Source organism: Odocoileus virginianus, chromosome 24 (genome assembly GCF_023699985.2).
Source record: "Odocoileus virginianus isolate 20LAN1187 ecotype Illinois chromosome 24, Ovbor_1.2, whole genome shotgun sequence".
Lineage (NCBI taxonomy): Eukaryota > Metazoa > Chordata > Mammalia > Artiodactyla > Cervidae > Odocoileus > Odocoileus virginianus.
In genome coordinates, this window is record NC_069697.1 from 44967524 (window position 1) to 45083218 (window position 115695).

Below are 115695 nucleotides of genomic sequence, written 5' to 3' on the forward strand. Positions count from 1 at the left end.
CTACGATAAATCTAGACAGCATATTAAAAAGCAGAGACATTACTTTGCCCACAAAGGTTCATCTAGTCAAAGCTATGGTTTTTCCAGTAGTCATGTATGGATGTGAGATTTGGACCATAAAGAAAGCTGAACACCAAAGAACACGTGCTTTTGAGCTGTGATGTTGCAGAAGACTTTTGAGAGTCTCTTGGACTGCAAGGAGATTAAACAGTCATTGCTGGAGGAAATCAATTCTGCGTATTCATTGGATGGATTGATGCTGAAGCTCCAATACTTTGGCCACCTGATGCAAAGAACTGACTCACTAGAAAAGACCCTGATGCTGGGAAAGATTGAGGGCAGGAGGATAAGGGGATGACAGAGGATGAGATGGTTGGATGGCATCACTGACTCAATGGACATGAGTTTGAGCAAACTCCGGGAGATAGTGAAGGACAGGGAAGCATGGCGTGCTGCAGTCCACAGGGTCGCAAAGAGTCAGACACCACTGAGTGATTGAACAACAACAATCCCCCACTCAAACACCCTGAACGCTTTAGAATAAAATTCCTAACATTTGCTAAAACGCAGAGGTCTGGCGATATTGCATGAAGCAACAGTGGCACCTAGTGGTTACATAAGCTTGTCATACACTGCTCAGTTGAAGTGAAAAAAAAAAAAAAAAACAATAAAAACCCAATCTTTCTCTCCCTCCCTTTGTATCTCTTATGCAACCAGATGGATGGGAAGTTAGTTGGAAAATAGAAAGTCAGTAAAACAGAGAATCATTAAAATGATGCATAAAGAGCTTACTAAAGAAGAGAATGGCAAACCACTCCAGTATTCTTGCCTGGAAAATCCCATGGACGGAGGAGCCTGGTGGGCTACAGTCCATGGGGTTGCAAAGAGTCGGATACGGCTGAGCAATTTACACACACACACACACACACACACACACACACACACACACAAACTCTTAATATAGCCAATGATACTTTCATTTAGCCGTAGATATATATCAACACACTCCAATATCCTTGCCTTGAAAATCCTATGGGCAGAACAGCTCATAGAGTCGCAAAGAGTCGGACACAACTGAGCGACCAACATGCACACACATATATCCAAGGTTTCTTTACTGAATGTGGATCCACTAAATCATTGCTAGTCTATGTTGCATAAACCAAACATCACACATCACCTGAAAATGTCCAGTTTTTGTTTATTTAAATAGTAGAGAATCTTAAGAGTCTTGTGAAATAAGATTCCCTTCACTGATTTTTGTGAGTTTTTTCCCTCTCATAGTTGTCCTTCATTACTTTTTCTTTTTTTAACAGTCATACTCTTTCAGGTTCAAAATTAACTTAAGGAGAGGAGTATGGGTTTGGGGAGCTGGTGCCCATGTCTCCATGTGGCATCCCCTCATTATGGGTACCAACAGCTGTTCCAGTCGACCCTGACTCAGGGGTGGGGAGACCTGGTCAGAGACACATTCTCCGGTTGCCTCTTTCATCATATCCAGTCTTTAGGGGGAGGGATGGGACGGGCCGCAAGAGGGAAGAGAGAAGACACGGACTTCTAGCAGCTCCGTCACTGGGCGGTTTAGGGTGTGAGAACTGGAACCATTCTCCCTGGGTTCAGTTCCACTCTATGAACTTCTGAACTCTGACCTTGAGAACATCACTTATCCTCTCTAAGCCCAGGTTCCTCGTATGTAACCTAAGAAGGGACATCAGTACCCACTCTGAGGATGGTTAGGAGAGTAAAATGAGGTAATCCATGTCAGGCCCTTAGCACAGAACCTGTCAAACAGGAAGTACTCATAAATAACTGCTGTTATCTTGCATTTATTTTCTTTCACTACCCCACAGACCGGCAGTTCTCAAACTTCTTGGTATCAGGGTCTTCATAAATTCTTAAACATTTTTTTTTTAAATTATAAGGACCATACAGAGCTTAAAGCTTATGTAATTTTATATTTACATTTTTTATAAGTCAATTCAAAATATCTTAATTCTTTTTAAAATGACAACAACTAATCCGTTAACATAAGCAACATTTTTACAAAAAATAGCTTCACTTTGCAAATCAAAAATATCTGGTAAGAAAGTAGCATTGCTTTACACTTTTGCAGATTTCTTTCATGTCCGGTTATCAACACAGCTGGCTTTTGCATTCAGTCTGTTCTATTATCTCACATTAGGTAGCCTCTGAAAAACTCCGTGTACACTCATGAGAAACCAAGAGTGAAAAAGACAAACAATATCTTAGTGTTGTTGTTAATATAAACATAGTTTTGATCTCAGGAACCCCATGAAAGGACCTCGGCGACTCACAGGGTCCGCAGACCGAACTGCGAGGTTTGCAGCCATAGCGCACGGCATCAGTCCAGATTTTCCACTGTCAAGATCAGTATGGTAGGTCATGGGTCTCATGGACCCGGATATGAAAACACAGTTGCTAGTGCAGCCATGGCCTTGTCTGTGAAAGGTGGCAGCAAGCCCTTCCATCCAAAGCCTACCTTACTCCATCTGGTTCAGAAACTCAGACCCGCTCGTGCAGAAGTCCAGATCCCCATTTCTCAACTGCACAGACAAACCTGGGTTCTGACAAATAATACTTTTATAGGATCCCAACCACTTCTCTGGGTTAAGGTATGCAGCTGTTCCTGTTATTGTTTTTCTTGTTTGTCTAAGTTTCTGGTGTTTTTTTTTTTTTCTTTTTGGAAGAGAGTCAGTTCAAGGAAAATAAGATATTCACTTGGCGTAATTTCTTTTTTAGAAAATATCTCTTTTTAATCTGGAAATCCAATGGTTGGGTGTGACTTGATTATTCACTTGTTATTTTTATATCGTCACAGGTTGAATTGTTTGTGGCAAGCCTTTGTGCAAATCTTAATGCTGGGTGAGACCCTTTAAAAGTGTTTTACTTATTCTTTCCTTTCTTGACCTTTCAAGCTACATCAGTGTAACTACACCATGACATCATATTTACTGTGTCCCTCTGTGATACCCCAAATCCCATATGAGGCCAACTCAAGCAATGGAGGTGCTTCCTTCCAGCGTTTATCTCTAAGAGAATTTTCAAAAGGAGGGCAGAACCAGACTCTCTGGGACTGACTGCTTTGGGTGCAGAGCCTCTGTTTTATCCTCCACAGGTTCTACAGCACTGCTTATCTCTCCCACTCCACCACCACTAATTGTAGAAATTTTAAGTCACCTTATCCGTCATCATCTTGAGCTGCTGGCACCAAAATCCATATCAAAGTAGCAGAAGTGAGGAGGGATTTCTGGAGGAGATGCTCATTTACTGGAAACACTTTGCAATGATTCCACTCAGTTCAGGAGCACTATGAAAATAAAACCAGTATGATGTGTCAACTGTTGCTGTGAACTTTCTTTTTAAATTTATTATTTTTAATTGGAGAATGACTGCTTTACAACGTTGTGTTGGTTTCTGCCATATGTTAACATGAATGAGCCATAGATGTACATGTGTCCCCTCCCTCTTGAAGCTCCCTCCCCCCTCCCACCCCATCCCCCCGCTCTAGTCACAGAGCACTGGATTTACTCCCTGCATCATGCAGAAGATTCCCACTGGCTATCTATTTTACATATGGTCATGAATATGTCTCACTGCTACTCTCTCAATTGTCCGACCCTCTCCTTCCCCCTACTGTGTCTACAAGTCTGTTACCTGTGTCTGCATCTCATTGCTGCCCTGCAAATAGCTTCATCAGTACCATCCTTCTAGATTTCTATACATATGTGTTAATAATATATGATATTTGTCTTTCTCTTTCTGACTTAACTTCACTCTGTACAATAGGCTCTAGGTTCATCCACCTTATTAGAAATAAGTCAAATTCATTTCTTTTTAACGGCTGAGTAATATTCCATTGTATATATGTACCTCGACTTCTTTATCCATTCATCTGTTGATGGACATCTAGGTTGCTTCTAGATGTAGGATATACATGCAATAGAATACTATTTTCAGCCATAAAAAAATGAAATAATGCCATTTTCAGCAACATGGATAGACCTAGAAATTTTCATACTAAGTGAAGTAAGTCAGCGAGAGAAAGACAAATATCATATGATATCACTTATATGTGGAATCTGAAAATACAACACAAATGAACTTATATGCAAAACAGAAATAGACTCACAGATATAGAAAACAAACTTTTGGTTACCAAAAGGGAAAGTGGTGAGGCAGGGATAAATTAGGAACTTTAAATTAGCACATACAAAGTAATATATATATATATATGTACATATTTTTAAAAAGATAAACAAGGTCCTGTATAGCTTTGTTATTATACAAGGAACCATATTCAATATCCTGTAATAAACCATAATAGAAAATACATGAAAAAGTATACGTGTAACTGAATCACTCTGCTGTACACCAGAAACTAAGACAACACTGTAAATCAACTATACTTCAAAGTTTTAATTATGAAAATGAAACCCATAAAAGTAGTAGAAGAAAAAAGAGAGACTTTTCAAATAATCACAAGATGTGGAGAAGGCCCTTCTAAATGTCACACAAAATCCAAAAGATATAAGACTGATTAATTTTTTTAAAAAGTTTCTAAATATATGTCAAAAAATTAATATAAATTTAAAGATAATCAGCAAAATAAGAAAAATATCACAACTCATATAACAGACAAGGACATTTTTCTTGTATAAAGAACTGGTATCTTGCTATATTTGGGCTTCCCAGGTGGCACAGTAGTAAAGAATCCTCCTGCCAATGCAGGAGACGCTAGAGACACGGGTTCGATCCCTGAGTCGGGAAGATCCCTTGGAGGGGGAAATGGCAACCCACTCCAGTATTCTTGCCTGGGAAATCCCATGGACAGAGGAGCCTAGCAGGCTCCATGGGGTCACAAAGAATCAGATGGGGTCCATGTGTCCATGGGGTCACAAAGAGCCAGACACGACAGCACACACACATCCTGCTATATTTAAAATGAATAACCATCAAGGACCTATTATATGGCACAGGGAACTCTGTTCTGGGTGGAAGGGAATTTGGACGAGAATGAATACATGTTTATGTATGGCTGAGTCATTCTGCTGTGTACCTGTAACTATCACAATGTTGTTAATTGGTTATACCCCAATATAAGTAGTTTTTAAAAATACAATTAAAACATATGCAAATTGTCCACATTTAGAATAAAATTATACTTTAATTTTTTTAAAAAAGAACTTGCATCAATAAGGAAAAAAAGAGCAAAACTGAGCAAATGCTATGAACAAACAACATATAAAGAATTTTTAAATGGATGTTAACTTCATGCATGTTTTTAAATGCACATTAAATACCTTGTAAAAAGATTTGGTAAGATGTTGAGTAATATGAGGGTAGGAGAAATTGGGCACTTTCACACATCTCCAATGGAAGTCAAAATTTATATACAGAACAACTGTAGGGAGTAATTTTGGCAACTTTATCAAAACCTAAAATGCATACAGTTACCAGATAATTCCATATCTAGGAACTTATCCTGTAGCTAAACGTGCTTGCGTGTAATATAACAACACATGTACAAGGATATGTATCCTCAGAGGTGAGGGACTAAGGCTAAGTTGCTTCAGTCGTGTCCGACTCTGCGACACCATGCAGGGGCTGTAGGCCGCCAGGCTCCTCCGTCCTTCGGATTTCCCAGGCAAGAATACTGGAGTGGGTTGCCACTTCGCCTCCAAGGGATCTTCCCAACCCAGGGATCAATCACGCATCTCTTATGTCTTCTGCATTGGCAGGCGCCACCTGCTTAGTATAGGTATGGAACGGTAAGCAACCAAGTTATCTAACAAAGGCCAAAAGGGCAAATTCACTGTGTACAGTAAGTTGAAAATTAAAGCAGCCATAAAAAGAAAAAAAAAAAAGGCTGAGGTTGCTACCTGCACTCTTATGGAATCACCTCTGTGACACATTAAGTGAAAAAGAAGGGTTCAGAAGGTTATTCTGCCACTACCTATGCAAATGTGTGTGTATGAAAGTACTTGAATATGCATGAAATCTCTCTGGAAGGAGATGCACCAAAGCCGTAGCAGTGGTTTCCAGTGAATAAGGAAACTGCTGGCTAAGAGACAGGGTATGGAGGGAGACTTAGTTTTTACCATATGCTTTTTGTACATTTTGAATTTTCAACATGTGCAAATATTACTTATTTAAAGTGAAAGTTTACATGGAGCGAGTAGCATTTACATATATACATTGTGTAAAATACATACCATGTGTAAAATAGCTAGCTAGTGGGAAGATGCTGTGGAGCACGGGGAGCTTAGCTCTGCGCTCTGTGATGGCTAGATGGGTGGGATGGGGTTGGGGGAGGTCCGAGACGGAGGGGATATACATATACATAGAGCTGACTCATTGGGGCACAGCAGAGACTCACACAACGTTGCAAAGCAAATAGATTCCACTTTAAATAAATAAGGAAGTACATTTTTAAAACTGAGCTCCATGCTCTCTGGGTCTGACGTTTAGTGATTTCATTACTCTGATGCGAACATTTTTGTTAAATAATTCCATGACTCTGTGATTTGTTTCCCACTTGAAAAATGCACTAGAAACTCCAGTCCATAGCTCCATATGCCAAACACACACACACACACACACACTTTAAAGTTTTTCACCAACTGCTAGGTTCTGTTGCATATACATTTGTGGGATTTAGCACATATGTGTGATACAGGTCATATGTAACCTGACTTTTCACAGACTCAGCAAATTTTTGGTCCGCATAGGGTCCCTGGAGCAATGATTCAAACTGCTGTTCTCTAAATGTGTGGATACCAAGAGGGAAAGGGGTCGGGTGGAAGGAACTAGGAGACTGGAATTAATGCATATACACTATTGATGCTATGCAAAAGTAGACAACTGTTGGGAACCTACTGTCTAGCACAGGGAACTCTACTTAATGCTCTGTGGTGACCTAAAGGGAGGGAACTCCAAAGAGGAGCGGATATACCTGTATGTACAGCTGATTCATTTTGCCATGCAGTCGAAGCCCACACAACATGGTAAAGCAAATATACTGCAATAAAAGTTAATTTAAATTTTTAAAAAGCCGTTGTTCTCACATATTTTGAGGCAGTGGCTCTAACGTCTTTCCATCCCCTTAACACCAGGCAATGCTTTCTTGAAATCCTCAAAAGGTGCTCCTCTTTTTCTTCCCAGAAGGCGTGCTCCTAGTGGGTGCTCCCAGGGGACTTTGCAGGTCCCCAAGAGGCCCACCCACCCCCATCCAGCCCTGCTACTTCCCAACAGACGCCATCAGAGCCGCTCCAGAGCCTTCTCTGTGAGAGAGCTGAACAGGCTCCTGAGGGAGCAGCGGGAGATGACCTTGGTTTCCATCACACCCGGTGAAGCAAGCTCCACACACAGGCTGCCTGGACTCCCAACTTTCGTGGAATTTCGTTAAAACTACCCTTTTTGTGACTTGCTTGCAGTTATGTTGCTCTCCACAGGAGCAGCTGTGAACAAGGCGGGGCTGGAACGAGAGGCGAAATTGGTGGAAAACTGTTTCATGCTCAGAATCACCTCTCCTGCCACAAGGAGATACGAGGCCAAAGAAGAGTCAAAGGTTGGAGGAAAGAACCCCATTCATAAAACAAGAACCACACTTCCTGTCACCAACTTACACCATTATTAGGATGGGGAGGACAGAGCCAAAAATAATAGAGAGCTCAGGAGATGTCTGAGTCGCTGTCAACTAAAACTATTAGCTACTTGTTAGTCACCGTACCTACTATTTTGCCTTTTAACCTGCTATCCTCATAAAATGTCTATTCCAATTAACAGGCTTTTAATATGAATGATAAAAAGCCTGACCAAACAGGTTAAAACCAAAAACTGGAAGTTTGGCTGATGTAATAAATGGTGTAGAGAGATGAATTTGCTTCAGGTATGGTCTGATCCAGGGGTCTCTGATATGAAAAGGGCCAGGTTTCTGTTTCTCAGCTCTGCTTGCTCAGTCTTGATTCACTTTTCCAAGACTCTCTCCCTGGATGGGGAGATGTTACAAGATGGTTGCTAGCAGCAACTCCTTGGCTTTTTCCTTCCAGGTTCAAATCCACTAAAAGTGAGCAAATCAGCTTTCTCCAGGAGTTCAAAACAAGAGCCCAGGAACTGAGATTCTGGTCTGTGTGCTTGACCATGGGTCAGACACCATGGCTGGGAAGAGGAAGAATGCTGAATGGTTTAGCTTGGACTGTGTGCTCCTAGGGCATCAGCCTCACAGAGATGTATGTGGTGAGGGTAGAAGAACAAAGCTCTCCAGGACATTACTGCCAAAGGAAGAATGTTAATTCTAGGTCAGCAAAAATCACAGAAGTCCACAACAAACCTTGTGAGATTGAAATGATTATCCTCATCGTACAGATGTGGAAAGAGGTTAAGAAACACACACAAAATCATACTATTGGAAAGTGGCAAGGGTAGGAGCAGAAGCTATTAATGTGTGTGATAAGTAAAAGGGTGGGTGGGTGTTTTCCAAGCAGACTGGAGTAAGGAGGGAGCACGGGGAAGAGGTTAATAAATACACAGTTACAAGGGTGTTGGGAGAGTAAGAAGTTTTCAGGGCATTTCAAGTTGCTGTATGCAAAGGTCTCAGACGGTGCAGATAGTTCAAAGCAGAGAGCTTGGGCTCTGGTGTCAGAAGGATCAGAACTCTGCCAGTTACCATGAGGTGACTGTGGTCAAGAATACAACCACTCACCCCACTTTTATCATCTCTAACACAGGAATAATATGTTTGTGGGGTTCTTAGGAGGACTATGCCAGCAAGATAACATAGATAAAGGAGCTAGTACAGTGCCTAGCAGATAAGATCTCAACAAAGGGTTGACGTTATTGTGCTGATGATGACAGACTGCAGAAGGCAATGAATGGGAAAGATAGTGGGAAAATAAGCTGGAAAAATGACCGTGGGCCAGATAAGGGTTTCAACATTTATCCTTCAGAAGATAGGGACCAACTGAAGGATTTTGACCAGAGGAATTGTCTGATCAGTTTTTCATTTTAGAAGAATTACTCTGGCAGCAATATGTAGTCACACCAACAAAGAAAGGTGGGGTGGGCTGGGAGACTATTTGAAAGACCATTAAAATAGGTTGACCAGTGGTGGCCAAATCTAGTTCAGTATCAAAATTTCTAGGGGAGGTTTTTTGTTCTGTGGCTGCTTTGCTTTGTTTCAATCCAGATTTCTAGACTCTCCAGGGGTTGGGAGACACCTGGGTTTGAAGTATCAGCTAATTTCCACCCAGAGAGCTAGTGGCCCCACAGGACAATTGATCCACCTCCTTCTCAAGGATCAGCAATGCCTAAAGAAAAACTAGAAGTGTTATGGGAGTATATAGAAGGAAAATGATTATTACGAAAACAGTCAACTTTCTAGTTTTTTAACCTTAAGAAGCAGACTCTTGAGGCCCCTGGGACGCAGGGTGAAGCAGTCAGATAAGGCTTGCCCATGCTGGAAGGAAGGAAGAGAATGGGATGGAGAGTGACTTTGCAAAAGGTCAATGGGTTTGATCAGAGCTACACACCAGGAAAGAAGTAGACTCAGCTTCAGGAGATGCCAGCAGGGAACCTCGTGGGAGCTGAACCTACCCCAAGTGTCTATGGATCTCCATGCAGTCCCCATTTAACTGAGCCCAGACTGCCTCTGTGGAACAGCCACATTGCATGGTTCTGGTTTCAGCCATCATCCAGTAAGGGCCTCCCATTCATAGCTGTATCCAGTGATTCTATGATTCCAGATTTCACTGAAATTTTCACCTGAACTGCCTCATGAAGATAAGAGAACCACTATGCCAGTGGTCCAAACACTCATGGGCCCTTACACTTCCATCTTGTAAACGAACCATAATTCATAAAACTGTTAACCATATTTTCAGATGTTTACATTATTTCCAAGTTTCCTCTAGTAAATTTAATACTGCAATGAAAATTTGCACCTAGAACTTTCATCATTATCACTTCCAACTCTAAAATACCTTAATATGCTATGATGAAACTTGGTAATGGCTATTTTCTCAAGTTCAAGATACGAAGTCTTAAGCATCACTTCCTTTTCAAGGGATGCAATTTAGGGATCATTTGATAAAGTTAACTATGTGTTGATTTTTTAAAAACTCTTAGTGAGCAAAGAATAAAAGGTACTTTCCTTAACCTGTTAAAAGATAGCTACCAAGAACCTCAGGAAACATCCTACTTAATGGTTTTCTTAAAAGTCAGGGATGAGATATGAATGCCCATTATCACTGTTTCTATCAATTCTGGAGGTCCTGGGGGCCAAAAAAATGCATTTTCATTGAGTACTTGTATAGTTACTTCAAGTATAGCAATTTGGAGGTAGAGATAAATAATATATATATATATATATATATATATATATTAGAAATTCACATATTTTCTGACCTTGCAACTCCATTTGGATGAACATACCCTAAGAAAATTCTTAGGTCATTGCACAAAGATATAAGTGTTAGGATAGTCTTTCCAGTACTATCTATAACCAAAAAATACCAGTTTGAGATACATCCTACCAAATATAAAACAGATCAACAATGATTTACTGTATAGCACAGGGAATTATATTCACTATCTCATGTTAAACTATAATGGAAAAGAATCTAAAAAACAATATACAGATATATGTGTAATCAAATTAATTATTATATACCTGAAACTAACATAATATTGTAAATCAACTACATTTCAATAAGAAAAAAAAAAATCTCTTTTACAACAAGATGCTGTTATGTGAATTCTGGCATGAACACATGATGAAATACTAGTCAACGAAATGATGCTGTAGAAGAGCATTTGCTGAAATCAAAGCTTCAACTAGTGTTCTCAATACACCTTTTAGTAGATGGTGCGTATATACATGCAAACACAAATAAACAGCAGAGAGACCCATTCCGGAACACCGATGGTCCCTTGTGCTCTGTTTTCCAAATTTTCTTAACACATGTGTCACTTTTCTAATAAGGAAACATAGTATATTTAAAATGCTGCCTCAGATGATGGCTGTATGTAGCAAAAAAAAAAAAAAGTAGCTCAGAAACAGTAAACGGAGATTTGAGGGGAGATGGCAGCAGCTGTACACTGGACCACAGTTCTCTATTCATCTCGATTCCATAAGACTAGGAAGATGAACTGCATTCTTACTGCTCTATTTTATTAAAACGAAGAAAAATGACAGATCTACAGATTCATTTTATACACATACATTCACACACATGTACGCACATTCTTGAGCAAACTCTCTTACTCATATTCAGGAACCCACCATTCTGCCAAGTTCCTGGCAGATCATAGGCCACCTTGCAACCTAGTGATTAAACTGGGGTCACTGGAGTTTATTGGGCTGCTCCTTGGTTCACATGAACAAAGGCAGGGGGGAGGCTGGGGGGACGTTGACAGGAAAAGAGTAGAGGATGGGCAAAGTCACACAGCATTCCATGCAGGCGCTCAGATAAACAACGCCACAATAGCTACAACAATGCAAATCTTTATGCATATATTTTTGTGATCAGTACAGTTCTTCAGAACAAGAGAGACAAAAAGAGGGAATACAATATTCCAAACAGTTACAGCCCCATTGTTGACATTACAAACTAGGTTTAGATTAGCGGGAGGCTTTTGTAAGAGGACCAAGGTGCAGAGACACGAATCGACTCCCAGAATAGTGCTGATAGGGTATGGACATAACTAAAATACAGAAACCGCTACTTTGTAAGTACTTCTGGTGCTGGCGTGCAGTGTCCAATACAAAGGAAGATAACAGTCCACACTGGGCTTCGTACATGCTGTGTGCTACAGGCTACTGCAGATTCTTTATTTTCCTAAGTAGGCAAAGCTCACAAATTGACCAATTCACATGGTGATTACATGGTACAATGCATGCACTTTAACAGGACAGTGCTTGAACGGGAATCTGGCGGGTTTTGAAATCCTGATGTGGTCATTCTCTTACCTCTGAAGACTACCATCCTTTCAGTAGTTTACTCATCATCAACAAATTCTTATCCCCAACTGCCTGCCATCACATCCACCCTTTCCTCAGGAAGACCAGCTGCAGGAAACTGGTACGATGTGCGCTACAAACCCTAAGATAGGTAGCAGACAGCAATGGCAGGAGCCTGTAAGTACCCTCCACCTCATTACCCTGCCTCCCCAATCTCAGACACCTCGGGGAGCTGGAAACCGACTCAAGAGAGGAAAAACGACTCTCTGCTCAAATCAGGCATCCCTCCAGGGGAACAGGACAATTCTGACTCGCTCGGGACGGGGGGGAGGAGAAAAGAATACAAGGTGGAATCACTCTTATCTGAAAGGCTGAGCAGATGGAAGAAAACCGTGTCACTGGCTTAACTTTGGAAAACATGGTCTCTTATGTAAAGTAATCCCGACTCTCTACCTACACTTTTCCCAAGACACAGGCTGTGGGTGTGGCTGCTTTTTAAGAAGCTACATGCTAACTTTGGAGAGCACAGAATTCAAGATCCAAATTGCAATAACTTATTACTCAGATTTTCCATCTTCAATTCTTTAAGGGGTAAAAATACCACAAAAAGGATAACTCTTCTCATTGTATATATCATTCTCATGTTTTCTGTTCAAAAAAAGCCCACACAATCACACTCTCTATTTTATTCTAAAAATTAGTGCCTCTCCATAGGAAAAAAAATCCTTTCTTAAACTATAGTTTCGGTTTCAGAATTAGCAATCCTCCAATTAGGTCAAATGAATACTGTCCGCATCATCAAAATGCCTGTCAGCCTGGTCGAGGTCTTCCAGGGACGAGGATAAAAATGCTGAGTCTGTCTAAAGATGGTGGGAAAGGGGGGTTGGGGAGTGAGCCTTCTGTCCAGCCAAAATGACAGCTGCATGAAGTGTTTCCTGTTTTTTAATAAACTACTTTTTCAGATAAGCAGGTCAGAGCTGGTTTTACGAAATGCCGTGACATTACTCTGTACCATCTGGCGAAAGGTTCTTCGGGTCAGGAGGGAGTGCAGTGGATGGCTTCCAAGCCTTGCTTTCTAGAACCTAGGGAGCCAACGCATCTGTGTACAAAGAGCATGAAACCCGCCTATTGCACTGGAGGGAATGTGGCTGAGTCACACTGAGTACCGAGAGTATTTACCTGGAGTATCTGAAGGCTTATTCACCTCTGGGTGACTCAGGGTCCCCATCTGCATAGTGGAGATAACAGGTGCTATCTCTGAGGAGGAAGGGGTGAGAGAGCTAGAAAGTACTGGGGCCTTCTCCAGGAAAAGGCAGTGTTCAAGTAACAGAGAACTCCAACCTCCCCAAAAGAGCACAAAATTCAAGTAACAGAGTTGCAGGTACTATGCTCCGGCTTCTGAGCAGAGGCTTCCTGCATCTGCAGTGGAGAGCTGGTGGGTAAAGGAGCTGCGTGGTGGAGGGTGCAGGACAAGCTCTGTAGAGCCCATCAGAGATGCCACCACTGATGACCTCAACTCTCCTTAGGAGAAGAACATGCAGCTCAGGGAAAGCTTAGTGGACTCAGCAAGTTGTTCAGGGCAGTTGCTTCCTGCATATCCCCTTTGGAACCCCTGCATAAGATCTTCCAGTTGGTGATGAACCTACATTTCAACAGATGAGGGTTTTCTTCATTTTGCAGGTAGAAACAGAAAGTGAAGGAAAGGCTGTCTAGATTTTTCTCCTGAACTTCAGCACAAGAATAAAAACCAGTTTTGAGACTGGCCGAAACTACTGAAGGAAAACTCACACAAACAAACATTTCCCTGCTGCCCCAAATAGGGCATGAGGAGGGAAATTGGGAAGTGTTTTTTTTTTTTTTTTTGCAACTAAGAAACTAACTTTCTTTTTTGCAGTTTCTGTTCTAGCCAGCTAGTGTGCATGCTTGAGTATTAATAACACCCAGAGAACCGGAAGTTTCGGGGCTTGCCACTGGGATCCTGAAGGCCCTCAGAACAGAAGGGAAGGAAGAAGAGTTAACAGTCTAGATACAAAGTCTTTTCTAAACAGCTCACAAGGAAAAGATGGGCAAACACTTTAAAACCACAATATTTATTTTGCCACAAGAACCCACGGTATCCGTAATCAGAAGACACCGCAATTCCAGCGCCAATGATACAATTTCCCATTCCCATGTTTTAAGGACCGCTGCTCATCTCCGAACCTGTGGATTCACGCTCAGCGGACAACCGGAGCTCATCTGGAGCCGTCCACCCGGCGGAACCCTCCTGCCGCCGCGCAGAGGTGAATGCGGACGGTTTCGGAGAGAAGGTCACCGCTTCTTGCTGCTGCCGTTGCCACTGCTGGACTTGCTAAAGCTCCTGCTCATGTGAGGAAACTGCACGACTGGGGTTCTTTCTGTCGGACCATATAACCCCAAATTCCTGGCGGCGGCGGACTTCCGCAGGGGCTTGACGCTGGGAAAGGGGCTAAAGACGGGCGTCTTCGGGAGGCTACCGCCGTGGGGGGCCTTGCCGGGGACCTTGTTTCCTCCCGGGGCACTGGGTGGCTCCGGGAAGTGCCGCTGGCTGGGCGGAGGCACCCTGGGCTCAGAACCAGCAGCAGCATCCCTTGGGGTCAGTTCCAAGGCTTCTATCTTCACCTGGACCTCAGACACGTCGGCATCTGCGTCCCCGAACACCGGCTCCGGAGACCGCCCTTCGATGGTCCTGCCTGTGCTGCCGTCGGAGCAGCCGCTTTCGCCTCGAGCTGTCCCGGCACAATCTGAGGGAGATGCCTCGGCCGCCCCCGGGCTGTGAGTCTTGGAGCCCTCCATCTGCTCTTCTATCAGCCCGACCATGTCCCCGCAGCCCAGCTGGCTCTTGGTCCTGGCCATGTTCTTTTTGTGGACACGGATGTGGGTTCGCCACGGAGAATTGAGCTTGGTCCTAAGGTCTTCGTAGGGGATGGGTGATATTTTGCCTCCTGTGTGACCAGGGATGTGGATGACAGCATTCTTGGCGGCTCTGTTTGACATTTTCATCTTCTTGCCTAAAAGAAGGTGGTTGATAACTGGAGAGCTGTTTACCTGAGACGGGAGGATGCTGGTCGCCGGCCCTTTGTCTGAAAGAAAGGTTGAAAGGTCGTGTGAAAGGTACCACAGAGAAAAACATCCATCTTGGAAGAGGAGTTAACACAGGCTGTCCCGCCCCCTGCCCACACATTTCCCAGCTAAGGGCAGAGTCATGGAACGGAAGGCAGCAGGAACTGAGTTCAGTCCTTGAGCCTGGGGTGCAGATTCCCTCCCTTCATACAGAGGAGACCAGGCGCCGAGGACACAAAAGGAACAGGCTCTGACCCCTCATTACCAGTTAGAGTCCAGGCTCTCTAATGAGAGCTTTGTTTCTGGGAAGCAGCCTCCCAGGCTATATATCTAGGAAATCTTTGGGAAAAAAAAAATTTTTTTTAAATAATAAGTCAAACACTATGACCATATGGATTGCCAGCTGTCAGCATCTGAGAGGTGGGAAAACCACACGCTGCACGTTATTAAGTGAGAGACAGCAGCATGAGAGAAGTGATAAGGAGGTGGTAAAAATGCAGTGACATCACAGGCATCACGGGCCTGGTCCCAGGTCCACTCCTGTGTCCTGAGCAGACTCGGAAAGCAAATTGAAAACAGGAAAGCACTTGACCCTGGAAAACACTATTAACAGTAGTACCATCTCCCTCCTGGGGCTATGACCAAGCCCCTGTTTTCAATGAAGTTTGCACACTCATAGCCGCAGGGACAATAGCTGCAGGCAAAAGTAGCAGAAAAAGACCCTGGCATCTTTGTGTGAGCAGCCTTCCTTCTGACATCACCAGGTCATGTGGGTGCTTCTCAACTGCTCCCACCTATCTACCCCTGGTCACAGTCCAGTCTTCCGTGACACTCTGACACCCGTTTCCCCTTCACTCTATGTCCTCCTACCTCCCAGAGTTACCTCGCGGCCTCTATGACTGACCCATCCTCAGCTTGTCCAGTTCCTTCCTAAACATCACCTGGATCTGCCTCACATGAAAAACCACTGGCCTCTCCTATTCTTCTCCTTACTCTTCCAGCTCTCAGACCTTGGATGTAACTGTTCTTGGTAATGAACCATGGAGACTCCGGTTCCTTGATCCCCCAGTCCTCTCGTAATCTCTCACCGTCTCTTTGGCTCCCTTACACCACCACCACCACCCTGTTAGGTGCGTGGCTGATCCCTTGGACCACACCTCATCAATAACCACATTTCGACATCCCAATGGCTGTACCGCACATGCCTGACAAAACTCCACTCTAAAGCCACAATTCACGTTCTCTCTTCCAAAATGGGAGCTAAAAGCTGCTGGGGGTAGGGGGTGGGGAACGGGGGATTCACACAGTTATGTGGATTGATATTCCTTAAATTCATAACTGTCTATTTTTCTAGGTCCTCAGTTGCACTGGACAAACTTTCTTTCCCTCTCCCATTGCTTTCAGTGTTCAATCTAAATCTTCATTCCTTTCTTTAAGCTCCTACACAACCTTCAACTGACTCCCAAGCAAACAACTTTTTCTCCAATTTCTTCATAAAAACAGAAACTACTAGGACTAAAATGTCTTAACTTCCTGTCCTCCCTAACCTAGAAAGGTGGTACCTCAACCACCATCCTCACCACCTTTCTTTAAATCTCAGAAGCTGAGCATTTTTGTTTGTTTTGATCATGCCACGCAGCATGTGGGATCTTAGTTCCCCGACCAGGGATCAAACCTGTGCCCCCTGCGTTGGCAGTGTAAAACACTGGGCCACCAGGGACATCCCAGATGCTGGGAACTTTTGCCTCCAGCTGAAGTTCACTCTCTCCACCTGTGCTGCTAACCCTAACCTCCACCATCTCCTCCAAAACCTGTGCTGCTAACCCTAACCTCCACCATCTCCTCCAAAACCTTTCCACTCAATGCGCAGTCCTCACCCAGCAGCAGTGGCATCACCTAGAGGCTTATTGGATATGCATAATCTTAGCCCCACCCCACAGCTACAGGAAGGAGATTCGTCATTTTAACATATCCCCGAGCAATGCATATTCACACTGGAGTCTGAGAAGCAATGTTCTTGAACTCTGGCCCTTGAGCAGCAATCTCTCTAAAAATAACCACAGAAACCATGATCTAAGGTAGGGGTCAGCAAACTCTTCCTATAAAGGACCAGACTATAAATATTTTTGCCACTGAGGTGTAAAAGCCATCATAGACAATATGCAGACAAATGGGCATGCCTGTGCTCCAATAAAACTGCATTTACAAAAACAGGCATTGAGCAGAATTTGACCTACAGACCATAGTTCTGGGCTGATTTAGTACCCAAAGGCAACTGTTCAACATCCCATCCAAAGCTTTTGAAAGTGGTTCGAACAGAACTACATAAAGACTCAAAACATGGGGGTTACAGTCTTGGCCTGACCACTCACTATAGCTATATAATCCTAGACAATTGCTAAGCCTTCCTGAATTACCATTTCCTTATTTTTCACAAGGATATGAAAACATCTGTTCTTGCTTTCCTTGTAGATTTAAGGACAAATGAGGACATGTATGCATCAATGATTTGAAAATTAAAGTGTTATAGTTTTTAGTTTCTTCTGTGATAGATTTTTATAATGATTCAGGATAAAGTAAGAATCTTCAAGAAGTTGCCTACTTCCTCCCGACAAGTGAAAGGTAAATTCAGTTTTTGTGCAAGACAGTCACATGCTCACCAGTCTCTTAAAAACCTGTCAAATTTATACCGTGGTTAACTCTGGACTGGCATCATTTTCATTAGGATTTCACTTAGAATAAGACAAACCAATTCCCAAATCAGCATATATTAAACAATAAAGCAGACTGTTCATTGGGATTTGGGGAATTTAAAGAAAAAAAAAGAATCTTAACAATCCTTGGAAAAGAGCATCTCCAACTACAGTACAATTGTGTTCTTCTCAGCAGACTCCCAAGACACTGCTAACCCATCAGCCAGGCATAGAAATGGCTTTTTCCTTTTCCTCTGATCACAACATCTGTTATATTACTATCTAAATGACTGAAGAATAGCTTAATTTACTAGTACACAGATGACTAAATTCCACTTCCAAATGGCTGGTGCTTAAGAAGCAAGAACTCCAAAATGTCTCAAATCCAAGGATTACATGGCTTTGTAACATTCTCATCATTTGTAAACCCTTCTCCAAAAGCACAGAGAGCAAAGAGGTGTTCAATACCATCAGCTGCCTGGTCCTTTGGACCTTTTTCTTCTTCAGAGTCTGATAAGATAAAAAGTCAAAAGGTAAAGACGCTGTTGTCTCCTGCCAGCTGCGTTGGTGGGTGCTAAGCCAGAGTAAGCAGTAATTCCCAGGCCATCCTAGAAATACTGAAATTAACTCCACGAAGTACATTACCTGCCCTGATGTACACCTGATGAACCTGCTGCTGCTGCTTCTTTTTAATCCGAGAATATTGCCGCTTCAGTGCATTGATATCCGTGGTCATGCGTTCCATCATCATACTGTTAAAAGCTGCGTGGTACTCACTTCGGCAGGAATTGATCGCTCCTGGACTCAGCTCTGCAATGTTACTGGATCTCAGACTCTGGTCCCCATTTGATTCTGTATTCCAGGGAAGAGAGCCAAGGAGATGGTGTCACTGGAGGGGAACAGAACTGAGTGGGAACTGATGACACCATATAACCCAGGGTCGTATCTTAACCTCCAGGAAATTCTGAGCCACAGAAAAAATCCAGGGACACTAGAATGTGTCTAGTACTGGTTTTTATTTGGTCCTGAAAATACTTCCACATTTTCTTATTAGCCTAACTGTAATCTGAAATGAGCTGTGTGGGTTCATTGTTTTTATTACCACTTTGATCATTATATGGATATAAGGTCAGCTGTTTCCACATAAAAATCACTGCCATTTTCTAAACTTCCCTTAGAAAAATACAACTCTAGCTGTCTAAAGTCAGGGTACAGATTTCCATATAACTGAACGACAATTTACAAGGAATTGACCATTTGCAGGGTTTAGTTAGGCATTAAATGTGAGTTTTTTCCTTAGTTAAAAATAGCAAGACAAGATTATCAAGACTTCAGATCACAGTATCACTAGAAATTAATGTTTTTATTCATTTAATAAGCATTTCCTGACTCTCTGTTATGTTTGTTATATCTGGTGTGGTTTCTGCTCCTGTGACACCAACAACTAGATTTATCCTTAAATTTGAGATTACATCCAAGTATGAAAATGAAGTGTTAGTCACTCAGTCGTATCTGATTCTTTGCAACCCCGTGGACTATAGCCCACCAGGATCCTCTGTCCATGGGATTTCCCAAGCAAGAATACTGGAGTGGGTTGCCATTTCCTTCTCTAGGGGATCTTCCCGATCCAGGGATCAAACCTGGGTCTCCCACTTTGCAGGCAGATTCTTTACCATCTGAGCCACCCAGGAAGCCAAGAAACAGAAATAAGTACTGTGTAAGAATACATTCCCATGTCACATAGGCAATAGGGGATAAACTGAGATTTTTCTAACACAATATGTAAAACCAGCCTGGGGACAAGCTTTAAAAGCAAAGATTATTAGGAGATTTCAAGTATCCTAACATCTGCTGAAAGTGTTATTCAGATAAAGACTGAATATCTGATATTTTTATTGAAAATACTTCTCTAAGGAGAAGAAAATTAAAAGGAGATCTGCTAATCTAAACTAAAGTTAAACCAACAACAAAGACTAATGATGAAATTTAGGAGAAAGTTATCAAGTCAAACCAGAGTACATAATTGCACAGAAAAAAATAACAGGGTAGAAAAATGGAACACAGACCCAGACTATAAAAATGTTAGAGTTAATAATACACTATAATGTTAGATTCAAAATGTTAGAGTTATAATACATATTGATCCCATGGCCAGAAACCAAAAGCTAAAATTCAGGCAACAAAAGAGAAGGAAGAAGACATTACAAAATCAATAGAACCCTGGCTGAGTTCAGATTTTTTTTTAAGTCATTTCAAAAGATGACAAGGGAGTACATACCAAGGACACACACACAAAATGACATGAACCGAACATTAAAGCAGGTTAAAATACAAAACATGCTGAGGGTTAAAACTACCATGACCCAAACACCAATGACAAAATGAACAAACAAAAAAAGCACGAAGAACAAAAAATGAGAAAATAGCTCGTGACTTTGAAAAGGCAGTATAAAGCTAGCAGATGGCAGAGAGAACGCAGAGGTGCCTGGCATCTTTTGTTTCTGTACTCTTCCAGCAAGGAGAATGGTCTTCAAACTAGAAGAGGCAGAATTAGATGTCCTAAGGGAAGGACTGCCACCCAAGATAGGAAAGATCATAGTGGGAGAACAACAAACTGCTTCAAAAGAGTTCATTGAATGGATAATGTCCAGACCACAGGAAGTCTGTTCTCTGCAAGGAAAAAAAAAAACACAGCATGGCATTCAATTTAAAGTACCATTTTTAAGAGGAATACTACCAAACTGTTGGACATTAAGAGGTGAATTTATAGAATATTATAAGTTCTGGAAGACACATCTTTAAGAAATTCTGAACTTGGACCATGGAGAAAGCTCTAGGGGATATGATGACTGGTCTCAGGATCCAAGAGACATCCAGCAGAAGAGGGAGCAGACTTGTTCTGTTTTGCTCTGAACAGAAGAACTATTGATAATCAGAACTGGTAAGTGGAAGTTATCTTTTCAAATCTAGAAACCTTGGGCTAAGCAGAGGAATTTAGCAGAATGTCCTATGAGATCACGCATTTGTGGTCATTGAGATTCAAATAGAGGCTACCATAATGTTTTGGCTTTAAAGAATATTTCTATAGTGGAAAAGAAGTTAGTCTATAATGAATCCAATTAAACTCAAACAGAATATAGTAAGCATCTATTATATGTCTGGCTCTGTGCTAAGGAAGTGAGCACACAAAGTTGAATCAGATGAGTGGAAAGCAAAACTAATCATAAAGAAAAAGAAACATGGTATGATGTATGTGACACATAATAGAGAGATCCTCTTAAATGATAAAGTAACAGAGAGGATACTTCTAATAAAGATCTTTAACAGTGGTAGTCAGTTCAGGAAACAATAGGCTACAATATATTATATATATAGGCCACAATAATAATACCCTGCCTATAGTGAACCAACACACAGTGATTATCTAACAGAGGCCTCCTCTTTACCTTTAACTTGCTTCTGGTACTTCTGCAGTTCAGGTGCCAGGAGCCCACTGAAAGGTCCGAGACACCCCACTGCATTAGCAATAACATCTTCATCATCTGGGTCATTCTCTTCATCGCTGTCTCTGACCTTACCATGTCGTCTTGGAAAACATAAAAGAAAAGGGAATATTCAAAAAAGTAGCGGCATTATTTTTAAGTAACATATCTACATGATTAAATGACATATATATATGCTATAATTTATATAACAATATTTATATAATTATATTTATAATACACATTTTAATATATATAGTTATATATATATATTATATATAAATATATATATAATATATAAATATATATACATATATTAGGTTAGCCAAAAAGTTCATGTGGTTTTTCTGCAAGATATTACAGGAAAACCCAAACAAACCTTTTGGCCAACCCAATATAAAGTCCATCTCCCATCCCTGTCCAACTTCTGTCTGGTTCTTGCCTCACCTAATCCCCACGGGTGATCACTGTTACTCATTTCTGATGTATTATTCAGCTTTGTTATCAGTTAAATAAGCAAATATGACTAGTCTTATTTTTCTTTTTCATAAGTATTAGAATACTACATAAGAGTACACTCTTCTGCACCTTGCTTTTATTCAACTGAAAAAAAAAAACCTCTGTATTCATACACAGAGCTTCTTTCTCATCTTTCTAACAGCTACACTATACTGCATGTATACATAATCATATGTATGCATGTACTGTACTGTATCTATATAGCCCATGTTACGGACTAGGCTATTAATGGTGCACACTTGAGTGGTTTCCAATATTATACTATTACAAACATCACTGCAGTTAATAACGTTATACACACTGTGTTTTGCATGTGTACAAATATATTTGTGGGGTAAATCAGAAAGGTAGAATTGCTGGGTCAAAGGATATACGCATGAATAATTTGGGGAAATACTGTCAAACTGCCTGTCCCAAATCCTATGGTAATTAACCTCTCATCAGCAAAGTATAAGAGTGTCTGTTTCCCTATAGCCTTATCGACAGAAAGCACATCGACCTTTCAAATTTTTGTCAGTCTGATAGGTGAAAAATCAGAATCTCAATCTCACTTTAAACTTACAATCTCACTTTGCGTTTCCCTAAGTCTAAGTGATGCTGCCTATATGTAAACTGCCTATTCCCCTCCTTTCATCATTTTTCAGTTGGGTGGTCATTTTCTTATGGACTTCTAAGAACTTTATACATGAGACAAATCAGTTACAAATATTTTTACACAAGTATTTTCTTGTCTGCTTATGGAGTTGTTTTTTTTTTGTTTGTTTATTTGTTTTGTTTTGCTCTGTTTTGGTTTTGGTCAAGCAGAAAATTATTTTTAAAGTGCTTAATTTTTTCCTTAATTTTTTAAACTGTGAGTCAGTTATTAAGACCTTCCCAATTACAAAGAAGTAAAGACATCCTTCCATATTTTCTGCTGCTTATTTTATTATTTCATTTTTTTCCATTTAACTCTCATCTATATGGAATTTATCCTGATGTGTGGTATAAAGTATGACTCCTATTTTTATTGCTTTCCAGATTGAGTCTCATTGGTCCAGCACCACTTACTAAATAGTGTATCTTTTCACTGTGATGTACATTTTCATATATTAAATTCCTATGTACATATATTTGTCAATTGGTCACCACAGTATTTTAAATTAGCTCATCTGTCTCTTCAGGCACCAAGTCTACACTTTTTAAATTACTGAGATTTTTAATATTTGATATTTTTAAATAAGTTGTAGGGTTGCTAAATACCATTTCAGTTTATGTCCCAACTTTCTCTGAAAAGTAACACTTTCAAAAATCTTCCTCCTGAAATTAAATCAAAGCCTTTGGGAAAGAGATATTCATATTTTAAGCACTAAGCTATTTTGAATGTATTTCTGAGGTTTAATAATATAAATAACAAGATATTAAGTCTTTCATCATGAAAATAAAAAGGAAAAAAATAAAAGACCTTACCCAGAAACTGAGGTGGGCTTAACTGTGGCAGGGAATGGTGTAATGTTGTAAGTGTATTTTTCCCTCAACTCTGCCAACTGTGGAAAAGGGAATGGAGCCATAGAATAAACAGTCTGGAAAACAAGAACAAAAATGCCATGTCTGAAATTGTGGTCTTACACAACTTTATCAATCCTGCGAAGACAGGAAAGTTCTATGATTTGGGTGTGAAGAGGTAGAGACTGCTCCTTACACAGCTGATGGAGAGAGTCCACTTCAATATTATCTTAGAGAAAGACAAGAATAAAAAGGAAAATTAAAAAAACAATAGTGAGTCCTCAAACCAATCCAGCTGCGACTGGGCACTCCAACTGGTGAACACAGGGTGAGGGTGGAGATGGGGAAATGGGGATAGTCTGACATGCCCCTGCTCCTTTGATGGATTAATTCAGAAATTCATAGCTCCCTATTACTTCTTTCCCAGAGAACCCATCAATCTTCTTTATATGTACTGCTCATTTTCCAAAGCTTTCCTTGATGATTTTTATAGACATTAAATGTCAGCCTTCCAGATAAAATTAAATCTGGGGGACGATCTCATGATCACCTGCAAGCTTCCTCCAAAGATACCACCTTTTCAAATGTCTGTGAATTAGTTCTAGGCGAAAATTGTTAACTGTTATTTTTAAAGAAAAAAAAAAAGAAGAAGAAGGAAGTGACAGGGTGTAAAGTATGGGCTGTTAAAAAATCTACAAATAAAAATGGGAAAAGCACCTGTGCTTCCTCCAGAATTTTAAGATGATCTATCATTCTACCAGTGAGAAGAAAATCATCTTGTTTGTTCTCTTGATAAAAATTTAATTGCTCCAAACATATTTCTTCAACCTTTTGGGTTCTTATTCATCAGAAGATGCATATTAGTCACATGAACCTTCATTTCTTCCAGGAAGCCATTCAAATGTCCTGATGATACTTTTCGAGGAAAATATTTTAAAGTAGTATTTTTCAATTGAGAAGGTTTAGGAAATGTCTCATCTCTGCACAGGTAGAAAAAGGAGGGCTCTGAAAGGGGCTTCCTAGCGCTGCAGTCTCCCCCCACAGCTCAGAGCTACCACAGGATCAGTGCACTGAAATCTCCATTCTACACAGCCTGCACATCTGACTGTCTCCAAACTTCATGGTATCCACTTAGACCTTAGTGTAACATCCCAAGACTCCAAACACAGAAGTGCTGGCTACAATTCCTTTGATTCTCCATTGCTTATTATGCAAAGTTACAAAGTCTATCAAGACCACAAAAATCCTCTCTAAATCACCTCATCTCATGCATACTTGATCACAGACAGTGCCCGACTCACAACTGTTCAACTGAAATGATTTTTCCTCTTTACGGCGGTGCAAAAGTGATATGCACTCAGTAGAAACTCTTCTTTGAATTCTGAATTTGGATCTTTTCCTGGGCTTACAATGTGCCATAGATCCTCTCTCATGATGCTAGGCAATCAAGCTCCCCATCCGCCAAGTGATCACCAGGGGAAACAAACAATACATTTACAACCATTATGGGCCTAGACAACTGTTCTGTTTTTCACTTGCAGTTCAGCATTCATTAAATTATATGGATTATTCAACTTTCCATTATAAAATAGGCTTCACGTCAGATGACGTTGCCCAAGTATAGGTTAACATAAGTGTCCTGAGCATGTTTAAGGCAGGCTAGGCTGAACTGTGATGTTTGGCAGGTTAGTGTATTAAATACACTTTCAGTGTATGATGAGTTTATCTGCATGTAACCCCGTCCTAAGTCCAGGAAGATCCATGTGCCAAAATGGCTGAGAAACAGCACAAACGTACTAACAGTGAACTGTTTCCCCTGGAAAGACGCAGAGGCACCCTGTGGCTCCCGTCAGTCCGGAATGTGCGATGATGCTGGTTCCCAACCTCTCTGTGCCTCCTTTTCTTCATCTGAAAAGTTAAGGCACGAAACTCATCATGAAAAAGTGAAGGATGGTGGTTACCTCTGAGAGGAACGGGATCAGAGAGGAGTACACGAGGGTGTTCACCTGTGTTGTTAATGATTTATTTCTTAAACTGGGTCATGGGTGTGTGAATTTTGTCATATTATTTTAATACATTCTGTATGCCTAAAATACTTCATATAGTTTCATTAATAACATGGTCAGAGTACACCCTCTTTGATGCCACAAAGGCTGCCAGCAGTTCACTGCCCAAAAAGCTGCTTTACTGACAGTACAGAAGGCCAGCAGAGATTTGACCCATGGTCAGGGAACGAGACACCACATGCTGCAACTAAGATCTGGTGCAGCAAAATAAATAAATGTTTTTTAAAAGTCTTAAATATGCACAGTGAGGGATGTTCACTGGACTTTTGTGACCATTTCATAATATATACAAATAACGAATCATTATGTTGTACACCTGAAACTAATACATGTCAGTCATATCTCAATAAACAAACCCATATCATTGTGATTCAAGTTTAAAGGATGGAATTACTGGGAGGGAGGTTCAAGAGAGAGAGATACAGGTATACCTATAGCTGATTCATGCTGATGTTTGGCAGAAACCAATACAATATTGTTAAGCAAATATCCTTCAATTAAAAATAAATTTCACTATTAAAAAAGATGAAATTACTAATGTTAGGAATTTCAAAATTCTCTACAAATGAAGGAAGATGTCTCATTGGAGACAATCAGTGAGATGTCTAGCTGAAGAGTCACCTTTTATTTCTGCCGATTTTATTAAAAGTTATCAGAAAACTCCTTGGCCCAGCCTCATGAAGGAAGTGTGTGAGAAAAGAAAGAGGAGTACACTTGGGCCTGCTCTGTCCCATCCTGCCCCAGAGTAAACGGTCTGCGGTCTCACCAAGCTCCTTCAAGGGCCACTCAGCTAAAGATGTTGGACCAGAAAGAACACTGGCTCCACTGGGATTCATGCTCTTTTCCTGCTCTGCCTTTCTCTGTAATTTACTTTTAGTGAGCCCTTTAAAGTAGAAATCAGTGTTTCTGAAAGAAATGTGCTTATAGTATTTCGCATGTATTCACTCACTTAAAGGTCTCACTTGTCGGCAGACATTTATCCCATGAAGCTACATGGCATACCACCACGGTCCTCAGGGTACCTGAGAAGCTCTAGGTACCCAACTGTGTAAATCAGAGATTTGCAACTGATTGCAAGAAAGGAATTTTACTAATTATCTTAGAGCCAAAGTACAGTACACAAATAATATCAAGGTTAAAAAGGAATTTAAACGTAATTTGGTTCAACCTCCCTCCCACGCAAGAGTGCCCTCTAGAGCATCTCCAACATTTGATCACAAGGGTGCTGCTTGAACACGTCCAGTTATGGACCCACACAATTTTGCAAGGCAGACAGTTTCATTTTTGACAGCATTAATTAATCAGATGGTATCCTTCTACTGGACAAGCATTCACAGCCACGTGATTTCCATTTCATCACTGATAGAAAAAGGGAACAGTCCAAGGGCAGATCCTGTCTCATGGCACATGAAAGCTCCCCTCAGGTAACCGTAAATTATTGACAACCACTTTGGGTGAGGTTTTCCAAACTCGTCTAGTAACTGCATGTAACCAACTTTTCTATATATAATGCTGCTGATGCTTAGTCGCTTCAGTCATGTTTGACTCTGTGCGACGCTTGGACTACCACCTGCCAGGCTCCTCTGTCCATGGGATTCTCCAGGCAACAGTACTAGAGTGGGTTGCCACGCCCTCCTCCAGGGAATCTTTCCAACCCAGGGATCAAACCTGGGTCTCCTGCATTGCAGTCAGATTCTTTACTGCTGAGCCACCAGGGAAGCCCTCTATATATAATAACTATATATAAAATTATATAGGGAGATTTTCTTGGTGATCTAGTTCCTAAGACTCTGTGCTCCCAATGCAGGAGGACCCAGTTCGATCCCTGGTCAGAGAATGAGATTCCTCATGCTGCAACTAAGAGTTCACATGCCACAGCTAAAAAAAAAAAAAAATCTTGCATGCCACAACCAAGTCCTGGAGCAGTTTTAAAAAAAAAACTATAACTCTTCTCTCAAAGAATCCATGAGAGACTTTGTTAAAAGGCATAGCAAAATCCATATAAACTATTTCATCAGTATTCTCCCAATCTCTTTTTCTAACATTATCTCTTATTTAAATGGACATTGCTAATAATATAAAAGAGTGATGAGATTTATGGTTAAAAAAAAAAACCCAGTAGATACTTTGGTGCATGGCACCTAGCATTGAAAGAAATAGGGAAAACCAAACAGGGAGAATCTTTGCATTTCTTCAGTTCAAAAATAAAGATCTTGTATGCAGTCCACATTTTTCATCTGGAGTCATTTCAAGTTTGCTGACAGACTTAAGGTCTACCGTAATTGGATCATAGCCACTGAATTAATTTTCTTAAGCAGTAAATACAAAAAAGAGAGCGCTTGAAATGACATTCAGCATTTCTTTCCTTAATACTCTATGCTGTCAAGGAAAACCAACAAGTCTCTTTACTGCCCAAACTACCAACATGTGCTTAAATAGACATTTATATTTAGGTACTACTGAAGAGGAATAGTATTTCTCTTTTTCATCAATGCCATGTTTTACAAAAAACGTGAAAACGTAAGTTGTACAAAATTAGGCTCAATTCATCTTCACCAGATGTTTTCCTCGGCAGAAGAAATGCTGCTAAAATGAAATCTAATCAATCAAGCCACAGTCTACATTTTTCCTTCTAGGATTCTCTTAAAGCAAAGTAAAGAGGGGGTTCTCTTTTTCCCTGGTATCTAAGATAGGAAATTCCCAGAAGACAAAGTGCAATGTATCTGTCATTTACATTGTTTAAACTTCAGGTGAAATAAACTGTTGCTCGTTCTTCTAAAGGGGATTTCAGATTTTAGAAAGACATGTTTTGAATAAGGTGGAAGCCCTGTGCTGGGTGGTGAGGAGCCGCAGCAGGCCACGTGTTGAGCTTGGATCCCACCAGCTCTGAGCCTGCCGCTAGATAACCCAGAATACGGCAAGATGCTCACTCTCCGTGTCTTAGTTTCTTCTCTGTTAAGTGACAGAATTAGGTTAGTGGACCTTTAAGTGTCTTTTAACCAGTGTTTCTATAAGTGTTAGTTCAAACCACTTGCATAACAACCACCCATGGGCCAAATATCTGCCTTTTAATACACTCCTGAGATGTTGCTTATACACAGTCAAGTTTGAAAAACACTGCCTCAAATCCTGATGTTTTATAGTTTCGTGTGCCCATGGAGCATCCAGGGGGAATTCGCGCTACGGTAGGCATTATGGGGATACACGGTAATACAAGGCCCTTCTCATTAGGCAACCTGCTCCTTCGTTAGGGAGAGGACATGAACACATTTGAAAAATACCCAACAATGTAATTTGTAATGAGCACTAAGTCTGTAGTGACAATTGCTGACAATCTTAAGTGCTGAAGGAGTGGGGAGGAACTATTAGTATCATCAACAAGGGCTGAGCGAACAGCCTGGTGGAGGAGCTGGGGGAGGCTGAGAAGGATCTGGTAGACAGAAAGGATTTTCAGAGAGGATGCTGGAGGGAACCCCAAGCCTTGCCATGCGGATGAACACGACCCACAGAGGACAGGGTGAGGACAGAGCTATGGCCAGGGCAATAGGTCCTGGCTGTGGAGTAGTGGGGAACACCTCTGGACAGGTGAGGAATGGGGCAACCACGGAATACCGCCAGTGCAGCCAGTGTGAGAACAAACCCACCTTTCTCCCGCCATGAACGTCCCCTCTTCTTCCTAAGCCAGAAACCTCTGGGCTGTCCTTGTCTCTCCCTTCCTTTCTCCCTCACCCCATGTCCCTTTTCCACGGCCAAGTCCTGTCAACTTCACCCTCTAAGTATTGCTTCTGTTCCATTCTCGCTTCTTCAATTCCTTACCTCCTGACAGAGACCCCTTCAAGTCCACCCTTCATGGAGTTGCCCCTGGAGTCGACACAAGACACAACTAAGACTGTTTCCCTCCTCTCCCTGAAACCTCTCAGACCCACAGCTCTTCTTCTCCCCTTTCCAAAGGTTCAACAGAAGCCCAGGAACTCCAGCAAGCATCACCTCACAACCTTGACCTGAAGGGTCAAGTCCACACTCCTTAGCATGGGTTGTGGTCTTCCCTACATATGTTCAGTGTTCAGTCATGTCCGACTCTTTGCAACCCCAAGGACTGCAGCATGTCAGCCCTCCCTGTCCATCACTGTCTCCTCCGGAGTTTGCTCAGACTCATGCCTACTGAGTCAATGAAGCCATCCAACCGTCTCACCCTCTGTCACCCCCGTCTCCTCCTGCCCTCAATCTTTCCCAGCATCAGGGTCTTTTCCAATGAGTCAGCTCTTCACATAAGGTGGCCAAAGTATTGGAGCTTCAGCTTCAGCATCAGTCTTCCAATCAGCAAACCAAACTCCTATAGCTTCCTTCCCACACCATGTTTTCCACTGCCGATGCCTTGAGTCCTGCTGCTCTGCCGACCATGCATTGCCTCTCTGATCTGCACCACTGTCTCCAACACACACACGCACCCTCACATGTGCATGCACCCCTGCACACACACACTCACATACACACACAGAGTATGACCTACTCCTGTTCATCTTTAGAGGTAAAACCAGGCATTAATTTCCCACGAGGTCTTCTGACAGAGCGAGGCACTCAGTTAACATTTGGAGAACTTAATACAGGGCCTAGAAGACTAGGCTGAAGCATTTTATTTGTTAATAACAAGGAAGCGCGGGGAGGTTTTATGAACAATAAAATGACCAAAGCAGTAAGTGTTGACGATTCCTCTGGCAGCAAAGTACAGACTGCATTAGAGGACAGGGGCCACGGAAGAGGGCCATCAGGTGAGGCGGTTTAATTCAGCAAACACTGGCTGAGGAAGAGAAGGCAGAGGGACTTCCCTGGTGCCTGTGGCTAAGACTCCATGCTTCCAATACGGGGGGCCTGGGTTCGATTCCTGCTCAGGGAGCTAGATCCCACATGCTGCAACTAAAGATCCTGCAGGCCACAACTAAAATACTCCACACGCCACAGGGAAGATGGAAGATCCTGCATGCTGCAACTGAGACCCGGCACGGCCAAACACACAAATACTTTTTGAAAAAAAGAGAGACAGAAGGCAGAAAACTAGTTGCAGACACTCAATGGCTATTTGCTTAATGAACTAATACATTTATTGTGCAGCACTAGGAGAAGGTAGTATCTCCCTGGTGGTTCAGGCAGTAAAAAGTCTGCCTGTAGTGCAGAAGACCTGGGTTCGATCCCTGAGTCAGGAAGATCCCCTGAAGAAGGAAATGACAACCCACTCCAGTACTCTTGCCTGGGAAATCCCATCGACGAAGGGCTCTGGCACACTACAGTCCATGGGGTCGCAAAGTGTCGGACACAACTGAGCGACTCCACTTTCTTTCTTGTTTCTTTCTAGGAGAAGGTAAAGTGCTATATATTATGAGAAAACAGTGCCTGTCCTCCAGGAATTCATCATATCGCTGAGGAAATGAAATCCAGCCTCAAATCAAGGTAGAAGGTGATGAAGGCTCACAAGAGCGGTACAAGGAAAACGTGGTGAGTCAAAGGAGATGCTTTTAGTTGAGTCTATCAGAGACTGGACTGATGCTGAAGTTGAAACTCCAATACTCTGACCACCTGATGCGAAGAACTGACTCATTTGAAAAGACTCTGATGCTGGGGAAGATTGATGGCGGGAGAAGGGGACGACAGAGGATGAGATGGTTGGATGGCATCACTGACTCAATGGACATGCGTTTGAGTAAACTCCGGAAGTTAGTGATGGGCAGGGAGGCCTGGCGTGCTGCAGTCCATGGGGTCGCAAAGAGTTGGACACGACTGAGCAACTGAAATGAACTGACCGATGAATGACTGTTTCATGAAGGCGATGGCATATGAACTGGCACTTTCACAGGGAGGCAGGCCCGAAACACGTGAAGGGACCGAGGGACACTGAACACACGGAGCAAAGGTCTGGAGCAGGCATATCCCCCAGTAGCTCCAGGAACACGCAAGACAGTGTGGCTTGCCACGACTTGGGTCAAGGGTACAAAAGGGAATAATAGGAACCATGGCTGGAAAGAGAGGTAAATGCCAGACAGTCAAGAGCATTGGATGAGGAGCTGAGAAATCCACGCTGTCTGTTTTGTAAGTAATAAGCAGTCATTGAAGTTTCTTTCATGAGTGAGGAAAAAGGGATGAGATCTCAGAGTCCTGCCTGGGGCATGTGAGTCAGGCAGTTCTGCAGGATGTCAAGCCGGGTCCCCATCCTCCAGGCCACAGATCAGTACCTCCTGTCAGATCACCAGCAGCATCAGATTAGAAATAAAGTGCACAGTAAATAACATGCTTGAATCCTGAATCATCCTGAAACCACTCCCCTGACCCCGGTCTGTGGAAAACTTGTCTTCTACAAAACCTGTCCCTGGTGCCAAAAAGACTGGGGACCCCCGAAAAGGATCTCACATGGGGAATATGAGAATAGTGTTCCATAAAAGGCACTTCCCTCTACAAGAGAGAAGAAGCAAGAAAGCAATGGCTCGGGAGGTGTGACAGGAGCTGGAATCAGCACAGAGGACAGGTGCAAAGAGCATACTTCCTGCCCTAAGTCAGACAGGAAGGAAGGAAGAAGAGATGAGAATGCAAAGGAAAGGTGAAATGAAAAACAGAAAGGCTCAGGGAAATTCTACCGGGTGGTCAGTATTCTCAACAACTTGGGCAGCTTTCTGCTAAAAGTGAGGGGTTCTGAGAAGCAGGTGGAGGTGCCAGGAGATGAGGAGAGAAATAAAACCTCTTCTCAGGTCCGAAATGAGGGCCTGAGTCTTTGTTTTCTAACCTGTTGACTGGGCCCCAGTCACCAAAATGACCTCAGGCATGGAACCCAACATTAAAACCAAGAAAAGAGAGAGAGAGGCACCACAGAGAAGGAAGGAACCAAGGCCCAACAACAGCTTTGGACAAGAACCACTGCTGGTTAGCTTGCAGGACGAAGGAAGAACCTGGAAGAGAAATAGTCATCAGAAGCCCAGGCGAAGACTGAGAAAAAAAATCACGCTACAGAGCCTAATGGAAGACACAGTGTTAACAAATCTGCTATCTCTTCTGCACTCACTGCCATTTTTAATGACTTGCCCGGTATGATGTTGAGATACAGTAACACGCCAGAAAGTAACAAAACCCTTCAAGTCGGTGATTTTGAAATTTATGATTCCTATGTAAAAACATAAGTTGCAAATGTGGACAAAACAAATAAACCAAAATGAGAAGTAGAATAATCTCCTTTTGATCCTCAATAATTCCTTGCCAGAAATAATTATTTCTCCCCACCAGCCTCCCTTTAAGGCTAAGAATCAGATCCAGAATAAGTGCCTGGGGATTTCCTGGTAAGGGGGGAGGTACTCCGATGGGGTTTTTCGTTTGTTTTTGTAATGCATTTTCTGGCTTTTTAAAAAACTTTCCAGCTTTATTTGAGCCACAACTGAAATATAACATTGTTTAATGAAAGTCATAATAAATACCCATTATTTGTTTCTTCCTTCGCCTGCCTGTTATCAAGGTATTGGGGTCCCCTGAGCCAAGCGGGGCAGGCAGTCCACTCACCTGCATGAGTTCATGGCTTTCCAGAAGATCATTCTCTAGCATCTCCTGGGTAAGGCGCCCCATGGTGCTATAGAATTCATCTGCTGTCTCACAACATTCTATCTGCCTAGATAAAGAAAGGACAGAAAAAGGAATTGTTTAGGAGACCCCTGCTGTCAGGTACATGCTGCAGGCACAAGACATGTTTTCCCTTGCCGTCAAATCAACCAAGTTAGCAATCAGCGGAAGTCAGAATCCTATGATTACACTCACAGTACAGCCTGTGGTAGGCAGAGAAAAGATTTAAAAAGCTGGAAGGTGAACATAGTGGTACTTATTCCAGGGTGAGTTCCTCTTTTTGCTCTACCGCTCTCCTGACTCACAGCTCCCCCTGGGGCATTTTTATTGCTTCCACGTGACACCTTCTACACATCTGAACACCCATCACTGATCAGAAATAATAACTAAAAAATTGGGTACCCAAGAACAATTATCCCCTGGAGGGAATCTGTTGCTCTCAATCTGCAAACTGCAGTACCACTGACAGCCTGAAACCAAACCGCAGTAGAAATGGAAGATGAAACACACAAGAACTTTATCTGCACATTTCATCAGTCCGCAGGATATTTTCACGGACATTCTTTCCAGTCCTTCTCAGGACACTGCTGCTAGCTGGAGATTATACCCTGTTATATTTTTTAACTTCTTATTTTGTATTGTTGCGATAGTTTCAGGTGAACACTGAGGGGACCCAGCCATATATGTATGTATGTATGTATCCATTCTCCCTCAAACTCTCCTCCCATCCAACCTGCCACATAGCATTGAGCAGAGTTCCATGTGCTATATGGTAGGTCCTCACTGGTTATCCATTTTAAACATAGCAGTTACACCTTGTTTCTTGCATTTGGTTCAACAGGTAAACAAAGAGTGTCACCTGCCATCCTGTGAGACAGGTGAAACTTTAATTCTTCTTCTAGAGAGGGGAGAAAAAGGAATCCAAAGCAGCAGCTGCTGCTGCTAAGTCGCTTCAGTCGTGTCTGACTCTGTGCGACCCCATAGACGGCAGCCCACCAGGCTCCCCCATCCCTGGGATTCTCCAGGCAAGAACACTGGAGTGGGGTGCCACTGCCTTCTCCAATGCATGAGAGTGAAAAGTGAAAGTGAAGTCGCTCAGTCGTGTCCAACTCTTAGCGACCCCATGGACTGCAGCCTACGAGGCTCCTCCGTCCATGGGATTTTCCAGGCAAGAGGACTGGAGTGGGGTGCCATTGCCTTTTCCGATCCAAAGCAGAGACCTGGGTATTTGTTTTATCTATTATGTCATTCTTTGCATAGCAGAAAAACTAGTTGCCTTACCAATCATAAGACATACTCTTTGACATATGCTAAGGTTGGGGGATCTCCATAGAGCCAGTAAAAAAAATATGATCCTGGGAAAATTCCAGGCTCCAGAGTTCTGTTCAAATCACATTGCCACAATCATGTAAGTAAATAAATGAAATGAGGTGCTGATACAAAAATTTAGAGCAGCATGTGGGCATAAATTGAAAATTGGTTAAGTTTATCCTGGGGTCAGGTGGAGAGTGAGGAAGAGAAGTAATGTTTAAGGTGAGTTTTGATAAATATTCTCCAGGTTGACAAGGAGGAAAAAGCATCCCAAACATGTGGATACAGGAGACAGAAGGCCCTACCCGGGGAAACGCATGGAGGTCTACAGATCACAGAGGGGGTGGCTGTATGGCCAGGGGTAAGCCAGAGAGAGCTGAGGGTGATGGTGGTGGCGTTTAGTCGCTTAGTCGTGTCCAACTCTTCTGTGACCCCATGGACGCAGTACGCCAGGCTCCTCAGTCCACGGGAAGAATACTGGAGTGAGTTGCCATTTCCTCCTTCAGGGGGTCTTCTCGACCCAGGGACGGAACCCTTGTCTCCTGTTCTTTACCACTGAGCCACTAGGGAAGTGAAGGCAGAGAGGTGCAGAGAGCAAATGGCAAAGGCCTCATCTGCCTGCTGAGCCCTCTCAGGGCAAGTCACTGGGAGGCCTTTAATAGAGAGTGTGGGAACAGAGATGCCATTGGCCAGGCTGCCCCAGAGGCGGCATGGCAAGTGGCGGGCGTGAGGGAGGCCACGGAGGACGGTGCCAGGCCCGAGACAGTGAGGGAGGGAGCCAAGGCAGGCGGGTCAGAGGAGAAAGGACACGCGAAAGAGATGCCGCTGAGACTGTGCTGACGGCCGACAGCTTACGTGTTCCACAAGTGCCCTTGTATGAACAAAGGAGGAAATCTCACGTTGCAGAATCAAGGTGACGGGAAGGGCCCATGGATACGCACACACGAAGCCCTGATGTTACTCAGGTACACCTGACCCAGGGATCACCTGCGTGATGGTCAGGACTTTTCCGACGGACAGTCTGTGGGGAAGACGGCAGGCCCGGGAGTCAGAAAGATCCAGGGCTAAATCCCAGCTCTACTCACTAGCTGTGGGACCTTGAACTAGTCAGTCAGCCTTCCTGGGGCAGTTTTCTCACCTGAAAAGACAGGGAAAATAATCCTACCTACTTCACGGGGTTGTGGGGAGAACTGAGTAAGATAAGTAAGAAGTTTAAACTTCTTAACGTAACGACTGCACTATAGGACCTTGATGGTGTGTGTTGGTGCCTTTCCTTTCAATTAATGAGCTGCACGCTCAAAACATGTGAAATTATAATGAGCAAAGACTCTGAAGCATTTAAAATTCCACCAGTCTAACTCACAGATTCCTGAGCTTCATAAACAGGAGCCATTTATAATCAGTAGATTCACATTACTAGAAGCACAGATAAAAGAGCCAAGGTACCCACATTCAAAATCAGGTCTTTCCACCTACTAACTAGGTGACATGGGGCAATTTCCTTAACTTCTCTGTGCCTCAGTGATGACATCTGTAAAATGGGGATGATAACAGAACCTACCTCCTAGGATGACAGTGAGATTAAATGAGTTAATTTTACATCTACAGTGCTTAGAATCATGCCTGTCCATTGAAAGCACTCTGTGAATATTGGACGTTAAGTGTAGCTATTAATATTTCAATAGTGTGACATCCCTGGGATGACCATATTAATAAATTCCGATCCTACAGATAATGGATAGATTAGATACGAATAAAATAAGAACCACCTCTTTTCCTCCTGCCCCATAATTAAGAACTAACAAAAAGGGGACTAGAATCAACCCAGCATAGAGTAAAGTGCTGTAGTATTTTAATCCTACAAGCTAATTACTCAGTAACTATCACGATGGTTAGAGGGTGATACTGCTAATAGAGAAACTACCAACGCTCAAACAGTTTACGAGGTAGTAGGTTGGAAATACACGAGTGCAGAAAAAGGCTGACATCAGAAGAAAGTAAACACGTATGTAAATGTCACAACAAATCCCCCACAGGTGAATTTATTTGCCTCACTGAAAAGCTATCTACAGTGAAACAAAGGCAGGGGAGATTGCTACATGATATTTAAAAACACTTCCACACAACGATTTTTTTTTAATCCCTGAATTGTTATGTGGTGGATTTTTCTTACAAAATTAAAAAATGCTGCAAGTCTCTCAGGAAACAACTTCCCATCAATAAAAAGGCTACTTAAAAGGTTTCTGAAACAAAACACTGGAAATGATTTAAAGTTCTCTGACATGTTGTCTATGGGTACCCACTCAAGTCATTTAAAAATAGCTCTAGGAAAGAAACATTAAAAACTTTTCTGCATCTTCAGTTAACTGTAACAATTTCATCCTGATGTCTCTTCCTTTACCCAAAAGGCAGATATTTAATGTAATAGTCATAATGCATTAGAGATGAGTGAAAATACTCTAGGGTTTTCAGCCCTGATACTAGACAAGAATGTAAGTGAAATCTGTTTGGTGGTAATAGACTTCAAGTGGAATTAACTCTTGATGAAAGGAAAGAAGTTCCATGTGTTCTACTATTGACTGGGTACCATGCACCATGCTAGATACCTTTATACATATTATCTCATTTAATTTTATCACATTCCACAAAATACCAACCCTTAATATTTACTGGAAGGACTGATGCTGAAGTTGAAGCTCCAATACTTTTGGATGTGAAGAGCCAATACTTTGGAAAAAACCCTGATGATGGGAAAATTGAGGGCAGGAGAAGAAGGGGGCAGCAGAGGAAGAGATGGTTGGATGGCATCACTGACTCAATGGACATGAGTCTGAGCAAACTCCAGGAGATAATGAAGGACAGGGAAGCCTGGTGTGCTGCAGTCCATGGGGTCACAGAGTCAGACACGACCAAGCGACTGAACAACAACAAAAAAATTATAAGGACTCAAACATAAGCCAAATTGCAGTCTTAACCAACAAACCCACACAGTTGTCTGCAGATCTTTCAGTTCCTCTTCCACCTAAGCCCCTCTCCCCAACCAAGGTTAGGAAAGATGCCAACAGCGTGGTTGCCAGGACGCCAGCACTGAGGAGGAGGAGAATTCCAGGCCTGGAACTGCCTGCCTCCTTCTCTAAAACAGCTTCCACTTGCCCCAACATTCACCGATGAGCCGACAGAGAGCTCAGAAGGAAAGCAACTGCACAGTGCTCATCACTTTCTGTTTTCCTCACACTTCAACATTGACGGCTTTACACACTGGAGAACAAAAGTGCTCTAAGGCTCTCACACCACAGTGCAGAACGGGAAGGGAAATTACTTACTCTCCCAACTTTGCCCAGATAGCCAGCGACACCCGTAGGATGATTTCTGAACCTTCAAAGAAAACTGAATCCCAAATCTTTAAAACTGTGTGGTTAGGGAGACACGTAGCGAAGAGAGTCAGAAACCACTGCATCGTGAAGACATTGGTCAGTGGGGGCTCATATCCACCTGCAATAAAACAAACACTCTAATTTCTGCAGATTGATCATGTGCAAGATACGAAAATACCCTCTTTCAATCTCTCATGTCCACTCAAATATTGGCTTGGCCAAAAAGTTCATTTGGGTTTTCCCATACCATCTTACAGGAAAAACCAAAAGAACTTTTTTTGGCCAACCTAATATGTTATGATCTATTTCCTGGCTGATTTTTAAATCTCTCTAAGTCCTTGTTCTTTCCTTATTTGGGTGGGGGTAGAGGGAGAACATAGGTGTGTTTAATAAAAATCGCAATACCATGAACTTCACAAATTCTTTGTGACATTTCAGAAATCTTAACCTAAAATTTAACTTGGGTCTACCTACCATGGGGCACAGAAAATCAAGGAGGATGTTCTCCTTATTGAAAACAAGATAAAAAGAAAGGATTTTAACCTCTCAGAAGTAAAAGCTGATTTCTAAAACCTCCTAAAGCCTACTTTTATTCAAATGCTGGTGATAAAAATAAAATTGCTCATAAGCAATTACTTGTTTACTTGTTAATTTATCCATAGTCCTCAGACCACAATGGAATTAAACCAGAAATCAATAACAGAAAGAAAGCTGGAAAATCCCCAAATACTTGGAGATTAAGCAAAGTGACATTTTAAAATATTTTTAACTAAACTACATTCAGTTTTAAAGATCTGGGATCCAGCTCACTTTGGAGTTTCCGAATTCACTAAAACAATAGAGTCCTCTCCCACTCCCCATTATGACTGCATAAGCATATATTTTAATGAAATATAAAAATGTAGATACTAGACTAGTCCTTTTTCCAAATTACAGTCAGAAGGTACATTTACCCCAGTGCAAGCAAAACAAGATCTGTCCTCCTGTATCCATTTTCTTCCTTCTTACCTACGAACAAAGGAGTATCTTCCTTCACAGACTAGAATCTAAGGTCACCAAGGCATTTGGGCAAATGTGGAGCCCAGTGAAGTGTGTCTGACTCTGGAACAGGCTAATCTGGTCTTGCTGGAAGCTTTATGAAATTCTCACTGGTGCACAGGTATACTGCACAGCCAAATTAAATAAGATTACTCCAACTACTTGGAAGAAAATGCTTAGAGACACCTGGGTGTCACTATAATTTCCAGTGTATTTTAATCATAGATGAGATCTTCAAAACCCTTTCAGATTTTCCCAGATTAAAATTCATGGGTCAGGAACTGACAACCATTTAAAGAAAACATAGCAAACTTATTGTATTTTTGGTATCTGGAGAAGTGCAAGAAGTGGGTATGATGACAGCTACAAGCTCGGGTACTTGGGAAGCTGGTGATGCCAACTAGATGGTGGAGACTCAGCTACTTGCAGAAATATCTCCATTGCCACCTTAATCAACCCAGTCCCTTCCTTCAGGGCTCAGATTATACCTGGAGGCCAAGAGAGCCCTTCTCCAATAAGAACTGGTCCATTCATCTCAAGTAAGTCTAGATATCCTTCACATGAATGAATAAAGGAGCATTAAACATCTCAGCCCAAAGGACTGCTTTTATCTCCTACAACCTTATGAAAATACATATTCTGCTATCCATAACCTCAGTGGTTGAAGCAAAACCACAGGCTCGGCCAAGCTGTGCCTGTAGTTCAATTTTAAAGAACTCTTATAGTTTTGATGCCAACTTAGAGCAGTTTAACTAATAGCAAGGCATGGATGCCATTCTTTACCTAGAGTACAGTACACAATTGGTGAGCTGGTACTGGTGAGGTATTGGGTTCCTGACTGACTTAATAACCATAACCAGTTAGAGATTCAACATCTGGCCCTCTGTTTGGGTTTTGTTCTTAGTTCTGTTTTTGTTCTCTAGAAATCTATTTCACTGCACCAAGCTCCTACCAACTGAAATATCTGAAAACACGTATTTCCACCATTCAAGGTCTAGGCTCATAGGTACAGTGATAACAGAAAAGTAAACTATTTTCAAAGGTAAAATAGCATCGAATCATCACTACCTCCACTCTCCTTGTTTGCAGTTTTCTGAAGAGTATCCAGGTGCTGAGATAATTCAGGGAGATTCAGTCTCAAGAGGTCACGGAAGACGGCCATATCCACGGACAGTGCCCGGAGATTGTTGACAAAATAGCTTTCGGGAAGTACCTTGTCAATAAGGTAAATCATAATCTGAAGAAAAAAGATATAGAATAAGATTGCTTCACAAAAACTGCTTGCTATACTAACACGTGCTACATATAACATATTCAAATTGGCAAAAGACAGCCAAAGCACACCGTTCTTTACACATGTCAACACCAAATGCTCTGGATTTTCAAGGCTCCTCTCCACTCCAAGGTAAGGCGTAGGTGGCATACTTGTCTAAGTCATGGGTCCCCAGCTCCAGGGCCATGGACTGGCACCAGTCCTCGGCCAGTTAGGAACCTGGCCACACATGTTGAGCAGCGGGAGAGCGAGTGAAGCTTCATCTGCTGCTCCCTGCTGTTCATGTTACGGCCTGAACCATCTCCTCTGCCCAAGCCCCATCCGTGGAAAAACCGTCTTTCATAAAACAAGTCCCCGATGCCAAAAAGGCTGGGGACCATTGGTTTAACTAACTCAGACCCCAAATCTGCTGCTGTCTAAAATTTTTAGCTGGGTCACTAGACCTGAGTTCATCCTGGAAGTAGCTGTGATGATATAACCTTCAGACTCCCTCTTTGGCCACCTGATGTGGACAGCTGACTCATTGGAAAAGACCCTGAGGCTGGGAAAGATTGAGGGCAGGAGAAGGGGGTGACAGAGGATGAGATGGCTGGATGGCATCACCAACTCGATGGACATGGGTTTGGGTGGACTCCGGGAGTTGGTGATGGACAGGGAGGCCTGGCGTCCTGCAGTTCATGGGGTTGCAAAAAGTCGGACACAACTGAACTGAACTGAACTGAACTCCCTCTGACAAGCCATGGAGCTCACGCTTTCTCAGCACCCAGCAGAAATCTCAAGGTCAGCTCCTTGATGGCAGCACAGTGTCACAACCTTAATCTGAAAACCCAGAGCTGGCCCATCATGGAACATCCTGACTGCAGTAGATCGCAAGATCCACTGACCATCAAGGTATTTGAGGTATCTGAACACTGATGTCAGCTTCTTGTCTACTTCCTCTCCTAGAACAATGCAACAAAGGGTACATTTTGGTTTTGAGCATATGGTACTTTTAAAATCAGATGAGATTGCCTCATAGTCTTCAAATTACTGTTTTCATCCTAACTTTTCTATTTGTGGTTATCTTTTCTAAGATGTCAAGAACCACTGGAAAGACCCAGAAAAATACACCTGAGTTCTATATGCCAATCTCTGCTCCCTTCGCTGTCAGCTTGAATGCTCTGTGTATGCCCTGCTCCCTAGATGACCTACACATTTCCCAGAATGCAGGAAAAGCAAAATGAAGAGCAAAATCATAGCAGGCCCTATACAGTGGTGGAGAAGTAGCTGTCTCATATTTTTTCACAAAATACTATTTTAAAAAAGTTATCTCCCAGATCTGCCAAGGGCCCATTTTCCCCTCATCCTTGACTTGTAACTTCTACTTTTAGGGTCATAGTTTTGACTAAGTCAACAAGGGTGGGAATATCCTCTCAGAAAGGCCTCCCTGAAGCCTATATTACAGGAGGGACCCAGTCCAGGGAGTCACTTTAGCTTTCTTACACAGAGACAGAATTTACCAGGTAAAGGTATCATCACCCTAGAAATAAGAGCTTAGCAACAAAAGCGATATATTCAGCTTGTGTGGAGGGAGGAAGTCCTCGAAGAGCCAGGCCAGCTGAGGGGGAGGACAGATTTTAGCAGAACAGAGGCTCTGTCAGGGACCTCACACCCTACAGGGAAGGAGAAGAGGGACTGATGGGAACACAAAGACAAAACTGGAAGGTAACAGTCTACTATTGCACTTTTCATCTACAGTAAGTTACATAATACCAAGAAAGATTTTTATCAATTATATAAATGAATTTATCAGGTTTTATGAAAAGATGACAATCCCTCAAAATCGTATGAAAACTAGAAAAAAAAATTCCAATTATCACAGTAATTCTTCTGACTCAATGAAATTCTCCGTCCAAAGGCATCTCAAAGTCTTAACATAAGACATAAGAGCCAGTTATGTTGCTTCACCTACTCCTGTATTTCAAAGAACAAACATTAGATTAAAAAAAATAGGATAAATAATGGCAGTGGAAGAAAGATAGTCTCATCAACAAATGGTGCTGGAACAACCCTACACTCTCCACAAAATGTAACTCAAAAGGGATCATGGACCTAAATGTAAAACACAATACTATAAAACTCACAGGAGATAAATATAGCCTAGATGACCTTGGATATGGGAATGACTTTTTACATAAAATACCAAACTCACAATCCATGAAAGAAATACTTGGTAGGCTAGACTTTATTAAAATTTAAAACTTCTGTTGTGTGAAAGACACTGTCAAGAAAATTAGAAGACAAGCCAGAGATTGGGAGAAAATATTTGAAAAGACAAAGGACTGTCACCCAAAATATACAAAGAACTCTTAAAACTCAACAATTATAAGAAAACAAGCAACCCAGTTAAAAAATGGACCAAAGACCTTGACAGATACCTTACCAAAGAAGATATGCAGATGGCAAATAAGCTATGAAAAGATGCTTCATATCACAGTCATCAGAAAAATTCAAATTAAAACAATGAGATACCACTATACACTTATTACAATGGCCAAAATTTGGAATGCTGCCAATACCAAATGCTGGCAAGGATATGTAATAACAAGAACTCTAGATTTGCTGGTAGGAATGCAAACTGGTGAAGGCACTTTGTAAGACAGTTTAACAGTTTTTTATAAAATTAAGCACACTCTTCATACAATCTAGCAATTGTACTCCTTGGTATTTAGCAAAAGGAGATAAAAACTTATATCCACATATAAACCTGCATGTGGATTTTTATAGCAGCTTTATTCATAATTACCAAAATGTGGAAGCAACAAAGATGTCCTCCAGTAGGTCCAGAAAATGGAATATTATTCATCACTAAAAAGAATTAAGTGTGCGTGCAAGCTCAGTTGCTTGGTCATGTCCAACTCTTTGCAACTCCATGGACTGGGAGACTGCCAGGCTCCTCTGTCCATGGAATTTTCCAGGCAAGAATACTGAAGTGGGTAACCATTTCCTACTCCAGGGGATCTTCCTGACCCAGGGATCCAACCAGCATCTCTTATGTCTCCTGCACTGGCAGGGGGTATATGGAAAATCTCTGTCTCTTCCTCTAAATTTTGATTTCAACCTGAAACTGCTCCTTAAAATGAAGTATTAAAAAAATAATGGGGAAGATTCAAATTTTTAACAAATAGTTAAATCTTTGTTTTTAACTATTTTCAAAACTGTTTTTTACTATTTTAAAAACCTAAGTTGTTAAGAAAAAACAATAACTGCAAAAAAGCAGGGAAAATGGTTTACCTACTCTGATAAACTATTTATTTCCCTATTAACTAAAACTTATAGAGGCCAAAATAGCCCCTGGAAAAACACTGACATCCAATATTTCCCTTAGCATAGAAACTATCTTCAGGAACCCAACCTTCGTCTGCATATTGAATGTCTAACCACAAGATTCCCAAATGATGATGATGTCATTTCATTCCACAGAGTTCATTTTCTTAGAGGCAGAAATATAAATATTCAGTTCCTCAGCTTTCTCTAATTCATCTTTTTATGTGAATTTTTAGTTTCTCAAGCATCACTGAAATTCATGATTTGATTGGCGAGTACATCCTGTATCCCAAACCGCTCTACCCCGCTCCCTAACCTGAATTGTTCATTTCAGCTTTTCAAATAAACAGTTCTCATTCCATAGTCATGCAAATTACACCTGGGGAAAAAACTGAGTAAAGCATACAGAATGAATAAACAAAATTGCTTTTAATAAAAAATGTTCTAAACTCATGTATTTGTCACTGCCTCCTCCACTTCCATCCCTAACTATGTGATACACAAGTAGCTTCAAAGCTGCTTCCTTAAATACATGAATGAAAAATCTGAGAGGGTGAATACAGATTGAGATCATGTCAGGATGGATTTATAATTAATTCCAACACAGTGTGTATAAAACCAAGAGAAAAATGTGCTCATTTTTCCATATGACATAAAGTGAGTTACTAAGACAATCACTAAGGTTCAGTTCAGTTCACTCACTCAGTTGTGTCCGACTCTTTGTGACCCCATGAACCGCAGCACGCCAGGCCTCCCTGTCAATCACCAACTCCAGGAGTCCACCCAAACCCATGTCCATTGAGTCAGTGATGCCATCCAACCATCTCATCCTCTGTCGTCCCCTTCTCCTCCTGCTCTCAATCTTTCCCAGTATCAGGGTCTTTTCCAATGAGTCAGCTCTTTGCATCAGGTGGCCAAGGTATTGGAGTTTCAGCTTCAACATCATTCCTTCCAATGAACACCCAGGACTGATCTCCTTTAGGATAGACTGGTTGGATCTCCTTGCAGTCCAAGGGACTCTCAAGATCCTTCTCCAACACCACAGTTCAAAAGCATCAATTCTTTGGCGCTCAGCTTTCTTTATAATCCAACTCTCACATCCATACATGACCATTGGAAAAACCATAGCCTTGACTAGAGAGACCTTTGTTGACAAAGTAATGTCTCTGCTTTTTAATACGCTGTCTAGGTTGGTCATAACTGTCCTTCCAAGGAGTAAGCATCTTTTAATTTCATGGCTGCAATCACCATCTGCAGTGATTTTGGAGCCCAGAAAAATAAAGTCAGCTACTGTGTCCACTGTTTCCCCATCTATTTGCCATGAAGTGATGGGACAGGATGCCATGATCGTAGTTTTCTGAATGTTGAGTTTTAAGACAACTTTTTCACTCTCCTCTTTCACTTTCATCAAGAGGCTCTTTAGTTCTTCTTCACTTTCTGCCATAAGGTGGTGTCATCTGCATATCTGAGGTTATTGATATTTCAGCCGGCAATCTTCATTCCAGCTTGTGCTTCTTCCAGCCCAGCGTTTCTCATGATGTACTGTGTATATAAGTTAAACAAGCAGGGTGACAATATACAGAAATATACAGTCTTGACGTGCTCCTTTCCCTATTTGGAACCAGTGTGTTGTTCCATGTCCAGTTCTAACTGTTGCTTCCTTAACTGCATACAGGTTTCTCAAGAGACAGGTCAGGTGGTCTGGTATTCCCATCTCCTTCAGAATTTTCCACAGTTTATTGTGATCCACACAGTCAAAGGCTTTGGCATAGTTAATAAAACAGAAATAGATGTTTTTCTGGAACTCTCTTGCTTTTTCGATGATCCATCAGATGTTGGCAATTTAATCTCTGGTTCCTCTGCCTTTTCTAAAACCAGCTTGAACATATGGAAGTTCACAGTTCATGTATTGCTGAAATCTGGCTTGGAGAATTTTGAGCATTACTTTACTAGCGTGTGAGATGAGTGCAATTGTGCTGTAGTTTGAGCATTCTTTGGCATTGCCGTTCTTTGGGATTAGAATGAAAACTGACCTTTACCAGTCCTGTGGTCACTGCTGAGTTTTCCAAATTTGCTGGCATATTGAGTGCAGCACTTTCACAGCATCATCTTTCAAGATTTGAAATAGCTCAACTGGAATTCCATCACCTCCACTAGCTTTGTTCATAGTGATGCTTTCTAAGGCCCACTTGACTTCACATTCCAGAGTGTCTGGCTCTAGGTGAGGGACCACACCATCGTGATTATCTGGGTCATGAAGATCTTTTTTGTACAGTTCTTCTGTGTATTCTTGCCACCTCTTCTTAGTATCTTCTGCTTCTGTTAGGTCCCTACCATTTCTGTCCTTTATTGAGCCCATCTTTGCATGAAATGTTCCCTTGGTATCTCTAATTTTCTTAAAGAGATCTCTAGTCTTTCCCATTCTATTGTTTTCCTCTATTTCTTTACATTGATCATTGAGGAAGGCTTTCTTATCTCTCCTTGCTATTCTTTGGAACTCTGTATTCAAATGGGTATATCTTTCCTTTTCTCCTTTGCTTTTTGCTTCCCTTCTTTTCATAGCTATTTGTAAGGCCTCCTCAGACAGCCATTTTGCTTTTTTACATTTCTTTTTCATGGGGATGGTCTTGATTCCTGTCTCCTGCACAATGTCATGAACCTCCATCCATAGTTCATCAGGCACTCTGTCTATCAGATCTAATCCTTTGAATCTATTTGTCACTTCCACTATATAATCGTAAAGGATTTGATTTAGGTCATACCTGAATGGTCTAGTGGTTTCCTCCACTTTCTTCAGTTTAAGTCTGAATTTGGCAATAAGGAGTTCATGATCTGAGCCACAGTCAGCTCCCAGTCTTGTTTTTACCAACTGTATAGAGCTTCTCCATCCTTGGCTTCAAAGAATATAATCAATCTGATTTCAGTGTTGGCCATCTGGTGATGTCCATGTGTAGAGTCTTCTCCTGTGCTGTTGGAAGAGGGTGTTTGCTATGACCAGTGGGTTCTCTTGGCAGAACTCGCTTAGCCTTTGCCCTGCTTCATTCTGTACTCCAAGGCCAAATTTGCCTGTTACTCAGGTGTTTCTTGACTTCCTACTTTTGCATTCCAGTCCCCTACAATAAAAAGGATATCTTTTTTGGGTGTTAGTGCTAGAAGGTCTTGTAGGTCTTCATAGAACTGTTCAACTTCAGCTTCTCCAGTGTTATTGATCACTAAGGTATGCACTATAATTAAACAGAATTGGGAGGAGCGGGACCTTGAATATAAAGACTAAGTATTTATCCCATCCATCACACAACACTGCAATCAACAACAGTTTCAGGGTTAAAATACAAATTAGCAACCCAAGCAAATAAGGCAGTGGCCATCCTCAACACCTGAAAGCCTTCATTTCTCATAAAGACTTTTTGTGGTGATTCATTGAATCATATTCAGACCTACAAGTTTAACTTACTAACGTCCCATCTCAAAATGTTTCCAGAAAAATTTTTTTTACTAAAAAAAGGCCCTAGACATCAAAGATTAAAAGACTAGCCATATCATTCAATTTCATAACCTTTATCCACACAAGCACCTTTCAGCAGACATTCACTTGCAGCCTATTTCCTTCACACCTCATCCCAGATATGAAAGCAACCTGTTAAGAAGATCCAACCAGGGACTTCCCTGGTTGTCCAGTGGTTAAGACTTCACCTTCCAATGCAAGAGGTGCAGGTTCAATGCCTAGTGGGGGAGCTAAGATCCCATATGCCTTGGGGCCAAAAAAAAAAAAAACAAAACAAAACATAAAACAGAAGCAATACTGTAACAAATTCAATAAAAACTTTAAAAATGGCTAATTCATTTCAATGTATAACAAAAACTACTGTAATGATGTAAAGTAATTAGCCTCCAACTAATAAAAATTTTAAAAAAATAAATTAAAAAAAATAAATAAAAAAACCTAAAAAAAAAAAAAAAAACTTTAAAAATGGTCAACATCAAAAAAAAGAAGAACCAACCAGAATTAAGTATAACAAATAAGGCAATTTAGAGCATGACCCCCTAGAATCTACACTTGCTGGTAGTCACACTCTTGTATAAGCCCTGCCCCTTAAATAGGAGCTGGACCTAGCGACTGGCTTCTAATAGATAAAACATGGCAGAAGTTTCTGTGTGACCAGGCAGCTCCATCTGGTGCTCTGTGCCAACCTGGAGGGGCGGATGGGGTGGGAGGTGGGAAGGAGGTGCAAGGAGAAGGGGGCGTGTGTATGCTTGTGCTGACCCATGTGTGGCAGAAACCAACACATCACTGGAAAGCAATTATTCTCCAATTAGAAATAAATTAAAAAAAATAAAATGTGGCAAAAATGATGGAATGTCACTTCTAATACTAGGCTGCAGATCTGTAACATAGTCTCCTCTGACCTGTTCTCTCTTACTCTCTTGCCCACTCTAAGGAATGCCAGCCACCATGCGGCAAAATGGAAAAGTGCAAAGAGCAGAGAACAATATCCAGCAAAAAACTGAGGCCCTCAGTCCAGCAGTCTGGGGAGTGAATCCCAAGGATCACGCGAATGAACTTGGAAGCCAGTGCTCTTCCCACTCAACTGAGCCTTTGGAGGAGACTAAAGCCCTAGCCAAGAGTTTGAATGCCACGATCATGCGACTCTGAGCCAGCTAAGCTGTGCCCAGATTCCTGACTCAGAGAAACTGGGAGGTCATACACATTTGCTGTTGGAAGCAACGGATTTGCTATGCAGCACTGGGTCATCAATATAAGTAGTACTGAACTCAGTTTAAAAATATGATGTCTCAGGGATTTCTTCGGTGGTCCAGTGTAAGACTCCAAGCTCCCAACATAGGGAACATGGATTCAATGCCTGGCTGGGGAAGTAAGATCCCACATGCTACACAGCAGAGAGAGGGAGAGAAAGAAAGATCTGTTCCCCCACCCTCATCCTCAAAAAGCCGTGTGTGTGTGTGTGTGTGTGTGTGTGTGTGTCCTGGAGACGGAAATGGCAACCCACTCCAATAATCTTGCCTGGAGAATCCCATGGACAGAGGAGCCTGGTGGGCTACAGTCTATGGGGTTGCAGAGAGTTGGACACAACTACCCAACTAACACACACACACACACACACACACACACATATATATGTCCTTATATGTCTCATGAGGGAGCTAAAAACATAATCATTCTCCTCAAATTTGGCAGCTGCAGAGGTTTGTCCTGTGACCAGGCTTTAACCTGGGGAAATCATGGATAATCAGAAAGATACAGTAAATACTTTGGAAGGAGGTGGGGCATCAGGGAGGAGAAACCACAGTTCCAGCATTTCCCTCTCTGAAGAATCTCAGTTGCCTTCTTCAGAGTCTGATACTCACTTTCAGAGCATCGCCCTCATTGCCTTCCACTACTTCCAGAATCAGTGCAGCCAGGATGTTAAAGCCTTGGCAATACCCGACATTCTTGTTCCATCGGGCGTAAGCCAGAAGGACGCGCTTCAATACGACCCGGTCCTGCTCAGCCTCCTGGCCACAGTATGAACTGCAGCCTGTGCGGTGAAGATCCTAAAACGAGAGGGAAAACAATCCTTTTTAAAATAACTCCTTATGCTCTCTCTAAAAGAAAAAACACTTTCATTTTTTCTTTGTCTCAGCATTAAGTCAGATTATCAAAATGGATTTTAGTTTTTAAAATATATGAGCAACTTACATACATGGACCAAAGCTTGTATCTTTTAGTTTTCTAATATGCTGAGGCATTTTCGAGGGGAATTTCAGTCATGCAAATTTTCTACCAAAAGTATTTCCAGAGTTAACACATAAAGACCCTCAGAATTAACAAATATAACATTAGGCTTTCAAATAAATTGACAGTTTATTTTAATGATACATCTCAAATAAAACAAGTCATTTCAACACATGTATGTTAGACGCTAACGTCGTTTCTTTCTACAAAAAAAAAAAAAGATATATATATGTATATATATAAACATTTAGCTATCAAAACTCCAAATAGTATTCAGGAGCAAAATGCAACCAGTACCAAAAAAGACACAGAAAAATCATTCTGGCCAATTTGTTTTTTAAATATGTATAAAAGGACAGAAACATTTGCTGTGCTTTAATATATAATGAAGGCAATACTTATAATTATCAAGCAGAGACTATGATTTTCAGGACATACTCATTTTAGTGACATATTCACTTCAATGAGAAAAAAAAGATTCTCTTAATAACATGATTCTTACAAAACATGCATTGCCTTAACTCACCACTTAAATAGAAAGAAAGTATTTCAAATATGGAATACTTCATCTCTAGGGAACACATACTGAAATTCCAAACAAACAGCTCAAATGTGCATAATGCAGGGGCTTTTCAAGCATATTAAAGTATAAAATTTCATTTTTTTGAAACTTGTCTGAAACACAACAAGTAAGATCAAAATATAGCTCTTTTTAGTTAGTACTTGCTCCTGAAAAAAATATTTTCAAATCTGTCAAAACATTAGCCAACTTCTGGTGACCAGACTCTGCATGAAACAACTTTCCTTTTAAAACCTCAGCTTAGCATCACAGGTAATGTACTCATAGAAAATAAAAAGCATGCCCTAGAGGCTTATGCAAGAGAAGAATAATGGGATTAAATCAAATCAATATCCTTGGCTTTTCATGCCAGGCTCTAATCAACTGTAATAATCCAGGTAGGTGAACCTCGGCTGCCTCCACAGCTGGCCTGAACATTCAACCATCTGGTGCAAAGTAAACCCATCAGTCAATTTAACTATCTTCATAAAATGACAGTTAAGAAATTATCAAAATCCTAATAACTGCCCAATTATTCTAATATGAAATAGGCTTAACTAAATTTCTCAGTGACTTTGATGTAAAAATCCAGTTAAAAGCAGTGACCCATGCTAAACAAAAAAGGAAATTCCATTTCCTATCATGCAGGCAAAATAAGTTGAATATGAATGGAAACATTTTCTTCTTACTAGCAACATGCAGATGTACACAAACAAGGCATCGACAAATTCCCCATTTTAAAAAGCTGTTAACTAATTAAATTAATAGCAGGAAATACACAGACATTCAAACCATAAGGCTTGATCCTCTGTCCAGGACACATCTGGTTCTTAGAAATCTTCCAAGTTAAGACAATAAGCCAAACTCAGAGGTATTACCTTAACTATCTGAATTCCCATCGAGTCATCATCAGGATTACTCCTCTCATTGAAAGTGAAACGCATGGTTTTGTCCCAGTCAATGGCTATACTGTGCAAATAATGATCTGCCAAGGTCAACCAAACCTAAAATAGTAATAAAGAAGAAGGCTAAAGTAAAATGCACAATTTCATCTTTCTTTATTAGGCAATACTGATTGCATCCAACAAGAAAATGAAAACTGTTACTAGAAGAGATATAGCCCACATGTAGAAAACTAGGAACCTCATTGAAAAGTCTGCTGTACTAAATTGTACCAATTATGGACTTTTATTTATTCTTTCAATTAATATTTATTGAGTTCCTACTATGTACCAAGTAACAATCCAGCCATTAAAGATATTGTTAAGAAAACAAAAACATATCAAATTTTATTTCAGTACTAGTAGAATAGCTAGATTATCTTTGCTGTTGTTTAGTTTCTCAGTAACGCTTGACTCTTTTGAAACCCCATAATCTGTAGCCTGCAAGCCTCCTCTGTCCATAGGATTTTCCATGCAAGATTACTGGAGTGGTTTCAGTTCGGTTCAGTCACTCAGTCTTGTGTAACTCACTGTGACCCCATGGACTGCAGCACCCAAGGCCACCCTGTCCATCACCAAATCCTGGAGTTCACTCAAACTCATGTTTGTTGAGTCGGTGATGGCATCCAACTATCTCATCCTCTGCTGTCCCCTTCTCCTCCCACCTTCAATCTTTCCCAGGATCAGGATCTTTTCAAAGGAGTCAGTTCTTCACATCAGGTGACCCAAGTATTGGAGCTTCTGCATCAGTTCTTCCAATGAATATTCAGGATGGATTTCCTTTAGAATGGACTGGTTGGATCTCCTTGCAGTCCAAGGGACTCACAAGAGTCTTCTCCAACACCATAGTTCAAAAGCATCAATTCTTTGGCGCTCAGCTTTCTTTATAGCCCAACTCTCACATCCATACATGACTACAGGAAAAACTATAGCTTTGACTAGACGGACCTTTGTTGGCAAAGTAATGTCTCTGCTTCTTAATATGCTGTCTAGGTTGGTCATAGCTTTTCTTCCAAGGAGCAAGCGTCTTTTAATTTCATGGCTGAAGTCACCATCTGCAGTGATTCTGGAGCCCCCAAAAATAAAGTCTGTCACTGTTTCCCCATCTATTTGCCATGAGGTGATGGAACCAGATGCCATGATCTTAGTTTTCTGAATGTTGAGTTTTAAGACAACTTTTTCACTCTCCTCTTTCACTTTCATCAAGAGGCTCTTTAGTTCTTCTTTGCTTTCTGCCATAGGGTGGTGTCATCTGCATATCTGAGGTTATTGATATTTCAGCCGGCAAACTTGATTCCAGCTTGTGCTTCCTCCAGCCCAACATTTCTCATGATGTACTCTGCATATAAGTTAAATAAGCAGGGTGACAATATACAACCTTGATGCACTCCTTTCCCCATTTGGAACCAGTCTGTTGTTCCATGTCAAGTTTGAACTGTTGCTTCCTGACCTGCATACAGGTTTCTCAAGAGACAGGTCAGGTGGTCTGGTATTCCCATCTCTTTCAGAATTTTCCACAGTTTATTGTGATCCACACAGTCAAAGGCTTTGGCGTAGTCAATAAAGCAGATGTTTTTCTGGAATTCTCTTGCTTTTTCGATGATCCAGTAGATGTTGGCAATTTGATCTCTGGTTCCTCTGCCTTTTCTAAAACCAGTGTGAACATCTGGAAGTTCACAGTTCCCGTACTGTTGAAGCCTGGATTGGAGAATTTTAAGCATACTTTACTAGCGTGTGAGATGAGTGCAATTGTGTGGTAGTTTGAGCATTCTTTGGCATTGCCTTCTTTGGGATTAGAATGAAAACTGACCTTTTCCAGTCCTGTGGCCACTGCTGAGTTTTCCAAATTGGCTGGCATATTGAGTGCAGCACTTTCACAGCATCATCTTTTAGGATTTGAAATAGCTCAACTGGAATTCCATCACCTCCACTAGCTTTGTTCGTAGTGATGCTTTCTAAGGCCCACTCGACTTCACATTCCAGGGTGTCTGGCTCTAGGTGAGTGATCACACCATCATGATTATCTGGGCCATGAAGATCTTTCTTGTACAGTTCTTCTGTGTATTCTTGCCATCTCTTCTTAACATTTTCTGCTTCTGTTAGGTCCATACCATTTCTGTCCTTTATTGTGTCCATCTTTGCATGAAATGTTCCCTTGTTATCTCTAATTTTCTTAAAGAGATCTCGAGTCTTTCCCATTCTATTGTTTATTGGAGTGGGTAGCCATTCCCTATTCCAAAGTATCTTACGAGCTTGTTATACTAGGCTCAGGATTACTCTCTACACTTGGGCAAGAGCTCCTTGGTCACCCGTGGAGAGAGAGGGGGGTGGAGCGTGTTTTTGTTTGTGTATGTGTCTGCACATACACACACATGTGTGTGCGCTCAGTCATGTCTGACTCTTTGCAGCTCCATGGAGAATGGGCCTGTTTCGCCTCTGCATTTGAACCATCCCTCTCTAACACACACAAGAAAACTGATAGATGGGTTCCCATAAAGAATAATTTTTTAAAGGAATCACTGGATACCTTGACTCCTTTCATTACCTTATCCAGAAAAGTTGCTTCATAATGCCATTTTTCATGTGCACTTTGAAGAACCCTCAATGTTCAAATTCTAGGAGTATTAAGATTAGCTTATAATAGAAACAAGTTTATTTACAAAAGAGGTCCACAGGCTTTGAAAGCAAACTTAGGGTTACCAAGGGCGAAATGTGGGGGGTTAATATGTACACAGCACTATATATAAAACAGACAACCAACAAGGGCCTATTACACAGCACAGGGAACTCTACACATAGTCTGTGGCAGATCTATACAGAATCTGCAATGGGATGGATGTACGTATATGTACAACTGAATCTCTTTGCTCTATGCATGAAGCTAATACAGCATTGTAAATCAACTATACTCCAATATATAATAAAAATTAAGTTTTAAAAAAGAAAGGGGAATTGTGGTTGCCAAACGGGGGAGGGGCAAGGATGCATAAGAAGTTTGGGATTAGCAGATGCAAACTATTTTACGTAGAATGGATACACAAGGTCCTACTGTGTAGCACAGGGAACTGTATTCATTATTCTAGACAAGGGCAACTCAATATTCCCTGATAAACCATAGTGGAAAAGAATATGAAAAAGAAATATATAACTGAATCACATCACCCTGCTGTACAGTGGAAATTAATACAACATTATAAATCAACTACACTTCAATAAAAATTTTTTAAAGGGGGAGAAACTAGGTTTACAAATAAATAGCTGACATTTTGACTATCAACAGGTCGACAACTATCAATAGTCCAGTGTTGACTTTTGAACATAACTTAGCAGGCCTAACACCGATTAATATCTCTAGCCAGACCTCTCTCCTAAGCATCACAATCGTATGTGCAAATATACACTTGATATCTTCAATTCAGATATCTAACAGGCATCATAACCTTGACATATCCAAAACCAATCATCTAACCAACCGTCACCCCCAACTATATAGATACACACATACAAATGCTTGTCCCCTCTGGGAAAATAGTAACTCTACCCTTTCAGAAGCTCAAGTCAATCCTGAAGTTTTTGATGACATTGCTCTTACACTTTATATTCAATCTGGCAGGAATTCAAGTCAACTCAGCCTTCAAAATATATCTAGAATCTTATCCCTTCTCTCCATCTCCACTACCAAAACCCTGATCCATCTCTTGCCTGAATTATTGCAAGTTTCCCACTGCTCTTTCTCTCTGCTGTTGCCCTTGTCCCGCGCATTCTCAAGCTAGCAGTCAGAATGGTCCATTTAAAATATAAGTCTACCATGTTATCCCCCTGCTCAAAACTTTCCAATGCTTTCTCATCTCACACTGGGCAAAAGTCCTCCTACGGCCTGTAAGGTCCCACAGGATCTGCCATTCCCCTAAGGTCACCACATTACCACTGTGACCGCCCCCCACACACACTGCTTTCCCCTTTGTCCACTGGGCTTCAGCCACCCTGGCCTCTTACTTCTGCTTGGATACTCCTGAGATGCTCCCACCTGAGCGTGTTTTCTGTCTGGAGTACTTTCCACAAGGCAGCTACATGGCCACCTGCTCACTTCTTTAAGTGCCCTATTTAAATGTTACCTTGCCATTTAAAATGCTACCTCCTTATCTCCATTTCCCTACACTCTCCTTACTTCTTTCTTTGCTTTATTTTTATGTACGGCACTTAGCATCATCTGAAATACTTTATATTATATTCATAATAAACTCTACAAGGGTGAAAATTTTGGCCTGTTGGGGTTTTCTCCCACTGCTGTATCCCCAGTACCTACAGAAAGTACCTGGCACAGAATAATCCATAAATAATTATTGAATTAATGAATAATGAAGAGGGACAGATTTGAAATTACTAAATCTAGAATATTCTTTTTGACATTCCAGACACTTTAAAGAGAGACAGAGTGATGGTCCCTTTGCATTTGCCATACAAATCCTCCTCACCTTTCTCCTCCATTCCTTTGGTATTCCTGTCGATAGTCTGGCAACTGCCTTTAGAGCATCATACCACTAGAAATAAAGAAGAAACACTATCAAAGTGATAATATTGACCTGGTTAAGCACTTTTCAACCATTTCTCCATCTTGACATTTGTAGAATATGATAATATTTATACAGAACACTGGGGTAAACACTCCGAGCTTCCTTCAGCCAGCTATGTCTGGTCTAAGGGGCATGACTGCCCCAAGCTCCTCAACTTAGGCCCCCTTAACACACCTGTTATCCACTTGCAACCCATGCACACAAGGGTTGGGAAGCTCTGGCTGAGAAATCAAAATGTGTGTTACAGATTCAGAACAACAGCAGTTGGTTTTTAAATTTTTTTCCCACACTTGAACCATTAAAAGAAAGTACAAAATTTTTCACTGCAAGTATAAATCCAGGCCACTTATAGCTTCGCAAGCTATTTCATCCATAAGTTTAAAAACTGACTCATCTTATGCATATCCAAGCACATGCTAATCTTCCCACTTTGAGAATATATCTCAGTGTACCTTGTTGTTGCCCCCAAATAAAGGTATTTTTGAAACTAAAAATAAAATTACCTGCTGAAAACCATTTTGACCTAAAGATGGCTCAAGAGTGAACTTCAACTTTGTGTCAACTCCTAAAATAAAAAGACATAAATAGCAGTTATCTAGGGAGAAAATACACTATATCAAAAATAAAAGTAAAAATTAACCTTATACTACTGGGTCATCATAAAATTTTTAAAACACTCATTTTTTTTTACTAGATTACAATCTTGTTAATTGTCAATTTTGTTAAAAGGAAAAGAATATTAATTATTAAAATAGAAAAACATCCTGTGGTAATAAAATGGAACTTATCCATAGAGTGGTGCAAAAACAAAAAGTGACACATGGGCTTGCAGTCACACAGACTTCCACTCAGCTTTGGTTCCTACAGTCAAACAAAGTATTTAACCTGAGTTTCAATTCTCCATCCTTAAAATGAGGATAAAGCTTATCACAGTTAGTTGTTGCAATGATTAGCTGTATATCACTTAGTACAGTATAATTAAGATTTATGAAACATGGGAAGAGAATTCTTTACTTACAGAATTTGTTTTTTAGGACAGTTGCATTGGCTAATTCTATTAAGGAAAATTCAGTGAAATATCAAAAGGTATAAAAAATAATGTCACTGCCTTCCCACTTGTGGAATAATCCGTATTTTAAAATTCTGTCATGATAGACTTATTCATTAAAGACATGTTTGTATATTTAGATTACAAGCTAAGAATAGAACTGAACCCCAACTGCAAGTTATCTACAACCTTAGATAAACTTCTTTGACTCAAATCTCAAATCTACAGAATAGAAGCAAATAAAGAGGAAAATGTATAAAGACTATATGCTATATTCATATTGGACTTTTTTATTATTGAGATGAAATTACATGACAATTTTTATTCCCACTTAAATTATATCAAAAATAATGTAACCAAATCTGAAAATGCTAGGTATTCTTTTTTTATAATTTCAAAATGACATTTTAAGCCCACTTTAAACTTAATAATTCAAGGACCAAGATACACCAAATATTGTCAGTAGCATTGTTTTACAATTTTCATTTATGATGAATTTTTGCTTTTAAGATGTTGAACGGCAGATTAAGCATACTGAAACCTCTCCACAACTTCCACTACTTAGGGAACAATCTTTCTTTAGAATCTGGTATGTAGATAGGAAGATACTTCAGAATTTGTAAAATTATAATGATAAAGTAGACATGTCTTTTTAAAAGCATATATGGAGTCAAGAAGCTGAAAAGAGATGTGTATGATTTACCCAAGCCCATGACAGTATGAAGATGCCCTTCTTGGAGTCCTAGAAGAGTACTGTGTATTCAAGAGTTTGGTCCTAGATTTCTAAAGTCAAGCTTTATAATCAGTGCCCTGATAATTCTTTTCAGAGCTTCCCAGCCAAAAGCATACACAGTTTAGATAGATAAGACTTTCTTCTTTGAAGGTATATTATGTATCTTGATGGATTCTCATTACTCTGAGATGACTTAAATGAGTGTGCAATGATACAACGGGCGATAAGAGTGCCTCCAGCTGGAGCCACGATTTTAAGACAAGATAAAACCTTGGTGAGGTTGCTGTCCAGATGCAGGGTGCTGAATGGAAGCGCGTTTAGTAATGACGTTTGCTTTATAACATAACAAAGACCAGGAAATTCGGTCTCATGCTCTTATCTCAACCGATCTAAAATCCTTGGATTCCCTGCATGTACGACGGAATATGCTCCCTTGACTTTATCAGAAGTACCTGCTGGGCATCGTGCCAATCGCCTTGCTGAGCTGACACCCGGCTGGGGTTAGTCAAAATCACAACTATTTTCTCACGATCAAAAATGAGTCACAGGATTTCACTGAAATTGATCATTCGCCGCCTGCATGCAAAAGCTGAAATCAGGTCATTTCTACCTCTTTTCTTCTAACTGAATAAGGAAGGGGAGAAGGTTTGTGTTTCATCTGTTAATCACTGGATATTCCGGATTCAGGAACACAAAACACTTCTAACGTGGGAAGGAGATTTTTTTTTTTTTTTTTTTTTAAGGCTAAAGAAAGACTGTGAATAACTACTATAGTCTCTGTAACTAGACACTTCCTTGGGGAGAAAAACAAAGAAACCACGAGGTTCGGAAAGGCAGTGACGCGTTCCACCCTTTGGGGCTTAGGGCCTTGATTCTCTCTGCAGCCTCGGGATAGCAGGTCCCCCAAGGAGCAAGGAGGCGGAGTGGAGGGAGGAAGGGGCTCAGGAGAGGACAACCCCCCTGGAAGCCAGCTGGTGCCACCCTGGGGACAAGTGGGTGCTAAGCACGGGTCTGGGCACAGCCGGCTCCCTCTGCGGCCACTCCTAACCACGAAGCCTTATGCCCAGGGGCCTGAGCACGCTAGGGCTGGGCTCATAAAACCCCCGGGGAGGAATGCCGGGTGATGGAGCAGGCGCGGAGTTCTGCAGCCTGGAGATGCAGGGATGTGTAAACACAGGCTGACAGCAGAAAGGGCCTAGCCTAACACAGGCAGCTCACTCGGTCTTTACCTCCAGAAAGGATCTCTACTTTGCAGGAGTATTTCCTGCCTGCTTTCCACCCGGAGGCTCCTGGTGATATGATCCCGGCACTCACGAAGCAGGGACGCTCAAGAAAATGCACTCGATTTTTTCTCCTTCGCGGTCACTACCTTTCCCTCCGACCCCAAGTATCAAACCTGTGCCTTTCTCCGCCTCCCACACCTCCTTTAAGGTGTGGCTTCTTGTGAGTCCGAAGCACAATTGGTTGCACGGCCTCTGACAGCCCAGGCAGCCGGGCGCACCAGCCGGCAGCTCGGGGCACAAGCCAGGGCTGGACCACTCACAGGCCGCGGGGCGGGGGCGCGCGGGCAGCCGGCGGGAGCAGCCTCCTCCGCGCCTAGGGAGGCCGCTGCCCGGGCCAGGCCTGGGTCCTTGCTTTTCCCTCCCAGGCCGACCCGGCCCCGCCTGCGCCCAGCGGCGGGTGCTCCCGGGCCCAGCGGAGTCCCAGCTACGGCAGAGGCACCAGCGCCGGGGGCGCCACGCGACTCTCCAGGGCTCCCCTCTGCCGCCCCGGGTCCTCACCCGGCTCCAGGGTGCAGAGTAGCCGGGGCGCGGTCCGAGAAATGCAGCTGCGCTTCTTGAGCACATTGCTCAGGATGGTGCCCACGCCACCGCCGCCGCCGCCGCCACCACCACCCTGCCGCTTCAGGCATCTCCCTCCACGTCTCAGGGAGCCGGGCAGCTTGTCCTGCCGCATCCGAGGGCGCCCTGGGATCCCGCGCTCCGCCTGGGTTCCCGCCGCTCCGCTGGCGTAGCGGCTTGGCGCGCGCCGGGGGCTTGGTGAGATCGCTTAGTCGAGAGTCCCTGGGAAGCAGCGAGAATGCTCCGGGATCGACGGACTCGCGGAGCACCGTGGAAGCCGCCGAGAGTGGGGCGGCCGGCAGGTATCTGCAGTGCGGAGCCAGCCAGGCTGAGGCTTAGAGAGGGCTTGGGGCGGGGAGGAGGGCGGGAGCGATCGAGTGCTGGGAGACGGAGGCGGCGCTCCCGCCCCCAATCCCGGCATCACCACGCGCAGGCGGGGCGGCCTTAGCTCCCCAGCGCCTGGCAGGCTCCCGGCACCTGCGGGCGGGAGCCGCGGAGCACCCCCAGCCCGCGCGCGGGCGGATGAGCAACGGCGTCCCGAGACCAGGAGAGTGACAGAGATCTCCGTGCTTCCCGCAAGATCTGAGACGCTGGAGGGAGCACCAAAGAGAGCAAATCTCAGGTGCAGAACATCAGCGAGTGGCTGGGGGATGGTGAAGCACCAGCTTCATCCCAAATCGTGTTAAACTCTTTCCAGGCATCTTAGAGGGGCATGCGAAGCACGTTAAAAGTATTATTATCATGATTAGTAGTATTAATATTATTTATATGTTGTATGTTAATTAAATATATAATATTATTATAATAATGGCTGTTTCTTTTGGAAGAGTGGAATTAAAAATAAAACTGTTCCACTTAAAAGCACGGTTTTTCTCTCCAGCCAGAGACTTCAGTAGTCAGAACTACTAGCAATAATTACTGCTGTTTTTAAGTCATTCATAAACTAGGGCATTCCGACATTCTCCAGTGGATATTAATCATAAAGGTGAATGAGTCATAAGAAAGGAAAGGATGTGGAGGGAAATACGAAGATATTTGTATATATATATTTAGAAAAGGCACAACAGATGGATTAAAAAAACTAAATAGTATTTATATGGAAGAGAAAAATGTAGAAGAGAGAGAAATAGAAAACATATTTCTCTGGATGTACCTTATGTAGTTTGGACTCTGGAATAACATTAATATTATTAATGGTTATTAATAGCACTATTAGTTCATTATAGTAATAATATTAATAAATCAAACAAAAAGAAAACTCTAAAATTTACAAATGAATAGAAACACATGAACCTAACTCAATATCCTTTTGATGGCAGAAGAACACAGAAAAAAAAGTAAGTTGCTTTTAGAGTATAGTATTATGCTTGTAGAATGGTGGTATACCTTTTAAGAGCAAATAGAACTACAAAAAAATCTTAAATGTCATTCTGTAGCATTATTGGTTTTTTTTAATTCTTATGTACACTATAGAATAACCTAAATAATGTTAATGTCAAAAGGAACCAAGGTGTTTTCAATGTAACAAAAAATAAAAGTGCATAATCAAAGAAATTAAGTTTTTAAATCCTGCAACAGTATATCTTAAATGGAAATAATGTATGAACTCATCTTTTTTCTTTTCAAAAATATATATAAAGCCACTGAAGAGGTTTAGAACTAAGAGCCACCCAGCATCACTGAATAACCCTAGCATCCAGAATCTGGTCTCTAAAACTCTCTCCCCACTAAAAGGAACCAGGGATCCTTTAGAAACATCTTGATGAACAAAGGAAGAAAGGAGGTGCTTCAAGACTGACTGAGTCATGGCAAAAAGACATGAAAGCCACACAACAGGATACTATTGACCTATTTGGAACATTTTGAGCATCAAAAACAATGGTTGCTAACAGACAGATGAATGGATAAAGAAAGATGTGGTATATATACACAATGGAATACTACTCAGCCATAAGAAAGAATGAAATAACATTCTTTTACGGCAATATAGATTGACCTAGATATCATCATACTAAGTGAAGTAGGTCAGAAGTGAAGTGAAGTAAGTCGCTCAGTTGTGTCCGACTCTTTGTGACCCCATGGACTATAGAGTCCATGGAATTCTCCAGGCCAGAATACTGGAGTGGGTAGCCTTTCCCTTCTCCAGGGGATCTTCCCAATGCAGGGATCGAACCCAGGTCTCTCGCATCGCAGGCAGATTCTTTACCAGCTGAGCCACAAGGGAAGGAAGTCAGAAAAAGACAAATACTGTATGATATCACTAATACGAGGGATCCAAAACACGACACAAATGAACTTATTTACAAAACAGAAACAGACTCACAGATATAGAAAACAGACTTAACAGTTTCCAAAAGAGACAGGGGGTGGAAGAGGGATAAATGGGGAGCTCAGATTTAACAAATACAAACCACTGCATATAAAATAGATAAACAACAAGGCACATCTGTATAGCACGGGGAACTGTATTCAACATTCTATAATAAACCATAATGAAAACAATATGAAAAGTATATATATGTATGTATAAGTGAATTACTTTGCTCTACACCCGAAACTAGCACAACATTGTAAATCAACTATGTGTGCCCAGAGCCTCAGTCGTGTCTGACTCTTTGTGACCCCATGGACTGTGGCCTGCCAGGCTCCTCTGTCCATGGGATTCTCCAGGCAAGCATATTGCAGTGGGTTGCCATTTCCTGCTCCAGAGGATCTTCCAAGCCCAGGGACTGGAACCTGCGCCTCCTGCACTGCAGGCAAATTCCCACCAGGGAAGCCCATCTGATGCTTGACGTTAGCCAATTTGTTCACAGGGCAACACAAACCCCTGGGTGAAGATGGTATTGGACACCCATAGTTAAAGGCAGAAAACTGGAAGGAGAAAGAAAATCCAGCTGGGAAGTGGACACTTGGTCTGGCTTTCCCAGAAGTCTCATTTGCTCAAACCACAGAGGGTTTATGTCCTCTTTTAACATGAAAGGCTACTCATGCTCAGGTTTTAGCACTGGGCCAGCAGGAAAGACAGCCTCACCAGCCAAGAGGAGGAGACACGGACGCTGCTCTACAACACGGCCTCCAGGCTAGAGAGGAGGACATCTAGGCCCTGCTGACATCCACCACTCAGACCATCCCACACCCTTTGACTCAGACACCTTCACCAAACAAACTTTTGATTGCATTTGGCTTCATGTAGAGACTTGCCCCGAGGAGAGACCACACTGACCAGCTAACAGCAGTCAATATCCCTGAGTTCACTCAACTCTCAGTGAACTGAAGAAATCCTATCTCTAGGCTGCCGAAGCTTGAGTATAGACCTCAGACTGCCAGCTCACCCAGATATGTCATGGCTGACAAAAAGGTTTGCCTCTGAAATTCTTCAGTTACAGCATTTTTCTTACTGTGAGTGACAGGGGCCTGTTTATCTTCAAGATCAAAATCTTACTGCACTTAGATTACAAGGAAAAACTAACTCTAAAAAAAAAAAGCTTTCTTGAAAATTTCTCATTCTAAACTACATAGAAGTTGACACACACAAAAAAAATTTAAGAGTTTCTACTATTAAAGCAATACATAATGAAGGAATTAAATAATATTATTTTGTTTACATGGGAGAGGAAAGCCAAGACTGCCAACTTTTGTAGCAAACAGATAATTAAACACTAAAATACAATGCTCTAAAAACAGTCACGGCACAACCCTAGCATTATATTTATTGTATGACTCATAGTTTCTTATTCGTGTCTGGAATATTGTTTTCCAAAAGCAAAAGATAAAGATGTCATCTGAAGTCAACTCGTAGAGGAAACAATGCCAGCATGAACTCAGCTGGAGGATCTTAGCTAGTGAGATTTCCACCCAAACCCAACTTACCATCACTCTTCACTAACTGAGTGATTTTTCCTAATCAAATAATATCTGTGAATTCACGTTTGGGCAAATCAGCCTTTGGCATAGTCCAGAGCACTTATGATTTAAGCTGAATTTAGGAAAACTAAAAACTTCACGTTGGATGAGAATCCGTTACTGGCTTGCCAAAGAAAATGAGTGCTTGAGGAAATACTCTGAATGTCTCAGAGTCCAATACCCATAGTACATCCCCAGAGATGCAAGCTCCAGACCAAAACAAGGAAGTAGGGATCATTCAGCTAGTTGTGCATCTCCAGGCCTACATGCTGGCAGTGGAAGCTTTCTTGAGAGCAGATGACTCCTTTAACAGAGAAAGGAGACAAGTTAGCAGGAAAGGCAAGTCCAACATTTTTAGGAAATAAAAGCCAAGTCCCCTGGGGCTTCCAGAAGGGAATCAGGTCCGGGGTTTCTGTGATCTCCTAATGCTGCTATTTTTAACAGGTAAATCTTAAAAGAAAAAGGGCCTATGTGTTTATCTTTGGGGATTGAACAGAGCAAGTAGTGACAATTACCAAGAGAAAAAGCTCTGAAAACCTGAAACGAAGAGACAGAAAGCACGGGAGTTGACCCACTCTGGGGAGGTGGCGTGAACTCATCCTGCCGGCTTCACTTGTCTCTGGCAGCTGTGCTCAAGCTCACAAGTGTTTGAGAGTTAGAAGAGATGCACCAGACATCAGGCCCAGTGCTGGCCTTCATCAGGCAGGAGACAGTGTCTTCTGTTGTTGCTGTTTGGTTCCTAAGTTGTGTCTGACCCTTTTGTGACCCCGTGGACTGTAGCCCGCCAGGCATCTCTGACTATGAGATTTCCTAGGTAAGAATAATGGCGTGGGTTGCCATTTCCTTCTCCAGAGGATCTTCCCGACCCAGGGATCCAACCCACGTCTCCTGTGTCGCAGGCAGATTCTTTATCACTGAGCCACCTGGGAAGTCTGGCACGTCTTTGCATTTGTGCTAATGGAAAGGGTGGTGGTCTGGTGGCATGGGCTTCCCAGGTGGCACAGTGGTGAGGAATCCACCTACCAGTGCAGGTTCAATTCCTAGGTTGGGAAGATCCCTAGGAGTAGGAAATGGCAACCCCCTCCAGTATTTTTACCTGGGAAATCCCATGGACAGAGGAGCCTGGCGGGCTACAGTTTACAGGGTCGCAAAGAGTTGGATACTACTGAGCGTGTGCGCGCGCACACATACACACACACACGCGCGCTCACACACACGCTGGTGGCATGAAGTCTCTTCTCTCTGCTCTGCCCACAATTTCTGCAGGTCCACGAGCAACTCCTAAAATAGGAAAAGTCGCATCTCCTAAAGGGACAGTAAACTGTGACCAGGTCCATAAGTTCTCCCCTCAGACCTAACTAAAAGTAGGGCCTTAATAAATAGTTCCTTCAACTCATTACCCAGGAAGGAGCCCACACAACTATGAGCTCATGGAGACATCGTCATAACCATTTTCCCTCATGAGAGAGACAGAGAGGAAGGGAAGAACCTTACAATTATCTGACACATCACATGATATACTAGACCATTTTGTTTTCTTTTTGAATGGTTCCTCTTAAGTCATAAAACATATGTGTCTACTTAAATACAGGTATCCTTGAAGACAATTAGGTGTAGCTTTTCTATTTTGTTTATCTCAGAGATAGAATTCTGTTGCACATGGAACAGAGAGGCTTTGCAATTTCAACACCAAATCACACTCAGCACTATCTTCTACGTCCCAATGGTCCTTGCTTATGCTTTCTCAGAATCATGCTTTTAATCAGATATTTTCAAAAACAAAACCACACTTAACATTTCCCCCAAGCATGCTCAAATATCTTGGATGAAGTATTTTAAGGATAACCAGAAAGTTTTATTAACTTTTATTAAAATTTTCTTAACAAACCAGAAAGTTTCAAATTCAAAACTTATCTAATATAAAAATTTAATTCCTAGCTGAAGTGAAGCCCTATTTCAGAGTACCATCCTGGAAATACACATAAAACCCTGCAGCCAGGTCCACATAACTTCAGATGCATAGCTAACCCAAGATTTTCTATTTTCTAGAAAAGTCTTTTCTTGCCTCAAAAGAACGGAAATTGAGGGACTTCCTCGGTGGTCCAGTGGTTGGCAGTCTACCTGCCAAGGCAGGGGACACGGGTTCGATCCCTGGTCCAGGAGGATCCTGACCACAGCGGCTGGGCCTGTGGGCCACAACTACCGTGTCCGTGTGCTGCAGCTACTGACACCCACGTGCCTGGAGTCCCTGCTCCACAACAAGAGAAGCCACTGCAATGAGAAGCAATGAGAAATGCTCTGCAACAGAGAGGAGTCCCCGCTCACCACACCTAGAGAAAGCCCAAGCGCAGCCGTGGAGATCTAGTGCAGCCAAAAATGAATAAATAATCTTTAAAAACAATCGTAATGGAAATCGATTCAACACCACTCAAGGAAGGTCTATGCTGACCATATAAGACATCTTTAATTTCTGTAATTCATTCATGCATTAGTGAAAAGTTATTCCTCAATTGCTGTGGAAAAGGCATGGTGCTATGGCCTCTGGGAAATAAAAGTCTGAATTCAGTATGTTCTCTACCTTCAAGAAGCTTAAATTCACTGAGGGACAGACAATGCAGGTAGTAACAGGACAGTGTGAAAAGTTCATTTCAAATACTTTGCAAAATAAAATATATTGCTCTATTTTCGTCAAAGAGTGTTCTGCCTATGTGTTCCCCTAGGAGTTTGATGGTATCCAGTCTTACATTTAGGTCTTCAATCCATTGTATTTTTGTATATGATGTTAGACAATGTATAGGGTGTTCTAATTTCATTTTTTTACATGCCCAGTTTTCCCAGCACCATACTGTTTTGGTTGCTGTAGCCTTATAGTATAGTGCAAAGTCAGGGAGCATGATTATAGCAAACATAATAAATATAAGTGGAATATAACCTTTAAAAATTGTAAAGCACTATATTGTACATCTGTAACTTATGTAATATTATACATCTCCTATAATTCAATTAAAAATTAATTACTGTGCAAGTACTTGGAGGGATACCATTATCTCTACTCCTCCTAAGTATCAGACATATTCCAGTGTTTTCCCAGGGCTTCATTTTATTGAACTATTAAATTTCACCTGAAAGCAGGCTAAGGACAAAGCTTATCTCTGCTCTTCTCATAATTGTGATATTCAGCCTTTTATTTGTACATCAAGAGTAGAACTGAGACCAATCACTTTAGAAGATGAAATCGTGGTTCAACCTGGTCACAACTGACTACTTACCTAAGATTTCCCAACCTTTACACCAAACTATTCTGAGATTCTTTTTGATCCAGTTGAGGGATATGAAAGGAGAGGTTTCCCATACCTATTGATGTGTATTAGTTTGGCTTAGAAATATATGTTCCTAGAGAGGAAAAAAGGAAATAATATGCTTTAAAAACAACATGCTTAACTTTGATGGTAATGCTACAGAGGTAGCAAAAGGAGGAGAGAGAGCTGAATTAATGTGAATGCTGACTTAGCTGGCCCGGGAAACTTAAGACTTCCCAGCTAGATTCATTCAGAACAGAAGATACACAGCATGTGAACGGACGAGGAAACCCATGAAAGCTGCCCCTGGTAAGGCCACGTGGTGGGTCAGAAAGGACATATGCATACCTACGGCTGGCTCATGTTGATGTTTGCAGAAACTGACACAATTCTGTAAAGCAATCAGCCCTTCAATTAAAAATCAACACATTTAATAAAAAATAAAATAAAAAGGAAGATCCTGATGATGCAGGAGAGAGACCAAGATTAGAATGCCACTGCCCATACTTAATTGTTCTATGTCCTTGGGCAAGTTGCTTAATTTCTGGGTTTCAGTTTCTCCTCTTTGGAATTAATGACACTTAATTCGAGTAATTGTGAGACTGGGGTCGCATAATGATAGTCAAGACTCTTAACACTGGAGTGATGCAAAGCAGTCACTCAACACCTTGGCACTGGGGTGTCCTCAGTGTTTGTTGATAACTATACAAAATAAAGGTTAAATAAAATAGCCCTGTTCACAGTCTACCCAGAAGTCTGCGCAACAGAGGCCCAGGCCCTGAGCTACAGGGAAAGTCTGGCTGGCTAGAACACCCCCTCGAGGTCTTCACCAGATGCTCCCCTTTAGCGTTCCTACCCTCATACCCTCACTCAGGGGGAGGAATACTGGTTGATATTCATGTTCACGTCAAAGTGCAAAATCAGAACCGCTAAATGGGGCACACAACACAATTTAAGGACACTCTAACTGTAGTAAATCATAGCCTCAGGAGACCAAAAATGCCCTTTCTTTGGGAGTTTCCAGGCAAAGACTGCAAGCCCAGCAGTCAGGAGTGCTGGAAAGGACACTTAAAATGAGATGAGGTTCAACTATCATCACCAGTAAGACAGCTTCCAACACTACGATTCTCCGAGACCAACTGAATGGATATTCAAGTCTATTACTCTCTAAGAATTCCTCCATCCAACATAATACTGACCAACTATAACGCTTAAGAGCATATAGCTTGGATTATTATAGTTTCAGGTAAACTGACAATTAAGCAAAAAACAGGCTTAATGAGGCTTCAATCCTCATTAAGGATATTTTTTAAATGTATCATTATATTTTCTTGACTTAAAAAGAGGAGCCTGAACAAACTGAATTTTTATATATTTACGAAAAATCTTACATTGTCTTTATATTTTTATTCTCATTGTCTGAGAGTCCAGGACAGGTATTAGAAAAGAACTGAAAATCATGTTAGGAATTACTTTAAAAGGAAAACACATGTCTCCTGAATTATACAGGTGACAGAGACTTGGGGGTAAGAGGAGTTTTATTGTATGTCAGTCAATATAGGACTCAGCATTTTAAAGGGTAGCAAGTCTGGTGACTGATACTCTTATCTTTACCTCCACAGACACAGGAATTCACCCGTGTCGTCTTAAAATAGTCACCTATGTGTTCCACTTTTGTAAGTCAATGTAAAGTTTGGTAACAGAGAAAAACTCTTAAGGAAGCAGACACTTTTACTAAATATACTTCCCATGTGCTCTTCTCTTCTAGAAGCAATACAGGTGTGGCCTAGTATACTCATGTACTTAATATAGCAGCACCTTTAATTACCACTGCCTTTAGTCCCAGCTTGCCACAGAGTGTCACATCGCGGTACCTCACTCTGGCCTAATGCCAGCATCAATCAGATACACCAGATCCAAAGGAGGGAATAGATTACGTCTAAGTAAACTTACCTCTGGCTTCTCTAAACTTTAAACCTTCCTAATGCTTGAAAATAAGTACCACAGTCTCTTTTAGGAAAGTTCAAAATAATTTTCTAACACAAGGCCTAAAATACAGTAAGAACTCAGTAAATTTTTTTAATTGCATCTATGACACAAAGAATATCAGGTTGGGATCCTGCTGACTGAACATTTTTAAATGGTAACAGCCTATATTTCAGACGCCACACTTCTGCCACCCCCATACCTGATTCACCCACGCCCTTGAATTATTTACAGGCTTCTCAGTAGATCATAAATTACATTGAGCACAGGGACTAAGACTTCATTGTTGGATCTCTCCCCTCCCCTGCCCGCAGGCAGCATGGGGCTCATACACATCTGACACCCAGTACAAGACCACGAACAATAAATGACATCATAAACTCATGCCAAGAGGACAGCCAGACATTCTCACTCCTTAAAAAAAAAAAAAAAAAGGAGGACTTTTTAGTCAACTACAAGAGAAATAAGCAGATGTGTTTATGAACAGTTATTTTGACTGACATTTATGCCATGTATCCAAAAAAATCCATAATCACTATTCTTAGTCTCCCTGACAAGTTTCCAAAATATATGTGATGCTCAAATATCACATATGTGCTCTACTCACCCCTGGTGGCTCAGAGAGTAAAAAATTCTCCTGTAGTGCAGAAGACCTGGGTTTGATCCCTGGGTCAGGAAGATCCCCTGGAGAAGGGAATAGCTGCTGCTGCTGCTAAATAGCTCCCCACTCCAGTGTTCTTGCCTGGAGAATCCCATGGACAGAGCAGCCTGGTGGGACACAGTCCGTGGGGTCTCAAAGAGTCGGACACAACTGAGTGACTTTCACTTTCATCAGGTAACACACTCCTAAGTTTTAGCCATAATGGCAGTCCTCTGTCCATGGGATTCTCCAGGCAAGAATACTGGAGTGGGTTGCCATGCCCTCTTCCAGGGGATCTTCCCCACCCAGGGATCAAACCAAGATCTCCTGCAGTGCAGGTGGACACTTCACCACCTGAGCTACTGGGGAACCTCCAGGATAGTATAGAAGCTAAAATCAGACTCTGGAACCAGCTACCTGGATCAAAACCTGGCTCCAACAGTCAGTAACTACATAAACGGGTAGGTTAATTATCTCAATCTCCTCACCCATAAAATGGGAAACAATGTATTTCAAAACAGTTATTCTAAGGATCAAATAATACAAGGAAAGCACTTATGGTACTGTCTGACTCAGAGGAAGTTCTTTATAAATGACTTATTGTATCATTAGCACACAATATTAAAGGCACTTAAAATTTTTTTAAGGAAAGACATCTTGGAAGTTTTTACATCAACATTATTGTAGAGAACAAATGATGCCAACTGGTCACTTGAGTGTCTTTGCTCTTTAATTACGTTACCTTGCATTTTGGGCCTAGAGATTTCAGCGCAAAACCAGTCTAAGTGAAAGTGAAAGTTGCTCAGTTGTGTCCGACTCTTTGCAACCCCATGGGCTATACAGTCCATGGAATTCTCCAGGCCAGAATACTGGAGTGGGTAGCCTTTCCCTTCTCCAGGGGATCTTCCCAACCCAGGGATCGATCCCAAGTCTCCTGCATTGCAGGCAGATTCTTGACCAGCTGAGCCACAAAGGGAAGCCCCAAAACCAGTCTAGGAGGCCCATAAAAAGGAACATTCACTTAAATCGACAAACTGTTTGCATTTCTCATTTTAATTTTTTCAACATGTTACTTGGAGAGAATTCACTTCAGTGCAAACAAGCTAATCTTTCTCTGCTCTTCATAAATTAACAAAGCCCTAGTATTAATTACCCAAAAGCCTCTTGCCTTGCGAGGAAGAACCAATCTTCCTCAACAGAGTTTAAATAAACAATTTTCATCTCAATCTTTCTATTCCTGCAATATCACAGCTTTTAAAATAATGCATGCAGTTATCTAAAATTTGGTTCAATCATTTTGTTTTAAAGGGTTTCCCAAATGTAATCCATCATTCACCAGCAAGTCCTGGCCTTTCAATGTATTTTAATTATTTACAATGTAAATAAGTTGTTTGGTGCATTCCATCCATTCCCACATGTATTGATATCAATTCCTCGAGTTGGGGGCTGCAAATATAGCAACAGAAGGGAAAAGAGTTTGTGAAAAAAAAAAATCATTTTTGGAAGGTTGTCAGTTTTCGATGACTAAAGTTTCTAATGGAGATGCACAAAGAGAGAAGTAAGGATGGGAGGAGAAAAATAAATAACAACTACCATGTACCAGCTGTCTGCTATGGCTCAGGCACTGGGATAGGTGCTTTAGTTCTCTAATCTCATTTTAACCCAACAAGGTAAGTATTATTCCACAAGAAGTGGGGAGTAAAGGGAGAGTGTACCCATATATTATCAGGGTAATATTTTTTTTTACTAAGCATGAGGGGGAAATGACTAAAAGAAAATAGATTCAACTATAAATAGTTAATTCTGAGTGGTAGGAATATAGGAATTTGTTGTATTTTTCCTTGTACTTAAAAAATTTTTTTATTCCTCAAGGAAGAAAGGAAAAAAGAAGGAACAAATGAAGAGGTTAAATAAGTTTCCCAAGGTCATATGACTAAAAAGTGGTGGAGCTGGGGTTTGAATGCAGGTCTACCTCCCTGAAAAGCTATACCAAGCCAATAAAATATAACCAGATAGTTCTGATCTAAGCAGGACCAAAAACACTCTGGAAGTTTTGAAAGGAGACTTGTTCACAGCCTCATTTACGTTACCAAGTAAATGAAACATCCACCATTTCCTTAAACTCCCCATATATTATTTACCTACTAAAACAGACAAGGTACTGGTAGAGATAATAGAGAAGCAGCATCAACAAGGTCCACCTAGCACTGCCAATTAAATAAAAAGATTCCATGATGCCAGAGAAAATGGGTGAAGCTCTTTCGTAGGGATTACTGAAGACCAGCTGTTTCTAAGAGCCCATGGCGAGACGGGGCTTGGTGGAAACCTCACAAGACAATCATTTCTGCATCAACCACCCTATAATTCATCCAGGAAAAATCTGGGCCCCCTTGAAGTTCCCCCAAGAAACTGCAGATATGATTTGTCTCTGAAAATAATTTGTCAAATGTGAAACAGGAAACAGGCTCAAGAGCTGAGAAAGCAACAAACCAAAGATCCTCTCCATAGAGAGAAAACATTAGATGATGAGGACTTTGGGTATAATTGTTCTTGAATAATTTCTGTGCCATTGCTGTGTTCCCTCTTGTGCAGGGACCAGCTGTCACAATCACTGTGTCCCAAAGTTAGGGTAACATCTGAGATGATTCAAACTAAATTGCCCAGACTTTAAAAAATGTGTTTGAAAATTCTTGCACAATATCACACACAGTAGAAAAAGCTCATTAACCACTTGCTGATGTTGAGGCTTTGATGTAGTGACTCAATGCTTCAGCTGCCTCCTTGCTGTATGTCCAACACTTGCATTACAAAATTTGGTGTACAACCGGTCAGAATGGCTGTCATCAAAAAGAACACAAAGAACAAACGCTGGCAAAGATGTGGAGAAAAGGGAACCCTCGTCCACTGTTGGTGGAAATGAAAATTGGTGCAGCCACTATGGAGGATTCGTATGACCCAGCAACTTCTGGGTATATATCTGGAGAAAAACAAAAAACACTAATTCAAAAAGATACATGCACCCCAATGGAAGCAACCTAAGTGTACATCCACAGATGAATGGGTAAAAAGGATGTGTGCATGTGTACACACACACACAATGGAATGATACATGGCCATTAAGAAAGAATGTAATAATGTCATTTGGAGCAACATGCATGAATCTAGAGGGCACTATGCTCTGTGAAATACTGTATCATATCACTGTTAGTTAGTGTTAGTCACTCAGTCATGTCAGACTCTTTGCAACCTCATGGACTATATAGCCCACCAGGCTCCTCTGTTCATGGAATTCTCCAGGCAAGAATACTGGAGTGGGTTGTCATTCCCTTCTCCCAAGGATCTCCCCAGCCGAGGGATCAAAGCTTGGTCTCCAGCATTGCAGACAGATTTTTTTACCATCTGAGCCACCAGGGAAACCCATCACTTACATGTGGAACTTAAAAAACACAATGAACTAGTGAATAAAATAAAAAAGAAGCAGACCCACAAATACAGAGAACAAACCAGTGGTGACCACTGGGAAGGGGGAGGGGAAATGTAGAAGGGGAGAGGAAAAGAGAAAAAAGGGTTATTATGAGATTCTATGAAATCAGGTGTGTGAACATTTCAAAAACTGTAAAGCACCATAGAATTTAAAGAATTTTTCATTCAATAAAAAACATTTTAAAAATAAAAATAAAATTTACTGTATGACTTGATTCAAAATGAACTTTAGCCAAACAGAAGTGTTTAGAATGCCTCCACCATCCCACCTGACATCATTCTAGAGTTAACTACAGCTGACTCTCCTGTGAGGGAAAGCTTAGGCAAGCCCAGTGATGTGTGGGTTTATCATCTAACTCCTGATCCTCTGGCTTTCTAGCAGCAAGGGCAGCTGAGCCCTAAAATAGACTGTGCTTGTGCTGAATCACTTTAGTCCTGTTGGACTCTTTGCAAGCCGGGTGGACTGTAGCCCACCAGGCCCCTCTGTCCATGGGATTCTCCAAGCAAGAACACTGGAGTGGGTCACCATTCGCTTCTCCAGGGGATCTTCCCAACCCAGGGATCAAACCTGAATCTCTTACATCTCCTGCATTGGCAGGCTGGTTATTTACCACTAGCACCACCTGGGATGCCTAAAATAGATTATTGCGAAAGTGTTAGTCGCTCAGTTGTATCCAGACTCTGTTCAACCCCATGGACTATAGCCCGTCAGGTTCCTCTGCCCATGAGATTCTCCAGGCAAGAATACAGGAGGGGGTTGCCATTTCCTTCTCCAGAGGATCTTCCAGACCCTGGGATCGAACCTGAGTCTCCTGCATTGCAGACACATTTTTTACCATCTGAGCCACCAGATTACTACAGCCTAAAGGAAAAGACTGTAAGGGAGAAATTCCCAGAGGAAAATGGCCTAAGAGCATTTAAGAGCAAGGATGTCCAAGATTCAGTTCACCAGTCAACCACCTCTTGTATCCTTCCACGCCGCAGCTTTCCTCCACGTCATCCAAAAACCCTCAGGCAAGGACATTACTCACAGCCAGCCTCCTGCCAGCGGTACTTCGGGGACTGAGAGAGAAGATACAGGCTTAGAGTGAAGAGAAAAGACTGTGCTACAGGGACAGACAGCACGTGACCTTGGAGAAGCAGGATGAACCAGGCAGAAAAGATGTGAAACAAACCCTTCCCCCACCAGATTCCCTAACAAGGGCTGCTGGGAGCGGGGGCTGTATTGTGCAATAGGTCATCTCTAGCTCAGGAAATCACTTTCCATTTCTCCAAGGCCTTGCAATCGTGGGAGATGGCGGAGAGGAAGCAGTAGGTGTCAAGGGCAAGGAAGGGGGTGCTTCACGCTGAACAGGGCATGGGAAGACTGCTGCCAGTAAAGCCTCCTTTCTCCAATTGGGAATAGCTAGCAAAGCCGAAGAGAAAATGCTGGCAGGGAGGAGAGAATAGACGAGGGAAGGGAAAACATTCTGTCAAAAGATCCCAAACTCCACAAGGTAGAGAAACAGGTCTTCCACAACTGGGCCTGTAGCATGACTGATCTGAAAAAATAGACAAGAGGGTGAGTGTGAATCACAGATGCAGAGGGAAACCACAGAAGCAACTCTATGGTTTCATTTGCATAGAGTGCCAATTTTACCTCCTCCCTTCCAATTTGGATACCTTTTATTTCTTCTTCGTGTCTGATTGCTGTGCCTAGGACTCCCAATACTATGGTGAAGAGAAGTGCTAAGAGTGAACATTCTTGTCTTGTACCAGATCTTAGTGGAAAGGCTTTCAGCTTTTCACACTTGAGTATTGCACTGGCTGTGGGTTTGTCATAACAGAAGCAGTTCTAAGTGAGGAAAACAAGTTACAAGATCTAAACTGGGGAGACTGAAACAGGACAGAAAGCAGATGGATGGAGAAAAATGATTCAGGATGGAGGTAGGAAGGATATTCAGGGTATGAAAGCTATGTTTATGTGGTGCTGTGTGAACAACACAAGGACAGGCTTGTCATGCTTAAAAAGTCAGAGCTGCCCCATGTACATGCCAGCATTTTTCACAATAGCCAAGGGGTGGAAGCAATACAAGTGTCGATCGATGAATGAATAAACAAAATGTGGCACCTACACACAGGGGAATATTATTCAGCCTTAACAATGAGGGCAATTCTGACACATGTTACTACTACATGGATGAACCTTGAGGACACTCTGCTAGATGAAATAAGCCCATCAAGGACCCATACTTGGTGGAGGTTGCCGGGGACTGAGGCAAACAATAAAATTGTTTTTAAAAAGATGGCACAGTTTCGGTCATATACATTTTACCACAGTTTAAAAAAATGAGAGATACCCTTTAAAAAAAAAAAAAAAGCCAGAGAGTTGCAGATCAGTGATTGATGATGGACATTTTTGAATATGCCTCTCTTACAACAGCATCTTTCAAGACACTGTTATTTTTTCAGCAAAGGTTTCTGAGCCACTACCCCATGCAAGCAGAGTACTAGATACTGGGAACATCAAATAAGTAAGGCACAATCCAGCGGGAGATACAGACCAGGGAACAGAGCATGACAGCCCCGTGTGGCCAGGACGAGCCTGAACAGAGCAGCACCGAATTCAGACTCTGTGGTCAACGGTACTTTCCAGAAGACATGATGCCTCAGCTGGATCCTAAAAGTAGAAGTTACCATAGAGAGGTAATGGAGAGGAGAGTACCAAAGCGAATAGCTCATGGCAAGAGCATGTGGTGAATTTTTACAACCAGCTGTAATTCATCCTGCCTGGAGCACAGAGGGGGAAAAAACAATTTGGAGAGAGGAGGATGGATCATCAAACAGTAGCCACACTTCAACAACAAAAATGATCTTTCTGGGTGGTGACAAGCCAGTTAGGAAAGGATGTGTTAGCTTGACGCATGATTGATTTTGCGGGAAGAATGCCATTAATGGCATGTGAGGACAAGCACAGAATAGTTGAGAGGCAAGGAAGCACCAACTATCCATGTGACCATAAAATCTTTGAAGAAGAGTGATAAAATATGTGTAACATAAAATATACCCTCTTAACCATTTTCCATGTACAGTTCAATAGTGTTAAGTACATTCACACTATTGTGCAACCCATCTCCAGAACTCTTCATCTTTCCAAACTGAAACTCTGTACTTATTAAACAGTACTCCCAGCCCCTGTGACGACCATTCTTTCTGTCTTTGTGAATTTCATGATTCTAGGTGCCTCATATAAGTGGTACCCATTTGTCTTTTTGTGACTATTATTTCACTTAGCATAATGTCCTCAAGGTTCAGCCATGTTTTAGCATATGTGAGACTTGTTTTCCCTTTAAACGGTAAATAAGATTCCACCATATGTATATATCAGAGGAAGGCATGGCAACCCACTCCAGTAACTTTGCCTGGAGAATCCCCATGAACAGAGGAACCCGGTGGGCTACAGTCCATGGGGTGGCAGAGTCGGACATGACTGAGCGACTAAGAACACATATGTATACATCACATTTCATTTATCCATTCATCCATCGATGGACACTTGGGTCGCTTCCACACCTTGGCTACTATGAATAATGTTGCTGTAAACATGGGTGTACAGATATCTTTTCTAGACCCCCCCCCTTTCAATTCTTTGGGGTATACAGATGACTCTTGAACAACATGGGTTTGAACTGTGCTTGTCCATTTATATGCAGATATTTTACACCATCTGCAGCTGGTTGACTCCACAGATACAGACTGTAGATACAGAGAGACTCAAGCATCCAAGGCTTTTGGAATCCACAGATGGTCCTGGAACTGACCCTGTGGACACTGAGGGACAACTGTATACCCAGAATCGTGGGATCATATGGGGCTCAGACGGTAAAGCGTCTGTCTACCTATAATGCAGGAGACCCAGGTTCAATCCCTGGACTGGGAAGATCTCCTGGAGAAGGAAATGGCAACCCACTCCAGTATTCTTGCCTGGAAAATCCCATGGACAGAGGAGCCTGATAGGCTACAGTCCATGGGGTCGCAAAGAGTCAGACACATCTGAGCGACTTCACTTCACTTTTTCATGGTAATTCTATTTTTAATTTTGGGGGGAACTGTCATACCATTTTTCATAGCAGCAGCACCATTTTATTTTCCCACCGAAAATGCACAAGGGTTTCCTTTTTTCACACATTCTCACCAACGCTCGTTTTCTGTTTTCTTTTTTTAATAGCAGCCTTCCTAAAAGATGTGAGGTAGTTGCAACCATCTTATTAGCCCTTTTTAGCCTCCAATTTCCTCACCTGTAAAATAAGTGTGCCAGATTAGCTGGTCCCCAAGGATCTCAAATTTCATTATTCTATAAATTGAGAGGAGCATTGGGCTGATTAACAGGGAACTCTCAGTCAGGTCATTTACTCATTCTGAGACTCCCATTCCCTAACTAGAGTTATAGCACTGATAGCAATTCTGGATATAGTTTCAAGTAAAACACAGACTGAAATCAAGTGCAAGGAGTATTAACCTCATGGGAAAGTTTAAGAAAGTATGATCTCAGCAATCCACGGAGGGGACACTAATACCACTGGATGCGGAAGGTGACTGGTCCACACAGGTGGAGTGAATCTCACTTAGCACTGGCCTTCCCAGGTGCATGTGAGTGTGCTATTGCTTCTGACTCGCTGTTGTCGTATCTGACTCTTTGCAACCCTGTGGACTATATAGCCGGAGAAGGCAATGGCACCCCACTCCAGTACTCTTGCCTGGGAAAACCCATGGACGGAGGAGCCTGGTAGACTACAGTCCATGGGGTCGTGAAGAGTTGGACACAACTGAGCGACTTTCCTTTCACTTTTCACTTTCACGTGCTGGAGAAGGAAATGGCAACCCACTCCAGTGTTCTTGCCTGGAGAATCCCAGGGACGGGAGCCCGATAGGCTGCTATCTATGGGGTCGCACAGTCGGACACGACTGACGTGACTTAGCAGCAGCAGCAGGACTATATATAGCACACCAGGGCTTGCCAGGTAGCACTAGGGGTAAAGACCCCACTTGCCAGTGCAGGAGACAGAAGAGTCATGGGTTCGATCCCTGGGTCAAGAAGACCCCCTGGTGTAGGAAATGGGCAACTAGGTCCAGTGTTCTTGCCTGGGAAATCCCATGGACAGTGGAGCCTGGCGGGCTCCAGTCCATGAGGTCACAAAGAGTGGGCCATGACTGAGCACAGCATGACGACGACAATAATGGAGACGCCTTCCACTCACCGTTCAACTTTCACTCAAATAAAGGGTGAACATTGCAACTAAATTTTTTAATGGTTAGGTTGGGAAATTTGTTGATTTTCTGATGTGGGGTTAACTGTTTCCACACTCAAAGGCTAAAACTTTGAAAGCGAATATGTTGTTTCCCTCAATGAGATACCACAAAGAAGAGTCACCAGTAAGTCCCCTAGAAGAATACTGTTTCTTTAAATAGATGAACAAAGGCAAGTGGGATGATGTGCAGAAAAACCAACAGCATCAGACACAGAATCCAGGACTCCTGAACTCACTCCTGAAACAGCCCAATACTATCTGCAGACTTAGCACCTCCTCTACAAAGGAGAAATATTATCATCACATCTTTCCAAGAATAACAACAAATCTATTAATATGGATGTGGCTCTTAATGTGGGAATCAAACCTGAAAAGCTTCCTTGATGACCTATTAAGAATCATCACCTAACACCTGAGAACCACACCTTCTCACATTACATGAGTAGAGAGTTGCGTAGAGAGCTGAATCTAACACCTGAGGACCACAATCTTCTCACATTACACGTGAGTTGAATCCCTAATAGCTCTTATGGGTCATCCTGGGAGAAATAGGGCAGAAAAAGTTCAGAGAGGGCCACCAACATGGGCTAAAAGAATCTGCCCGGAAAGAATGAAGATGTATGGAGAAAACAAGGAAATGACTTCTGTGTCCCCTTTCCACTGGTTTTGAATTATGTTACATAACTGATGCCAGAAACTGTGATCTGACAAATCAGAAAACTGCTGAATGTCAGAGGCAGCAGACCGTCAGGAAGAAGAGCGCAGGCCCCGGTCAGAGAAAGGAGCAGGCCTGCCCTCTGCTCTCAGCCCTGGGGGGTGTCAGTAAGGTGTGAGGCCATCTCCACCTTGAGCTGGAAGAACTAGACACACAAAAAACCAAGGCGCCCAGCTATAGCAACTTTCATACAGCACAGAAAGCTTATGGGAGAGATCGCAGGCCAGAGAGTAAATTTTGATGTTGCTTTAGTGACCACATCCCAGAACACTTCTTTCAGCAAATAGTGTTGAGAAGACAACACTGGATGAGACCAAAAAAGAGTTCTGTCTAAAAGACTAGGCACAAACCAACAATGTGCATTCATTAGAGACAATTCTCTTCCAACATAACATATTAAAATATGTTTCTATACAGAGTCTGTTGCAAACACCAACTTGTTCATGCCCTCCCCAGGAAAAAAAAAAAAAAAAGCTAGACTATTGGTCAATGACATCAAAAGTAAAATCCTGATGAAAATTCCAAGAAGTAGGTAGGAAAATAAAGGTCCTGCAGTTTGGAGAGGGAGTTAGATCAGATCCATATTTAGAACTGACAGTACAGAGGTAAAATTTTACAATGCTGTGAAAGAGATACTCTATAAAGACAACATAGCTGAATTATCTGTTTTGGCTATTTCCTGTTGCTTTTTTGTTGCTTTATCACTAACTTGTAGCCCACCAGGTTCCTCTGTCCATGGGATTTCCCAGGCAAGAATACTGGGGTGGGTTGCTATTTCTTTCTCCAGGGGATCATCCAGACCCAGGGATTGAACCCTGGTCTCCTGCATTGCAGGCAGACTCTTTTACCATTTGAGATATATAAATTTATAAACAGTATAAATTCTCAACCTATTTTTCAGACTTTCTAACTAGAATGACATCTAATTTTCTCCATTCACTTCACCCTCACATAGAGATAAGATTGCATTATCATCATCAGTACTGTATACTAACAGAATAAATGTTTACTTATCCAATAGCTATTGTCAAATAGCCATGCCCTCAAACAGCTTTCAATCTAGCTGAAAAGGCAGTTCATGGACATGAGTGTTCTATGTTCCACAGGCAGTTAGTTACACAGCCCAATTTTATACCCAGAAATAGTAAGATTACCAGAAGTATCCTAAGTACCTGATGTCCTCACAGCCTCTACAATTATCTCTGCCTGGGATATTTCCCCAGCCCACCTACCCCTAGCCATGTAGCACATTCCTATCATTTCTAAACCTAGTTCTTCTTTGCAAGGTTTTAAGGGGAACTTAGGTGATTCTCACCTTGGACCCTATTGCCCTTGTACACACAGGCAGTTGCCAACTTTCAGATATAATGTGTATCCCCAAACATGTTTAAACATCAGCTTTTCAACTGAAACACATAAAAGAGGAGCAATCTCCTTCCATGATACTGGGCAAGAGTAAGCCATCCTTTCCCAGAGAGCTGAAAAGTCTAAAATCCCAAATTATGATAATCGAGGATCTCCTCCTCAAATAATCTCATCCTATCAAATTTTTAAAATGGGAAGAACCCCAAGAGCCTTCACAGTTGCCTTCAAAAAGCAAGTACCCAAATGTTGATGGAAAAGGCAGCCTCTAAACCTCCTCTGAGCAGAAATAATGGCATTAATAGGAAATGGTATGTCCAGACCCTCCTCAATAATCATTATGTATAATTTAACTCACTTAATTCTCATAACCATCCTATGAAGTAGGTATTATCATCATGCCCTGCCCCCATGTTTTTTTTTCCACTGATGAGAAAAATGAAGCACAGGGATGTCAGATAACTTACATGAAACTGCACCTCATGTAATTATGCAGCTGAACCAGGATTCAAGCCACAACCAACCATACAGAGAACATAAATTTAACACAGTTCTTAGGAAAATTAAAAAGAGAAAGAGAACTACCTCTGCTGATGTATGTACAGTTTTCTTTGTCATAATTGATCACTAGGACACCACCAACCTGGGGAGCCTTGATTGAGTTACCGATCAACACAGTTTCCATAATGTTTTTTTTTTTAATTGAAGTACAGTCGATTTACAATATTGGGTTAGATTTAGGTGTACAGCATAGTGATTCAGTTTTTGTGTTGCTGTTGTTCTTTTCTTTGTTTTTCAGATTATATTCAACAACACTTTTAACTCTTCCACACCTCGCTTTGCTCAGCCCTAAGGTTAGGAGTAAACAGAAATCACGTTTAAGTTCTAGTCTAGCTCTAAATTATTATGAATTTGAGACTTAGATTTTTTTTCCTCTAAAAACCAGTTCTCTTTGTGATGAGGTCACAAGAAACATCTACTGTTTTTTCTTTCAAAGCCACAAGAATCTCCCCAGAAGTAAGAGATTCCAAAGCTATACAGTACTTTCAAACATTTTACAAATTTCCAATAAGGATAAGTAAATTATGACAAAATGAAAAAATAATTCAGCAGCAAGACACTAAGAGCTTAAAGAATATGAGAGGAAACTGCTGTTAAAATATATTGTAAGTAATGATAAGCTACTTTCTTTATACTAGTCATAGTCTTACTAAGTAACTTTAGGGCAGACTAAGCTGCTAATCATATATCAAGACATTACCTAAATATGTTATCAGCTTTATGCCAAAATTCACAATTCTGCAACCATGTTCCAAAGTTAAGTCACATCTACCTTAATCTAAATGCTAAGTTAAATCAATTATATCTCAATAAAGTTGAAAAAATGCTCATTTCTCTCCACCTAGCAAAACAAATGAGCTTATGAAAAAAGGAGTACACACAACTGGATTAAGGAGGATTCAAAAAAAATTCCAACTAATTTTCAGTTCAGTTCAGTCATTCAGTCATGTCCAACTCGTGGCAACCCCATAGACTGCAGCATGTCAGGCTTCCCTGTCCATCATCAACTCCCAGAGCTTGCTCAAACTCATGTCCATCGAGTCTGTGATGCCATCCAACCATTGCATCCTCTGTCGTCCTCTTCTCCTGCCTTCAATCTTTCCCAGCATCAGGGTCTTTTCCAATGAGTCAGTTCTTTACATCAGGTGGCCAAAGTACTGGAGTTTCAGCATCAGTACTTCCAATGAATTTTGGTCCCAATTAATTTTGGTTCCCATCAAAGTCACACTAAAATTACAGTTAAGAGATCTTTGTTTAACATAACCAACAAGGATCAAGAAGTAAAAACAAAACAAAACAAAACAAAAAAGCAGCACAGATAACAGCAATAGAGTTTTGAAGCGGAAAAAAAACATACAGACACATAGAAATTGACTTAGCATATCCTAGAAAGCCACATCCCAAAATGACATGGGAAAGCTTAAATCCAAACTCTATTACACCACATACTCCATTGAAAGAGGCAGCCCGGCTTAATAAGGAGAATTGGGAGGAAGCTGTTGAAAAATATTTGGATCCCTAGATTCTCTCTTCTACTTCATGAGGCTGGTCAATTACTTCTCTGTGTGGTAAGTAACTTCAGTCATGTCCAACTCTTTGTGGACACCATGGACTGTAGCTCGCCAGGCTCCTCTGTCCATGGGATTCTCCAGGCAAGAATACTGGAGTGGGTCGCCATGCTCTCCTCCAGGGGACTTCCCAACCCAGGGATCAAACCCACATCTCTTAGGCCTCCTGCATTGGCAGGCAGTTTCTTTACCACTAGCAGCACCTGGAAAGCCCGACTTACTTCTTTACCATCCCTGCAAAAAAGACTGAAGTTTTCGTTCCTGAAAGGGGTTAAAATAGAGTTGCTGGACAACCAGCTAAGAGTGAGAACTCGACCTAAAACAGAGGCATTCTTAGACCATATGCACTCTGAGCGCTGAATGCAGACCCAGCTCTTATCCCCACAAAACTTGCGCCCAGGCAAGAAGTTAGGAGACTCTTCCCTGAGGCTCACCAGCTCCACAAGAAAAACCTAAAGACAATGACCTGGGCTGGGGGGGGGGGGGGGGGGGGGTAGGTAGGGGATAAGAAAGGTCCCATCCCCATAACCCTTCAGTAAAGCTCCAAGCTCATAAGCCCTAGTGGTGAGCTCAGACCGAGTTAAGTCCTTCTTTTAGATCCTCACATTTAAGAGCAGACAGCCAAGGACTATCAAATATTCAGGGAACTCGAACTAGAACAGTAGTTCTGAAAAAATTTTTTCCTCCTTGTACAGCCTATTTTCTCCAAATAGCTGTTTTCTGTTTGTCTGTTTTAGTCTCCATCATCCATGGAGCAATAAGAAAATATATTACATCTATAAGAACAGCATACTGTATATATACATGAAGCATTCAAACAACAATGCCCCAAAGACGTCTCCGTAACAGGATTGGGAAATAAAGTTGAGATAATCTCTGAGAAAGGAAAGCAAGGTAACAGATACAGAAAACAAAACGAGAATAACAGCGCGTCCACTCCAGGACGCCGGAGCGCCTCCTGTGGCGGCCGCAGCACGGTGTGGTGTTGAGCGGGAATAGGCAGACCGTCGTGCTAAACGGCGGCGGGCGGGGCGGGGTGGCCGCTGTGGGGCGCACTCTCCGGCGGCATCGGCCACCCAGCGTGTCCCGTCAGTGTTGGCCTGAGGAAGAGGCGGTGGCGGCGGTTGGCGGCGACAGAGAGCGTTTGAGCCAGGACCGGGCCAAGGCGCACTCTCCGCCCACAGAAATGAGCTGTCAGACACAGACGGCGTTGCCTCCTGGCAGCTCCCAGAGCGTGGCCGCCCTGACTGGCACAACTTCGCCCAACAGTGACTGGGCGAGTCTCTTTAAGTGACTGGGCTGCTCTGACTACGTATTACCGCCCATCCTTCAGTGTCAGAGTGGCCATCTTGTTTGTGGCAACTGTCGCTCAAAGATCTCCTGTTTTCCGACTTGCCTCGACCCGTTGGCATCCATTCGCAACTTGGCTATGGAGAACGTGGCCAATTCAGTCCTCTTTCCCTGTAAATATGCCTCTTCAGGATGTGAAGTCACTCTGCCACACACGGAGAAGGCAGACCACGAAGAACTCTGTGAGTGTCGGCCTTGCTGCTGCCCATGCCCTGGCGCCTCCTGCAAATGGCAAGGCTCTCTGGATGCTGTCATACCACATCTGATGCATCAGCACGAGTCCATCACAACCCTTCAGGGCGCGGACATTGTTTTCCTCGCTACCGACATTAACCTTCCTGGTGCCTTCGACTGGGTGATGATGCAGTCCTGCTTTGGAGTTCACTTCATGTTAGTCTTAGAGAAACAGGAAAAATACGTTGGTCACCAGCAATTTTTTGCCATTGTACAACTGATAGGAACGCACAAGGAAGCTGAAAACTTCTTTTATCGACTTGAGCTCAGTGGTCCTCGGCGGCGACTGACTTGGGAGGCCACGCCTCAATCTATTCACGAGAGCATTGCAACAGCCATCACGAATAGCGACTGCCTAGTCTTTGACACCAAAGTTGCACAGCTTTTTGAAGAAAATGGCAATTTAAGCATCAATGTAACTATTTCCATGTGTTGAAACGGCAGTCAAACGTTTTCTGGCCAGTGTTTAAAACCACTGCATTCGATTTCAGAAAATAAGGCACCTGCCTGCCTACCAATCAGAATTTTTTGTAGGTAGAAGCTAGACACATGATGCTAAATAAAGGGAAAGGCCATTAAATACATGTAATAACATGCAATATATTTAATGTAATAAATGTAATAACACTAATATATTTAAAAATAAGTCAACAGGAAGCCACTGAAATATATATATATACACACACACACACCCCCCAAGATGGGCATCTTTTGTATTAAGGAAGCACTGTAAAATAATTCTGAATTTGTGTTTGTTGTAGATTGAGTATACTGTTGAAAAATACTAGGTTCTTGTTTTTTGTGTGTGTGTTTGGATTTTTTTCCCCTTTAACTGAAAAAGCCATGTTGAGTGGTCTTGGACCACTGCTTTTCCCCTACGTGAGTCAATACATAGTGCTGCTGCTGTGTGTATATTTTTGTGTGTGTGTATTTGCTAATTTTTATTAATTCTAGTTTTCATTAAGTAAATTTGACTTTCTTTTCTGTAACTCAGGTTTTTCCTCACTTTTTTGTACCTTTTAAAAATAGTGTCTTATTGATATGCATAATTGTTGATGGTAAAATTTATACATGTGTTTGATACATATTTTCTTTTCCACATTAATCAGTTTATTAGAAATATTTTATATTCAACTACTTTGTGAAGATATGGGTTTCAGAAAGGAAAGGTAACATCGGAAGAATCATCAGTAGCTATTTAAAGCAGCTATAAAATGGCCTCCCTCTCTTGTCCAGTTGAGTCATACCTTCAAACTTATTCTTTGTCAAGCTAGAGAGTACTGATTTTTTTTTAATACTGGGGAAAAAAGATCAGGTTCCCCGTCCCCCCACATATCTTGGACAAACTACATATGTTTAAAATTTGTTCTTGTATTTATTGGTTTTGCAAAAGAAGGCATCATCTCACACAGTATTTGTAATTAAAAGCAAATCATTTGTTTAAAAAAAAAGGCAGTTTGCAAAAAAATGTTTTTGGTCTTTTATAATTCGCATTAAAAGAATATCTGGCCAATTAAAAAAAAAAAGAATTATAGAACTAGTTCAGATGCTCTAACAGCCAAACAACAGAATTCCAGAAAGAGGAAAAAGGAAGAAAAATAAAAATATAGAGGATGTTGTAGCAGCAACCAATACAACACTGTAAAGCAACTATACTTCAATAAAACTTGATTTTAAAAAAAGAGAGGAAAGCCAAAGAATTAATTCACATAAATTTTCCAGAACTGAAAGACAAGTTGCCTGATCGAGAAAGCCTGCCTAGACCCAGCATAATGGATGAAAATAGACCCACACCAAGCAACCTGCCCATGAATTTCAGAAGGCCAAGAACAAAAAGGAGTTCACAAGCTTTCAACGAGGAGATATAAATAGTCCAGTGCAAAGGATGACGGATCAGAAGGCTTCTGACTTCTCTAGGCCAACAGTGAAAGCAAGGAGGCAACAGAGCAGGTATAGAAATGTCAGTCGAAGCAAGGATACAATAAAGACATTTCCATCCCTGCACAGTTTCCAGAAACTGACCCCATAGGCATCCTTTCTCAAGGGGACGTGGGCGATGATATAAAAAGTAAGAAGGAGAAAACACGGGACACAAGAAGAAAGAGATCCAACACAGCAGACAAAGACAACCTCCAGGATAAGAGTGACGAGGGATCTCAAGATGACAGGTGAACCGCAGACAGGGCACGGCCGGCGCGGAGCGCGGCAGCAGCTCAAGTCCCAGGGGTGTGGACTGCAATCAACACAAGAGGCTTCCTGCTCCTGGACCCTCTTTCTAAGGCCAGGAGAGAATTCCCAGGTGAGCTGGCCCAGATTCTCACCTGGGCTTGTTTATCTCAGTGTGCTGATGAAGTGCCTCTTCTCCACTCCCCTCCATGCCCACAAAAGTATTCTGCTTGGACCTACTTCTGAGAGCAGGAGCAAAGCCATGGCGGGCTTCGAATCAAAAGTAAGCAGCAGTCACAGAGCAATTAAGCCCAGGCCACAACTACTGAGCCCGTGCACCTAGAGTCCACGCCCCACAACAAGGGAAGTCACCACGATGAGAAGCCCGTGTGCCGCAACTAGAAAGCCTGCACAGAGCAGCAAACACCCAGCACAGCCAAAAATTAATAGAGAACAGACTTGTGGACACAGTCGGGCAAGGAGAGGGTGGGAAGAATGGAGCCAGTGTCATGGGAACACATACATTACTATATGTAAAACAGACAGCCAATGGGGATTCTGCTGGATGACTCGGGAGCTCAAGCAGATGCTCTGTGACAACCTAGACAGGTGGGATAGGGTGGGAGGTGGAAGGGAGGTTTAAGAGCGAGGGGATATATGTATACCTAGGGCTGATGCATGTTGACATATGGCAGAAATCAACACAATATTGTAAAGTAATTATCCTTCGATAAAAAATAAAAAAATAAAAAAGCAGTAGTCTACTCCCCTAACTTCAATGATCATTCAGCTACTAGTCCAAACTACAGTCCTGGCAAATGCTACAGGACCCGCTTACAATCTTGCCCTCTGACACCCCAGAAGGGGCTCCAGTGAATTCATCAGACTGTGACCCAGAAACTGGTTATCTTTTCAGAGCTTTTCCAGAGGTAACATTACCCTCTCCCTACACAAGTAGGGGTGGGCTTGCTACTCAGCTCTTTAAAACTATATGTTATTCATGAATATGTACAGGAGGGGAGAAAAACTATGAAGAGAAGTGAGGGAATAATTAACACAAGTGCAGTGGAGAAAGCCGATTGCAACTGGGGAGGAACACACAGAGACTTCTAATGTGCCAGTAATATTTGTTAGTCTTGATAGGTGGATATCCACATATATCACCTTTTGCTTATTTTTTAATATACGTATATGTATTAGAATATTCTTCTTTATGGTGATACATTTTATAATATTTTAAGTAGTAAGTGAATTCTATTTAAATCAGTGATATTGTTTTATTATATTAAAACACTAAAGAGACCAAAAAATTTTCTTAAAATTTTTATGCTTGTAAATGTGAAATGTTATATGAAATGGGCAAATTCTATGTCACTGACCCAAGCTGATAGAATAAGAATTAGAGAATACAAATAATCCTATAATTTCTAAAGTTGAATCCATAATTTAAAACATTCCTACAAAGGAAACTTAGGGCCTAAATATTTTACCAGTGAATTCCACCAAATATTTATGAAAGGAATAATTCCAGTCTTACACAATCTCTTCTAAAGAAACGAAAAAGAGGTACTCTGAAGTAGTAATATCATACGACATCCCTTATATGTGGAATCTAAAAAGTGATACAAAAATTTCCATCCATTATCATTGTTTCTATTCAAGATTAAACTGAAGTTCATAACCAATACACAAGAGAAAAATAAAAGGATGGTAAAGAAATCCATAAAACAAAGTATTCACAGGTGATAAAGATCTTGCACTTAGAAAAAAACAGAAGCTTTTACATAAATTATTAAAATTAACAAAAGAAAAAGTAAGATTACTAGGTATAAGGTTCAGGTGCAGAAAACAATCATATTTCTGTGTTCTAGAAACAGTTTCTTTTTTTTTTTTTTTAATTTTCCATTTATTTTTATTAGTTCGAGGCTAATTACTTTACATCATTACAGTAGTTTTTGTTATACATTGAAATGAATTAGCCATGGGTTTACATGTATTCCCCATCCCAGTCCCCCCTCCCACCTCCCTCTCCACCCGATCCCTCTGGGTCTAGAAACAGTTTCTTAAAAGATACCAATTCAAAACAGCATCAAGAAAACTCAATTTCCTAAGAATAAATATAGTAAAAATATATAAGGCCTCCACATAGAAAACTGGAAAATATCATTCAAATAAGTTGGAATAATAATAAATAATAATTTAAAATGCCATCTTTATAGACCAGAAGACCCACCATTATAAAGACATCAATTCTCCCCAAAAAGCCAATAATAAACAAAACAATCTTAAAGAAGAGCAAGGTGTAAGAACCAACTATCAGCAAGAGTTATTATAAAGTACAGTAATTAAGACAGTGTTGCATTAGCTCAAGGATAGACAAAACAAAACAGAATAAAAGCTTCAAAGTAGACCACACACATACAGACATTTTTACAAAAATGGCACCATAGAGCAGTGGGAAAAGGATGGTCGCTGGTGAACTAGGCTAAGTAATTAGATGTCCACATGGACAAATGAAATTTGACTCCTATGTCATATCACAAACAAAATGAATCAATTCTAGGTGACTCAAGATCTGAAAACAAAATAATAAAGCTTTCTGAAAATAAAATAGGAGAATAAAAAAGCACCAGTTATAAATACAGGACTGGTTTTGTAATCTATGGGAACCCCTTAAAATTATAAACAGCAACAAACAGAGCATTAAATCAAGTGTGGGGCTTTAATGAGCATGGGCTCCAAGTGTCTGCACAGATCACATGCTGATGAAGCTGGCCCTCCAAGAAGCTAAAAGACTAGTAAATTGGACTACATAAAAACTAAGGACTCTTGTTCATTGAATGACACTCTTCTTTTTCAACTGCTCCATCTCTTTTTATTATAATCCTGTCCCCATGTTCCAGAATGAATAGTTATTTAATATACACACCACTGAATATTTACTGGAAGGCTTGATGCTGAAGCTGAAGCCATTGGATGCAAGGAGCCAACTCATTGGAAAAGACCCTGATGCTGGGAAAGATTGAAGGCAGGAGAAGGGGATGACAGATGAGATGGTTGGATGGCATCACTGACTCAAAGGACATGAGTATGAGCAAACTCCAGGAGATGGTGAAGGTCAGGGAAGCCTGGCGTGCTGTGGTCCATGGGGTCTCGGAGTCAGACACAACTGAGCGACAACAATAATAACAACAACACACACCACTCCTAAAATTGATCTTAACATTCCCATTTCTTTCTCAGTATATTAAAACAAAAGGGGGAAAAAGCTTTCAAAGAGATCACCCGGTTTAGTACACCCCAGGAAGAGCCACTTTACTAAACAACAGGAAACAAAACATGTCAGGAATCTGACCAAATACACAAAGCAGCAGGTAAGATTCCAGAAAGGAAAGAACGACTCCCAGGAGAACATACATAGATTCCTTCTAAACAACACTCTTGAGAGTGAAAAGTCAAACCTGAAAAATGGGAGAAGGTATTTGCATCACATACATCTGACAAAGACTCATATTCAGAATTCATAAAGAAGTCCTACAAATCTGCAAGAAAAAGACAATCTTTTTCTTGGGGACAAATAGTAAGAGGAAGAGGTGCTGAACCACATTAGTAATCAGCAAAATTAAAACAAAAATCATGCAGCCACTAAAACACTCACTAGAATAGTTAAAATTTGAAGGATTGACAACACCGACACCAACTGTTGGCAACTCCAAATCTGTCTAATTCTGTTGTTTTTCCCCGTAGCACTTATTACTTTATTTTTTTTCCCATTTATTTTTATTAGTTGGAGGCTAATCATCTTACAACATTGCAGTGGTTTTTGTCATACATTGAAATGAATTAGCCATGGATTTACATGTATTCCCCATCCCGGTCCCCCCTCCCACCTCCCTCTCCACCCCATCCCTCTGGGTCTTCCCAGTGCACCAGGCCTGAGCACTTGTCTCATGCATCCAACCTGGGCTGGTGATCTGTTTCACCCTAGATAATATACATGTTTCGATGCTGTTCTCTTGAAACATCCCACCCTCGCCTTCTCCCACAGAGTCCACAAGTCTGTTCTATACATCTGAGTCTCTTTTTCTTTTTTTGGATATAGGGTTATCGTTACCATCTTTCTAAATTCCATATATATGTGTTAGTATACTGTAATGGTCTTTATTTTTCTGGCTTACTTCGCTCTGTATAATGGGCTCCAGTTTCACCCATCTCATTAGAACTGATTTAAATGAATTCTTTTTAATGGCTGAGTAATATTCCATGGTGTATATGTACCACAGCTTCCTCATCCATTCGTCTGATGATGGGCATCTAGGTTGCTTCCATATCCTGGCTATTATAAACAGTGCTGCGATGAACACTGGGGTGCACGTGTCTCTTTCAAATCTGGCTTCCTCAGTGTGTATGCCTAGAAGTGGTATTGCTGGGTCATATGGCAGATCTATTTCCAGCTTTTTAAGGAATCTCCACACTGTTTTCCATAGTGGCTGTACTAATTTGCATTCCCACCAACAGTGTAAGAGGGTTAGCGACTAAACCACCAAGAGGTGTTAAAATTAACACCTTCTTGGTGGTTTAGTCGCTAAGTCATGTTTGACTCTTGCGACCCCGTGGACTGTAGCCCACTAAGTTCCTCTATCCATGGGATTTTAAAGGCAAGAATACTGGAGTGGGGAGCCATTTCCTTTTCCAGGGGATCTTTCCAACACAGGGATTGAACCCGGGTCTCCTGCACTGCAGGCAGATTCTTCACCAACTGAGCTACCAGGGAAGCCCTAACACCTTCTTATACACATATAAAAAAGGATTGATTGATTCTCAGCAAGCCTGTGACTCAACTAGGTCAAGGAAAGTGAACTATGGGACTTTCTGGAGTTATGGAAAAAGATCTGTTCTTTTGATAAGTTAGGTGAGTTGGAGCTGCTGTTGGTCATTTGGGTGTTATCCAATACAGAGGAAAGCACAGCTAAGAGATGAAGTTATATTTTTAAAGATGCTCTTTGAGCACTTGTATCTGATTTAGCTACACCTGAAGGCACATCCCTGGACTTTTAATTAGGTAAGTCCATCAATTTCCTTTATTGCTTAAATAATGTGTTTCTATACCCCCAACTAAAAGGAGATTCATCACTGTTACGAGATAGTAACAAAAAAAAAAATGGGAGACTGAAAAATAGTTCATTAATCATCCAAAATTACATTTATGAATAATTTATGACAATGGCACCAGTTTATGGTATGTCACATGAAAAAGGCGGGATACAGAAATATTATATAGTACACTGACTTTGGAAAAACTTCATATTACAAAACTTCATATTTTTATTCAAGTAGAATAAAAATTCAAAAAATTTAAGAGAGCATCTTTAGAAAATTATTTTTTCCTCTTTTTTCAACACTTCTGTATTTTTCAAAGTTCCTTTAATATATTTTAACACTTTTTATTGAGATATAAGTGACATACCATAAAATATTCAACCTTTTCAACTGTACAGTTTATTTTTTAGTATATTCACAAAATTATGCATTATCTAACAGCACATTTTCATCGCTCCAACAAAAAAGCCTTGCCATCAGCAGTCACTTCCTGTTCTCCCAAACTGCCAGCCTTAGCAATGACTAATTTATTTTCTATTTCTATGGATTTGTCTATTATGAACATTTCAAATGGAATCATAAAGTATGTGAACTTTTATGTCTGCTTCTTTCACTAAGCCTGTTTTCAAGGGTCATCCATGTTGTAACATGAATTAGTAACTTCATTCCTGTTTATGGCTGAATAATATTCCAACATACGGGTGTATCACATTTGATTATCCATTCATCCACTAACTGACATTTGAGTTGTTTCCACTTTGGGGCTATGATTTAAAAAAAGTTGCTATGAACATTCATGTACCAGTTTTCATGGGGATATACATCTCCAGTTCTGTTGGGGAAATACCTAGGAGTAGATAGATGGTTGAGTGCATTACTTTTATAATTTTTTAAAAAGCAAAAGGAATTGCTTTTTAATGGAAAATGTTGAATGTCAGTTGACACCAAGCTCAGGGTCACACAAATTCCTTCTCTTGCCAGAGAGGACAAGGTCCTACTGCAGAGAAGATAGCCACAGACAAAGAACAATGACCACTACTTTTTGACAAAGTCTCTACCAGGCATTTACGATAGCAAGATTTAATAATAATCATAATAATCAAGATGCCAGGGCTGGCATTAATAAAGTGAGTCTATAAGCTGCCTAAAATTCCTGTACTTACTGACCAGGCTAAAAATAAAGACAATATTTCCAACACTCTCCTGGTGGTCCAGTAGTTAAGAATCCACTTTGCAATGCAGGGGACATGGGTTCAATTCCTATTCAGGGAATGAAGATCCCACAAGCAACAGCAACTAACTGAACCAGCTGCAACTCCTGAAACGGACACAGCAGCTGAACCCACGCACCACAACTAGAGAGCCCATGGACCTCAACTACTGAAGTCCGCATGCCACAACGAGAGGGTCTGTACCCTGTAATGAAAGATCTGCATGACGTAGCAAAGATCCCGTGTGCCACAACCAAGACCCAGGGCAGCCAAATGAGTAAATAAATAGTGATTCTTTAAAGAAAGAAAACAGTATTTTCATATATATGCTTTTCATAGTTTTCCAGTTATCACTAGATTTTGTCACTGGATTCTTAGCACCTTTCACAAACTCAACCAGCATAACTTAAACATTTAATGCACCAATGCAAAAAAAAACTGTAGAACTAGGCGAGGTCGATCACTAACATAGCCTCCCTTCTGCTTTTAGGAAAAATAATCAAACCATGGGATAAGCAAACTGCTTAAAAATCTTAACATCAGAGTCAAACTCCTGGCCAAATAGTCATCTTATTCTTCCCATCATCTTAATGTCTTTGGGTGGATTTTCCTGCACACCACATGCATTTGTTCCATAATCCACCTGGCCAAGAAAAGACAAAGTATTTTATTTCACATGCAAACAATGCTAAAGCAACATATTCTAATAAACCTGAAACTCTATATTACATGCTTTGCATGTTACAAATTCCTTATGGCTCCAACAGTAATCCAATGTTATAGAAGTATCAATCCAATGGCTAAGAAAAAAAGTAGAACACTCATGTCACGATTTATAGTACAAAGAGTGAGTTTCTAGGATATCTGTCTTTAAATTCCATCTCAGCCACTAGACAAATTCCTTAAACTTTCTGAATCTCAATTTCCCAATAAAGTGTGCCTAAAAACAATAAAAGGTGTCTAAACGGGCTTTCCAGGTGGCTCAGTGGTAAAGAATCTGCCTGCCAAGACACAGGAGATACAGATCTGATCCCTGGGTCAGGAAGACCCCCTAGAGGAGGGCACGGCAGCCCACTCCAGTGCTCTTGCTGGAGAATCCCATGGACAGAGGAGCCTGGCGGGCTACAGTCCATGGGGTTGCAGAGAGTCAGACACGACTAAGCACACATGCAAAGACAATATACTTTCAGAATTGCTATGAGAGATAAAACCAACAGTTTGGCATAAAACAACTGCTGCTACTGTTATTATTAGTTATATCATTAATACTAAAGTGGTTCTACTATGGTTACCCTTAGATGACTGGTAAAATATAAGGGAAAAATCTGCTGCTCTGGAAGGCAAATAGCGATCCTGCTCTTATTCTCACCCCAGTGTAAAAATAAAGAGATGTTACCATAAGACTTGGTGTAGAAAATCAAAAAGTCTAAGGGCTTACTTCACCTGTGTTAGAAATAAAAATGGTCTAGTCATTTTGGTTCATAATTCACACATGATTATTTCAAAATTAATATATCCCCTTTAATATATCAATAGGAAAAACCCATTTTAATAAAAGATTTAAATTGTTTTATTCTATGGCATGTTATGAAAGGGAAAAAAATCACTTACGGAAAGAATCACAAGCACTGAATCTATATGGAGAGAAGAATAGGGATTATCTGGACTCCTGCACATTAAATACAAACGATCCAACATGTCGCTGTATTTGAATGAATCACTGACAGTCACTACTAAAATGAAAGTTCAGGGACTAATTATATACATCTATTCATCTGTTGTTAGCTGACTCTGAGGAAAGAGGACAAATGTACAGTACAGCTCAGTACTACTACTGAATTCAGGCATTCAGTCACTGAACACCAAATCTCTGGAGTTCTCTAAATAACCACTTAGTCAAATTTCTAACAAAGTCTACATCATAATGCTGTATCATATGATGAGAATAATTCTGAGACACTGTTATTTCTTAATTCAACAAAAATACTCTGTTAGTTCCATCTAATAGAGTCTTATTAGCTAGGTGAGAATTTAAATCCCAGGGAAGGAGCCATTATGCCCCATATTCTCTGAAATGTAAAACCCTAGATTTAAAGAGACAAAACTCTAAAATACATAGGAACGGTGCATCCACAAATTCACAAGGCGAATCAGTGGCTTGTGGACATATTTTTCTTAAAAGACACAAAAGCCAGTCCTTTCATCAGTCAAGCAAACTCAAATTCTAAACGATGATCAGTCCCTGGTAATTACCAACCCGTGATACTGTGCTGACCTGACCTTCCTCTCTCTCTCCTAATACTGGCTCCATCGCCCACTTATACTTTTCCACACATCCAAATCCATGCATTTACCACTCTGGGTTTTTAACTTCTGGAACAAACAATACTAATGGGAAGATGAAAACAACAGTTGAAAAGAGAAAAATCAAGATCAAAACATTTCACAATTAAAAGGGAAAATAACACAATTTTTACTGAATACCAGTAAATCAACCAGAATCCATGGAAAAATATCAAATACTTATAACACATGACAACTTCTTGTAGATACACATGCATATACAGATGATATGTACTATATAGCATACATCTGTCTATATATGTACATGTATATTTATGTATCTCTACCCTCCTTCTCCAGCGATTTCAGACAAGTACCTAGCTCTGGAGAAAACCCTCTATGGAATTACATTTTTGCTTCTTGTATGGAGTATTACATCATTATAATAATAAGCAGTATTCTCTTTAATTAGGTCAAAACCTTCTTCAGTAAACACCATGAATAATAATTTTGGGATAACAGTGATACAATAAAAGGAGAGGAAGCAAACAGTATTTTCTTTTAAATATAGCCATTAAATTATCTGAAGCTAATCAAGCCCTGAAACTTGTTTCATGAAAATAGACACATCTTAATTTAGAATTAAGAAAAAAAAACTCTAGGAAGTGTCACTTTACATACAAAATGTGAGAAGGTAAAGAAACAAAAAAGGCAACTTTCACATGCACCTAAAAAGCTGCATTCCATCAAAACAGACCACTGTGCCTATATTTACCATACCTGAACATACTGTTCTGCCGTGCTGCATGTTAATAAAAAATACAAAACAAAAATGGGGAAATATTAGCAGAATAAAACATAAAACTCTTGCATGGAGAATTTTAAAAAATCAATTCAAAAGCTTTTATATCTACTATCTAACATGGATTCGTCACTTAACATTTTGTTTTTAACAAACCATGTATCTCTTGCTTTTGAATGGAATAACTCCCTGAGACAATTTAATTTTTAAAACATTTTATCCTTTTCAGATTTCAGAGTAAGTTATTGTAAGATCCTGGAGACAAGAGTCTCCTTTTAAGTCAACCGCTTAATTCACTTATTAAAGCAACACGCAGCATAAAGAAGCAGAGACATGACTTCTAGGTTGTGTCTCTTTGCTGCTGTTTTAAAAAATAAAGATTTCAGACATTATTAGGCATTAGGCAAAAATAACCATTTTCAAAGTGGAATACTACTTCAAATTTAGAATAATAAAACCAAGTCTGTAGCATCAGATAAGTATTGGATTGGCCCAAAAGTTCGTTCAGGTTTTCCCATTCTATCTTATGGAAAAAGCCAAGCAAACTTTTGGGCCAAACCAATAATAAACACTTTAAGTGAAAAATATAAGAAACTGACTGAGTTGTTCATCGTTCTTGGTTCTGAAGGGATAGGCTTCCATTTAAAATGTCTCAGTATAAATACTCAAAAATATTGTGACTACTGATGTAGCGTCACTAGCATCCCAGCCCACGTGGCCAGCGGGCTCGCCCCGCCCCGCACTCACTTCTCTTCTGAGACGCGGCCTGCAGGCACGCCGTCACAACATCACAGCTTCTCTGCACTTTGTGCACAAGCCGATCTTTCTGCTTCAGCTGCCGAAGTAACTTCGCTGACTGAATGCCAATCCTGTATTTTAGTTCTCGAAGGATCATCTCCAGTTCATTCGTGTCTATCAGCAAAATGGAAAATAGAACAATAAATACTCTGAGAGGAATACAAATTCCAATATGATACTGATCATAAGATAAATCTCTGAAACAACCTTTAAACCAAGCAATTCTGAATCTTCACCCAGGATTACATATACATACTCAGCTAAGAGATTCTGATGAAATAAATCACTCATCTATTTCCTGCCCTGTCCAAGTAAATACAGTAAAAAAGTGTTATTCTTGAGGCTACCTGTAACATGTAAGCAAAGAATCTTAAGATATAAATTTGCAACCAGAGCTGGATGTTTCATTGACTCAAAATTGTATTATTAAAGTGCTCAGACAGTAAACTTGCAAGAAAAGAGAATATTCTAGTCTGTTAAATCAGTGATAAACCTAACAGCTGATAACAACATTTTTAAGTACTCAGCTTTGTAAATGATCAGTTAAAAGTAGGTAATACTGCATTTTCTAATGTAGATACATGCAGTGATGACCATTTTGTTTCAAATACAGTCTTCCAATAGCTTGACTATTGGGACAGTACTTCACATCCACATACAATAGAAAATATATTTCCTTCAATCAGATAAATAAAAAATAGTTCACATCCATAAAACTAATACTCTCAATATCAGTTTTTCTACAAAAGAAAAAAGACGAGAATCAGAAGCCATCACAACATTTACATGAATAATCATTACAATTTGGGAGTTTTGTTAATCATATTTAATGTTATCATTAGTCACCATACTGTGACCTGCCAGGCGAGTGAAGCCTTCTACTTCACGTGGCCCTCATTAGAGGTCCTGTGTGCGGTTTGGATCTACTCATTCTGAAAGAGATTTAGAGAAACTAGAGAGGATCAGAGAGACAAAAGAAATGTTCAAAAGTAAGAAAAATATTCCAGAGATCAAAGGAAGTGAACTTTGGGGGTCTGAGTAACACAAGTGGAGGGGGTATTTGCGCTAACAGCTGTCATCCTCAGCTGACCTCATTATGAAAAATGCATTTGACCCTGAGTTAAAAAACACTGCCTTTAGATTAATCAACGATCTGTCTGATCTTAGACAAGGCAGTACTCCAGGTCTCAAATTATACAAGATTATTCTGGGAAACAAATGTGAATAGCGTTTATAAACATTAATATAAAGAGCAATAAAGTAAAAATAGGAATTGCTATGAAGAAGAGAACAAAAGTCCATTATTTCTCTCACCTTGAGCTCAAATGCGGTGAGATATAATAAGAAGTAACAACACACTTAGGTTAATTGAAAATACTTGGGTTCTGAGCATTAAATACGGAGTCAAGCAACAGGAAAACACCAGAGACTCTTTAAACCTATATTCCTTCAAATAGAGCAAATTTGAATGTTTAAAGTTGTTCCTTCTAGAAACAAAAGAGGTAGGAATATCATCATCTTGCATTTAAATTACACTTTCCTTCCACAAAAGAGTGATTTTCAGTGACTCTTAAGGTACCTATAGCTCTATGATTTTGAATAATATGCACTGTCCAAAATAGGAAAAATCATCATAGTTGAATTTGAAAATGTCTTTTACAGCAATGTCTGCTGGTATATAAATATCTGGAAGATAGAAATAAGGTCTCCTTTATCTTTATATGTCCCACAGCATCAGCTCCTAACACAGTGTTAAATAAATGAGGAAAACTGAAGAGATCATCAACTGATCATCATCAGTGATCATCATCAATGATTATCATCTCCTCTTTAAGGAACTCTAGTGTATATAATAATAAAAATAAGCATTATCAACTCGATGGACATGAGTTTGAGCAAGCTCCGGGAGTTGGTAATAGACGGGGAAGCCTGGCATGCTGCAGTCCATGGGGTTGCCAGGAGTCAGACACAACTAAGCTACTGAACTGAACATTTATTGAGCACTTCAAACACATTAACTTACATAAGTCTCACTTCCTCGCTATAAAGCAGTAGTCTTTTCTTTTGTTGAAGTATAGTTGATTCACAGTATTTGTATTAATTAAGATATACAGCAAAGTGATTCAGTTTATATTTTTTTAATTCTTTTCCACTATAGGTTACTACAAGATATAGTTCCCTGTGCTATATAGTAAATCTTTGTTGTTTAGCTATTTTATATATAGAAGTATGCATCTGTTAATCCCCTACTGCTAATTTATCCATTCCCCCTGGCTTTCCCTTTGATAATCATAAATTTGTTTTCTATGTCTGTGAGCCTGTTGCTATTTTGTAAGTAACTTCATTTGTATTATTTGTTAGATTCCACATATAAGTGATACTGTATATTTGTCTTTCTCTGCCTGACTGATGAAGCAGTAGCATTATTATCCCTATTTGTAGATAAGGAAAATGAGACTCAGGTTAAAGAGCACAGCGAGCGGCAGGATGTTAACTCAAGCTGACTCCAAAGTTCACGCCCTTAATGAAAACAGTGAGAAGAGCACCTGGATTTCCTGAGAAACCATTGTGGTGCCTCACATAAATAAATGACCCACACGTGCTAAATGTCCAAATAGGTGCCACAGCAAAATCCCTAACAGAGGGAGAAGAGAATTAACACACAGGTTATCTACTTTATAAGAGAGTCTTAACTGTTTTATGTCAGGAAGGATTTTTTTGATGCTGAAAAAAATCAAATAACCTAATAAGATGTAAAATTATTTCAGTAGACAGCAGTTTCCATCACTTGATTCTTCATTCTTAGTGTTCTGATGATGTTTATTGATAAAGGTGTGTATCTGTGTGTGTGTAGGATTGTTATAATATGGCATCAGGCTCTTCCTTATAGAGTCAACTACAAAAAAAGAAGAGATTATTAAGCAGTTTAAGACTGGGACTTGGACAAAACTGGTCTTATAAGTCTTAGAATGATTAGGAGAGTGGTCACTCATTGTGATCTGTATTTCCAAAACTGTGACCTCTTCCTTAAACTTTAGCTTGCCAAATTTCCTCTTCCAAAAGGAAATTACTAATCCACAAAATTCTCTCAGTAATGAAAAGTGAATAGCCTTGTGAAAAAAATGAAAAGCCAAATTAATTCTTCAAAACTGATTTTGCTGGATTCTGAAAGAACTATTGCCCTACGGAACTTCTTGGCATAAACAGACACTCTGATAACAGCCAAATAATGGTATAAAATTAAATGGCACGACTCCAGCTAACCTCTCAGGCAGGGGGAGGAAGGTGGAAGCCATTTGTAACAATCAGCTGGGGGGAAAAAAATCTTCAGGGGAAGCCAAAAGAGGAAGCTGAAAGCTATTTACACAGATTTCAGAAAGCAGACAGATTTACTGGGTTTCTAGTTTCTTTTCCCCTCTGGTACCAGTGAGACTGATCTTATAACAGGAGACAGGAGACCACGCCATAGTATTCTTGTTCCTCCCTTTCCTAGCACAAGGACATTAATTCAAGAAATGTTATGATAGCTTAGCATTTGTTTTCCACACCTCACTTCATTTTGTAAATTGAGGTCTGGATATATCTGTACAAAAAGATAATTGTAAGTAAGTGTAAGTGCCTGAAAGGCAAGTTGAGGGGGGAAAAATTTTCCCAATTAGGACAGGACAGCATCATCAGAGTATGATAACAAAAGAAACACCAAATTAACCTCTGCCCCCAAAAGTCAAGGCCATTTTCTGATCGACTTCTTCAACTGAAGGTTCCAGCACTTAAATGCTATGATAATTACATTGCTCTAGGGCCCTCCACTAACCCGCCACCCAAGGGGGGAAAAAAAAATCCACTTAGTGAGCTTCTTGAAATCAGGCGTTCTAAGAAATGGATTTCACACATTCTGCTTAGAAGTTGCATTATTGAATTATTCTGCCTCACTAAATACTATCCAAGTATGTACAAAGAAGGCGGATTTTTTTAAAAAGCGGCTGTTTTTTTCTTCTTAAACCAGCCCCGAGGGTCGCCTCTATTCCTCCTGGGGCCCCTCTAGGTAATTTCAGATGGATAAATCAGAAACTCCAAACCCGTCTTAACAGCTGTTCTGGTGAAATTAGAATCTGGACGGCCTCTCGCCTCCAGCCTCTGCAAACACGAGGATGGGGAAGGGGTCGGGGAGTGGGCGAGACCCGTGGCTACCATTCCAACAAGTGATGCTTCACTCGCCAACTCGAGAGAGAATGGGGGCGGGGGGGCGGGGTGGCGTAAGAACCAAGACTAGTTATGAATCCGTGACACTGGCCAGCCGCGACAGATCGAAGGAGACGGACGCCCTAAACACAGTATCCCCGGGCGCTCGGGCCATCAGCACAGGTGCGCACAGGTGCGCGCCGGCTGACCTGGAGGGGGCTCTGCACAGGGGCGCTCCCCGCGCACCCCCAGCCGCCCCGGCCTCACCTTTCTGCCGCAGGTACTGCATCTGGTGCCGCGGGCTCGGCCGCTCCTGCAGCTCCTGCAGCACGCGGGAGTCGCCGGCGCCGCCGCGGCCGCCCAGGAACACGTCGGAGCCGGAGGCCTCGGTGGAGCTGTCGAGGCTGTCCCGGCGCCGCCGGCGGCCCCGCGGCCCGCGGCCTCCGCCGACCGCCTCCTCCTCCTCGGCGCAGCTGTACAGTTCGGTCAGCAGCCCGCTCACCAGGGACGCCGTGCGGCTGCCCCGTGGCTCGCCGGGCTCCGGCTCCTCCTCGCCCTCCCAGGCGTCCCCGGAGCCCCGCGCGCGCTCCGCCGGAGGAGCTCCGCGCCCCGAGTCCTCCGGCCTCGCCTCGGGCTGCGGGCGCCACGTCTGGCCCCCGCCGGCCGGCAGGACCTCCATGGCCCCCGGTCCCGCCGCTTCTCCCGCGGTGCCACGCCGGCCAGTTCCGGGAGGAGGCGCGGCCTCGGCCCCGCAGCCGGTGTCCGGGCCGGGCGCGGCGCCAGCGGGCTCCGGATCCCCCGGTGGCCGACCTCCCCGGGGTCGGAACCCGCGCCGCAGCTCCTCGGCCCCGGGCGGGGAGGAGAGGGGGGCGGCCACGCCAGTGGATGCCTGGGTTCACCTGCCGCAGGTGAGGCCCGCCGGAGCCCGGGAGCACTGTCTAAAGAGAGCCGAGGAGCAGGATGTGGCCAGAACGTATCAGGATAAAGCCCTCAGCCCGGAGGGGGAAGGGCGCTCTGGCTGCCGCCGCCTTCACTTGCATGTAAGTGATTAACTCAAAAAGCGGGCAACTCTTGCATCCTGTTCAGCCGCCAGTAGGAAAAGGTGCCTGGGAGACTTCCAAACAAAAACACCCAGCTAACAGGCCGAGGCCGGGAGCTCCCTCCTTCACATACTCCTTCTCAAAGCCAGCCCTTCTCACCTTCCCACCTGAGTCGGACACGACTGAGCGACTAAGCACTGCCCAAAGGCGTTTCTTAGTTCAGATTCCGACAGTAACCTTTCCGAAGATCTGGCATGTACTTGAGATTTAGTAACACGGTAAAATTTTTTCCTTCGGAGAATTAAGATTAACAAAGGTTCTTTCACCTAGATTAAGATCGACTAAATCTCTGGCACAAGAGCCAACAGAAGGGGGATTTAATAAATATTACCAGAAGACAAAACTAATAAATTGACGCTGCTGATTCTATCAGTAAAATAAGAAGTTTACATGATACCCTAGACCTCCGTGGAAGAACTGGATGCCCCTCCACTGTAGATATTTTTGTGAATTATTAATTATTGTCAGTGTTTTCATGTGCCAGGGAGTGTTCTGACTTCTTTGCATGAATCCTCCCATTTAATTCACACTTTAACACAATGAAGGAGTGAGCACATTTGGGATGATGGGGAGCCCACACTGGGCAGCCTGCGGGATCTTAGTTCCCTGAACAGAGATCAAACCTTCACTGCCTGCTTTGGAAGCCCAGAATCTTCACTACTGGACCACCAGGGAAATCCCTGGCTTGACATATAACATTATATTAGTTTCAGGGATACAACATAGTGATTTGACATTTGTACATGTTGCAAAATGATCACCACAGTAAGACTAGTTCATATATGTTCCCATACACTTATAATGGTAAGAACTATTTGTTTTTCCCCTCACTCTTCAGATGAGAGAGCTGAAGCACAGAAATGCTGAATCACTGGCCATTCACAGTCAAGTGAATTTTCCTTAAAACTTAGTGTCTGGCTCTCATTATGGATGAATATATATTTCGTTATGGATAAGTATGTATTTGTCTATCTCCTAATGCTGTTCTGTTACCTCAGATGTGCAGATGACACCACCCTTATGGCAGAAAGCGAAGAAGAACTAAAGAGCCTCTTGGTGAAAGTGAAAGAGGAGAGTGAAAAAGTTGGCTTAAAGCTCAACATTCACAGAAACCAAGATCATGGTATCCGGTCCCATCACTTCATGGCAAACAGATGGGGAAACAATGGAAACAGTGACAGACTTTATTGTCTTGGGCTGTAAAATCACTGCAATGGTGACTGCAGCCATGAAATTAAAAGATGCTGGCACCTTAGAAGAAAAACTATGACCAACCTAGACAGTATATTAAAAAGCAGAGACATTATTTTGCCCTCAAAGGTTCATCTAGTCAAAGCTATGGTTTTTCCAGTAGTCATGTATGGATGTGAGAGTTGGACTATAAAGAAAGCTGAGTGCCGAAGAATTAATGCTTTTGAACTGTGGTGTTGGAGAAGACTCTTGAGAGTCCCTTGGACTGCAAGGAGATCCAACCAGTCAATCCTAAAGAAAATCAGCCCTGAATATTTGTTGAAAGGACTGATACTGAAGCTGAAGCTCCAATACTTTGGCTACCTGATGCCAAGAACAACTCATTGGAAAAGACCCTGATGCTGAGAAAGATTGAAGGAGGGAGGAGAAGGGGATGACAGAGGATGAGATGGTTGGATGGCATCACAGACTTGATGGACAAGGGTGTGAGCAAGCTCCGGGAGTTGGTGATGGACAGGGAGGCCTGGTGTGCTGGAGTCCATGGGGTCGCAGAGAGTCAGACACAACTGAGCAACTGAACTGAACTAATGCTGTTAAATACTTGCATATTTTTTAAAGGAACAACAATGTACCTGGTAAACAATGGTGGTGTTTCATGTTTGTTCAGTACACTTTTTACTTTCCAAGGCACTTGCATAATAGAGCCTGTAGAAACCCGATGTCCTTTGGCACCGCCACCAAAATATATGTAAAGAGTGAGAGCAATAAGACTTTTAGAAACTGGAGTTAATTATAAGGGAAGCAGAAGTTTAATAACTTTAATGTAACCAGAATTTAAAATTGCACTAGAAATAGTATTTTTTGGTTTTATAACTGTATTAACTACTACTATATCCATTTAACTTTAAAATGTATGCAATAGAAGGAATGGAATTATTTGTTATTTTGTTGTTGTTTTTGTTTTTTAAGGGTTTTTTTTTCCCTGTTGTCTCCGGCATGGCATTTGAGTCCTGAAATTGTTCCTTCAGATGTCAAACATTGCAACAAGCAAGACTTAAGCAAAGAGAAACACTGAGATTGAATCTCTCTTCTTAGCTGATTTCCCAGCCCTTTCTCCCTATCTCCACCTAGTAAGAGAAGTGATAACTACTAGTCTTCAGCACAATTCACATCCAGGGTATCACTATCAGGACCTGTAAAGAAACTCAAAGTGAGCAGAAGGGGGTGGTGAAAGAGGCCAGGACACAGTATGCCATTGACAGTCAACATTTCTAAATTAATCAGAACTTCAATATCATCTCCTGTTCCTGAGGAGAGAAAACTGGCAAAATAAAAACTAACAAGGAGAGTAGATTCAAGCACCTTGCTCTCGTTGGAATGATCTTGGCCCAGATAGCCATGTGACTCTTTTCTCACCAGGTCAGGTCTCTGTTTAAATATCTTCTCCATGAATCCTTTCTAACTGCCCCGTTTAAAACTGCAGCTCTCTACCCCATCAGTATTCCCTTCTTCCCCCTCTTTGTTCTCTTTTTTCCCATAGCACTCACCACCTTCCAACATATTATAACATCGATGGATTTATTTTATTCTCTGTCTTCTGCCAGTAAATTATAAGCTCTTGAAAGCAGACAGTTTTGTTCACTGAGGTATGCCCACCACTTGGAACAGATGCTAGTGCATTATATGTACTCAATAAATATGTGTTGAATTAATTAACTGAATGAATAACATGAAAACTAGAGAAAAGATCAGCCAATTACCTGCTTTCGTAAGAAAAGTGAATTCTATTAAACAGAATCCTAGGAGAGGTGTTGATGAAAGCAGTCCATTTTTGTACCCTGCTTTTCTGCTATCCCAGTGATAGGAAGGACTGCAATGAGTTCCCTAAAGGTCTGAAGTCAACTAATTGGATATGAGAGAGAACCACTGGCTAGACAGAATATGATTTCAAACTGATTCATGACTAATTAATAGCTTAAATTAAATTTACTATGGTTGACTATGCTAATAATCAGCATTTTGTTTGAAGCTTTAGTTTTAATATTTAAACAATTATATTAATTATTTTATCAGATATAAGGTCTAGTATTGCATTATATTTACAAGAAGCTAAGAAGCATCTATCTCAAAGTTGAGGGTAATTTACTATAATCTATAGAATGTAATTTATATAAATCTGTATACAAGATACAGACTATGAACATTTAAATTCTTTCCAAACCTGTATCACAGTCTTGCCAATAACCTTCTGTTCACCTGTCGTTTAAAACTACCTTAACAAGACTCTCAACATTTTTGATAACTTGATAATTTTTTTCAGCATGTGCAAACACGTAAAGACTAAATTGCTATGATGAAAATTATGATGATTCTTGGAATGGCTGATTCGTAGAATCTAACAGTTAACCTTTTACTCTAATCCTTCAGGGATTACTCATTTTTGAGTCACAAGAGAAATGCACAGGATCAGTGCCCGGTTTCAGCTTTTCAGCGTGGAAGTTCACTCTTGCTCAAAATTAATTACTGATTACAATTTATTTATATCCTTGGAATGCAAGACAATTTCTGTTTTCAATTTAATAACTCTACATGAAGAATCATAGTTTTCAATCCAAAAAGCTGGGATAAGAGGTAAAAAGAGGATTTCATACTTTAAAAGCCACCAAGCCTTAGACAGACCCCTTGGGAAATATGTAGTAATGCATAGTGGACAGTAGAAAGACATTTAAGTCATAAAATTTGAGTGCTTAGAGAACTTTGGAGATCTCATTTGACTAGTGCTTAAAAATTATTATACTATATTTCAAAGTGACAGACTATAACCTCAACTCTGCAATAGTTAGGGGAAAAAATGTGACTGCTCAATGCATATAAGCTGGGAACTGAATCTCTCACCTCTCACCCATATTCAAGTGACATTCCTTGAAAATGAGATGTCTATTGTGCCAGCAGTTAGGTAGTCACTGACAAAGGCTGACTAATATCATTTGCCTAAACTGCTTTGTCTAAGTCCTTGCTTCGTGCCTCTCATGAATGCTTTCTGATGGAAAGATCTTCACACTTTGAGCCTGTTCCTACAAGTCTGTCTCTGTGCCTCCACCCCAGACCTCCCCTTCTCCAATCTCCCAGTCATTTTCCCTCCAGGGTGATGAACAGCCTGCAGACGCCGTTCATGATTGCCACTGAGTGCATGTACATTCTAACCTTAGATCATTTCTTTCTACATAAACTGGATGGTCAGGTGCACTACCCAAAGCTCTGCCCATTGAAAGGTTTTCTCTCACCACTGTCATTCAAGGCCAAGCCCAAGGGAGGCTGTAACGCAACCATCACCCACCCATGTACCAAGCTGTTTTATCCTAAAACCAAGTCCAGGCTTTCTCCTCTTTCGACTGGTCTTTAGTCCCACAGGTGTGAGCCGAGGTAGGAGTACAGGGTAACCACAGTGAGTGAGATGGGAGTCTGCGCTATCTCTTCATGCATCTGCGCCCGTATTAGTGCTTAGTTCGAGATGTACCAGTTCATCTTACGTAGAACTACTGCTGAGGCTTCCCTGGTGACTCCGTCGGTACAGAGTCCGCCTGCAATGTGGGAGACCTGGGTTCAATCCCTGGGTGGGGAAGAGCCGCTGGAGGACGGCATGGCAACCCACTCCAGTGTTCTTGCCTAGAGCATCTCATGGACAGAGGAGCCTGGCGGGCTACAGTCCATGGGGTCGCAAAGAGCTGGACACGACTGGGAAACGAAGCACAGCACAGCGGCAGAACTACTGCTGATGCTGACCAGCTCTGTGACTTGAGGATCCTAGCGAACCCAACTGGTGATGGACAGCTCAGGAAGCATCGTCATTTTAGTGCCTCGTGGTCAAGAGTCCCATTTCAGTACGTTAGGAGCCGTTTTTCAAAAGATGTGTAATTCCTGCTATAGGTAGCATAACTTTGCTCCAAAGTCCCAGGAGTCTGTGTTGTGATCTTCCTATTGGAGTGAGCTTCACATTGCATCTTTTCTCATCACTGACACCTGGAGTACCATAGCGTCTGCCAGAATGCATGGCCCAAGCAGAAGGGCTATGCGCACCACGAGTGGGAACTGCCACCAGGAAAGACTGCGAGGTATGACCTCTGCAGTTCTACAGATCTGCATTATCGGCAAGTCCCCAGGCTTGGTTTAACTTTGTTGTCATCAACTTGAAACTACTAAAAATATTTTCTTTCAGCTTGTGTTTTGTAAGTGAAGTCCCAGGGGACAATGGAAGGCGTGCATAAACAGTGGAGATAAACCAGGATTGGGGGTAGAGCAGGCAGTAGCCAAGCACCAAGAAATTGTCATACCCCGTCTCCAGGCAGGCCAGAGAGCCTCAGGGCCCCCAGGTGAGCAGGCAGAGACCAGAGCCCGGGCTGGTGGCAGCAACAGTGCAGAGAACAGTAGAAAAGCAGCAGCCAGCAGCAGGAGGAAAGGAAGATATTCTACTTAAAACTGGTACTGAGACCTACCGTAAGGGTATAGCTTGCCCATCTGTTCCCCAACAATGTTTGCACAGATCTCTGAGATTCAGGACAGGAACTGCCAGCTTTCAGGCAATACACTTTGTCAGTAAATCACTACAAAATAAAAGCACACATATGGATATTGAAATAAGGCATACCAGAAGATTATTAGAGTTCTTCAAAGAGTTTAGAGTCTCTGGTTTTGAAAACTTCTACAATGTGGCAAAGCAAATATCCATGAGCTTAGATAGAAATTAAATTTAAAGATCACTGCATGGAGACTTCCCTGGTGGTGACGTGGATAAGAATCTGCCTGCCAATGCAGGAGCACAGGTCCCCTGCAATCCTTGGTCCGGGAAGATTCCACACGTCACTGAGCAACTACTGAAGTTCATGTGCCTAGAGCCTGTGTTCCACGAGAGAGGCCACTGCAATGAGAAGACAGCACATCATAAACAGAAGCCCATTCACCACTACAGTAGCCCCTGCTTGCTGCAACTAGGGAAAGCCCATGTGCAGCAACAAAGACCCTGGCAGCCAAAAATAGTTAATTAATTTTGTAAAAAGATCATTGCACTGGATGGAAAAGAACACTATTTTCATATGTAGCTCCAGATAAATGAGTTACTAGTGATGAAAACAACTTAAAATTTTAATTTTTTCTTATAATTGAAGGTACAGTGGTAAAATGCATATATAGGCACTTATATAAAAACTTGAAGCCACCTGAGGTTTCTTGTATACCCTTCACAAGTCATAGAAAATGTCAGAGGAAATATTACAATGTAACTATTATACCAGTTGGAACTTTACAATTGCAAAATTATAAAAATGTATGATTTACATGTAAAATTAAATTCATATCTAAATAAAACTGATCTGTAGAAATAATTAAATGTTTTTATAAAAATTATTCCACAGTCATTAGCTCTCCCTGTGTTAAAATTTGTATTTTGAAATAATTCGTCAAAAATTTATCCCAGTTAGACACTCTATCATAGTCACTTTGAGTCCTGTCCGACTGTTTGCGACCCCATGGACTGTATCCTGCCAGGCTCCTCTGTCCACGGGATTCTCCAGGTAAGAATAACGGAGTGGGTTGCCATTAACTCTAATGGCTTAAAAGCTCCAGTATCGTTTATATTAGAAGAAATATCCTCCTTAAAATTAAAAATTATCAAAAATTATTTGCAATTCAGGCATTTGCTCAGAGCCACTGAGATTGCTTTTAGTTATATCAATTGAAAAATGCCATTGTTAAAAATACACATTTTGAAGGCCTATGAAATGAATTTGTAGGGAAGCAAGCCAGAGAAATTATATCATCAATCAAGATATCACATTAATAAAGTATTATTTATTGTATTATATAAATTATAACACCAAAAAAATTTTTGCAGTTTGTAAGATTACTGTTATTTACTCATCTATCACTATAACCCCTATTGTATTTTGTAAGCAATCCAATATTTCTTAATGAAAACCTTTGTATCTCACCATCTTCAGTGGCACTTTTTTCCTGTTATTTTAACAAAAGGGCCCCACAGATTGTGTTACCAGCCGTGTCTGCTACAGAGAGCTTTTCTGCCCCAGCCACCCAGTCGTGTCCGACTCTTTGTAACCCCATGGACTGTAGCTCGCCAGGCTCCTCTGTCCATGGGATTCTCCAGGCAAGAATACTGGAGTGGGTTGCCATTTCCTACTCCAGGGGATCTTCCTGACCAGGGATTGAGCCCACGTCTCTTGCATCTCCTGCATCCGCAGGTGGATTCTTTACCACTGTGTCACCTAGGAAGCCCTATCTGCTCCAGCCTCTACCCAAATCTGATATCCTTTCCTGTCACCCTGCATTCGGGCTAGAGCAATACTCCTAGATAGAATGGGTTGTGTATGAATACCAAAAAGCCTACCAAGCAATGTGCCTCCACCCGCCCCCCTGACCGGCTTTTTTTTTTTTTTTTTTTCAGCAAGTAGAAGCAGCAGTGGACAGTTTTTACTTTGGAGGCAATGTCCTGACACAACCCTGGACCCCTAAGATCCTTTATTGAGTGCCAAGTACCTGAATTTTCATAGGGTCTCTCTCCTATCCTCAGGAGCTGTGTCACATGAAAGATTCCAGCCTGTTATCTGCCTCTTGTTCAGCTTACCTGATCAGCATGATATCATCAATGTAATGGATGGATAGATGTTCTGCAGACTGCCCAGATCTGTTTAAACTCTATTATGACATATGGTTATAATAGGTGTTTTAACATCCTGATCAACTAATTCATTCATCTTGTCATTTATTATCTCTTTTTACTAACTGATTTATCTTTTGGTTATGGGTCACATTCTCCTTTTGAGTGGGCCTGTGTAGTACTTATTTTTTATTGGATCTAGGCCCTTGTAAATTTTATATTGTGTGTCTAGATTTTGTTGCCTTCCTTTAGAGTATGGGGCCTTGTGTTGGAGGGCAAAGTTGTTTCTTGCAGATCAGGTTGGTATTTTGAGACTTGTATTCTAACTTGCTTATTGTAGGCACACAGTACTTTTTCATTCATGATAGTTTAGCTCTGTTACAAAAGTGTAACTTTTCTGTATTCTCCACTGAAGGCTCCTTGTGATCAAGAAAGACTTTCCCTTCTAGATGGTCGGATTGCAAACATTTCCAACTCCTCTCAGAATTATTATATCTCCCTGGTTATTCATTGCCTTAGGTAGTACTGCCTTCATTCTAGGCATGTGCATCTTAGTGTTCAACAATGTCTCACAAAGATATCTTTGCAGATTTATATATCTTTGCACCTACATAGCTTCCTCCTCTTTGGAACATTGCCCCAAGTTCTAGCTATTTCAGCCCCCCTCAACTGAACCTTTCTCCTTTCAATTCAACTTTATTCTACATGTTATCTTTTTTCTGGCTCCCTGGTTCAGAATGTGCCTCCCCTGTTGAAAACTGGGGCAATTGTTTATTTCCCTTAACACATAGATTACAATCTTGCACTGACTCTTGTCCATTGTGTGAAAGTATACATTTTGTCCTGTTTTCTACTTGTTCAGAGCAGGAGGGTTAATCTGGCCCTGTTTCTCTTTCATGGCCAGAGGCTGGAATTTTGAGGTTATTAAAAGTGAAACAGGGTATGTAAAAGATGGTGTTGTACCTAAAAAATTTCATGGAAATTTTTCAGTAGCTGGATTTTATACATTTTGGTTTAAACTCTTGGGGAAAATGACAAAATGAATAAGTATGACTTATTTTATCCAAAAAATTTATGAAAAATTAATTGAAGTGATGGGAAAATGCTTTCTTAAAAGTGGTAAGTCATGGGACTTCCCAGTGGTCCAGTGGTTACGAACCTGCCTTCCAGGGCTTCCCTGGTGGCTCAGTGGTAACGAATCCACCTGATGATGCAGAAGACATGGGTTCTATCCCTGGTCCGGGAAGATCCCACATGCCTCCATGCAAGTAAGCCCATGTGCCACAGCTATTAAGCCGGTGCTCTAGAGCCTGGGAATCACAATTACTGAGCCATTGAGCTGCAGCTACTGAAGCCCACATACCCTAAAGCCTGTGCTCAGCAAAAAGAGAAGTCACTGCAATGAAAAACTAGCAACTAGAAAGTAGCCCCCACTCACCACAAGTAGAGAAAAGCCCATGTGGCAACAAAGACCCAGCACAGCCAATAAATAAATAATAAAATTATTTTTTAAAAAAGAAAATTCTACCATCCAGTGCAGGGGACAAGGGTTGAATACCTGTTGACAGAACTAGGAACCCACATGCTGTGGGGCGATGAAGCCTATGTGCCACAACTAAGAGCTAACAGCAAAAATAAATAATTTTGTTTTTTAAAGTGATAAGTCAAATTCATGACCAGACACCAAATAATAACAATTCTGTTCAGGATGTGACAAATACTGATTAGTTGTCAATTATTGTGCACTACTCTTCTAATAGGAAACCCTATTAATAAGTTTTAATTTTTTTTAGCCAACTGAAAACATTTATGAAACTTTAAAGTTAGGCAAGATTTGGGATATATTAACATGCAGTTGAGCAATATTTACAATCAGTCATATGTCAGCACAGCTGTTAGCATGATTAAGCCAAAAGGCTGCAGGCTCTTTAAAGACAACTTTATAGAACAAGAGCCATGCAAAACTCCTTAGCTTACTTTTGTGAGAGGAAAGGCTGCCTTCAAAGTACTTGACATTGTTAACTACTTCAATAATGTGGAACAGCTGTGTGTTTTATTTTCAGGTTCAACTGCTATATGGAATATTTTAAACACATATACCATTGGGAATTTTTCTTTGAAGAGTCTAAGTACAGTAAAAGGTCTGCACTTTACAAAGGTGTTCAACCCTTACAACATAAGGCTCAACGAAGATGGACTCTGAAGTGTATTTGCAACGATAGAAGACAAACCAGAATACCCAGGAGATGTGATAACATTATCCAACCCATTGGAAAAACTCAAATATAACATTTTAATTGCAATTTTAGAAAGACATTTTGGAATGCTTCGATGAAACAACTGATAAATTATAGACTCCTGATGTGGATATATATATATAATAGTAGGTACCTTCTTTCATCATCCTTAGATTTACTGATTTAAAGCACTGAGATAAAACTGAGATTAAAAATTAATGAAGATGATATCAAAGTGATAAAGATGAGTGAGAAAACCAAGCGAAATTATTTTGACACTGAGAAGTGAGTAGTGATCATCTTTTTTTCAGATCGTAACAAAGACAGTAACTCATTAAGAGGAAGAGACAAATTGCAAATAAAAGTAATAAATACACTCTTGAATCATTTGATAATCAATTGGTAAGGAGAAGTGAGTCATATAAATTCATTTTAAAATATTTAAATTTTTTTCTGATTTGACCTCAAACTAACATCAATGAAGATGATCTAAACTCAAAACAGGTGATTACAGTGAGTGCACTGATCACTAAATTAGTGCTGTCAATTCAAAGAATATCTAAGATTAGTAACTGCGCAGGAAAATTTGAAATGCTTCTGAAATTTATAGAGCTTCTGAAATTTCACACACACATACACATTCACACACAAACAATGAACTATGAAGATGAAAATATTTTTTCTGAGGTATTAATGAAAAACAAATATTGATCAACCATGCTAGAGAAAAAATAAATTATCTTTATATTATCTCTATAGAAAATATTACAAACCATTGTCATATCAAGAGTCAATTAAAGACCCCATAAAAATTGGGGGAAAAGTTTGGAGAGAAATGTCTGACAGTTAACTAATAAAATATTTCATTATTTTAAAATTTGCATTATTCATATTTTTCAACTTTTAGTAATTTATAATATTACTATTTCTTTCCTCAGTCTGGTGTTAGCTGCTCAGTTGTGTTTGACTCTTTGTGACCCCACGCACTGTAGGCCGCCAGCCTCTGTCCATGGGATTCTCCAGGCAAGAATACTTAAGTGGATTGCCATTCCCTTCTCCAGAGGATCTTTCCAACCCAGGGATCGAACACAGGGCTCCTATATTGCAGGCAGATTCTTTACCGTCTGAGCTACAGGGAAGTCCCCTTACTTATTTTCTCAGTCTAGATATAACTTTTGTGTTTATAATTGCTATTCTTTTGCTTAAGGAGCCCCCCAAATTGTATATGAGCTTCAGGTCACATAAAATCTGTTTTTGCCTCTGTCATCATCATCTTCTCCATCTAACTGATCCACCTTTATGCATTCTTGTCCTCTTCTAATCTGTACACCATGCCACAGCCAAAAGGATCTTATACAAATTTATGTATGACTGTTTTTCTCCTCTACTCTTCCAGTCATTTCCCATTAGCCTTAGGCTTAAGACCAAAATCTTCAACAAAGGGTCTGGACCCTGCCTACCTCTCCCTCAGCTGCAACCGTGCTGGCTTCTTTAAGTTATTTGAATGCACATTCTTAGAGCCTTTGCAAATGCGCAAGTCCGTGTCTAGGAGACTGTGTGTGTGTGTGTGTGTGTGTGTGTGTGTGTGTGCGTGTGCGCATTCAAGTCCGACTCTTTGCAACACCATGGACTCCACAAGGCTCCTCTGTCCATGGAATTTTTCAGGCAAGAATACTGGACCAGGTTGCCATTTCCTCCTCCAGGGGATCTTCCCAATCCAGGGATCAAACCGACAATGCCTTCTGCATTGGCAGACATTCTTTACCACTAACACCACTACCTCGGAAGCCTAGGAGGCTTCCAACTGTTCTATTAAAAATTACCTTCTTTAAACTTCAGACTGTCATTCAAAGTTATTTCTTCGGTATCTTAGATAGATCAGTAAAACTCAAACATTCAAAAAACTAAGATCATGGCATCTACTCCCATCACTTCATGGCAAATAGATGGGGAAACAATGGAGACAGTGACAGACTTTATTTTGAGGGGCTCCAAAATTACTGCAGATGGTGACTGCAGCCATGAAATTAAAAGACACTTGCTCCTTGGAAGAAAAGCTATGACCAATCTAGACAGCGTATTAAAAAGCAAAGATATTACTTTGCCAACAAAGCTCTGTCTAGTCAAAGCTACGGTTTTTCCAGTAGCCACGTACGGATGTGAGAGTTAGACTATAAAGAAAGCTGAGGGCCAAAGAACTGATGCATTTGAACTGTGGTGTTGGAGAAGACTCTTGAGAGTCTTCTTCTGAAAGTCTTCTCCTTCCTTCTGAAAGGAGATCCAACCAGTCCATCCTAAAGGAAATCAGTCCTGAATATTCATTGGAAGGACTAATGCTGAAGCTGAAGCTCCAATACTTTGGCTACCTGATGCAAAGAACTGACTCATTTGAAAAGACCCTGATGCTGGGAAAGATTGAACGTAGGAGGTGAAGGGAACGACAGAGGATGAGATGGTTGGATGGCATCACCGACTCAACTGACATGCGTGTGAGCAAGCTCCTGTAGTTGGTGATGGCCAGGGAGGCCTGGCGTGCTGCAGTCCATGGGGTTGCAAAGAGTCAGACACGACTGAGCGACTGAACCACCCCCTTAAATGCTCATCACATTCTACTTTTCCTTCATACCATGTTTCCCTATTTGCACTTATATACTTTTATGATTGTTATACTGTGTGTTTCTCTCCTGTGCGTGCATGATCAGTCAAGTCCAACTCGTCGTGACCCTATGGACTGTAGCCCTCCAGACTCCTCTGTCTGTGGGATTTTCCTAGCAAGAATACTGGAATGGATTGCCATTTCCTTCTCCAGGGGATCATCCTGACCCAGGGATCAAATCCAAGTCTCCTGTGTCTCCTGCCTCAGCCAAGTGGATTCTTTACCAATGAGCCACCTGGCAAGCCCCAAATTTCTCTGCCACTAGATTGCAAATTCCATGAAAGAGGGACAGTGTGTCCTCAGCACAAGCCTAACATTTGGAACAAAACTGGTATCTAATTGTACAGTCTCTGGCCTCAAATAATTTACAATCTAGTTTCAAAACAAAAACAGTGATAAAATTTTACAATTTGGAGCATCAGTGCAGATAGATTATTTTTATCTGCGCAGAAAGTCTTACTGGAAGCCTTGAAGTCTGAATACATAGGAGTTAGTTTTTCCATCAGGGTGCAAAATTAGCCAAGCTTGAGGCTGAAACACACTACACTGGCCATCCGGGGAGTACTCTGACCAGATTCCCAACACAATTCTCTTTTACAGTGGAAACCAACTGCATTCTCTTTTTTCACAGCACTTTTAGAAAACTTTTTTTGAGTACAGCTGATTTAAAATGTTGTGTTAGTTTCTGCTATACAGTAAAGTGAATCAGTTATGCATATGTTAAAATCCACTCTTTTTAAAATTCTTTTCCCATACAGGACATTACAGAGTATTGAGTAAGAGTTTCCTGTATCATATGGTAGGTCCTTCCTAGTTATGTTTTATATATTCTACTTCACTTTTAAAAGATTCTCTTGTCTTCTGTACTTACTATTACAAAATAGTGATAAAACAAAGGACATTACCTTGTGCATAAGCCTGCTAGTTGCATGTATGACATTCCTAAGCCCTTCCATAATTATTTTTACCTTATACTACCACAGAGCTTCCACAAGTTTGAAGACTTCCAGTCAGAGGGCTCAGCTTAGAGAAAATACACTCTATCTGTTGGGAAACAGAAGGTACAGCCTGCTGTCCTCAGTTGATAATAAGGCTTGTTCCTTATTATCAACTTTCCAGGGATATTTCTTTTGCTATTGCTATATTCACTAGTTTGTTTTCTTTTTTAGATTCCACATATAAATGATAACACAGAGTATCTGTCTTTCTCAGTATGACTTATCTCACTAAACATATACCCTCCAAGGCCAGAGATGGTTCTGTTTCCTAGACTTGGGTAGAGTAACAGCTGTTCTAGAGCTATTACAGAAATATTTGGAGTCCTAGGTTCGTGGAATTTCCCCCCAAAGTTTACTTAATATTTGGCTGGGTAACCATAAAGCAGTGTATTGGTTTTTGCTTGATTGCACAGCTTCCAGTATCATCTAAGAGGTCTTTCGAAAACTCACCAATTGAATGTTAGGGTAAATACTTCCAAATCCATCAAGGGATATTTAGGCTGCCTAAATATCTTGAAACTGTTGGTTTGACATCATGTATCAGCTGAGGAATAGTATAGACAGGTTTACAGTTAAAATGAGCTGAAGGAAATATTAAAAGTTATTTTATATATAAGGGCTTTCAGTAAGCGTTTGTTGACTCAGGGATTAAATACAGTAAGACCCAGACTTTGCCCACCAGCTTCCACTACCTGGAAGGCATATTCCCCCTTTTTAGTTCAGTCGCTCAGCCGTGTCCGACTCTTTGCGACCCCATGGACTGCAGCACACCAGGCTTCCCTGTCCATCACCAACTCCAGGAGCTTGCTCAAACTCATCCAGTCAGTGATGCCATCCAACCATCTCACCCTCTGTTGTCCCCTTCTCCTCCCTCCTTCAATCTTTCCCAACATCAGGGTCTTTTCAAATGAGTCAGTTCTTCGCATCAAGTGGCCAAAGTATTGGAGTTTCAGCTTCAACATCAGTCCTTCCAGTTAATATTCTGGACTGATTTCCTTTTGGATGGACTGGTTGGATCTCCTTGCAGTTCAAGGGACTCTCAAGAGTCTTCTCCAACACCACAATTCAAAAGCATCAATTATTCGGCATTCGGCTTTCTTTTTAGTCCAACTCTCACATCCATACATGACTACTGGAAAAACCATAGCTTTGACTAGACGGACCTTTGTTGGCAAAGTAATATCTCTGCTTTTTTTTTTTTTTAATCTCTGCTTTTTAATATGCTGTCTAGATTGGTCATAGCTTTTCTTCCAAGGAGCAAGCGTCTTTTAATTTCATGGCTGCAGTCATCGT

General features: G+C 41.3%; 1 protein-coding gene, 1 long non-coding RNA gene and 1 pseudogene across 5 annotated transcripts; 2 read left to right on the forward strand and 1 right to left on the reverse strand.

The window, feature by feature from the left end:
• Positions 1–14051: 14051 nt before the first annotated feature.
• TBC1D30 (TBC1 domain family member 30) lies at positions 14052–106461 on the reverse strand. Of its 4 annotated transcripts, none has more exons than XM_020882819.2 (13): positions 106338–106461; positions 95321–95485; positions 55504–55565; positions 54902–54967; positions 50364–50489; positions 48560–48745; positions 39682–39850; positions 37525–37693; positions 32834–32939; positions 23199–23311; positions 21198–21337; positions 18397–18603; positions 14052–15078 (listed from the first exon to the last, which is right to left on the reverse strand). In XM_020882819.2, the coding sequence occupies exons 1-13, from the start codon at positions 106357–106359 to the stop codon at positions 14288–14290; spliced, it is 2322 nt and encodes a 773-aa protein (XP_020738478.2). In that variant the 5' UTR covers positions 106360–106461; the 3' UTR covers positions 14052–14287. The 4 variants fall into 4 exon arrangements, with proteins under 4 accessions (XP_020738478.2, XP_070310753.1, XP_020738479.2 ...); XM_070454652.1 differs by lacking the exon at positions 106338–106461 and adding an exon at positions 99821–100435; XM_020882820.2 differs by lacking the exons at positions 95321–95485; positions 106338–106461 and adding an exon at positions 58563–59221.
• LOC139030868 (uncharacterized) lies at positions 58854–65207 on the forward strand. Its single transcript, XR_011483309.1, has 2 exons — positions 58854–58924; positions 64575–65207. It is a non-coding gene; the product is annotated as an uncharacterized lncRNA (long non-coding RNA).
• LOC110130668 (E3 ubiquitin-protein ligase SIAH1-like) lies at positions 82521–84540 on the forward strand (annotated as a pseudogene).
• Positions 106462–115695: the final 9234 nt, after the last annotated feature.

What these genes read in the sequence shown, in the direction of transcription:
- TBC1D30 (XM_070454652.1), bottom strand. Translation starts at nt 100,232, where the DNA reads ATGGAGGTCCTGCCGGCCGGCGGGGGCCAGACGTGGCGCCCGCAGCCC. An exon ending in TGGGAATTCAGATAGTTAAG is followed by an intron (nt 48,746 to 50,363) that starts GTAATACCTCTG and finishes CTCTCGTTTTAG; the next exon opens with GATCTTCACCGCACAGGCTG. An exon ending in TCAGGTGTACATCAGGGCAG is followed by an intron (nt 15,079 to 18,396) that starts GTAATGTACTTC and finishes CCTTTCTTTCAG; the next exon opens with ACAAAGGGCCGGCGACCAGC.